At 45.6% G+C, this 139,840-nt stretch overlaps 5 protein-coding genes across 9 annotated transcripts in view; 3 read left to right on the top strand and 2 right to left on the bottom strand.

The window, feature by feature from the left end:
- The first annotated feature begins 1,224 nt into the window (after positions 1 to 1,224).
- ATP5F1A (ATP synthase F1 subunit alpha) lies at positions 1,225 to 8,840 on the top strand. Of its 2 annotated transcripts, none has more exons than XM_086629119.1 (12): positions 1,225 to 1,284; positions 2,334 to 2,412; positions 3,482 to 3,651; positions 4,460 to 4,633; positions 4,714 to 4,880; positions 5,023 to 5,171; positions 6,086 to 6,237; positions 6,368 to 6,592; positions 6,700 to 6,807; positions 7,370 to 7,514; positions 7,737 to 7,887; positions 8,629 to 8,840. In XM_086629119.1, the coding sequence occupies exons 1-12, from the start codon at positions 1,225 to 1,227 to the stop codon at positions 8,708 to 8,710; spliced, it is 1,662 nt and encodes a 553-aa protein (XP_086485245.1). In that variant the 3' UTR covers positions 8,711 to 8,840. The 2 variants fall into 2 exon arrangements, with proteins under 2 accessions (XP_086485245.1, XP_086485246.1); XM_086629120.1 differs by having other exon boundaries at positions 4,460 to 4,567.
- Positions 8,841 to 11,635: 2,795 nt separating this feature from the next.
- PSTPIP2 (proline-serine-threonine phosphatase interacting protein 2) lies at positions 11,636 to 35,591 on the top strand. Of its 2 annotated transcripts, XM_086629544.1 has the most exons (14): positions 11,636 to 11,668; positions 19,953 to 20,053; positions 21,866 to 21,943; positions 24,010 to 24,044; positions 26,464 to 26,570; positions 27,293 to 27,355; positions 27,819 to 27,917; positions 28,104 to 28,149; positions 28,545 to 28,624; positions 32,839 to 32,937; positions 33,457 to 33,553; positions 33,870 to 33,951; positions 34,989 to 35,023; positions 35,542 to 35,591. In XM_086629544.1, the coding sequence occupies exons 1-14, from the start codon at positions 11,636 to 11,638 to the stop codon at positions 35,589 to 35,591; spliced, it is 1,005 nt and encodes a 334-aa protein (XP_086485670.1). The 2 variants fall into 2 exon arrangements, with proteins under 2 accessions (XP_086485670.1, XP_086485669.1); XM_086629543.1 differs by lacking the exon at positions 35,542 to 35,591 and having other exon boundaries at positions 34,989 to 35,106.
- A 4,224-nt stretch (positions 35,592 to 39,815) lies between these two features.
- Positions 39,816 to 103,961, top strand: EPG5 (ectopic P-granules 5 autophagy tethering factor). 3 transcript variants are annotated; one of them, XM_086628763.1, is made up of 44 exons: positions 39,816 to 39,869; positions 43,598 to 44,536; positions 46,455 to 46,698; positions 47,573 to 47,709; positions 48,291 to 48,398; positions 49,417 to 49,490; positions 51,166 to 51,274; positions 51,787 to 51,901; positions 52,494 to 52,644; positions 53,583 to 53,738; positions 54,097 to 54,254; positions 61,422 to 61,576; positions 63,348 to 63,518; positions 63,708 to 63,872; positions 65,095 to 65,214; positions 66,513 to 66,772; positions 67,994 to 68,134; positions 68,931 to 69,075; positions 69,873 to 70,070; positions 70,605 to 70,715; positions 71,479 to 71,598; positions 73,291 to 73,457; positions 73,662 to 73,889; positions 75,218 to 75,341; positions 76,246 to 76,387; positions 78,092 to 78,263; positions 79,219 to 79,381; positions 79,965 to 80,107; positions 81,362 to 81,518; positions 82,493 to 82,687; positions 84,111 to 84,324; positions 85,113 to 85,273; positions 85,397 to 85,604; positions 86,272 to 86,347; positions 87,266 to 87,369; positions 88,271 to 88,446; positions 89,197 to 89,382; positions 90,788 to 90,997; positions 91,131 to 91,275; positions 96,062 to 96,304; positions 97,113 to 97,332; positions 98,782 to 98,997; positions 99,969 to 100,083; positions 102,035 to 103,961. In XM_086628763.1, the coding sequence occupies exons 1-44, from the start codon at positions 39,816 to 39,818 to the stop codon at positions 102,215 to 102,217; spliced, it is 7,779 nt and encodes a 2,592-aa protein (XP_086484889.1). In that variant the 3' UTR covers positions 102,218 to 103,961. The 3 variants fall into 3 exon arrangements, with proteins under 3 accessions (XP_086484889.1, XP_086484890.1, XP_086484891.1); XM_086628764.1 differs by having other exon boundaries at positions 63,348 to 63,488; XM_086628765.1 differs by having other exon boundaries at positions 63,348 to 63,488; positions 63,708 to 63,871; positions 65,091 to 65,214.
- Positions 103,962 to 109,648: 5,687 nt separating this feature from the next.
- SIGLEC15 (sialic acid binding Ig like lectin 15) lies at positions 109,649 to 119,157 on the bottom strand. Its single transcript, XM_086629926.1, has 5 exons — positions 119,106 to 119,157; positions 116,024 to 116,407; positions 112,149 to 112,508; positions 111,093 to 111,123; positions 109,649 to 109,745 (listed from the first exon to the last, which is right to left on the bottom strand). The coding sequence occupies exons 1-5, from the start codon at positions 119,155 to 119,157 to the stop codon at positions 109,649 to 109,651; spliced, it is 924 nt and encodes a 307-aa protein (XP_086486052.1).
- An 18,037-nt stretch (positions 119,158 to 137,194) lies between these two features.
- LOC104382442 (urea transporter 2) overlaps positions 137,195 to 139,840 on the bottom strand; it is a 6,912-nt gene continuing 4,266 nt past the window's right edge. Inside the window, exons 5-8 of the mRNA XM_009990394.2 lie at positions 139,796 to 139,840; positions 139,048 to 139,182; positions 138,052 to 138,101; positions 137,195 to 137,371 (exon numbers count right to left, since the gene is read on the bottom strand). The exon at positions 139,796 to 139,840 is cut by the window's right edge and continues 103 nt beyond it. Coding sequence (XP_009988696.1) covers positions 137,195 to 137,371; positions 138,052 to 138,101; positions 139,048 to 139,182; positions 139,796 to 139,840 — 407 coding nt within the window. The remainder of the gene's footprint in view (positions 137,372 to 138,051; positions 138,102 to 139,047; positions 139,183 to 139,795) is intronic.

Raw genomic sequence — 139,840 nt, forward strand, 5'->3', positions numbered from 1 at the left:
GGTTGCTCAGGGCCTCGTCCAACCTGGCCTTGAATGTCTCCAGGGATGGAGCATCCACCACCTCTCTGGGCAACCTGTTCCAGTGTTCTACAACTCTCATGGTAAAAATTTTTTCCTAATATCCAACCTGAATCTACCTCCCTCTATTTTAAAACCATTACCCCTTGTCCTATCACAACAGGCCCTCCTGAACAGCCTCTCCCCATCTTTCTTGGAGGCCCCCTTGAGGTACTGGAAGACCGCTATAAGGTCACCCCGGAGCCTCCTCTTCTCCAGGCTGAACAGCCCCAACTCTTTCAGCCTGTCCTCATAGGAAAGGTGCTCCAGCCCTCTTATCATCTTCGTGGCCCTCCTCTGGACCCTCTCCAACTGGTCCATGTCCTTCTTATGTTGGGGGCTCCAGAACTGGACGCAGTACTCCAGGTGAGGTCTCACGAGGGCAGAGTAGAGGGGGAGAATCACCTCCCTCGACCTGCTGGCCACACTCCTCTTGATGCAGCCCAGGACGCGGTTGGCCTTCTGGGCCGCAAGAGCACATTGCCGGCTCATATTGAGCTTCTTGTCCACCAGCACTCCCAAGTCCTTCTCCTCAGGGCTGCTCTCGATTCATTCACCACCCAGTCTGTATTTGTGCCTGGGATATGCCACCATATCATAAGGTGCGTTATAAATAAAGGCGTATAAAGCCTTTCATCGAAAAGGCCTAAATCACATTTTTAAGCCCAGCGGTAAAAGTTGGAATTTATACAGCTCGTGTATCACTGCTTACAGAAATCCATACAAAAGCGCTGCTCCTTTTGAGGAAACGCCAGAAAAACGCCTCTTCTGAGACAATCCCCTCAAACATCGAGGGAACAGCTGTCTCCAGCAGCGCAGACAGAGCGCCCGCCCCCTCAGCCCCCAGCCCCGCACCCGGCCCCCGCCCGCCTGTCCCTCCAAAAGCCCCAAAGTGGCGGGGTTTTGTAATTATTTTATATTTATTTTACATTTATTTACACAGGCCCTCCCCCCTGCTTCCCTCAGGGGCGCGGCAGGGAAATGGCGCCGCGACGCCTCAGGGGGCGGTGGCGGGGGAAGGACTTCCGGGTGGCCGCGCGCCGGGGGCGTGGCCCCGCCGCCCGAGGAGGCGGAGCGGCGCAGCTGCCATTTTGTGGAGAGAGCGCGGCGCCGGCGGCTGCCTCCCTTCTGCTTCGGTTGTCCGTGGAGGAGCTGCCGCCCGCCGCCATGCTCTCCGCCCGCCTGGCCGCCGCCCTCGCCCGCGCCCTGCCGCGGCAGGCCGGCCTGGTGAGCGAGCGCGCTCCGTCCTCCCCGAGGCGGGCGGAGGGAAGGGCTGCGCGGGGGAAGGGCGGGCGTCGCCGCCATCTTGGGGGCCGCGGTGACATTGAGAGTCCGCGGCGTGCCCCTCAGGCGGCGGGGGTGTGGGCCGGCATGTGTGGGAGGGGGTCGTCTCATGGCTGGGTGATGGCGGGGCCCGGCCCTGCGGGGGAGCGGCGGGGCCTTCGCGGGAGAGGGGGGTGGAGGCCGGGGGCGACCTGGAGGACGGTGTGTCCTTCCCCAGGGATGCGCGTTGGCGCTGTTGGAGTTCGGGTTCCTGTCTGAAAGCGGCCAGATCCCAGTCAGGGTGAGGGGTTTGAGGCTTTGCCAGGCGGCGTGTTTTCCTTCGTGTTTCTGGGGGAGGAAGCTTGCGGAGATCTGCTGGGAGTCGTCCCCGGCTGGTGTCCCTGGTGAAGGTGACATGTGTGGGCCAGGCCTGCCCGTGTTGTCGGAGAAATAGCGTTAACGCTGTACAGGACCGAACTGGGAGCTTTGCTTGGGATGTAGGATTATAACCTTTCAATAACTTAGTTTATTTTTTTTCTCGTGTCTGCTATCATTTGCGTTCCAGCCATACTGCAGAAATTCCGCAGTTAATTTTTTTTTCAGAAAGGCCAACCGTTAGAAGACAGGATTTTCTTGTGCAGAACCATGAGGGGTGCACCAATTTCTCTATGCATCAGGCTTTTGGTGTTCAGTGCAAACAAAGGTGGCACATCAGAGGAGGTGTTGCTTTGGGAGCTGCTGCATTGCTGTGATGGTGACATCAGTGCAATGCAGGAAAATGCAGCGAGTAATTTAGAGTGATCTCCGTTACCATCTGTTCTTGCTTAGTAGTACTGGGCTTGGTTGCATAACTGCAGCTTGTGAACGGAGTGCTGCGGAGCTCAGCTCAAAACTGGGGCACGTTAAATGTATAAGCTCGTCATAAGCATCACATAAATGAATAAGATCAAGAATTTTGGTGTGTTATCTCTTCACGTTTTTTTGAATGTTACTGAAACAAGTACTTATTTTAGATTTCCAGAAACACTCTGGGTGCGGCGTTTGTTGCTACAAGAAACCTCCATGCCTCCAAAACATGCTTTCAGAAAACTGGTGAGTCTGAAAAAGGTTTTCGTATCAGAGTGCTGTTTAATAACTGGCTCTATCAGACAAAAGGAATTTGGAGTGTGAGGTGGGGAGAGGTGTCAGCTGACAAAACACTTGAGGACATTTATATACTGACAGTATTTAACAATGAGCTATCTGTTACACGGTCACGTCCAGGAGGCCTTGCGTTAATGACTGTTCAAATTATTTCTAAATGTCTGTTGGCTTACACAGCTTCCCTGCTTCATGAGGATTTGATCCAGTCTTCAACTCCTGCAGAATTATTTGAAAAAAAAATTCCAGTTTCCTGTCTTGTGTGTAACAGCATGAAGGCATGGATGACCTTCACAGGCCTGCCTGGGTTTGACCTTGTGTCCTTGAGTATAACTGTTCTGCTGCCAGCATCTTGGTGTTTAGAGAAGGCAGCAGCACTGCATAGCTATATTTTTGGTAGTGGCTCCTGTACAAATTTTGAAGTGGTTTAGGGTGACTGACGGTATTTTTAGGAAATAACAGTTTCACAGTGTTATTTACGGGTTCCTAGCTGAGGAAGTGAAAAGTTGTGGGAGGTACACTGCTAAACAAATTCAAGGAAGATGGAGAATACATTTTTATAGCTTGTATCGAACGACTTGCTGCTTTAGACCTTGGATTACAAATAATTTTTTGATTTATACCTGATACAAATCAGGTATATTGATGCTTCCAGTCTGAGTAAATGCTCTGCAAGTGGAGGTAGCCTGTCTCTTCTTTCTGAGTAAAGCCGAATCTATTTAATCCAATTGCTTTCTAAAGGGAGAGATGGCTAATAGTGAGGACATACTGAAGAAAACTGGTTATTAAGCAGCCATCAATGTTTTGATTGATGCTGGCTCGTGATGAGTTGAAGCTTTTATGGGCTGAGAATACAGAAGCTGTTCTTTATCTTACACATCATATGTAAGGAAGAGTGTTGCTTACTGGATCTTGTGGCGTATCTGAGAACGGGTACCTTGGCTTGCAAATTCAAGACAAGCTTGCTGAAACCGTACTGTGCCTTAATGTGCTAAATCTGGTTTGAAACGTCTCTTTCCAGGCACTGCTGAGGTATCCTCTATTCTTGAGGAACGTATTTTGGGAGCTGACACCTCTGCTGAACTTGAGGAGACTGGCCGTGTGCTCTCGATTGGTGATGGTATTGCTCGTGTGTATGGCCTAAGAAATGTCCAAGCAGAAGAAATGGTTGAATTCTCTTCTGGACTGAAGGTAAGCTTTCACTGAAGGAGTTTGTTTAGCTTAAAAATGGAAGGAAGACTTTTTTAAGGAGAACATGAGACTGTGTGGAGTTACCTGCAAGGACCTTTTACAGGCTTTGTTGCAACTTTAATACATAACAACTAGTTGAAATATTAATACAAAAAGCAAATGTTCGAATTTGTAACACTTTGCTTTCAGTATCACTATGTGGTTCTTTGCCAATATTAATTAGAGCTTCGTTTGTATTTGTCTAGGAAGTAAAATAACTAATCTGGCACTGGATTTTGTTTTCTTTGGTTTCAGGGTAGCTTTTCTGTTTACTATTGAATAATAGCCTCTTTGTTCCAGTGTAGTGTGTGATTTCCTGACCTCTTAACAGTGCTAAGAGTAGGCTAGAGCTAAAAACCTATCTTACTGTTCTGAGCATGCTGCAGCAGCTCTTCCACTGTTTCTGGTGGCCTAACGCCTTAGGCAGACAAGAAGCCAATGCTTTTCCCATGCCCAATTCCTAGGCAGGAGAGACACGTCGTATTTGAACCCTGCTTACACTCTGTGTTCTTTTCATAGAGGTGAATGCTAGGCTGCTGCAAGTATAATTATGTAGTAAGCCGAAGGCTTAGGCGGGTTCTCTGACTGGTGCGGAAGAACGTACAGGCATTGTATGTAACGGCAGAACATTGACTGTTGTTACAAGTAAGGTCGAGGTAGATTATGTCGGATATTCTACAGTGTAGAATAATCACATCGGTGTTAAACTGTCAGAATTTTCATAAATGTCTGTATGAGTTTTTTCAGAATAGTCTGATCTTTGTCCTAGGGTATGTCCTTGAATTTGGAGCCCGACAACGTTGGTGTTGTCGTGTTTGGTAACGACAGACTGATCAAGGAAGGGGATGTTGTGAAGAGGACTGGTGCCATTGTGGATGTTCCAGTTGGAGAAGAGCTGCTGGGCCGCGTTGTAGATGCCCTGGGCAATCCAATTGATGGGAAGGTAAGTGTACATAGCTGTTTACTACCTCTGCTTGTACCTATGTGGTACAGACTGCGACAGGTCATTTCCTCTCTTTCAAGGGTCCTATTACGTCTAAGACACGTAGAAGAGTTGGGTTAAAGGCCCCTGGGATCATTCCCAGAATCTCCGTGCGGGAACCTATGCAGACTGGTATTAAGGCTGTGGACAGCTTGGTGCCGATCGGTCGTGGCCAGCGTGAGCTGATCATTGGTGACAGGCAGACTGGGTGAGTTAAATGCCAAAGCTAAAAATGTTTCCTCAAACGGAGACTCGAGTACAGTGTGCACCGATGTACAAAGCTGAACATGGAACCGCGTAGAGATTGGGAGAACTGTAGTCAGCTTAACTTACCCGTCTGTGTTACACAGGAAAACTTCAATTGCCATCGACACAATAATCAACCAGAAACGATTTAATGATGGAACAGACGAGAAGAAGAAGCTGTATTGTATCTATGTTGCAATTGGCCAGAAGAGATCTACTGTTGCTCAGCTGGTGAAGAGGCTCACTGATGCAGGTAAAATTTTTGAAGGTGGTTGAGCCTGGCAACTAGTGATATCCTGTTCTCATTACAATACTGAATTCTACTATTACCTGTCCCAGCTGGGAGTATGGACAGAATTTTAAACGAGTGAACTGCTTGCTTTTGTGGGCGAGCAATCTGTCTAGGTGTCTGGGGGGAAAAAAACTCCTTTTTGCTGCGTCATACTAGGAGACTAGTATGAGGCCCCAAAACTGCTGAATTGCTTCTGGAAGTCAGCCTAATTTTTTTTTTTTCCACAAAGTCGAGAGCTCCCTCTTGGCAGTCAGGCAGGCCTGATGATAAACTGTGGCCTGCAAGTATTTATAGACTCGGTGTTTGTTTCATATGTATGCAAGTCAGCGTGAGTGGCAGTTGCAAGTTTAGTGGAGAGACTTTACTGCCTGAATATAAGGAATTAAATGATAGCATCTTTTCAGGATCAGTGACCTTGTTGACCAAGTACATAACAGAGCTTGCAAGAGATCAGGCACTCTTGCGTCCTGGTTGAGCAAAGTCATACCTAGCAGGAAAAAGACACACCACATTTTAATGACAATAATTTGCTAGGGACTGTGAAACAAAGGGTAGTATTGCCTTGCAGTAGCTAGGAGACCATGGACTTTGAGGCTGAATTGCGTCTAGAACCAAAGTGTGTCTTAGTGAAAGTTCAGACTCATTTTACGTGGGAAAGAAATCTGTGAGTATTAGACATTAGCTGCCATGAAGTTGCTCTTGGATCTGGAGCTAACGGATGTGTTGATCTAGTACGTTGGTCTTTCCTGTTGACAATCTAGTGATGCTGCCTGGGCTTGCTCCAGCAACTCGTACTTCATGTGTGTATTGTATTTGCTGACTACGGGTATGATGAGGTAATATACTCAGTGGATTTTGTCTCCAATTCTTTCCAGATGCCATGAAGTACACTATTGTGGTGTCTGCCACAGCATCTGATGCAGCACCCCTTCAGTATCTGGCTCCCTATTCAGGCTGCTCCATGGGGGAATACTTCAGAGACAATGGCAAACACGCGTTAATCATCTATGATGATTTATCCAAACAGGTCAGGAAACATTGTTTATAGCTGTCAGAGTCTAGCGTTGGTGTTTGTAGCTGTAAGATCACCTCAGGCTGGGAAATGCAAAATTTCAAACGCGCTGCTGGAGTCTGAAAGCTTTCTTTATTCCATGCAGGCTGTTGCCTATCGTCAGATGTCTCTGCTGCTGCGTCGGCCACCCGGTCGCGAAGCCTACCCGGGTGATGTGTTCTACCTGCACTCTCGCCTGCTGGAGAGAGCAGCCAAAATGAATGATTCCTTTGGAGGTGGCTCTCTGACTGCTTTGCCTGTCATTGAAACTCAGGCTGGTGATGTGTCTGCTTACATTCCAACCAATGTCATCTCCATCACTGATGGACAGGTAGGACTTCTTCCTGATGTGTCAGTGCTTCTGTGTAACTTACTGGCAGGTCTCTGAGGAGGCTTCCAGGCTTCTGACCAAGATAATAAAACAATGTTCTTCTACAGATTTTCTTGGAAACTGAGTTGTTCTACAAAGGTATCCGTCCAGCCATCAACGTCGGTCTGTCTGTGTCCCGTGTAGGTTCTGCTGCTCAGACCAGGGCTATGAAGCAGGTAAGTGTGAAACTGGTGCTCCTTCTCTTCCTAGAGATCAGTAGTGTGTAGGCTTTCCAACCCATTTCACTCTGAAGAGCTGTGAATGGAGAGGGAATAAAGCTTTGGGTTCCTTAGTGTTATGAAACTATAAAAGAACAAACTTTGGGGACCTTTTCGGTGTTTCCATTGCCTGAGGAGGGGTGGGAGGAGAGAAAGTAAAATAGTGTCTGCGTAAAGGTGCAGGACTGTTAAGTTTCAGTAGCTGAACTGGGTGCTGATCTAACTAGAAATAGAGAATGCTTGCTTAATCCCATGCTTTTAGTCCAGATACAGAATTAGAGAGTATTAATACCAACTGCCACCGTTTTAAGGAGGAGTAGCATGCTTATGTTAAAAGGCCAAGCAGACAGTGGGATTTTTAGAAATGCAAATAATCATCTGTCAGAATCTTGTTATTCACTTCACCAGTATGCAAAGCAAAACTGTCTTGTAGCACCCATCACCTGAAGATAACCTACAAACTACTAGGCACGTTCAAAAGATGGGCAAACTCAGTCTGACCTGTGTTGTCTTGTTGTAGGTGGCAGGTACCATGAAGCTGGAATTGGCTCAGTATCGTGAAGTAGCTGCCTTTGCCCAGTTTGGATCTGACCTGGACGCTGCCACACAACAGCTGCTGAACCGTGGCGTACGTCTGACAGAGCTTCTCAAACAAGGACAGTATGGTGAGCATCTTGGGCGTAACAAGTCTGCATTTCCCATTAGTCTCTGGTGCTAATGAGCTCAGTCTTTGAGGCACCATATACTGTGAGCAGAACGGACATGTGAAACGCAGACTGACTTGAACCATGTTGTATGAGCGCAGTTGATCTTCAGAGGACTCCGCGTAGTCCTGGTGTGTCCTGATGCAGGAGTTACCAATGGCGTGAATGCTTTCTTTTCTGCAGTTCCCATGGCTATTGAGGAACAGGTGGCAGTCATCTATGCTGGTGTAAGAGGTCACTTGGACAAGCTGGAGCCCAGCAAAATCACCAAATTTGAGAGTGCTTTCCTAGCTCATGTGCTGAGCCAGCACCAGGCCCTCCTGTCCACCATCAGGTATGAGGATTTAGCTTGCTTCATCCAGGGCTATTGACTTGATGGCTGGAGCGCAGATAATGACCACTGAACTGCTAATTTAGTGTATCCTACGATGTCAGGCCTTAAGCTGCCTGTACCAGAACCAGAGGTTAAATCAGCCTTCTGGCTCTGCCTCCATTGCTGTCCAGAGCTCCACCTCATGTCTCCAGTTTTTACTTAGGAAATCAGACTGGTGCTTAAAATAGACGTACTTGTGTACCTCTCCTCTAATCTGATACTGAAATCACTTAATTAGTCAGTTCCCATATTTCTTGACAGTTTTAAGCTGTTACGGTGCTGTGGATTAAGTACTGCTCACTGCCTTCCCTAATGCTGAGTAGATGGTTGGGGATTGAGTGTTTCCATAGTCCTGTCCTGTAAACTGGTCCTAGCTTGTTCTGTCGTGAGTGGAATCGTGTGCCTTCCATCTCTGAGGCATAGCTCTATGGAAGACAGAGCCTTGGTGATGCACGTACAGCTGTTTTTAAAGCATTTGTCGACAAACCTTAGTTCTTGGACAGGACCGACCTTGTTAGGAGAAGGGATCTTCACGTTCATTTCAGTGGTATAGCTTTGTGCATCAAACAGAAATTCACCTGCTAATTTTGTTAGAAGTTGGAAGGTTGATTGTAAAGTTGTTAGGGTTTTTTTTTTTCCTTAGTCAGGGATTGACCATGTATCTATTCCTGTGTCAGAAGTTTAACTAAACTCTTTCCACAGGTCTGAAGGGAAGATCTCTGACCAGACAGAAGCTAAATTGAAGGAAATAGTCACAAGTTTCCTCTCTACTTTTGAGGCATAAACTCCTAAAACTGTTCAAACAGACCAGGCTGTTGTTGTGATCCTGTGCTCCAGCTCCATCAGAGACTTAAAAGTACGTATGACTTGAATGTACAGATCTCAATGAGAATAAAAGTTTCCATGTTAAAAGACTTCCATGCTCTGTTCCAAATCACTGTCTCTCAGGCTGGTTACTCGAGCAACACATGCCTTTAAAACGGTGGAGTTAAACTCTCCGGAATGCAGGCTTGCTAAAGGAGCCCCGAAAAAACAGGGGACATGGTGGCTGTTGGGTGGATCACACTCCCCTTCTGAGAAGAAGCAGGGGTAGCAGCTGGGTCCTGTGGCCAAGGCTGCAGCTCCCTGTCGTGTCTGTCATGACAGCTGAGGGTTGCTCCTGCGGTTGTCACCCTTTTGGCTAGACAGCAGGCGTACAACTAGGGAAGCAGCTTACGCTGTCTCGTAATTAGTAACTGGTGGGACCTCGCTGTGTTCTTCAACAGTCTGATGCTGTGACAGTGTTTCTTGGAATTGCTGTCTTGCCCGTGTGGCTTTCAGGAGACGAGTTCTTTCGGCACCCATCCGGTTTGTCTCCAGATGAGGGCACGTTTAGCTGGTACAGCAGTAAGTGCTAGAGGTTTAGGTGCCACCATCCTCTGTAGTTGACTGCAGTTCTGTCAGTAAGCTGTTGGCAGTTGTTCGTGGTTTGAGAGAGGTTGTATACCAGAGCTTCTGCTCCCTTTCCTGTGTTCTCCAGCGCGCTGACGTGAGGTACAAGATCTCAGTGTTGGAACTTTATCTGGGACGTGCGAAAGTTCAGTTTGGTGCCACTCTGATTGAGCTTTGCCTGGTACACTGGAACTCAGTCCCTAATCCTTGGTGACCCTCTGCACCACGGTTCCCTGTGAGCAGGACTTCTCTCAGGGCTACTCTCTTCCCCAGTTGACTTCCTCCACAGGAGGATCTTGCCTCCAGTTCAAACCTGCTGTGTTACAAGCAGCTGGAAACATTTCATCTACGCCTTTCACACAGCTCCAGGCTAACGAGCTTCCCTGTTAATGGCTTTAGTGTTCTGAGGGTGTGAGCTCTTGCTTCACCAGCAGGGGAAAGAAAACCACGCTTATTTTTTGTCCAGAAGGGTTGGAGATCTTTGAGGAAGAGTGGGCATGTTAGAACAGGGCTGTGCTCCTGAAGGAGGGCTTCCCTGGAGTTGCTCTTACCTTTTCACAGTCTTTGTTCTACACATAGCTCCAGCACCAGTGGTTGGAAGACGTCACTGGTGTGGGAATGCTGCGGGGAAGCCTTTAGGCTCTGGCTGCTGTAGGTCACCGCTCCAGGACAGCTTTTGCAGCTTGCTACTCTCTTCTTGCACGGTGACAAGACACTGGTGACTTGGTGTTGCTGTGCCGTGTTCTAATTATGGGCTGCTGTAGTTGGAAAGCACCAAGTTCAGGGGTGTCCTACTGGGAAATTGCGGAGATACACATTTGTTTCTGGTAAAAGAGAAGTATTCCAGAGTTCTGATTTCTCCTGTTGCTGCTGCGACTTAGGAAGGTGATCGTTTCCTCGTTAATGCTCTGTGTGGTAAACACGTCCCATCCAGGGGGACAGAAGGATGGTGGGTCTGCTTTGGAAGGATCAGTGGAAAGCACCAAGAGGGGCTGCCCAGGCTTTGGGGTGGTGCTGGAAAGCTGAGAACCAGTGAGTGGGTTGTGGCAGCATGGATGGGCACTGAGGGTTTGTGTCCTCTTCTGATGGAAGCATGTGGAGGGTCAGACCGGCTCAGCCAGCTGAAGGGCTGATCCGGAAACTGCAGAAAGATTCCAGAAACATGCAGTTTTGGCATGGTGTCCTGCGATGTGACCGTCAGCGCTGCGGTGACACCTGCTTTCGGTGCAGGTGGTGGTGAAGCTGATGCACAGCTGTCGCTGCAGATGGATGATGACTGTTCCACACGCTGCTCCGAGCTGCTGTGCCTTGATCCACGCTGCTCTGTCCTGCTGGCTTTGGGTCTCAATCCTGCCTGGGCTTACCTGCCTGTCCCAAAGCCATGTCCTTCCAGTGCAGCTGGATCAGATAGGGAAAACTTGGAAATTTATTCAGAAATTGACACTTTGGAGGGTTTTTTTTATGTGCTTGCAGCTGGGCAGATGGCTCAGAGGAGGTTGCTAAAACCTCTTTCAAAGCTCTGACTGAAACCTGTCGGATCTCAAATACAGATGTGACGCTGCCTCTGCAGCCACGGACACTGAAAGCAAAATCCACACAAACCCCTTTTCACCAACCAAACCTCAGAAATGTCTGCCAAGTGGCTATGGCCTCGGGTCACAACTGAGCAGATTTATTTCCGTAAGTGGAAAATGCCCTTTTTTTACATCACCAGACCGTTTCAGCTGTCCCTGTGTTGGGGCAGTGGGTGTACCCGAGGCTTTCTGGCACATGGTGTCCTGTCCCAAGTGCTTTTATCTTTTTTTAAGAACTGCACAGAGCTCTCATCTCGAGCAGCGTCTCCTCCTCGACTAAGGACAAGATGGTGACACCTCCCCAAAAGACTGCGGCAACCCCTGGCCGAGGAAGGTGCTGCAGACCCCAGGGCAGGGCTGTTCCTTTCGTGGAACCGCAGAGTCAGTCGGTTTTGGCCGTCACCAGTGGGTTTCTCCCCACGGCACAGGGATGCCGCCCCTCGCGTCCCCGCCGACCTCATCCCCCCGCCGCGGGAAGCGGTGCCCTCTGCCGCAGCGCGCCCCGTTCCGCCGACCCGCGGGCACCCGGGAGCGCGCAGCCGAGCTCCGCGCAGCGAGTGGGTTGGATGCGGCCGCTCTGTTTGCGCGGAAAGAGTCGGGGGGGCGGAACGGAGACTGGGAGGGGACACCGCGCCGCGGGGTGGGACCGGCGGGACGGGGCGGCGCCGGGAGCGGCGGCCGCGGTGGAGCGGGGCGGCGGCAGGATGCCCGAGGCGCGGTACAGGGACCACTTCTGGGTGAGCGGGGGTACGGCGGGAGCGGGGTCAGCGGGGCAGGACCCAGCCGGGGACTTGGGGGGACACAGTTGGGTCGGGGGGTGTCACCCCTCTGTGGTCGGAGTTGGCTTCAAAGCCACCTTCGTGGTCCTGGGGTGGCTTTGCGGAAGGCTCTGAGCATCCCCGGGCAGGCACTGCCCGTCCGCGCGTGTCCTGAGAGCCGTGGCTTTGCAACTTGGCCCCGGGCGGCCAAAACGTGAGGGAGTCGGTGCCGGGCTGAGGGTTTGCTCGTACCAATTTGTCACCGCGGAACTACTTGGAGGCACCGTGGCCAAAAAGGGTCCTGTGGTTTGAGCTAATCCCAGACTAGGAGCCAGCCCCTCGGTGCGCCGCTGTTGGCTGCCGAGCTGCGGAGGAAGAGGCAGGGTTCGGGGAAAACCACGATTTACTCTGTTGAGCCTGAACTGTGCCTTTGGGAATGGAGAAGTGCTGAGTGGCCACTTATCTGCTGCAGAGCATAGGTGCTGTGGCTGCTCAGTTCCCCTTGGTGAGTCAGCATTCGTTCCAGGTACTGGCAACCAGGAAAAAAATGACAAAATTTTGTCTCTTGCGACTGAAAATCCCCATTGGTGAATGGTGCTTAGGGTTTCCCAGGTGGTGCCTGGGAAGCAGCTGCTGTCTTGCAGGAAGGTGCCTGGGCACCGGGAGGAGCGGGTGCAGAGCACTGGGCTCACCCAGCATCATTAACATGTCATCGGGCATAGCGCCGTCATGTAAATCCCACATAGTTATTGAGCCGGGCTTGGAAAATAAGGCCGTGTTTGCATCTGGCAGCCGTTTCTCAGCTATTCGTTGCTGAGAAATTTCCACGTGCTCCCTTTGCTTTGCAACAAACTGTGCAGGAGGGGAGGGATGGAGGGGTACGGCGCAAGGTATGCGGGTGGCAGCATTCCCCAGCTGGGGGGAATAACAGTAACGCTGAATTATTAACAGAAGAGCTGAGTAGACATAAAATCATAGAATCACAGAATCACGGAAAAGTTTCAGTTGGAACGGACCTTAAAGATCATCTAGTTCCAATCCCCCTGCCATTGGCAGGGACACCCTCCATTACACCAGATTTCTCAAAGCCTCATCCAACCTGATCCCACTGCCAGGGATGGGGCAGCCACAACTTCTCTGGGCAATCTGGTCCAGTGCCTCACCACCCTCTGAGTGAATAAGTTCTTCCTTATCTCTGACCGAAATCTCCCCTCTTTCAGTCTCAAGTCATTGCCCCTTGTCCGATCACTACACGCCCTTGTAAAAAGCCCCTCTCCAGCTTTCTTGTAGCCCCTTTAGGTACTGGAAGGCTGCTAGAAGGTCTCCCTGGAGCCTTCTCTTCTCCAGGCTGAACAGCCCCAACTCTCTCAGCCTGTCTTCATAACATGGTTTGTTGTGCTTCAGTGACACACTGAATGGAAGAAGAGGTCCTTACTATGGGGCTGGCTTCAGCTAGCACTGCCCGGTTTGTTCCTCTCCCACTGTGATGTGGTGCTTTTTGAAGGAGGATCCTGGAAGAGGGGGCTTGGTGGGAGAAAATACTGGGGCGGGAGCAGCCCCAAACCCCCAAGGCGAGGAGGAGCTGGGGCATTGCTGACTCCTGCCTGACCCCCTGTATTGCAAATATGGCTATTTACTGAATAACTCCCAGTTCTTGCTGAGCCTAAACTATTGGTGCTGCCAAGGATTTAGCTTGGTTTTTTCCTTTCCGAAGCCTGTGTGCTTCCCCTCCTGACCAAGGAAATGTGCCTTTGGATGGAGGTTGGGTGGGAGCGTGACGGATGTGACTCAGTGGAGAAATCGAGGCCCTGTTGTGGTTGTTTGGCCCATGGAAAAGGCAGGTACCACCACCCCAAGCAGTCTCCACGCCACGTACCGATGACCGTGCATCAGCTGCAATGATGGGGGAGGGAGGAGTGGAACGAGAGACGGGCAGTAAAAAACAAATTTAGACAAGGTGCGGACGGCTGGCTGCTTGTCTGGCTTTGGTTTGCTGGTAAGAGCTGTGAGAGAGTGCAAACTTCCTCCTGCAAGTTTTCCTCTTAAATTACTTTGCTTAAGCCAAAGAAGAAAGGAGAACTCTTCTTTGCCAAAGCAAGTGATTGTGCGGCAGTCAGGACAACGCGATGGGAAAGGGGGGATTTTGGAAGGGCTCCAGGGGAGGGATGCTCTAACTGAGGGCACAAAGTCTAAAAAATAACCAAACCCCCCAAAAGCTGAGCCGTTTTAGATATTGCATCTTCCAGCTTTGAAACGTGGCGGGTCATGAATGGTGACCGCTGAATTTCCTTGTGGTGATAAGCTGCAGCCCCTGCTTGCTCTGCTGGGGCGTCGGGCCTGTGCCTCAAGCCTCATCTGGGGACTGATTTAGCTTTAAACCCCAGCAGTTATGGTTTCTTTGGTGGAGCACCATGTCTATTTTTTGCTGCACTGGAACCTGGTCCTTGCTGAAGTTCACGGCGCGATGCTCATGATGCGCTGTGTCAGGAAAGCACGGTGCGACTTGGCTTGCTGCGTTTGAGTTTGTTCACCCTGTTAGGTCTCAGTGCAAGAGGAGAAATTCCTTTCAATAGAGGGGTTTGCTCTTTTTGCATCCTATCGCAGCTCCTGCTCAACCAGGGGCTGCAGTCCGGAGATGCCCGAAGCTGCACGTGATGTCAAGGAGGACCTCAAACCAGGGCTGCCCCTGCTCCTGTGACGCTCCCTCCTGCAGCCTGTGCTGCCTGCAGGTGCCTGCAAAAGAGCTGTGCAAAAATAAAAATGTGCTGAAGATGATGTTCGTTTCCTCTTGCCCTGTCTGTAGCGATTGCTGCGAGTTGAGCAAGTGTGGGGTTTTGTTTTCATTTGTTTTTGCAACCTGCTGTTCTTCTTTCACTCTGCGAGGTCTCTTCTTTCACTTTAATAATTTTCTTGGTAGGTGCCTGGCTCTTCCCCAAGCCTGTTCTAGCAGAGTGTTTTGGGTAACCCAACAGCAAAGCTGTGCGTCTCATCAGAGCACTTTGGTCCTGTAAAACTGCGTGGGAGAAATAGAAATGGTGATAATGCAAAAAGACGATTTAAGTCTGATCTATTGACTAACAGCTTGCACTAAGGTTGCTCTGGTCAAAAAATCTTTGACAATAAGACTTAGGTGTCTAAATCTTTTAGGCACTCCCAAATACTTATTTTTCATGCCAAGAAAAAGTGGCGCTGCTAAAACAAGCCGTGGCTCAGGCAAGTCATCTGCAGCAAAAGCTGCACTGGCACATTTAATTTTCTAAGAAAGTATGTGGCAAAATCCCTGAAAACCCTTATTTACCCCCCCAATGCGTAGGAAAGAGCTGTTGTATCTCTTTTTGCCATGGCACCAAGTGTGGGGGGAAAGAAACGCTTTGCCCTCGTGACAGATCAAGGGAGCGCTGGTATCTGCAGAGGAGCCTGCTACCATGGGTGGTATTTTGTCAGGGCTGTGGCTGGCTGTATTTCTTCTTCGTTGCCACAATAGTTTTTCAGCCTCATGAGGCTGTCTGGGGATAAACTTTTTTTCTGCGTCCTCACTGTTGAGGGTCGGACGTGTCTGCCAGCCCCAGGTTCACTGGTTCTCAGCTCCTGGGTTCATTCCCAGTGACTCACAATGTGACGCTGGCTGGGCCGTTTCACTTCCCCTTACCCCTGCTCGCCCTTCTCCAAACGAGGACTGGCTTGGCGGAGTTTATCGGCAGCCTTATGAAATCCTCAGGTTGTTGTTTGAAAGGAACAAGGTGGGGCTTGTGGCTTGAAGTAACTGCGTCGAGGTGGCAAGGTCCATTGTTTTTTCTGCGTCCCTGGGATGAGCAGGGTAGGTATGTTGGTGTAGGGGAAGGAAACTTCAAATAGAAAATTATTAATCAAAAAGCTGCTTTTGCAGGATGCCGTTCTCAGGTGGGTGAATTTGCAGCAAGCTCTTTTCCTCCCTGCCATGAATTTTGTCCATCCTGTTGCACCCACCTGGTTAAGGGATGGGGAGGAACTGCAACGTCTTGCAGCATCTCCTGCTCTCCTCACCCTGCAGGCACCAGCACAAGCATTTTTCTTGGTCTCAGCAACCTCTGCAGGACCCTCAGTGATCTGAGGCTGTACTAACTGTTAGCAAGAATAGCACAGCCATTTATAGTTGCACGGTGTTTCCAACTACTAAAATAGTCATCCAGCTTCTGCTATGTTTCTCTAAGCAGGTAAGGCTGAGGAGAGATACTGAGAGTTCTGCATAAATAAAGATCCTTCAAGCAGTGGTCCATGAGCAGTGCAATGCCCCCAGTCTTTTGGTTTTGGGAAGGCTGGGAGAGACTGCTTGACAGCAGGAAGGCTCTGCAGAGGGATCTGGACGGGCTCGATTGATGGGCCAAGGCCAACTGTATGAGGTTCAACAAGGCCAAGTGCTGGGTCCTGCACTTGGGTCACCACAACTCCATGCAATGCTACAGGCTTGGGGAGGAGTGACTGGAAAGCCGCCTGGTGGAAAAGGACCTGCGGGTGTTGGTTGACAGCTGGCTGAGTATGAGCCAGCAGTGTGCCCAGGTGGCCAAGAAGGCCAACAGCATCCTGGCATGTATCAGAAACAGTATGGCCAGCAGGACTGGGGAAGGCATCGTGCCCCTGTACTCGGCACTGGTGAAGCTGCACCTTGAATAGTGTGTTTAGTTTTGGGCCTCTCACTACGAGAAGCACGTTGAGGTGCTGGAGCGTGTCCAGAGAAGGGCAACGAAGCTGGTGAAGGGTCTGGAGCACAAGTGTTATGAGGAGCAGCTGAGGGAACTGGTGTTGTTTAGCCTGGAGAAAAGGAGGCTGAGGGGAGACCTCATCACTCTCTACAACTACCTGAGAGGAGATTGTAGTGAGGTGGGGGTTGGTCTCTTCTCCCAAGTAACAAGCGATAGGACAAGAGGAAATGGCCTCAAGCTGTACCAGGGGAGGAAAAATTTCTTCACTGAACGGGTTGTCAAGCATTGGATCAGGCTGCCCAGGGCAGTGATTGAGTCACCATCCCTGGAGGTATTGTTTTCAATGTGTTGAAATGGCGCTCAGGGACATGGTTTAGTGGTGGACTTGGCAGTGATAGCTTAACGGCTGGACTTGATGATCTTAAGGATCTTTTCCAACTAAATGGTTCTGTGATTCTATGATTCTGCTGTGCCATTGGCTCCGTAGGGGCTGCGTGTGTGTGAGGTTTTCTGTGTGAAGTGGGGTAGAAAATGGAAGTGTCAAGCTCAGCAGCTTTCCTTTCAGCTCTGACTCATACGAGGTCATAAAGTGTTTTCAGATCCCGACTAAAGCATTTTAGCTCTTCTTTTGGCTAAAAGTGAAAACAAAGCCCAAAGCAGCACACCATGCACACCAATTCCTTCTCCTCAGTGAGTCGGTCAGGAGGATGGCGCAAACCCGGGCGGCATGTTGGGAAGCGGGGTCACGTCCTGCTGAGCCCCGCGGGCTCGAGAAACATCAGCTGCTGCTGTGTCACCTTGAAATCATCTGTTTGTAGTTTCCATGGGCTGTCCTCTAAATAGCTCATGGGCTCAGAGCTCTGCCCTGTGGGGAGGACCAGGACAGCCATGTGCTGCACGGTGGGAGGAGAAATGCTCATCCCCTCGCGCTTCTCTAGCTGATGAGGGCTTAGTGCGACTCCCCATCCTCCATACCTCCTTTGGCTTAGTTTATTATGTCTTTCTATCTTGTCCCCTGCATCCATGGCGCCCTGCTCGCCATGCTGCCCTTCCTCTTTCATCACTCCCTGCCAGCCCTGCCTTTGGGACGTCCCACGGGCAGTCACGCTGGTCCTTTTTATTCCTTCTGTGCCAACATTGCCCAGAAAGGTGCTGCGAAGGCTGATTTCATGAAACACAACCCTGCTCAGCTCCTTCTGGGCCAGGAGCTCCTCCTCTTGCCTGGGAGTAGCTCTTTTGGAAACCTCCACCATCTCTGTTAGCGCCCATGTTTCATATGGCACCTTGCACTGTGAGGTCTGATCCAGCCTTGGGTGCTTAGGAAATACATGTAATTAAATCCTTCTACTGGAGGAGGAAGAGGGACAAAATAAAGAGCTTAGTGTACATTTTTGATGGATGCTCCCAATTTTTCCCCTGGTGCTTCTGCTTGGCATAGCAAGCCCAAGCGTCCCAGGCAGCAGAGTGGGGTGCAGGAGCCTTCGGGTACCTCCGGATATGCAGCGATGCGGGTCTGGCTGTTCCATCCTGGAGGGCTTGCAGCGACCGACGGTTGCTCTCCACATCCATTTCATTTCCTTAGAAACTGGGGATAGGAAGTCAAGTTAGGATGTTCCTGTGTTTTGCAACTGTCATGAAGACTGGCTTCGGTGCAAGCGCGTTTCCTTTTTCACAGACCCGATGAGCAAAGACGCAATGCAAACGGAGAACGGGTTGTGGGTTTATCAATAATAGGCCTATTTTGGAGGGACGTTTGTGCTTTGTAAAGAAATAGAAACTCTTTTGGTTTCTGCTCAGGTCCTGCTCCACAGTCCTCTCTTCCCATGCACGCTACGGACGGAGCAAAGCTGATCAGAGATAGCCAGGGATATCCTGCAGGTTTCACTCCACCAGATCTCTGCTTCACTTCTTGCTTTCTGGCCACCGACATCCAAGTCCTTGACTCCTTAGGGAAGTCCATGTGATTAAAACCTTCTTTTATCACAAATACCAGCCCTGTTCCTCCTCATTTCTTGCACCAGCTACGAACTCCTGAGAAGTCCCCCCTTCTGCTGCCCACACTTTCACACCAGTTCTCTGCGCACTCTCATCCTAAACCATGTCCTGAATCTCTCCGTCCTGCTGTTATTCCTCTTCAGGCTTCTTAATAACTGTTTGTGGCTTTTGCTTTCTTTCCCTGAGCTTCAAATCTGCTGCTACCATTGCTTCTTTTCTGCAGCCTCTTTCCCTGTATTTTTTGCTCCCATATGTGCTGTTCTGTGCAACACCGACTGGTCCTCTTTGCAGAAGACAACAGGCAGCACCTTCTGCACAGCTCCCTGCATCTGCTTCAGGCTTCTTCCAGAGCAGGAGAGCTCATGGCCAGAGCATCTCTTTGTATTATCATAGCACTTAGGAGCTTTTCTCTTGGCCCAGGTCTCTAGAGTCCTGGCAAGACCCCATTTTCAAAGGAAATGAAACGGATGTGGAGAGCAGCCGCCGGTCACTGCAAGCCTGGGCAGGACGGAGCAGTCAGACCCACATTGCTGCGTAGTTAGGGCAAAAATCCATTTTTTGTCCTAAGGTGCTTCCAGGCATGGGTATGAGGAAAGAATGGGGCAGGTTTAGTCCACCTTTGACCTAGCCCACCTACATCATTGCTGCACGTATCTTTTTTTTTTAATTTTTTTTTTTTTTTTTTTTAATAAGCATCAGTACAATATATGTTTTTAACAAGTAATTCAAAGGAAAGCACTGATCCTTCAGAAGTCTATGGGAAGTGTGAGTGGCACTGCGGGGCTGAGAGCCCTGCGTTGGAAGATGGGACTTGGCCCCATGGGTGGTGGAGGCAGGACCGCTCCATGGCTGTGATGTTTTGTGGGAAGTGAAGAAGCGACCCCTGCGTGATGTGTTGGAGGCCCTACAGCAGTGGTGGGGGAGGACCTGGTACTTCGGGAAAGGATCTTTGCAGCGGTGTTTTGAATTGGTGCGTGGGACAGCGTTGCTTTATGCAAGGTCAAAGAGAAGGCTGTTGCAGCAGTGATCATTGGGTGAATCCATACGTTACTGTGAGGAGAGTGAGAGAAGCCCATAGCTCTGCAATCCTGCACAGAAAGGTCTGATAAATTCACTTCCAGCCCAGACGTAGGCTCCTACAGCCAGACGTGAGGGCGATGCCCAGAACACTGCAAGTCAATGCTAACCAAGATCCCTCTCCATGTCTGCAGAAAGTGGGAGGAGCAGTAAAGACAGGCTATATCTAGAAACTTGGAGAATTTTTAGTGCTTAATTTCGTTAAGTTAGAGCTGACAGCCAAGCTCCAAGGAGGAGATGCCATGTGCCTTGGGGCTGGCTGTGCTTAGGCTGGGGGGTGCAATAGAATGGTAGGACCAAGCTCTTCTGTTTTCTGAAATTCATGGAACTGCCTTGTCCCAAATTGCCACCATTGTTCTCATTCTGGAGCCTCTCCCACCCCTAAAAGACATTATTTCATAAAGAGGCACTTGCACGCTTGCTCCCAGCTGAGCCACTGCTTTTGCAAACGGAGGTGGCAATGGCCATGGACTGCACTGACAAGGATGTGACTCCCATTCTTGTGTTTTCAGAGCACAGATCTGACGAGCACAGTTGGTTACGACAGCATCATTCAACATCTGAATGACGGCAGGAAGAACTGCAAAGAGTTTGAAGACTTTTTGAAGGAAAGGTATGGAGCTGCCTCTCAAAAAAATGGGTTGAGCTGAGCCTGGGAAGTGAGGCGGTGGCACTACTTCTATTCATTGTATTCCCAGTTTGGTTTCTGTTGTGTTTAACTGTCCACTATGTTAAAACATTTAATTTTTGACTGATGAGGAGCTTGTTTTCTTACACTGTCTTTTCCTTGCATGGCTGGTGCTGTGGTATGAAGCCCTTGCCCAGGAATCCTCAGCTGTGAGGCAGCAATGGTGCCCAGGGCTTGATGCTCACGTTTTGAACTGTTGGTTAGAAAGAAAGAGGAATCAGGAGCAGTTGAATAATTCAGTCTTACGTGTTGCCAGACATCTCTACTGTTGTGTTGTTGGTGGCCTGCCCAGGCCACACGCTCTCCCAAGAGGTTCACCTTGCAGTTCCGCTTGCAGAAGATCAGGTGAAGACTTTGGCATAGGAGAGGCATGGAGCCATCTGCTGAACCCTTAGAACCGTGTCTTATGCATCCGTGACAATGGAGAGAGTGCAAAAAGCCTCCTCCACACTCTGTGCCCCATTCCTCTTTGCTGTTGAAGGAGGTGTAGGTTACCACCAGCATGTCTAGCTAGGAAGAGCTGAGAAGCTGGACCTGGACTTGCTACTGGCACCCCTATCTGAACATGGCCCAATTCTCCACGTACAGCACAGCTGTTACACGGTTCCAACCATGGACAATATGCCTGTTGGCTTTGATGCTTTGTCCCAAAAGGAAGTTAATGGGAATATTGTTAGATAGAGGAAAAAAAATCACTCTGTAATCTTTATTTTTTTAATTTCCCTACAAGCTTTTGGAGTTTTTAAACAGTTAAGTTAGGTGAGTCCCACTGACACACTCTAGAAATCAACAACATAGGCATCTGTACCTGCATGAGAGATACAGGCATTTTAGGAAGCTATTTAGTTTATCCAATAGACTTCCAATAGACCTGTAGCAGTACTTGTTTCTCTCCACTGACTGCAGACAGCTAGGGTGGCTTTCCCAGATGGAGACGTCTACATTTGACCAAGCAAGTCCAGCCCTGGTTGTCTATACAGATTTCAAAGCAACCACAGAAAGCTGGTTGTTCTTATACTGCAACACACAGGCTTTTTCCCTACCCCTGTCTTTCTTCCAAGAGGAGAGGACAATACCATCTCTCAAAGGTGTTATTTATGTTACCTCACAAGATGTGGCCTCTTCATCAGGTGTTCTCTCTAAGGACCAGAGGTGGACAGGAGAGAGAACCTATTGCCTCATTTTAAAGTCCTGAAGAGCTGAAACGGCCCATCTGAGCTTTGGGGTGCATTTATGGTGGCTGAGTGGTCTTTGAGGTGCCTACTTGCTCCTGTCACATTTGGTTTAAATCAGCCAAATCAGATTCGAAAGTACTTTGTGTGGAGGGACCGACAGACGCTGATGGCCAAGGTGCAGAACACTTGTGATTGTTCAAGTCTTGTTCCCACAGAAAATGAGCTAAAAGCTACTCAGGTGACTCACCTGGCTGCACCTAGCCACCAGCTGCACTGGCTGCTTAGTCCTCCATCTGCTGCAGAGGTGGTCTCTGCACCCATCAGCCATAGGGAGATAGGGAGAGCAATGCATCGGGACCACAGAGGCAGCAAAACAAAGTGTTTTCACTAAGAAGGCTGTTGAGTAACTGCAAACAAGTCTTCCTGCAGCTAACCGTACGCAGTTGGTGTGCAGCAGGTCAGAAGATAGGGAGGGTGTTAAGAGCGGGGCTTGGCCTCTGCTGCAAGGAAGTATCAATTTCTGAAGTGAGAACTTCCTCTCGTTTCTCTCTTTCCTCAACAGAGCAATTATAGAAGAAAAATATGGCAAAGAGCTCATTAACTTGTCGAAGAAGAAGCCCTGTGGGCAGACAGAGCTGAAGTAAGTTCACAGTCCTGTGTGTGTTTTGCTTTTATGGGTGTCCTTACTTGGAGCAGTGAAGAAGGAGGAGAAGGAGGGAGGATATGAGAGATAAAATAATGTTCAAAAGTGATTGGGACACTACCAGAACGTGATCTGAAGTTGGTCTGGTGAATGAACAGTGCACCGTTGGGTTGGCGTTTGTCAATAGATGAGTTGGACTTCACCAAGTTCCTACCAGCTGTAGAACAACCGAAGCATCGTAGATGGTCAGGCGAGATATGGGCTGGCTCTTCAGTAGAGGGCTGAGGACCGTGAGGCATTGGGTTTGCTCCTGACTTTTTGTGGCCAGAGGGAAGTACAGATACTTCCTTGACTCAAACCAAGCAAATCTTCAAAGCCCAGCATGTTACCACCCTGTAGGGGGGCTGTGGCCGCTGCAGTTGGCTCCACTGGTCTCCATTTCCGCAGACCCTTCTGCTTCCTGCTTTGTCTCTGTACTTTTTACATGCCCAGTCTGATATTTTTTGATAATTTATTTACAGTTTTATATTGAGGTGTCACATAAAATGATTCTGAAATCTTTACTGTGCAATATTAAGAGGGAGAAAAGTTCCCTGTGTTTCCAACCACTGGCCCATGCACAATGTAGAAGGTGTTTGTATGTCCCAAATGATACTTTTAGGAGGTTGCCTGAAGCATTTTGCATGGAAGTCAGGATTTTTATAGCATCCAATGTTCAGAAAGATGTCAAGAAGATCTCAAACCAAATGAGCTGAGAGGGAAAAAGCTGGAGGTGTAAAGAGGATAAATAAACCTGCTTGGAGCTGCCTTGGCCAGCGTCGAGTGCGGGATCTGGCAGGGATTGATACAGTTTCTCATAGTGTTCTGGTTGAGAAACTGATAACTGCTGGCCTGGATAGGTACACCCTCCTTTGGGTTAAAAACTGGCTGGACGGCCGGGCCCAAAGAGTGGTGGTAAATGGGGCTAAATCCGGCTGGAGGCCGGTCACCAGTGGGGTTCCCCAGGGCTCAGTGCTGGGTCCAGTTCTGTTTAACATCTTTATCAATGACCTGGATGAGGGGATTGAATGTACCCTCAGTAAATTTGCGGACGACACCAAGCTGGGAGGCTGTGTCGATCTGCTCGAGGGTAGGGAGGCCCTTCAGAGGGATTTGAACAGCCTGGATCGTTGGGCTGAGGCCAATGGCATGAGCTTTAATAAGGCCAAGTGCAGAGTCCTTCACTTGGGGTATAAAAACCCCAAGCATCGCTATAGGCTCGGGGAAGAGTGGCTGGAGAGCTGCCTGGCGGAGAAGGACCTGGGGGTCTTGGTTGACTACCGGCTTGATATGAGCCAGCAGTGTGCCCAGGTGGCCAAAAAGGCCAATGGGATACTGGCGTGTATCAAGAATAGTGTGACCAGCAGGAGCAGGGAAGTGATCCTGCCCCTGTACTCGGCACTGGTGAGGCCGCACCTGGAATATTGTGTCCAGTTTTGGGCCCCTCGCTTTAAGAGAGATATTGAGCTCCTGGAGCGGGTCCAGAGAAGGGCGACTAAACTGGTCAAGGGGCTGGAAAATAAAACTTATGGGGAGCGACTGAGGGAGTTGGGGCTGTTTAGCCTGGAGAAGAGGAGGCTGAGGGGAGACCTGATTACGGCCTATAAATACTTGAGAAAAGATGGTGGGGAGGTAGGGGAAGGGCTCTTTACATTAGTGATGGGTGATACTCTTGATGAACAAGAGGAAATGGGCATAAGCTTAGTCAGGGGAGATTCAGGTTGGATGTTAGGAAGCATTTCTTCTCTGAAGGGGTTGTCAGCCACTGGAATAGGCTGCCCAGGGAGGTGGTTGAGTCCCCATCCCTGGATGTGTTTAAGAATAGGGTGGATGATCTACTTGAGGATACGGTTTAATGGGGATTAGGGATGGTTGGACTTGATGATCTCTAAGGTCTTTTCCAACCTAGAAATCTATGAATCTATGAATCTATGAATCTGCTGTCTGGTTTGGAGAGGTGCTCTGCTGATGCCTGCACCTGGCCATGCTTTCCCACTCTTTTTAATGCTCTGCCTGTTTTTCAGCACGCTGAAGAGATCCTTGGATGTTTTCAAGCAACGTAAGTAATTCTTCCTGTTTGTCGGGACAAACCAAACCTGCCAGGCAGCTGCTTGGGAAGCAAATAGCAGAGAAACCTCTAAACCCGTGCGATACTGGGGTGAGGCATAGGCTGTCTGCCTGGCCCAGCTCATCCCAGCTGACGGGGTTTGGGACGGAGCGCTCCAGGGCACGCGTGGGAGAGTAGACCCACAGGACATCCCCTTGGAGATCTCTTGGGCTTTTGGGGCTGGCTGCCGCTCAGAAGTTCGTGCTTGTGTTGTATGTCAGAAGCTGTGTATGGGAAGCGCAGCTGGAGTTTGTTGGACTGGCTCGCCTTGCCTTCTTCACACACATATGCAGTAATTCACACCTCAAATAGTGTGTTCAGTTTTGGGCCCCTTACTACAAGAAGGACATTGAGGTGCTGGAGTGTGTCCAGAGAAGGGCAATGAAGCTGGTGAAGGGTCTGGAGCACAAGTCCTCTGAGGAGCAGCTGAGGGAACCAGTGTTGTTTAGCCTGGAGAGAAGGAGGCTCAGGAGACCTTAACACTCTCTACAACTACCTGAAAGGAGGTTGTAGTGAGGTGGGGGTTAGTCTCTTCTCCCAAGTACCAAGTGATAGGATGAGAGGAAATGGCCTCAAGTTGCACCAGGGGAGGTTTAGATGGGATATGAGGAAAAATATTTCACCGAAAGGGTTATCAAGCACTGGAACAGGCTGCCCAGGGCACTGGTAGGTATTGAAAAGAGGTGTTGACATGGCACTCAGGGACATGGTTTAGTGGTGGACTTGGCAGTGATAGCTTAACAGTGGGACTCGATGATCTTAAAGGTCTTTTCCAAACAAAATGATTCTTTAATTCTAATCAGAGTATCTAAAAGGTGATGCTTTGGCCACCTTACATTGTCCTTTCATTGACATGTGTCGCAGCCCGCCAAGGTACAAGCAGCCAGCATCCGTACCTTGAGGGCTAGCACTCTGCTATCCTGTGCTGAGTCCACCCTCTGCCCTAGCCAGGTTTGTCTGCTGCCCTGTCCCTTGGTGGACTTCCCTAACGAGGCTCAGCCCTCACAGCAGCTGACTATTAATAGCTGTAGGTTTGAAACAGCTCTGGGGGGTTGAATCACGAGATACAGTTAGGCTTAGCTCCCCTGATGAGCTTGCTGGTGTGGTGTTTTGCAGAATGGCTGCTCGTCTTCAGCAAGATAAATCATAGAATCACAGAACGGTTTGGGTTGGAAAGGACCTTAAAAATCATCTAGTTCCAACCCCCCTGCCATGGGCAGGGACACCCTCTACTACACCAGGTTGCCCAAAGACTCATCCAACCTGGCCTTGAACACTGCCAGGGATGGGGCAGCCACAGCTTCTCTGGGCAACCTGTTCCATTGCCTCACCACCCTCTGAGTGAAGAAGTTCTTCCTTATCTCTAATAGAAATCTCCCCTCTTTCAGTTTAAAGCCATTGCCCCTTGTCCTATCACTACATGGCCTTCTCAAAAGTGCCTCTCCAGCTTTCCTGTAGAACCTTTAGGTACTGGAAGGCTGCTAGAAGGTTTCCCCAAAGCCTTCTCTTCTTCAGGCTGAACAACCCCAACTCTCTCAGCCTGTCTTCACCTCATCTTCACGGCCCTCCTCTGGACCCGCTCCAGCAGCTCCATGACCTTCTTGTGTTGGGGACTCCAGAGCTGAACACAGTATTCCAGGTGGGGTCTCACAAGAGCAGAGCAGAGGGGCAGAATCCCCTCCCTCGACCTGCTGGTCACACTGCTTTGGATGCAGCCCAGGACACAGTTGGCTTTCTGGGCTGCCAGCGCACATTGCTGGCTCATGTTGAGATTCTCATCCACCAGCACTCCCAAGTCCTTTTCCTCAGGGCTGCTCTCAATCCATTCTCCGCCCAGCCTGGACTTGTGCTTGGGATTGCCCCGACCCACGTGCAGCACCTTGCGCTTGGCCTTGTTGAACTTCATGAGGTTCTCACAGGTCCACCTCTCCAGCCTGTCAAGGTCCCTCTGGATGGCATAAAGCCTGAGATTTTTTTAGCGTTAGTTTTTCTGTGCCCCAAGTTGGTTGCCTGCTAGGCTGGGGCAGCGCTTCCTTCAGATAGGTCTTTCAGGCTGCGATGTGTTGAAACATGCCTGAATTCATCTGGATGAGGAGGAGATGTGACTGTGCTTGTTTTAGTAACTTCTCTTGATAACGAGTTTTCTGACACTGAAGGGCCGGCCCCAGCAGGACTGATCCTGAATAGCTCTTTACATGGGCAAGCACTGCGTGGAGGCTACTTCAAAAGTGCTGCTGCTGCTTTTATGTGTTTCTGCAAAGGGGTGTGTGATGGGGGGTCAGTTTGATATCAGCTGCACCAGTTGACTTGAGCAACAGAGTCTTTTTAGGAGTGCATATATATATATGTATTTATAATTTTTTCTTTGCAGAGATAGACAATGTGGGACAAGGTCATATCCAGCTGGCGCAAACCCTTCGGGAAGAAGCAAAGAAAATGGAGGACTTCAGGGAAAAGCAAAAACTGCATCGGAAAAAGGTCAGGCGCCGCAGACGCACGTGCATTCGCCACAGAGTGATCGTTCCCTGGCGATGGGCTGCTCCCAGCCGGTGTCTCCTGCCATGCCCCAGCCCCCTCCGTGCCCCTGGTGACTGCTGCTGCCAGGAAGTCCTGAGCTCCTTCCTACGTGTTGCAACTGTGTTGGTGAACCATGTGTCAACCTCCGACTTCCCTCTTCTCGCTGCTGGCTACCTTTTCCTTTGGCCACCTATTGGGGCCAGCAATAGGAGGGGCTCGGCTCCAGGGAGGCCAGCCTCAACCAGGGATGTTTTTAAAGTGTACATATAATGCTGTATGATCTCCATAGGGTCTGCTAAAATCAGCAAGCTCTTTAACTTCTTCTGGCTTGAGAATCCTTTGTCTGGAAAATGAGGGAAAACTGCTCGAACAAGGGGCTGGTTTGGACTAGCGGAGAGGAACAGGCTTGTCAATTTTGCCAGACCCTATGGAGACGATGCAGTACTATGTGTTGCTAGGATTTAATTCGTAGACCTCCTTTGCATATACAGGTGGTGGAGGCTTAGATAGAAGCATAGAAAGATGAATGTCTCAGATGGGTTTTGTGAAGATGCTTTGAGTAGAGAAAGGTCCTTAAAGCCATCTTAATCTGGTCTGTGTCTCTTCCTTTTCTAAGCTACGTAGTATATCCTGGAGCTTTGATGGTCAGTGATGTACTGACTCCGGGTCTGTTGTCCTCACAGATAGAGCTCATCATGGAGGCAATACACAAAAACAGGAATTTGCAGTACAAGAAGACCATGGAGGTAAAGCAAACCTGCTGCTGTTTCTTGATGTATGGACTAGCTCTGCTAACATGCACACGCATGGTGCTGGGGTGGGCATAGACACGAGGGTCTTCGTCCTCTGCTGCAACGCCCTGCGTTGTGTCTGTATGAGTGGTGCGCAGGGTGTGCTCCGCAAAACTGAAGAGTATGCAAGGCATGAGGCTGATGTAGCCTTGCAGGGTTGGATATGAGTGATTTAGATGTCACGGCATCGATTGCCATGAGCTTTTCATCTTGAGCGAAGAGCAGCTTGTCTTGTGAGGTCAGTTTTGCCCGAGCAATAGGGCATCTGGGACCTTGCGTGCCATCCCCTGCTCTGCTGGCAGCCTGCGCCCACCTCTCCACTCGTAGGCTGTGCTTTCCTCCAAAGCCTCCCGCGTGAGCTGTATTTGCATCTCGTTGCTTGCTGACGTGCTCCTGCCCCGTTTGGTGGCTCTCCTAGGCCAAGCGTCTCTATGAGCAGCGCTGCAGGGATAAGGATGAGGCAGAACAGGCTGTGCACCGCAACGCAAACCAGGTGACGCAGAAGCAGCAGGAGAAGGTACGGAGAGGTGGGTGGCTGTGGGAGAAAGAAGTGTCTCTTCTTGCAGCTCTCCTGCCCCATGGCTCTTCTCCCAGCTCTGGGTTTTGGAGTGAGATGGGAGGGCTGGTGATGTTCCCCAGTTGGGCTGCATTGCCGTCGGTGATGCACCAGGGCTCTCTTTCTTCCCTCTCTCATTTTTGGCAGCTGTTCCTGAAGCTGGCTCAGACGAAATCAGCTCTGGAGGACTCTGGTGAGTGTGGAAATGGCAGCGTTTGGAGGGCGAGGGGAGTGTTTCCTGGGGCAGGGGTTTGTGAAGCTCTGGCATGGCTCTCTAGCAAGCTCCAGCTCTCAGGTCAGGCAGGGCTCCTCAGAAACACGTGCCCAAGATACCGGCGGTGGGCACCTGCCCTGGAGAAGCTTGCATGGCCCCACCGAGGCTGCTCTCACCATTTGCCCATGGCAGGACCCTCTGCCTTGCTGCACAGCTCTGCATCCCCTTGCAGTGCCCACCCACAGCCGAGCTCACGCATGACTGCTGCCTTCTCCCTGACATCCCAGCCGTTTCAGGCTTCGCATATTGCCTTCCAGCGAAAAAATGTTTTTTTAATTAATGTCAATCAGATGACAATGTGATTTGCCTTGCAGACAGGAGTTACCAGCAGAGCGTTACCACGCTGGAGAAGATCCGTGAAGAATGGCAGAAAGAGCACATCAAAGCTTGCGAGGTAAATGCTTCAAAACACCTTCATACGGCAACGCGATCCTCTGGATGTCCACCCCTCCCTGCAGGGGTCCTGGACAGTGCAGTTTTGCCTTCTCTGTGTTCCCCTGGCAGTGAAGCAGCAGGATATGTGTCGTGGTTTAGGCTGGTCTGGCAACTAAACTCCATACGACTGGTCTCTCACTCCTTCTCCAGTGAAATGGAGAGGAGAAATACATAATAAAAGGGCTGAGGGTTGAGACAAGAACAGAGGGAGCACCCACCAACCATGGTCCTGGGCAAAACAGACTCGGATTTCTTAAAGCAAAACAATTTATTAACGGTTACTTAAAAGGACAAAGGGAAACAAAATCGGTTACTTGAGAGGGTAAATAGAAAATAAGGCCAGATCTTAAAAAACAACACCTCCCCATCCCCCTTTCCTTTTCTTCCCGGCTCTACCTTCCCCCCAGCGGCACAGGGGGCAGGGAATGGGGGAGTGTAGGTCAGTTCATCCCATGTTGTTCCTGCCGCTGCTCTCTTAAAGGAAGAGGAGTCCTTACACCAATTTTTCCCTTGCTCCAGTGGATCCCCTACTCATGAGGAAAATCCACAAACTTCTCCAGCGTGAGTCCTACCCGCAGGACGCAATCCTTCCCCATCGGATTGCTCCGGTGCAGGCTTTACCACAGTCTTGGATTCTTGGGGAGTTGTGGCCACTCACTCCGGCGTGGGTCGTCCCACGGACTCTAGATGCCTCTCTACCTTTTTGTGCATCCCATGCTCCATTATTAACAGTTACTCGTCGTGCATCCCCTGCTCCACGACCTCTCTCAGGCTCAGGCATCTCTTCCCCGACGTGGGCTTCTCCACGGGCTGCGAGTGGGTCCCTGCTCCACCGAGTCCATCCCTGGCTGCAGGGGGGCCGCCTGCCGTCCAGCCACTGGCTGCAGGGGAAACTCAGCTCTGGGACACCTCGTCCTGCTCCATCTTCACTGACCTGGTGTCGATGCAGCCGTTTCTCTCAGATCTCAGTCCTCTCCGGGTGAACTCGGCCCAGCGGGCACCCCGGGAGCGGGGCTGTCCCCGAGTTCCCCCGGTGGCTCTGCTGCCAACATCCTCAGTGGGTGGCACCAGCCTGGCGCGGGCAGCTGCCCGGACAGGGGCCAGGGAGCGGGGGCAGCGCCCTCCTCCCTCTCCTCGCTCCTGGGCAAAGCACTTTTCCGGTTCCTTTGTCCCAACTTAAATAGGGCAATTCGCAGAGGCGTGGATTGGCTCAATCCCCCAGGGGGATGGGAGTCCGATCTAGTGGCCAGCTCGTGCCACCAGACGCCCCCCCGCCATCAAATCATCACAAGGTGTTGCAGCTAAATCTGTGTGTGCCTCACGCTTGGCTTCTGGATTCAAAGTCCCACTACTTCAAGGTTTCCACTATTTTTTTTTTCTTTTTTTCTTTTTTTTCAGCCACTGTTTAAAATTGACAGAGTCAAAGTAGTGGCATTTTTGCTCATTAACTGCTTTCATGTTTGGTGTGGCCGTTGCCTTGAACAGCTGGGGTCATCTCTGCATACTCAGCGACTCAAGGCCAATGTGTCCTACAGCCGCGACAACACCTAGCAGACCCTATCTGAAACTCTGACAGACTTTAAATGACTTTGCAGCAGAGGCTGGTGGCAGGCTGAGAATGCAGGCTGGGTGAAGCCATCTCCATGTGAAGGCTAAGTGCCAGGACACCTTCACCTTGTAGCTCACAGACCATGTGGTAGCATGGGAACCCCTCTGAGTGGTTTTATCAGCCCAAAGTGGAGTGTCTCATAGTGAAGTGGTCTAGCAAGGATTTCTAGCACGTGCTGGGGAAGTCTAGAGCTGATGGAGAGAGGACCATGCAGCTGCTCTGCTGCTGACCTGTGTCTTGCAGCTGCCTGTAGTCTGTGACCAAGGGATGGACAGGGACTGCAGAGATCCAGGTTTTATCCCAGGTCTGCTGCAAGCTTGCAAAAGGTCTTCTCATCCCTAGCCATGCCAATCCCTCCCCAAGCTGTTTCTCCTCAGGCCTCTGTTTTACTTTTACCTTTTGCAATGGAATTTGCTGTCCGTTTTGCATGGTGTGCGTCAGTGTCTCTTCTCCAAAAGCTTCTCTGATAGTGGGGCTTGGGAAGCAGTACTTCCAGTTCCGCAAATGGATCACATGGAGGTTTTCCCCTCAGTGTGTTGCAAAGGTCATAACTGATAGCAAGCATGTATGTACTTTTGGGATGAAAGGTTATCTGTCATGGAAATGTGCAAAGGCATGTGAAATTGAGGTATACCAGACAGCAGGTTTCAAAAGACTTGGGTTTAAACCTGCTTGGAAAAGGGCTGGGTAGGAAAGAGAAGACCACTGACTGGAAAAGAGGAAACATAGCCCCCATCTTTCAAAAGGGAAAAAAAAGGGAAAAAAAGAAGACCCAGGGAACCACAGGCCAGTCAGTCTCACCTCTGTCCCTGGCAAGATCATGGAGCAGATCCTCCTGGCGACTATGCTAAGGCACACAGAAAACAAGGTGATTGGTGACAGCCAACATGGCTTCACTAAGGGCAAATCCTGCCTGACTACTTTGGTGGCCTTCTATGATGCGGTTACAGCATTGACGGATAGGGGAAGAGCAACTGACATCATCTACCTGGACTTGTCCAAAGCATTTGATACTGTCCCACACGACATCCTTATCTCTAAACTGGAAAGACATGGTTTTGATGGATGGACCACTCGGTGGATAAGGAATTGGCTGGATGGTCGCACTCAAAGAGTTGTGGTCAACGGTTCAATGTCCAACTGGAGGCCTGTGACGAGCGGTGTTCCTCAGGGGTCAGTACTGTGGCCGGTGCTATTTAACATCTTTGTTGGCAACATGGACAGTGGGATCGAGTGCACCCTCAGCAAGTTTGCAGATGACACCAAGCTGTGTGGTGTTGTGGACACTCTGGAGGGAAGGGATGCCATCCAGAGGGACCTTGACAGGCTGGAGAGGTGGGCCTGTGAGAACCTCATGAAGTTCAACAAGGCCAAGTGCAAGGTCCTGCACGTGGGTCGGGGCAATCCCAAGCACAAAGACAGGCTGGGCGGAGAATGGATTGAAAGCAGCCCTGAGGAAAAGGACTTGGGAGTGCTGGTGGATGAGAAGCTCAGCATGAGCCGGCAATGTGCGCTGGCAGCCCAGAAAGCCAACTGTATCCTGGGCTGTATCAAAAGCAGCGTGGCCAGCAGGTCGAGGGAGGGGATTCTCCCCCTCTACTCTGCTCTTGTGAGACCCCACCTGGAATACTGCATTCAGTTCTGGAGTCCCCAACACAAGAAAGACATGGAGCTGCTGGAGCAGGTCCAGAAGAGGCAACGAAGATGATGTGAGGGCTGGAGCACCTCTGCTGTGGAGACAGGCTGAGAGAGTTGGGGCTGTTGAGCCTGGAGAAGAAAAGGCTCCGGGGTGATCTTATAGCAGCCTTCCAGTACCTAAAGGGGATACAGGAAAGCTGGCGAGGGACTTTTTACAAGGGCGTGTAGTGACAAGACAAGGGGCAATGGCTTTAAACTGAAAGAGGGGAGATTTAGATTGGATACAAGGAAGAAATTTTTCACTCAGAGGGTGATGAGGCACTGGACCAGGTTGCCCAGAGAAGCTGTGGCTGCCCCATCCCTGGAAGTGTTCAAGGCCAGGTTGGATGAGTCTTTGGGCAACCTGGTGTAGTGGAGGGTTTCTCTGCCCATGGCAGGGGGGTTGGAACTAGATGGTCTTTGAGGTCCCTTCCAACCCAAACCGTTCTATGATTCTATGACCAACTAGTCAATGCACCTGTGTTTTCATACATCCCCAGTGCTTATTAATTGCTCCATACTTGTGGAAGTGAGCTGGGACCGCAGGATGATGGGGTACCTAGGGAACGTGCACTGCCTTTAAGAAGCTGGCTTTGTCTCCCCAGAGGTAGCAGTGTGATGGGTGACCCCTTCCACATGATTCCTGCAGACCTTCCCCAGCTTAACACTCATCTTTGAAATACCTGGTTGCGTGGAGGGATGATTTCTCCTCTGGATGAGCTTTAGGACTTTTGGTTTCCACGTTTCCTGCAGGAGACCACCACCACCTACGCCTTGCTGAGGACAGTCATCTTCGTAATGGCACTTGAGGATGAGAAACATTCAGGATAAAAGAGATTTGCTCTCGTTTTAAAGATGTTAGGGCTGTTTTGTCTGTGTCGTTACAGTTCTTTGAGACTCAGGAGTGTGAGCGGATCAGCTACTTCCGCAGCGCCCTCTGGCTTCATGTCAATCAGCTCTCCCAGATCTGTGTCCAGAACGATGAGGTACGTCAAATGAAAATCTTCATTCTTCTGTTTGGAAAGCAAAGCCAAATTTGCTCTCCTGTGCACTGAGCTGTGTTATGTCTGTATTGGGCTGTGGCCTTTGATCAGCCTCCAGACACTAGCATGAGTGTGCAAGCAGAAGGTTTTGGCCAGAGCTCTTGCAGATGAGGCTGCCTCTGGGATTCTCACGTTTTTTGAAGGCGATGAAGCATTGGAACAGGTTCCCCAGAGAGATGGTAGATGCCTCATCCCCGGAAACATTCCGGGTCGGGTTGGATGGGGCTCTGGGCAGTCTGATCTAGTTGAAGATGTCCCTGCTCGCTGCAGGGGGTTGGACTAGATGGCCTTTAAATGTCCTTTCCAACCCAAACCATTCTGTGATTCTCTGATTCCCCTACCATTGAAGCTTGTGTCCTGGGTGAGCCCTGGGCTTTTACTCCATGTGCGATAAATGATTGGAAAAAACCCTCTTGTTTCTTGACCTGATACATAGAAATGCTTTTTATTTCCCTTTTGCAGAAGTATGAGGAAATCCGCAAGAGTTTAGAAATGTGCAGCATTGAGAAGGATATTGATTTTTTTGTAAATTTACGCAAAACTGGAAGTTTGGCCCCAGGTAAGAGCTCAGGACAATCTCACAAAGCAGTGCCGTCTTCCTTGTACTCCTCATGGAGCTGCTGCTCTGATCAGCACCAGTTTGGATGGAAAAAACACTGATGTTGCAACATCTCTCCTGTCATTAACTGGCATGCAGCACTTGTCTCTGCCACTTATCACCAGCCTCTGAATATAATCTCCCTTTTCTGTAACTTTTAATTTCCTGCTCAGGCATTTTCCCAGAGAGAGGAAAGACTTAGCAGCTAAATGTTGGTGTTGACAAGTAGCTTATGCTTATAAAAGCTCTGCACTTCACCAATGTTAACTTTTCCTAGCTCCTGTTGTTTACGAAAACTACTACAATACACAGAGAAATGCAACTCCTGTGAGAAGTCCGGTTCCTGTACCTATATCAAGGTAAGGAACATAACACGTACAATTGCAACTGTGATTGCAAATGATGCTCTCAAAAAAATAAAAAAAGCATATTTTGTTGCTTTCAGTCTGTTGAAGGCTTGACTTGGGAGTATTAGAGGAAAATATTTCCCATGCTATGTAGCCCATCACTCTCCACAGCAGGTGTTATGGCAATGTGCTGCCTATTATAAGGTCTTCAATGACCCCCTCAAACCCAGCCAGAGGTTTTTGCTCCTCCTTTTGGGGTCGTTTGTCCCTTTTCATTGTAGAGAATCTTATTCTGAAAGTGCTTGCAGTTAGGGTGTGCTCATATTTTCTTGTGCCAAGCCCCTTCTAGAAGTCCTTTGCATTGAGGTGGGTGGCTGTGGTACTCTGACAGCAGAAAAGCAAGGCAGTTGCATGTCTTGCTTTGTCTGGGAACAATCTGAACTCCCTTTTAGAGCAGCCTTTGATACCAAAATGAAACCTTCTGGGCTTCCCTGCGTGGTTCTCCATGTGGGCTGCCCATCTGAGGAGAGATGGATCAGTTAGAAGCGTGCATGGGTAGAGGGAAAAACAGCAGAGCCAAATTCACTCTCCTGAGACAGAAGCTGGGCAGGGAGGACAGGGCGAAGGATGCTTCTGCCAGGGGGATGATGAGGATTCAGGGCTAAAGACTGTTGCTAAAGATGAGTGTGCCACTTTGGCTGTCACAATGGGAGAGGAGTCATGTCCAATTATAGCTTCCTGGTGTCTCACTCTGGGCAGAGGCATGTAAAAAGGCATGCCCTGAGGCTCACTTGTGAATGTCTCCCCAACTTAGTGCTTTTTGGTTACCTTTTCCTCTTGCCCACTGTATCAGCTTCAATTCTCATGTTTGCCAAGCAGGTCGTCGGTGGTGAGCCCACCATGACATGCCTTGGTACCATGACTCCATAAAGCCCAGGCTCTTGCCATCCCATGAGCTCTGGGAGGGCAGTTGGGGAGCGCAGAGCCAGGGCAATGGGAGTCCTGTAACCATGCAGATCATCCTCAGCTCTGTGTTTCCTTCTGTGCAGGAGGGGACCTCTACCCACCCCGACCAGCGCTCCAGGTGAGTTACTTGCTGTATGGGGTTTCTGGCCCTACAGAGGAACTCTCTGCTTTTGCTCTTCCTCATCAGATCATGATCTTTAGCTCTCTAAAGGGCTTGCTTTAGGTGAAGCTCCCGCTCTAAGTCGGTCCCCACTGAAAGATGCTGGGAAGCTGGGCACCAACTTTAGAGGCAAGGTTTCATCCAGAAGAAGTTCTGATCAAAGCATTTCTGAAGCTTAAGGATGTCTAAGCTTGGGATTCCACCATCCTCTGCAGTTCGGGCATTTCTCTGCTTCAGCTGCACAAGCTTTAGCATTCCCAGTGCCACTTCAGTGACGGGATACTGTGGCAGAACTCGGCGAAATGAGGTCCTGCTTTGGCTCTTCGGCAAATCAAGTCATCTCTTTGAGCCTCATTTAACCTTGCCTCCCATCCCTTTAACACAAGCGGCCTGTGGTGGTGTTTCTGTCCTGTCTGAAGTCTCGTGATGAGCACTTCTCATGAGCAGGCCTAATTTTTTTGTGCTCTGTGTTTCAGGTGAGCCTGATTACGCCACAGTCGACGGCTACAGCTTGATACATCACTAATAGCCACAGTAAGTACTCACATTTGATGAAGAGAGGATTTAATACAAGATGCAGCTACACTGAGGAGGGACAATGGAGAAAGAAAGGCCACCAGTTAAGAGATGACATTTTGAGGGGACCAACTGGGAATAATGGTCATGTCGGCCCTCTCATCACTTGTCTCAGCTGGAGCTGTGGTTTAGACGCTGTTGATCCTGTTCACAGAATCACAGAATCACAGAATGTCAGGGATTGGAAGGGACCTCAAAGGATCATCTAGTCCAATCCCCCTGCCGGAGCAGGACCACCTAGATTAGATCACACAAGAACACATCCAGGCAGGTTTTGAATATCTCCAGAGGAGGAGACTCCACAACCTCTCTGGGCAGCCTGTTCCAGTGTTCTGTTACCCTTACTGGGAAGAAGTTCTTCCTCATGTTTAAGTGGAACCTCCTATGTTCCAGCTTATATCCATTTCCCCTTGTCCTATCATTGGATGCCAGTGAGAAGAGCCTGGCTCCATCCTCCATCCTGTTCTGTAGGTTCTCCAAGGAGAAGACATTGTCGGTCTGGCCAGCGCGGCAGAGGTGGCATTTCCAGTTATTCCCGATCACACAGAGCTGAAGTGCTTTGCCATTTTAAGAAAGTATTTCTTCTCTCATAATTATTTGCATATTCAGAAAGTGCCTACTAAAAATCTGTGCCTTTGATGAACAAACTCCTTGGTTGGATATCCCATCTTCACACTCAGGGGAAGAAAAGAAATATAAGCGATGGACCCGGACACAGGTGTGGTCTTCTGTGTCTGAAGAAGTTTTTGATTTGAGTTCTTCTAAAGTGCAGCCATCTGGCAGAGGCTGGAGCCTCCCACACTCCAGATAACTAAGAAGTCATATGTGCCGGGGGGGAGCACTGCGCAATGCTTTGGGCACGCTGGCTTATGTTCAGGGCGTGTGTGTCCCACTCAGATCTCAGATTATCCTTTTGCCTGTTCCTGAAGTCTTTCGTTAATGGTGATTGTAATTTAGGTTTAATTTCAGTCATGTTTCTCAGGCAGCTTACTTAGAGGAGCACCAACGGTTACACCATGTGTCTGGCTTAGCTGTAGATGTGCTCCAGGCTTACCTGCTGATACTGGAAGCTGCTTTGCATCTTGCCTGGTGTACCAGTCCACAGCAAGAGCCTGTGCTGCCATGAACCTGCTGGGAAGTCCCACACCCTACAGCTTCGCTGACGATCTGAAGGAAGTCGGTCGGCTCTTCCAACTGCCTCTCCAATGAAGGGCTTGCTGTTTTTTAGGTTCATGGTATAGCTTGTCCCTCGTACGCTCTGGACACCCTCATTTGATTAACTTCTGGGGATCTCTGAACTTTGGACTTGTTCTGACTGTGCACGACTGGAAACAAACATCTAAGGTTGGGCTGGGGCCATGAAACTTGTTTTCTGACCAGGTCTCTTCCAAGTTCGTGCCGTTTTTGTTACCGTATACATGATTATGGCTTTGATTCAGCTCACATACCTCAGGGCTGCTGAAGCTCCTGTGTGCAGTGTTGCTCAACAGCTCCTCAGTGCCTTACAACACTGGACACAGGGACATGGGACAGGGGGACCAGCACACAATTTAGTTGTCTAAACCTGGTGCCAGGTGTCTAACTTTGGAGCAACTGGAGTTGCTAGTTGTATGATGTTTTTCAATTTGAATCTGCATCACTTCAGTGTGTGCCTAAGTCCACCAGTTCCTGGGGCTTTTACTGTATTTCCTTGTGCAGAGAAGATCACAGTGAGCTTTAACATCTGTCCTGCTGCATTATTATGAACTGTGCAAAACGCACGTCAAAGAATTAGTTGTCCTATTTTATTTCTGAAAGACCAGGTGTACAAATATTCTTCTGAAGGAGCCTGCTGTAGTCTTAGTTCTTTAAATACATATTTTAAAATCAGTTTGAGACTCGTGTGCTGGATGTTTGGTTTTTTTTAAAGGTTCTCACGCTCGCTTTCTGTCAGGGCTGGGGCTGGTACACCTTCAAAGCACCCTAGGATGTTCGAGTGGTGTAAGTTGCCTCTCCTGGAAGGAAGCCCACAAGAGCATATTCTTGCTCAGCCTTTATTTCAGTACTTGCTCAGTACCAAGACAGCTGTAGGAGAGAACACACCAAGGAAGGCTGGCACGATGAGTGAACTGCAGGCCACATAGGGCTGTTTCCCCTGGAAGATTACCTACTCTACAATACATTGCCCGTTTTCTTTATCGGGATTTTTCAGGTGATTGAGCACGATAGATGGTGTTAGGCTTTTCTGGATGTGGAGGCCCCCAGCGAGGCTGAAACTTGGTTTGCACGTTCACTAAATGCACAGAAGTAATCCCAGAATAGGGGTGCTGGTTCTGAATACACCAATTGTTTCAATAGACCTAAAGCCCAGCAAACTCTGGCTTGGAAGAGGAGTGTCTAGACATGGAGCTCCTGGGAAGCATGTCTGGGTGCCCATGAGCACTGAAATGGCTTTTTATCTTCAGCATCTTCCCTTGCCTGATTGTCTTCCAAGTGGTGTGGAAGACTTTGCCTCCTTCCAGGCCCCTGTGGAGGAGCCCAACCTCCTCCTGGGCTCATATAGTGAGGCTGGGCTTCCTCACAGATGTCTATAGAGGGGTCTGGCCTCCTCTCAGACTCCTGCAGAAGTGCCTGACCTCACTACAGACCCTGATAACCAGATGCTCCAGCTTCTCAGAGCTGTGCTGGCCATGCAGCTCCTGCCTTCCTTCCCTGGGGTGCCCTCCAGGGCAAGAGAGACAATAAATGCCTTAATAAGACAACTGCTTTAGTAAGACAAAATAATAAGAGGAATACAGATAGTAAGTCTTACGTCCCTTCAGATGCTGGGCAACCCGCCTTCAGGCAGAGTCAGACGAAGCTCTTCCTTTTGATCTTGAGAGCTAATATATAAATTATCGCAAGAAAACAGCTCTATTCACAAAGGAAATTCACATGATAACTTCTTGCTGCACCTCCAGATACAGGCAGGGCCAGACAGGTGGTGTAAGGGCCGGTAGAGAACTTCTTGTTGCACCTCCAGATACAAGCAGGGCCAGGTAGGTGGTGTAAGGGCCGGTAGAGAACTTCTTGCTGCACCTCCAGATACAGGCAGGGCCAGGCAGGTGGTGTAAGGGCTGGTAGAGAACTTCTTGCTGCACCTCCAGATACAGGCAGGGCCAGGCAGGTGGTGTAAGGGCTGGCACCAGGCGGGAGCTGCCCACAGGGAGCCGGCTAAGCTCATCCTGCGGCCAAGGGGCTTACGCAGCACAGCACAGCCCTGCGCCTGCCTGCCGGGAGCACTGGCTCCTGAATGTGCAATGGACTCCCAGTGAGGATCAGTGCACCCCACCTTGACCCACATACAGTTTACCTTTCCCACAGATATTATAAATTACAGATTATGTTAATAACACAAGGGCTTCTCAAGCCTTAAATACAACGTCCAGTAGAGTTGTTCAAGATCATTAACTCCTCAACTATGATGTCTTCTGCAAGGTGGGCCTGACTTCTGTGGGGGTTCGTCCATCTGGAGACTTGGAGAAGTCAATTCTGCTCCCAGTGGGCCTTCGACTCCACTCCAGCAGTGGCTCCCTGAGGATGACTGGCTGGCAGGACTGAGATCAGAAAGGGCAGTGGTGCCTGACCCCACCGGGCTGAGCCAGCAGCCCCGCTGTGGATAGCAGACTGTCAGGCACTCCAGGACAGACTGCCCTGCTCCAACGGTCCTGCCAAAGTGCAGGCAGAAGAGACCTCACACTCTCCATCCTCAGTAGGAGGGCCTTGGCCTCCCAGCCCACATTCCCGCTAGCAGCAGCCTGGCTTCCCCACAGATCGTTAGAGGGCAGCTTGGCCTCCTCCCAGGCCCCTATGGAGGAGCCTGACCTCCCCATAGATCCTAACAGGGACTCTGGCTCCTCCCAGGCCCCTATGGAGGAGCCTGACCTCCCCACAGATCCTTACAGGGACTCTGGCTCCTCCCAGGCCCCTATGGAGGAGCCTGACGTCCCCACAGATCCTTACAGGGACTCTGGCTCCTGCCAGGCCCCTACTGACGCGAAGCCCCGCAACTCGGTGTGTCCCTCCGTCCTTCCCGTACCTGCCGCGCCGCTGATTGGACGAGAGCGCCGGAGGGGGCGGGGCATCGCCGTCTTTTCCGCCAGCGTCGGAGCGGCCGGGGCAGGGCCGCCGCGGCGGGAGCGGCAGCGCGGGGGCCATGGCCGAGGCGGTGAGGGCCCCGCGCAAGGCCCGCGCCAAGAGCAGACCGAAGGTAGGGGGGTACCGGCACGGGGGCGGGGGGTGTCGTTCCTCCGGGGCGGGCAGCGGGAAGAGTGGCCGCTCTGCGCCGTGTTTATGTCCGTGTTTGTCGGTTTTCTGCTGCAAAAAGTGAGCTCGGGGGTGTGTGTTTTTTCTAAAAAGGCTTCTGAGCGTCTGCGCTTTTCCGAGGGGCTGTGAGGTTTGGAGTTAACTGGCAGCCAGGTGGGAAGTGTGATGGTTTACGTGTGTGGACAGGAGAGCTGGGGAGGGGCTTTTGGCAAGAGCGTGTAGTGACAGGAGAAGGGGCAATGGCTTTAAACTGAAAGAGGGGAGATTTAGATTGGATTGAAGGAAGAAATTTTTCACTCAGAGGGTGGTGAGGCACTGGCACAGGTTGCCCAGAGAAGTTGTGGCTGCCCCATCCCTTGAAGTGTTCAAGGCCAGGTTGGATGGGGCTTTGGGCCACCCGGGGTGGTGGAGGGTTTCCCTGCCCATGGCAGAGGGGGTTGGAACTAGATGATCTTTGAGGTCCCTTCCAACCCAGTCTATGATTCTGTACTGTACAGGGGGGTAAACAAACAAGCTTTTTGTTCTTACAGTGTGTGGCCTTCACAGTGCGACAGCTGGAGTTGCATCTGCGGTGAAGCTTATTGGCTTTCAGTAGCGTTTTAATATAGTTGGGAGGACGATCTTACAACATCTTGCATGTATAGGTTTGGCTTTGAAATACTCTGAATAGGAGACCTCTAGGTTTGGCTTTGAAATGCTCAAAATACGAGGCCATGTACAGCAGTTAACAGTGTTTCTTCTTCATTAGTTGGTGCTACAGTTGTGAAGTATCACTCTTCCTACATTTTAATCCTGTTGTGTGTTCCTTGTTCATAACGTTAATACTGAGAGCTTTCTGAAGGCTTTGCTTTCCTTGCAGTGGTCCTGTGCAGAATTTCAGTAGTTTGTGGAAATGATCTGAACTGAAATGTCTTGCCTCTGAGTTGAGTCAAAATGGAAATGTTTCCTTTAATTGCTTAACCTCTTTCGTGTTGTAAACTGCACCACAGAGAGCAAAGGCATTGAAGCCGTGGCTGTCAAAGCCCTCTGAAAATAAATTGATGAATTAATTGGCTGTTGTTGTGTAAAACAAGGGTTAGATCGAAGTATTAGTTGTGGTTGTGATTCCTGAACTCAAGACAGGTAAAGACTGGAGGGAAAACCAATCCCAGAAGAGTGAGTGTGTCATAGTTTTTGTTTCGATTCAGCCCCATAGCATGTGCAAGGCAGTCAAATTGTTAGACTGCCACTTAAGAGAATCAGTTCCCTGCAGGAAGGCAGTGAGTCACAGATGACGCTGGTAGTTGTTAACAAGAAATGAGTTCGGTTATGGTGACTCCAGTGGCTTCTGTCTCTGGTCATCCCTTCCAGGTGTAATTCACCCTGAAACAATTCGCTGGCGATGTCACGTGGGAGAATCCAGAATTCTTCAGTGTTACACATGACCCGTTCCTGGTGGTTTTGTTGCTGTTACTGTGCTCATCTCTGTCATGCACAGGGCTGTTTGAGAATGCAGTTTGGGGCTCAGTCACATTAAGGATTCTGCCATTCCCATGTCTCAGGAAAAGCCATAATCCTTTGAAAAGCTGAAGCTCTTGTGAGCTGGGAGAAAGGCTGGCTCAGCTGCAGAGCTGCCAGGTAGTGGAATGGAGCCCAGGACTTTTTGAAAATAGTAACCCCAAGGTGAAGCTTGTCCAGCACCAGAAATTCTGATTCCAATGCAGTGGGGTGGCAAAACCAGTGAACCTGGAACTGGTGAAAATGAGTGTCTGTGTGCGTCTTGGTGAGTAGCACTCAGCTCCTCCAGAGGTGTTTCCTGAAAAACAACAGATGTCCTTACAGCTTGAGGTGTCGTTCACTGACATGCTAGAAGAGAAGAACAGGTAGGCATGGCACAAGGCTGATGAGTAGGTGTTGTCTTTGACTCCTCAGAGGAGAGAACAGTAGGTTTTGCTTTCGCATTAAATCAGAACATGTGCTTTCTCTTTTCCTTTCTCAGATGAAGTCCCCGTTAACAATTATGGCTTTTGTTTTTTGCCTTGGAATGTGAGAACCGAAAGGCACTTAGAAATTTTAAAAACAACCATTTTATCTAACAGTAGCGTTTGGGAGAAGCACAGGATGCTACCCAAAGATAAAAGGGAGTTTCTTCTGTATGTGGACTGTAAGAGGGAACTTTGAGATTGTAGAGGGGGAAGGACCATCATGCATTTGTGAAGTGCGTGGATCAGTACATTAGTGCTGGTGATCCTGTGGAAATTACTGACTTTGAGTTAGTTGTCAGGAGATGTTTGTAGTTGTCTAGTTTAAGGAATTGTGCTGATCTGTTTTTAACCTTTCACACTCCAAGGCTAGCTAAAGGTACAGGTATCAGAAGTGTTTTGCGATCGGAGTTGTTTCCAGGTTTTAATACACTGGAAAACACAGCCTGAACACAAAGTCAGTGTATTGCCATTTTATAGAGAAGCTGTGAGCATGTGTTTGAAGTAAATTAGGGTTGAGATTGAGGTTAGCTAGGGCCTTGATTTGAGCTGTTCTCCTGCATGCCCGCTCATAAGGGGTAGTTGTGTCAGGTGTTTAGTGAAAGTATACGTGTTACTGTCAGCAGCTTCCCAAAACTATCACCTTTTCTCCCATCATGGAGGAGTACTGAGAGCTTTTCCTGCTTTCAGCTGTGCTCTTTGTTATGTTATCTGGGTCATCCAAAACTGTGGCACTATAACCTGACACATCTCAGGCTTGCTCCTAATAAACAGGTAGGTATACACAAACAGTTTACAGTTTTTGTTTTATGAATTGGCAAAATCTTTGATTTCCTGTGCGACATTATTTCCCATGCTGTGCTTTGGGAATAAGGCTACAAGTCTGCACCTTAGACTAAGTTTAGGGGAACTGTTTACCTGCAGATTGATGTTAATTTAGAAAGGGATAATTGACTTAGAATTTTAAGGTCACTACTAAGTTTTTCTATATCTCTAGTGTGTAATACCTATTGAAAATAGATATTTCTGTATTTGTACAGAACATATGGTTGTTTCAGAATACAATTAAGGGATGCATTCCAGACTTTCTTTGTTCTAAAAGTACTTTTTTGCGAACAAGATTGAACAGGTTGCCCAGAGAAGCTGTGGCTGCCCCATCCCTGGAAGTGTTCAAGGCCAGGTTGGATGAGGCTTTGGGCAACCTGGTGTAGTGGAGGGTGTCCCTGCCCATGGCAGGGGGGTTTGGAACTGGATGATCTTTGAGGTCCCTTCCAACCCAAACCCTTCTGTGATTCTATAAGATTCTGTTTATTAAAATATTTCTGTAAAACTTAAGGTGAATCTCAACATAACTTTTTGTAATTTGGTAAAATCTAGTGACTCTTTAGAGTTCAAGGTCTTGTTATTCTCCTTGTTTTATAAGTTAATGAAACCCTCTGTCCTGGGACATTTGTAGCTTTTTATGTAGAAATGTTCAAGAAGTGGCCAAGAAAACAGATGCTGATAGATAGTCTTCAAAGGGCAACTAAGGAACAAGGATCTATTTGGCGCAGTTGTTTTTACCTTTAATATTATGAAAATTAATATGTTAAGGGAAACTTTTGGAGTTCTGATGCTGAGAAACACTGGTTTTGATGATCATGGGTTTTGGGATGCAAAGAGGAGAGATTCACTTGGTAGTGACACTTGATTTTTTTTTTGTTTTCCCTAGGAAAAAAATAAAAAAAGTAATGAGAAGCCCCAGGTACAAGAGTCTGATGATGTCTTCCTCCCTTCCGTCGCAGAAGTATCTTCTCAAGCCACTAGAGTGGAAGTGGAACATCCTGGAGAATTTACAGAAATTCAGCTCAGTGATGAAGTAGAGGATGTGAAAGCTGTAAATGATGTGTGCGACATCCCCCAGAGTAATTTACCTTCAGCAAACAGAGGGTCTTCCATAGTAGCCTTAGAGCCTCCCACAGGTGCAGAAGAGTTCAAAGCTGATCCTTCCCATGAGGAACGTGGCGGAGATGTTGAGAAGAGTGGAGAAAACAAGTTGGACAAACGTGACAGCCCTGTGGAGGCAGTTGCTAGTGAGTCAGGGAACCCTGATTTATCGAGTAGTACCTTTCATTCCAGTGCTACTGTCTCTCAGACAGTAGTGGGCTTTGTGCGGGACAAAGGAACTGAAAATGTACAAGATGTTAAAAATCCTCTTATCCATTCCTCAGAGAAGCTTCCTCTTAGGGTCTCGCAGCTCACTGAGAAATCCAAAACATGCATTCAGCGACCGGGATTGAAACCAGTTTATCCAGACTTATCGACTGAGCTGTCCTATGAGAGACCAACCATAATGGCAGTTAAGCCACTGTTGCACAGTGAAAGGCTGTATCCAGAGCTCCCAGCTGAACCAGAACTGGTGCCGTTTACCAGAGAACAGCTGAAAATCTTTGAGCCGTGCTCGTGGTTGGAGAATGTCGAGTCCTATGTGGAGGAATTCGAAACTGTGGCTCATCAGGACAGGCATGAATTTTACGAACTGCTCCTGAACTATATGCGCTGCAGGAAGCAGCTGTTGCTGGCTGAGACGGAGCTGCAGGCCATGACGACAGACTGCCAAAATGTTAAGGGGAGATTATGGACTTTTAAAGAAGAACAGAAAACTGTGCAGGTGCTGTTGCTGGAGCTGCTTTTGAATCCAAAGTGTTCGGATGTGATTCCAGACATTAATTTTACTTTCTGTCAAATTTATCATATTTAAGCTGTTTTATTTTAAGAGATGGTTGCTTTTGCTTTCTGCCTCTCCACTGACTCACGGTACTTCAGAGCATCATCCTGTTGAGATTTAAGACAGCTCGTTGCTTGACTTTTAAACTCTGATGAGTGTAGGGTAGTGGGATCTCTGTTAGTGATCTCTTTTGGAGTCAGACTCATGCCTGTAGTCAGTCAGAGTGAGCCTGTGTACACCCAGTTCTGCCCGTAGTCTTGGGAGGGGTTAGTATTGCAGTCCTTCAGGTTGGTGCAGGGGATATCTGGTGTAGTAGGACTCCAGAGTGACTGTAGCAGTGATGTCCCATCTGGCCTGCTGCCTGTAGTGACACTTTTCATTGCTGTCATTCCTGACTGTCCTGCTGTCAGAGATGCCAGCTGCAGAGGAGCTTGACTCTTCAGTGGAACAGGTTGCCCAGAGAAGCTGTGGCTGCCCCATCCCTGGAAGTGTTCAAGGCCAATGTGCATGAGGCTTTGGGCAACCTGGTGTGGTGGAGGGTGTCCCTGCCCATGGCAGGGGGTTGGAACTAGATGATCTTTGAGGTCCCTTCCAACTCAAACCATTCTATGATTCTATGGCTCGTGCTCGTGGGCGACTACGTTGGTCAAAGCATAGGGAATGCAAGGTCCATCCAGCTTCAGCAACTGTTGCTCTCTGAGTGGTCCCCTGGTTTTAGCTATTCCAGGGTGCTCATGGTACTCGGCAGCGTTCCTGCCTGAAAACCAGAGGGGTCTGGGAAGCTCTTTGGTGCATGCATCAGAAAAATTTTCCCCCAGACTCATTCTGTGTAACTTGTTTTTGGAGCTGGACGTTACAGTGGGAGTGAATGGAATTCTGGTGCTCTGTTGCTGTTTATAGCCAACACATCATCAGCAATGTCCAAGGGTGCTGAGTACCTTTGTGTGTGGTGGCTTGTACTGTCGTTTCTGTGAGTGTAGTGCCTCTCCTGTGCAACTGAGAAACAGATTTGGATCTGTCCCTTTTTCCTAGGGAGTAAGACTGAACCTCACTGGATTCTCAGTTGATTGCTTTCTTCACTGAAAGCGATTTTGGCTTCACTTTTACATCCCCACTGGGCATCGTACAGTTGGCTAAGCTTGCTGCTTGCTTTATTCCATCCTGATTCACTAGGTATTTATTGTGTATCCAGAATAATTGTTATCTTTATACCAGTTTAAAATTCTTATTCTTCTCGCTTAGGAAACACAGGGATACTTTCAAGCTAAGCTTTCAAAGTGCTGGCTCTGAAGCGTGTTTCCTGGTTGCATAAAAGAATAACAGGAATGTTACGCATTGTGATTTTTCTTGTTCTGAAGAAATAGGGATAGGACAGAGGAAGACTGGCTGCAGCTTTTAATTCCAGTTTGGGAAAGAGAGTACAGTTAGTTTCTGAAAGTTTTAAATGTATGATGGGGAGTTGCTGTGAATATTCAGTTCTGGGAGCTTAGAAAAACATTTGTCTTTTTTCAGTACATGTTGTAGCTTTAAAATAGCAGATCCAATATTTGTGTAAACCTATGATCTGAGAAGCAGTTGTGCTTCCTGGAAGTAGAGATACCTGGTTTTTGTTCACATCTGTCAGTGGTACAAGCAAGTCACTTCATGTCTGTTTCTAAATCTGAGTTATTCAGTGTTTATAGAGTAATTTTTTCAGATGTCAGAGATACTTTTTAGAGCTGCCGATTACTGAAGATTTGTCTGTAGGACATTCTGACATGTTTGTCTTTTCCACCTGTGAAGTGGCCCCTTTATGAAAGCTTTGAAGTCTGTTGAGGAGAGGGACAAAGCCGCTTAAATAAAATAACCGCTCTCTTTTCAGGGTGTCTGTGCAGACCTGTGCAAAGTGATAGGTCACCATCGCTACCAGACTGTGGAGCTGAATGAGGGCGTGCTGGGGGAACTGAAAAAGCTGTTTGAAGCCAAAGCAGAGCATGTGCACCAGACACTGGCGCTGCACTCGTACACCTCGGTGTTGTCCCGGTTGCAAGTGGAGTCCTATGTCTACAGATTGCTCAGCAGCTCGTCCCTGCTGAGATCAGTGGCTCTTCAGCAGCAAGAACAAGGTGAGTTGCTGGTCTGGACTGCTGTCCATGCTGTTCAGGGTGCCAAGTGCCTTGTTCTCCTGCAGTTTTGGAGTCTCCTGGTGAGATTTGTAGACGGGAGTGTTTCTCCTCTGATGCTAAAACCTGCTGATCTTATGTAGGGATCAGTGAAACTCTTCTCTCAAGAAAAACTCCAGTTCTCTTGCCTTATTCACCTGGAAAGTGGAAGCTGAATGCAGGAGTGCCTTTTTCTGTCTAGGCTGTATAATACCACTGGTTACTGTAGAGAGACTCTGAGTAGGATGGGGCACCTGATCTCCAATCCCTAGTCAAAGGAAGTGAAGAGTACAGTCCATTTTCTGAGTTGATTATGCACAATTCTGAAACTAGCTGGATGTTTTTCCTGCTTTACTTCCTCTTGGAAGGCCATTTGAAATCTCATAGCTCTAATACTTATACATCTAGGACGAAAGCAAAAAAGATTTCTTACTTATTTGGGTTTGTGCCAATGTAATCTTTTAGCTGAAGTATTCTTCCCCCTCCCACCCTGGATATTTATCCTTTCTGGTCCTCCTCCCTTTGCTCCTTCCACCTCCTGGATAGTTTATATGTATATGAAATTGTGGTTCTTACAAAGTTTATGTTGAGGGAAGGCCTTTTATGAGAACAACCATAGTATGTTCTTGTAATTAACATCCAGTGCTTAATGATAAGATTAAATAAAGTACTTTTAAGCAAGTGTTCTTCTCTGTCAGATGTAGCAAGCAGCTGTATTGAAATGTCTTGGTATCTATAGATACAGAGAGCAAGTTTTCTGTGTAGCCCCAAAACCACTACTTATGCTGCTGCCGAGAGCTGCTTGTTGAAGCTTCTTAATTCTGTTTTTAATTTACAGTTTCGAAGCAGTCAGAAAGTCTTTCTTCAGACTTGAGCCACTTGAAGGAGTGTATCAGCGTCCTTTTCAGTTTCACTCGCAGAGTTATCGAAGATCCTCAGTTTCAGAGCGACCTTCTCATGTGGCTGCAGAGATTGGTGAGGGAGTAAGCGTGGATATAGCTGTTCTATCCAACACATGGGATGAAATCAGGAGTAATTTCTGAACGTGTTTCTCTCACCATCCCACTCTCAGTGATTTTTTTTTTTGGGGGGAAGGGACGGGGTTTGTTCTACTTGAGGAACAGAATCTGTTAGTGAATCTTTAGAATGAATTCCCTTGTCTAATGAAGTCAATAGAGGTCAGCAGCATTAATGAGCACTGGCACCTCAGCAGCCAACAGCGGCTCAAAGTGGACTTAATATTCATGATGCTTTTACTTATTTTCAGAGTGAAACTATTCAGACTTGTAATTTTTGAAACTTCTATTCTTGCTGACTTCCAAATAAATTAGTTTTTAATGCAATTGTGAAGTAATTTTTCTACACCAAAAAAACCCAATTTGTGGCTTATAAGCCAAGCAAGCAGACTTTTAAACATTGTTCTCCTGTAACTAGCTCTGAAAATTAAAGTTTGTTAGAAAGCATGGGAAGAGAAGTGAAAAAAAGGCATACTGTAGTTAGCAAGACTGAAGTAATGAACCTTGAGATTGTTTACAAGATTTGATACTTCCCTTTAGGTGTCAGTGTTGCAAAGAATTGGCTGTCCAGGTGACCATTTCTTCCTCTTCAACCACATCCTTCGGTGTCCCGCTGGGATCAGCGAATGGGCTGTTCCGTTCATTCAGGTGTGAATGTTTAATTCTTTATTGTCAGAGGGTTGGAGTTGGAATGCAGTGGGTAGGAGAGGAGGATGCTTTATGCCTTGTCAGTCTCTTATGACTGCTGTGTGTTTCCAGGTATGTGGAATCATGGTAACAGTGAGGGGTTTGTGGGATGTTTTCACATCTGTTAGTCCAGCCATGAGCAAATTAACAGGGAAACACACTCCTTGTTTCTAGCTGGAGAAACTTTGTGAAAGGGAGTCAAGGACTTGGGCGTGCCTCAGGAGGCCTCATGCAGCAGCAGGTTTTAGGAGTGTTCTCCAAGAAAATGTTATTTAGACTTGAAGCAGCAGCTGTATATGAGATGAGTGAGATTGGAGACAGCTCTGTGATAGGATGAGGAACAGGTTTTTATATCCTGCACACTGAAATGGGACTAGCTTCCCTGGAAGGTTTATTAGTTAGGTAATTTAAAGGGCAAGGGAAAGGGTTCACTTTGTACAGATCACAAGAAATGCAGATATCCAAAGGCACCAGGATGTTCTTGCGAAAAACATCTTTTTTTTCTCCTTTAAGAGGGGAAGATGTCAGAAATCTAGCTGTAGGAAAAGGACTGCAATTACACTAACAAGGGGAAGGCAAGCAATGAAATAAAAGGATAGACTACAATCGTAGAATCATTTAGGTTGGAAAAGACCCTTAAAATTGAGTCCAACTGTTAGTCTAACATGGAAAGTTCCTTACTTCCCCTGCACTCAACATCCCAATTCCCCCCAGTGCCCAGAAGTACACTTGAAACCAAGAGAGAAGTCTTTCTGTGGAGCTTTTGATGTTAGTTTTTTTCCTTCTTTAATTTCTTTTGGACATCTCCCAATATTTTGCCATAGTAATGCTTTCTCCAAAGTCTTTTATGGATACTTTTTAGTTTGAACGAAAAGCTAGTAAAAGATGTGAAACTCAGAATTTTAATTTTTCTGATAAAACTAATTTGCCCTTTGTTTTACTTATCTAGATTTACTTAGATTTTTGCATTTAATTTCAGATCAAAGTCTTGGATAACCCATCAGGTGTCTTTCATTTCATGCAATCTCTTGCCTTGCTTATGTCTCCTGTCAAGTAAGTATGAATATGATTTTTTTAAAAATATGTTCTGAATATTTAAGAGTTTAAAACATGACACAGGATCTACTTGTAAAACTCTGAAAGTTCTTTGGAGGGAAAGTCATAAAAGCAGGCACAAATAAGAGATTCACAGTTTAATTCAAACTCTTTTTACTCATTCATCTTCAAAATACAGCCTTGGCAGTACATTCTTGGCTGTGCATGGTGTGATGCAGCTTGCTTTCAGCTGTCAGATAGCTTGTGAAGACTGACATACCTGTGTGGTTTGTTACTGTGACTTCTGAAACAAAGCTTTTGCCTGCATGATGACCTGTCTCTGCAACAGAAATCCTCGAGTAAAGGATTTGTTAAGTTGCTGTATGTGCTGGTTGTACTCCTTTATTTTTTTAATCCTTTCTTTGTCTAGAAGGAATACATGGTGCTTGGAGAAGCTAGTTAATGAAATCAGTCATTAATGAAAATTGTTGTATGCTTCCCTTAAAATACATAACTTACCTCCCCTGCTGCACGAACTTTAAAGTGAAAGAATCAAACTGCTAATATTTAGGGTTGTCGTTGTGATCTTGATAGTCTGAGCCCGAGTTAAGTGGGAGTCCTGCTTATTTGAGGCTATTACTTTTACAGTGTTTGGTTTTTACATTTCCTATTTAGAACTGCCTGGGGAAACAAGTGTGTCCTGAGGGCATGTGTATTGCCAGTGGGTTTTGATGTTTGTGTTTTGAACAAGGACTAATTCAATGTGTCTGGAGTGGCACTCACAACTCTTGGTAGGAGAAGGCAGAGCCTCCATAATGGCTGTGTTTTCTGTTAAAAGAGCTGACACTTGTCTGTTGCAGCTGCTGCATGTCAGGAACGAGTTTGAATTCTGAGTTTTGGTGTGTGAAATCAGAGTCTTAAAACTTGTATTTAATTTGTAGTATGTTCATGTTATCAGAGCGTACATTCAAGGAGATCAGGAGGGTGATACTATGCTGGACTTCCATGGCACTGTGTAGAGTTCTTTCTAGTTAGAAGGAAGTTGGATGTTACGATTTCAACTTTTTATACAACTTTTCTGCACCTTTGTTGAACTTGCTGGTATATGCCTGAACGGCAAAGGGTTTATACAGTACAGAAACTGAAAACTGGTATCCCAAACCTAAGGTGGTCTAATATATGGAATTGGAGCTGGCCCGTTTTGAGGCAACTCTTTCCTGGGAGGTCCTTAGTTCTGGTAGCTCAGTGTACCTAAGACATTGATGTGGTGTCCAGCTCATGCATCTATGAAAGTTGTATTGTGGAACTGGCCTGCACTCATATTGGTCATTGACTCACCAGGTGGTAGCCTTAAATCCTTGTCGTAGAGTATTTCTGAAATACAACTCTTCTATTTTTTTAAAGAACTTTTCTTACTCATGGAAAAAGAATTGTTGTTTCTTGCATATTTAAATGTGCTTGCTCTACAGGGCTGACAGCTGTTTATGTTGTTCAGAATATTTCTTGGAAGGTCACTTACTGAATACAACAGATTGGTGCAAGTCTTGTAGGGCATCAGGTTATGTGAAGTACTTGTTAATTTCTTGTTCTTGCATATGCTTTTGAACATTATCTTGTAACTCAGAGATGACTTGAATTCAGAATTACTAGTTTTCCAATTTTTGTAAACTTGATTTTTTTCACTTTAAATCAGAAATCGGGTGGACTTCATGTGCCATATGAAACCAAGTGAAAGGAAAAGTTCCTCTTCATCTGGAAAGGAATCTGGAAACTGGACCTTGGTAGATGAGGGAGGAGAAGAGGTAGAGCAAGTTACTTTTTTCTTTTTTCCACTTTGTGCTTTTGCTCAAGACTGTTGTATTGATTTTGTGAAATGGAGAAAGAAAAACTTACTGTTGCTCACTTAAAAAGCATCTTTTTCTGTTTAGATCTATTTTACTCTCCTTATTGCTGTGATGTAACTGTAGACAGTGGAGCTTTCAGGAATGAGTGTTAACAGATAGAAATTAAACTTTTTGGAGCTATTGCCTGCGAACCGAGCGTGGAAATAGACATATTTCTGAATAGGGGTTTCTCTTCAGAAGCTGTGTTTGACTAGCATAGCATTGCCTCTCATTCTGTTTCTTATCTAATAATGGCTTTTATGTAGAAACACACAGAAGAGGAATTTAGGAGGTTGTGTGTGAGAGAAAGAGTTTGTTTGTACTCACTTTGTTTTCCTCTTACAAGCAAACTAATTGGTACAATAGTAAAGCCCTTCTACCAAGTGTTTAATGGAAAGCTACTAAAAGGGACTGTTTGAATTTGTCTACAGGATGAGGATCCTGAAACAAGCTGGATTCTGCTTTTGGAAGATGACTTGATTTCCCTGTTGTCACAGTTTCCATTTCATGAACTCTTTCAGCAGTTCCTTGGGTTTAAGTCTGGAGGTAAATCAACTGCTAAAGAGTTACTCTTCATTTTGCTTATGCTAATTGTGCTATTAACTGAAACTGTCAAGAATGATACTGCGTTATGAGAGTCTCTGAGTGAAGTATAACCTGTGCAACAGCTTACAGACTAAATAGATAAGATGGAAGGGTGTGCTATGTGTATGGGATAACTTAAAAACTTAATACTAGCATGCAAAACACTAGTCCTTTCCCTTAGTTTTGATCTACTTGGTGTTTATACTCACAGGTGTGCTTTCAGAACTAATTTTCCCTCTTTCCCTCTTAGCTGTAATGCTACTGTGATTTTTTTTCTCCAATTATTTGATCAGTCATTCTTTATATCATTAAATTTCTGAACAAGTATGTGAAGATAACTGCTTGCTAGATGTCCTATAACCTGCATATATTATTTGTACTTAACAGGTATGTTATTTTTAATTTTGGAAACAAAACATGAATTTCAGTTCACTATAGCTAACAATGAACTGTTTGCCAGCTGGTGAACTGTTGCTTCCAGTGCTTGTTAAGTTGCTTAGAAAACTCAGAATTCACTCACTTTAAGACCTGCTTTTTTCTGTCTTGGTCTTAGGTGCTTATTTTCCTGAAAAAACAACTCCCCAGGAGATGATGAAGATTTTTGCTTTTGCAAACTCTTTAGTGGAACTTCTGTCTGCAGGGTTAGAAACGTTTAACAGAGCACGGTACCGACAGTTTGTGAAGCGAATTGGTCAGCTGATCAAGTAAGAAAATATATCCTATGAGATATGATTAAATCTTTTTCATACAGTTTGGTTTAAAGTTCTGAGCTGCCAAAAAAAAAACGTAAACAACCCTTCACAAAAAAGCTAAAATATGACAACACCACCCCCCCTGTCCACCCTGTCCCCTGAGTTCTTGGGTAGCTTTTGCTCTGAGAGTTGGTGAGTTTAGGGTTATCTGATCCGGGAATCTGAAATCCCAGGGTGCTTGACTCTAAAGCTGCCTGCGAAGTGGAGAATCGCAGAGTCTAAATGCTGTGGCTACAAAGGAGCCAGGTGAGCTGTGGAACACCAGGCTTGCTTCCATTAGGGATGTGCTTAGGCTTGTCTTGGAAAGTCAGTGATCTCCAACAGTTTCTTGAACCATCCCTATTTATAATCAGTGTTATTGCTTTCTTTCCCTGGTTATCCAGAACTGCATTAAGGTTTTGAATTTGCACCTTGAAAATCATCATATTGTTGCAATAAGCAAACTGAAACCTAAAGGTTGCTCTTCATTTTTAAATCTCTAGCAGTCACTTCATATGGCTTCTATGAGTGTTTTCAAGGGGGAATACAGTTAAATCGGAAACAAAATCCATGTTTTCCTTTGTGTTATTAGAGCAGTAACTTTCTCAGTGTAATTATTGCTGTATGAGCTTTTAGCATGTACTGCTGTTTCATGTGGGATTACCTTAAGGCTCCAAAGTTCACACACAAAGGTCAAACATTATGCATTGTTTGCTTACAAAACCAAGGAAGGATAACACAGGAATTTTAGACTAACTCTGTCTGAAGAAGGGAGGGGAATGCTATTTATGTGGAAATCTCTGGATACCAGAGGACAAGGAGTTGAACGTGTCTCTTGTGACTGTGTTTTTATATGGTGATGACATACTTAACAATCCCTCTTCCTTCGACTTGTTTGTTGTGCTGTACAGGATGACACTTTGTCATGTGAGTGACCACTGGGCCCAATACGTTAGCAGCAATAAGCAGTACGGATCAGTGTCGCATCCCTACTCTGTGGAAAAATTGCAACTGGAGTTTGATGAGCTGTTTTTTAGAGCCGTTCTACATGTTCTGAAGGCAAAAAGGTAGGCTGTCCAATGTGGTTGGTACTGGCTTCATCTTGGAGGAATTAGATGTTTGAACTGGGAATTGCGGTGGCTTTAAACACTTAATGGTTTAAACGAGGCTGCAATATGCAGGATTTTTCAGCATATTGGTGGTATTAAGACAGGGAGGAATTACCCCTTGAATTCTAGCGTCTGGCAGAAGCTCTGGGAACTTGCTTAGTTCAGAATGAGGTTAACTTCAGAACTTGAGATGCTAAGACACATCCTTGCATTCGTAATTCTGTTATGTGGCAGAGACGTGGGCATATGTCTCCTTTTCAAATGTCGGTATTTATCAGAGTGAAATTGTTTCTTTCTGCCTTTTCACATCCAACAGGTTGGGAGTCTGGTTGTTCATGTCTGAGATGCCTTATGGAACATTATCCAGCAGCATGCTTTGGAGGCTCTTCTTTGTCATGCACTGTGCGGAGAGCGAGCACCTTGAAAAGCTCTGCTCTACTCTGCAGCCTGCTGACTACAAACAAAGACTCAAAGGTAGAGTTCCTTCACTCCAAACCAATTCTCATGAACTCAGCTACCACTGCATCAGCTACAGGTTTAATTATTTGCAGGTTTTGTCGTTATATGCACCCTCAGCAGCACGACTGGTCCAGAGGCCTCAGAAGTGTCTTGGGCAGTTTGTGGACTTCCAGCACTTGTTTGCCCAAACCCTTACCCCCAGAGAATGGGGAAGAGAATTAAAAGGGAAAAGGGAAGGAGACTCGTGGGTTGAGCAATTTAATTGAACAATTTAATAGTAATAACTATAAAATTAAAAAGTAATAATGATGATAACATAAATATACATACATGTAAAACAACAATAGTTTATACAAACAAGTGATGCACAATGTGGTTGTACACCACCTGGTGACCAACGCCTGTCCCGTCCTGCTAAACAATTCAGAAACAGATAAATCTCTACACTGCAATCCTGATGAGCGAGAGGCCCAAAAAGAGACTGAGACAGAGATAATGCTCCAAGTACGAGAGAGCCCTCGGAACAGAGCTCCTGGAAGAGCAAAAAACACTTCTTCCTAGTCAACCCTTATCTGAATACTGTGCATGCTGTTGTGTGATGTGGAGTACTTTATTGGCCAATTTAGCCCTCAGTCCTAAGTCTAAGGTCAAATCATAAAAGAAGTTGTGGACCCCTTGTCCTGGCTTTACTGCCCCTGCAGCCTGTTGTGCTCCTGCGCGCTGGCAAAACATGGGAAGCTGAAAAGTCCCTGATGTCTCAACTATAAACATCAATGTGCTACCAACATTCTTCTCCTAAGGAATCTCAGACTAAAACCAAACCACAGCTCTTCTAGTTGCTAAAAAGAAAAACTAATTCTGTCCCAGTCAAAACCAGGACAAACTCTTGTTTTAGCAGGAGTTGTTGTATCTACTGTCCTTTTAGTTTTCTCTGACATGTCTGCAAGTGGCTGCTTCAGAGAGCTGCAAAAGTGCTGTGCAGAAGGTACATGTTGTGTGTTCTTTATTGTGTCCCTTCTTGACCTGTGATAGTTTTTGGAGAGTGAGACTTAAATTGTAAATGACAGAATTTTGTATCACTTAGGATTGTGGTTTTTTGTGGGTTTTTTTGTTTGTGAGCTTTTGACTGTTCAGCTGTTGATGGTTCTATAAATACCAGTCTTCTTTTTGTTGCCCCCCTGAAACTTTCTAGTTTTGGCTTCAGTAACTTATGTTGTGGAAGATCATAGAATCTTAGAGTGGTTTCGATTGGGAGGGACCTTAGAAATCATCCAGTTCCAACCCCCCTGTCTTGGGCAGGGACGCCCTCCACTACACCAGGTTGCCCAAAGCCTTGTCCAACCTGGCCTTGAACACTTCCAGGGATGGGGCAGCCACAGCTTCTCTGGGCAACCAGTTCCAGTGCCTCACCACCCTCAATGTAAAGAATTTCTTCCTTATATCTAACCTAAATGTCCCCTCTTTCAGTTTAAATCCATTGCCCCTTGTCCTATCACTACATGCCCTTGTAAAAAGTCCCTCTCCAGCTTTCCTGTAGGCCTCCTTTAAGTACTGGAAAGCTGCTGTAAGATCACCCAGGAGCCTTCTCTTCTCCAGGCTGAACAGCCCCAGCTCTCTCAGCCTGTATTCATAGGAGAGGTGCTCCAGCCCTCAGATCATCTTCGTGGCCCTCCTCTGGACTCGTTCCAGTAGCTCCATGTCCTTCTTGTGTTGGGGACTCCAGAGCTGAACACAGTATGCCAGGTGCGGTCTCACGAGAGCTGAGTAGAGGAGCAGAATCACTTCCCTCAACCTGCTGGCCACACTCCTTTTGATACACCCCAGGACACGGTTGGCTTTCTGGGCTGCCAGTGCACATTGCTGGCTCATGTTGAGCTTCTCATCCACCAGCACTCCCAAGTCCTTTTCCTCAGGGCTGCTCTCAATCCATTCTGTGCCCAGCCTGGACTTGTGCATGGGATTGCCCCGACCCACATGTAGGACCTTGCACTTGGCCTGGTTAAACTTCATGAGGTTCTCACAGGCCCATCTCTCCAGCCTGTCAAGGTCCCTCTGGATGGCATCCCTTCCCTCCAGTGTGTCCACAACACCACACAGCTTGGTGTCATCTGCAGACTTGCTGAGGGTGCACTCAATCCCACTGTCCATGTCACCAACAAAGATGTTAAATAGCACTGGTCCCAGTACCGACCCCTGAGGAACACCACTCGTCACTGGCCTCCCATTGGACACTGAACCGTTGACCACAACTCTTGTAGTGTGACCATCCAGTCAATTCCTTATCCACCGAGTGGTCCATCCATCAAAACCATGTCTTTCCAGTTTAGAGATAAGGATATCGTGTGGGACAGTATCAAATGCTTTGGATAAGTCCAGGTAGACGATGTCAGTTGCTCTTCCCCTATCCATCAAGGCTGTAACCTCATCATAGAAGGCCACCAAATTAGTCAGGCAGGATTTGCCCTTAGTGAAGCCATGTTGGCTGTCACCAATCACCTCCTTGTTTTCTGTGTGCCTTAGCATAGTTGCCAGATGGATCTGCTCCATGATCTTGCGAGGCACAGAGGTGACTGGCCTGTGGTTCCCTGGGTCTTCTTTTTTCCCCTTTTTAAAGATGGGGGCTGTGTTTCCCCTTTTCCTGTCAGTGGGAACTTCACCAGACTGCCACGACTTCTGAAATATGATGGATAGTGGCTTAGCAACTTCATCTGCCATTTCCTTCAGGACCCGCGGATGCACCTCATCGGGTCCCGTGGACTTGTCCACCTTCAGGTTCTTAAGATGGTCTTGAACCTGATCTTCTCCTACAGTGGGCGTTTCTTCATTCTCCCAGTCCCTGCCTTTGCCTTCTGTGACTTGGGCCATGCCGCTAGAGCTCTTGCCAGTGAAGACTGAGGCAAAGAAGTCATTGAGAACCTCAGCCTTCTCCATATCTTGTGTAGCCAGGTCCCCCGTTTCCTTCCGGAGAGGGCCTACATTTTCCCTAGATCTCTTTTTGTCACTGACATGTCTATAGAAGCCTTTCTTGTTGTCCTTGATGTCCCTGGCCAGATTTAACTCTATCAGGGCTTTGTCTTTCCTTACCTGATCTCTGGTTACTCAGACAATTTCTCTGTATTCTTCCTGGGCTACCTGTCCTTGCTTCCACCCCCTATAGGCCTTCTTTTTGTGCCCGAGTTGGTCCAGGAGCTCCTTGTTCATCCATGCAGGCCTCCTGGTGTTCCTACCTGACTTTCTCTTTGTTGGGATGCACCGCTCCTGAGCTTGGAGGAGGTGATCCTTGAATATTAAGCAGCTTTCTTGTGCCTCTCTTTCCTCCAGGGCTTCATCCCATTGTACTCTAGCGAGGAGATCCTTGAAGAGGCCAAAGTCTGCTTTCCTGAAATCCAGGGTAGTGAGCCTGCTATGCACCCTCCTTACTTCTCTAAGTATCTTTAATTCTACCATTTCATGATCACTGCAGCCAAGGCTGTCCTTGAGTGTCACGTTCCCCACCAGCCCTTCATTGTTAGTGAGAACAAGGTCCAGCGTAGCACCTCTCCTTGTTGGTTCCTATCCTCAGAGTGAAGAGGTTCTTCCTTAGATCTAATCTAAATCTGCCCTCTTTCAGTTTAAATCCATTTCCTCTTGTCCTATCACTCCATGCCCTTGCAAAAAGTCCGTCTCCAGATCTGCCTATCTTCCACAACTACAATTGTTTCCCTTATCTTAAACCTTGTTTTGATGCTTTTCTTATCCTCTATGCCACCTCTTCTTTCCGTTTCCCCTTGACTTCTGTACTGTGTCGATCTCCACAGTGATCGTGGTGGCTTCAGCTATAGCAAAGTTATTTAGAAGCCAGTTGGAACGCTACTTGCCCTTTGCTGCCTTCTTCATGGAAAATATTTCAAGACTTGATTGACAGGGAGACAGGTAAACAAAGCAGTAACTCCCTGCTTCACAGCCTCTGGTGTTTTCAGGGAGATCACATCTCACTCAGTCAGTTTGACTTTTCAGCTAGCTGGCAGCCCAGATAGCTGTTACCACATCAAACAAGTCTCTTGATGGAGAAGCAGAAGAAAGTGGTCACCTTGAGAGGTTACTGAGTGTTGTGTCTCTGTGCAAGCTTAGCTAACATTTAAGACAACTTACGCAGAGTGGGAGAGGGATGTCAAGACCGTAGCTGTGTATGCTTCTATGAAGTGCTGATCTGATTAGCACTTGCCAGCCAAAACAGTAACGTTCACACTGTTTCAGTAAGACTTTTTTATTTTTGTCTTTGCAAGAAATTTTGACTGCATCTCAAACAAAGAGATTGTTATATGATGTGGTGGGTTGCAGCTCTGACAGTAACAAACACTGGTTTTAATTTCTTTGTTTTGTTCAGGCTTTGTTTTTCTTCTAGATAACTTTTATGTTTTAAAGTCCTTGGAGTGCTGATGCAGAATATTTTTATCCTTTTCATTCTTAATGGGTTATGCCAGCACAATAGTCTTTTTTCACAAATGTCTAGACAAGCCGTATCAACAATTCTTTCCGTGAAATCCATCTAATCTTCTGAAATAGCTTATTCTGCCTGACAATTGCCAATATGATGCTGACTTAATTTCCTGTAATTCAAACCCTAGAAGACCATGGCATTAACATTCTGTTGGCAGAGAACCTTTTTTATTGATTTCCCTTCCCAATATGGGTTTGAGATATGTTTAAAAGAGGTAAATCTACGTGTGGTAGCAAGCCTTGGTAATTGATGGAAGCTTTAGGCTTGCATGTGTAAGTAGGAGGATAGTCATCTTTAAGGGATAGGTAGAAATAGTATGATAAAACAGAGTGCAATGATGGAGTTGCACTTACAAGGAAGACCTCTGGACTATGAGAGATACCAGATATAAAATGGCCCTCTGGAGAAATACAGGAAGTCTGCTTATTTGAGGTATTCTTAGGTGGACCAAATGTTAATAAACTTACTGTGGAACACACATTTTCTCTGACAAGTGATGACCTAATAGTTTCTTCTTGATTTTTGATACCTGTGCAAGTACAAGCATGTGTTCTCTGTAAGTTTAATAATGTGAGTTTTATAATACAGCATTGTCTTTTCTTCCATTGCAATTGGCAATGAAAACTTGCTGAACAACACTTCTGGTTACAGTGTCTTCACTGCCATTACTAGGACTTGAGGAGCCACTGATTTTTAGGATCTCTCTGAACTTGAATTGTAGTGTGATTGAATGTGCAGAGGAGGAAGGGTATTGGCTCGAGTAGCAACTGTGTGGTGAAGGTGTCATTGCTCCACTGTGAGATGATAGGATTTAGGTGGAGCCTCTCTTCTTCCCTTTTTCCTTGTCCCCATCCTCCAGTCCCTAGCTATGACTTGGTGTGGGTTTGAGGTTGGTGTGGGGACTGCAGCATGTGGAGACCCCACCACAAGTGACCCCAGGTACAGTGAAGAGGAAGGTGCAGCTGAAGGACAAAGCAGGGAAGCTGCAGAGCTGTGACTTGCAGCAGAGCAGGTCTGGTGCACATCTGCTCAGCAGTTGGCACCAGCTTTTCTGCTTCCATTTGTCTTTTATCCTTAGCTTTACCAGGTCCCTTTTTGCTCTCTGCCTCTCTCCAAACCTCTTCTCTGTTGCTTAGCTGGTCTATGGCTAATGAAACACAGGTGCACATATTGTGGTGCTAATAAGACAATTTCTGTCGAAGAGTCATTTGTTATTTGTGTGTCCTACCCCTTCCCCATGCTGTGGGTCATTCTGCTATGCCCTTATATATAGTAATGACAGTCTTTTTTTTCTGTGTCCTGCATTACCTTAAAAACTCTAAACTACAACAAAAACTGTGTGCTGTAGCTTCTCATGTAAGGATGAAAGGTAGCTTTAGGAAGGGAAATGAATGGATGGGACAGTCTCTGTATGTCTGTTGTATTTGTCCAGAGCGTAGTTTATCTTGTAATATGGAAAACCTCTTGACTTCATTTGCACAATCCTCTAGCACACTGTTCATGAGATGTTTTGGCTGTACAAGTGTGACCTTCTCAGGTTGAAGTGCAGTTGCAAAATTCTCAAAAGCCCTTAAAATAGAATGTAACCTAAGTGGAAGTGTTTAATAGCAAGCAAGCTGAGCACATGCCTGTGCAGATTAGGTCATTGAGTACCACAATGAGTGCTTTTTCAGTATATTAAACTGCTGTAAGACCATTGTGAACAGTGTTCACCAGCATGCTATGCTTCAGAGGAAGCAGACCGATCTCCAAACCGTTTTGCAGCTCTAATGTAGCTTTCGGTGCTTGTTTTGCTTAACAGTCATTGTTCAAAGTTATTTGGAAGAAATAAAAATGATTTCAAAGTCCTGTTCAGGTTTCTTTGTACCCTTCCCTTCCTGTTGTCCCCCACCTTGAGGAATGAGGTGTTTATTTGCATTTGGCAACATGTCACTCCTGGGTTTAAAGAGGAAACTTGTCTTGAAGTAAAAGCATCTCAGCTTTCCTGTTTTCAGAGATGTTTTCCAAATAAGTGTGTTCAGTAATTTTCTTGTACTGAGTTAGAGAAACTGAAACTGACCTTTCCATGTAACTCTTGGACATAATCTGGGTCAGGGCTAGATGCCTGAGGTATTCTTATTTGTAATCAGCATAGAATGATCATCTCAGTTCAATTGCTGCTCAAGATCATGGTATGTGGAATGAGCAGAGTCTATCAACTTCATCAAAACCTCTCTGCTGTACTTGGATGGGCTTAGTTTTGATCTTGACCATGTACTCACTAAAACGAGAATGTTTTGACATAATTGGACTTAATCCTTGGAGTTAATTGCTTTGGTATGGGATGGAAGACAAAACCATGATAACATTTTTAAAAAGCAAAAAGATTCAAGGAATTCTTCTGTGTATGATGGACATTGCATAGTTAAAATAATATTAAAAATTGAATTCCAGCTGTTCTTGAAACAGTTTTAGCTTTCATTATGGATTACTAGTTTTATTTACTGAATTGTGTGGACTCACTGCATATTGTGGCGTTTTGTGCACCTTATTTTAAGGCAGCTGATACCAGCTACTTCTGAAGAGAGGATACTAACCCAGTGATAATTCCTTTGTCACTGATTCCTTCTTTGGGATCGGACTGTCAATAAACTCATGAATATTGATGATGTATATCCTATAACACTACTTTTGTCATGTTTCTTTCATATGACTTTTTCCAGACCCAGAGCACCTTGAAAATTTTGAAAAGTATCTCAAATCAATGAACTGCTCTGAAGAAATCTGTCTACTTACGACATTTGCACAGATGGCACAAACCAAGCGGGCTGATGTTGATGAGGATTTTATCAAAATCATTGTTCTGGAGATATATGAGGTGAGTAATATCACTAGTTTATTCAGGAGAAGGATGAATGTGCTCTTGTGATTTCTAACAGTGGAAGGTGAAACATTCATGGCTTCTATAGTCTGTTCTGCCAAGGAATTAGGAAAGTGCTTCTTCTGAGGTTTATAATCTGGCTGAATTAGAGTATCCTGAAGTACGTGGTTTTTCTGGGAGAAAGATCAGCTTTTCTGTAGGTCAAGTCACAATGAAACAAATGAACAAAAATATATTTTTGCGTGACAGTGACACGCAAATGTATTTTTGCGTGACATATATTTTTGCATGACACTGTCCCACACGACATTCTTCTCTCTAAACTAGAGAGGCATGGGTTTGATGGATGGACCACTCAGTGGATAAGGAATTGGCTCGATGGCCGCACTCAGAGAGTAGTGGTCAACGGCTCGATGTCCAAGTGGAGACCAGTCACGAGTGGCGTCCCTCAGGGGTCCGTGTTGGGCCCGGCCCTCTTCAATATCTTTGTCGGTGACGTGGACAGTGGCATGGAGTGCACCCTCAGCAAGTTCGCCGATGACACCAAGCTGTGTGGTGCCGTCGACACGCTGGAAGGGAGGGATGCCATCCAGAGGGACCTCGACAGGCTGGAGAGGTGGGCCCGTGCCAACCTCATGAAGTTTAACCAGGTCAAGTGCAAGGTCCTACATCTGGGTCATGGCAGTCCCAGGCACAAATACAGACTGGGCGGAGAATGGATCGAGAGGAGCCCTGAGGAGAAGGACTTGAGAGTGCTGGTGGACGAGAAGCTCAATATGAGCCGGCAATGTGCTCTTGCGGCCCAGAAGGCCAACCGTGTCCTGGGCTGCATCAAGAGGAGCGTGGCCAGCCGGTCGAGAGAGGTGATTCTTGCCCTCTACTCTGCCCTCATGAGACCTCACTTGGAGTATTGCGTCCAGTTCTGGAGTCCCCAACACAAGAAGGACATGGACCAGTTGGAGAGGGTCCAGAGGAGGGCCACGAAGATAAGAGGGCTGGAGCACCTTTCCTATGAGGACAGGCTGAAAGAGTTGGGGCTGTTCAGCCTGGAGAAGAGGAGGCTCCGGGGTGACCTTATAGCGGTCTTCCAGTACCTCAAGGGGGCCTACAGGAAAGATGGGGAGAGGCTGTTCAGGAGGGCCTGTTGTGATAGGACAAGGGGTAATGGTTTTAAAATAGAGGGAGGTAGGTTCAGGTTGGATATTAGGAAAAAATTTTTTACCATGAGAGTTGTAGAACACTGGAACAGGTTGCCCAGAGAGGTGGTGGATGCTCCATCCCTGGAGACGTTCAAGGCGAGGTTGGACGAGGCCCTGAGCAACCTGATCTAGTTGGAGATATCCCTGTTCCTTGCAGAGGGGTTGGACTAGATGACCTTTGAAGGTCCCTTCCAGCCCTAATCTTTCTATGATTCTATGATTTCTTTTGCTTTATTTTTCTTATGCAGATTTAGCTTGTAGCTCTGAAATTCCTTGTGTGGTGGTGTTTTGTTGTGGTGTGTATGTTGGTTTTGTGTTTTGTTTTGTTTTTTTCTCGATGTGTGTGGTGCTGTAGTTCTGATCTTTAGTCTTGGACTTCGCTTTTATCACTGTGACATAATAACATCCTTATCTTCTAGGGCAATCAGTTTCAGTTTTAATATTGACATTTATCAACTTTGTCCAGCTCACCAAGAGCAATTTGGTTCTGTATTTTCCAAAAGATGTTTTATTGCGGTGTCAGTGAAGATCAGCCATGACCCGTAACTTCTCTCTGCTCGTCTTCTCAGGTCTCTTATGTCAGTCTTTCCACAAGAGAGACATTTTCAAAAGTTGGTCGAGAACTCTTGAGAGCAATTGCCAACATCCATACACAGATTATTTCTGTACTGCTGGATCGAGTTAGAGACACCATCGAGAAAGTTGGGATGGTAAGTTCTAACATCCATTGCTTAAAGCTGGCAACCAGTTAAAAATAGAGGATGTACCAGACTCTGTTCTAAGATACATCTTGGTATGAATGGACTATGTTGAAGACCTATCTGTGGGGTTTTTTTGATCGTATCACTGTTTAAGACAGAAGGGCATAATGCTGATTACTGTTCCGTACCTAGTAGTGATTAGCCTTTATTTTTTTTCTGTCCTCAAAGGTTTCTTTATATCTGTTTAAAGAACTGCCGTTGCACCTGTGGAAGCCTTCTTCGTCTGAGATCGCGCTGATTCGTGACTGGTTGTTAAATTACACTCTAACAACAGTGGAGAATAAACTAGCCTGCATTATCTTGGAAGGGCTGAACTGGGGATTTGGTGACCATGTACGTATTAAAATCAGGAGGCCTGAACCTGATCAGTTTTTCAGAGCAAAAGTTTTACTCAACCTAGGAATATAGCTGAGTTTTAAAACAGCTGATTACATGCTTTTATATGATGGCTGTACACTTGATGGCATAGGGTAGGAACTTCACAATAATTTTGCAGCGTTCTGCCTGAGGATTTGCTTGTGTTGCTTTCTTGTAGTGCTGCAGCTGAGATTAAAAGAGATATTTAAGCAGGAGTTTCCTCTCTAAACAAGAGGAAACAGCTGACAGGACAGTTTTTGAGTCACTTGATTAAGATCTCTGTGGCTACAGAAATAGAGGAATCCTTCAAGAAGTGTATGAGACTGGTGTGGCTGTAGTTTGCAGGCTGGTATCCAGGTATGTTTTTCACAATGCAAGAAAACTAATGGTTGAGATTAGATTTCAAAGCCCTGAGCATAATTTAAATGATTGGAAAATATTCCATAGGATGGATTGCTCCAGGACCTCCATCAGTTCAGGATCCAATCAAAGGTAAATGCTTTTACAGAGAGAAAGAGGAGTAGATTGGGGGAAAAAATCCTGTTGCCTGCACTCAGTGATCCATTTTATCATTGTAATCTGTGCATTTGGTAAAACTGAGCTCTTCTCTTTGATGCTTGTACATGAAGATTACCTTACTTTTTCATCCCTGTTTCTTGATGACACATGAAAACAAAGGAATGGTAGGGAGAATTAACCGTGAGGTCTTTGCTGTGCAATAACAGTGTCGTGTCTGTGCCCTTTGATATGGGGAAAGGTAGTTCTTTAATGTGGCAATTGATGAGAGGAATTACTAGGTTTTGATACAAAAAAACATGGTATGTTTTTTGGTTTGGTTTTGTTTTTAAAGGCAAGATTTCCAGTGTCTGTACTGTGTAATTTAAAGTGCCATCCATGGATCTTTGGATTAGTTGCTGTAAATTGACAAAATGCCCATGGGAAATGATTATGGTCACTTTTTTCTGGAAACTTTTTTCTGGCTGTTGAGCTTCACATTGCCCAGTGTGAGCTCATTATTCTTCAATGTTAGGCTGAAGTTTTTCTTACTGGCCAAGATTTTGCCTAGGTATTAAAATACTTAATGTTTTTCTGGCTGTTCAAATTAAGATTTATTTCTCTGTAATGCATCTGAATGATACAGTTGTACAGACCTTTCAAATGAGACAAAGTTTTGTGATGTGGTTTCTGTTTCTGGCAGGGTGCACTTCATCTGGATCCAGCTGTCCATTCTGAGGTTGCATTGATGGTTCTGGAAGCATATCAGAAATATCTTTCCCAGAAACCATATGCTGGGCTGCTTTCTGAAAGCATAAAACAGGTATGCCTTCTTCAGAATTACAGAGAATAACTTACTGAGAGTGATAGGCAGGAAAAACTGCAGGCCAAGACCTTGTTTTCTTTAAAAGCTATGCTATCTTAATACTGCCACAATGCTGTAATGTACTCTTAGGGTTTTTTGCACCCCTGGAGATATTTGGAAATACTGTTAGACTTACATTGAACATCTATATGAGAAATAGACACTTATTACATTGAGTTTTACAGCACACAAGTGACTGAGGAAGGTAGGGCTCCAAGTTACAGAAGGGGAATGGAAGGATAGAAAGATCAAGGTTAAAAATCCCTTTTTTGGATATTCGATGCAAGATTCTTCTATTTATTTACTCAAAGCTTTTAGCATTGTGTTGTGCTTTGTCTTCTCAGTATTTCTTGTACAGTGCTTTCTCCTCGTCTCCTCCCCTGTGCTTTTTTCTACAGTGTTTTCTTCACTTGGTTTGAATGTTCCTTATTGTCTCAGCTCTTTTCTGACTTGCATCTCTGCACTATTTAATCATAGTTTGTTGTCTTGTGCCAGCTAGATAAGTTCTCTTTTTAAGCCTGTTTCAGCCTTGGTTGACACTTTGTATTGGTGAATCTGTCCTGACTTGCATGAGCTTGTAATTGGAACTTGAGAGAAAATAATGCTTAGGTTCTTGTACCCCCACTCAGAGAGGATGAAATATCTGCATTGACTTCCAGCTCTGCAATTTACGCTGATCTGTTGGAGCACCTACAAAATTTTTCCCAAGGATTTATAATTCCCTCCAATCTAGACAGACTCTTCATGATAATGAACACACTTACGTGGCGCAGAGACTCTGCTTGTCCACATTAGCCTTCTTTCCAAGGAGAGGCTGCCAGGTTCTAGGCGTTTTTGTTGACCAATGTTATTTTTTTACAGATGTATTTTTAGTTTTCCTTTCACTAGCAGTCTTAAACGTTATTGAAGGTTGTGTGTGGTTGCTTGGCTTTTGTTTTTAATAGTAAAATCAAAATCGAATCTAAGACCAATAGCTAATTTAGAAAACTTTAGCCAAATGGTGTAGGTTGATAGCCTTTAATAAAAGGGATGGGCAGGGGAGATGTGGAAATCAAGACTATAGAAACAGATATTGGATAAATTTAATTGGTGGCACTACATGGTGTGTCTGAAAAATAACTACTGTTGCTCTGTGTCACAGTTTTGTGGTAGAAGAAGAAATTCATCCAAGCTGACCCAAGTCCTGGACTAGTGCTGTTCATGCTGTAGAATTGGCTGTGCTTCCCCTCATTCCTGTTCCTGCTGCTTTGTTCCAGGTCTCCTACTTAGCCAGCATTGTTCGTTACGGAGAAACGCCAGAGACTTCCTTTAACCAGTGGGCGTGGGGTTTGATTTTGAGGTTAAAGCTCCACAGAAACGACCGTGGCATGCAGCATGGCTGGCCTGCAGTCCCCGTGTCTGACAGCGTGCTCGACATGACCGAGTCGGTCACGCTTCACCCCCTGCTGAAGGCTGTGAAGGCCAACGTCCCCATCGGCTGCTACTTGGCACTGGCGATGACCACGCTAGGTCACAGGTAAGCCTGCTTTCTTGTGTTTGCCTTGGATGGATGGCCCCAGTGACTGAGCAGCCAACCTAACGATGAACTGAGGGCTGTTAACATCTTTATGCATGTTTAAAGAATAAAGGGCTTCTGATGCAAGGGATTGAGCAGCCTTTCAGGGACTGGAGTTTCAAACAATGTGTTGTTTCCTTTATTGTGCTAGCGACTATTTTTTTTGCCTTCTGCATGTTAGGGTCAAAATAATCATGAGAAATAGTCATGCTAACCCCTCAGTTTCAATACTGCTGTGGACAGGAGTAACTTTTAAGCACATTTACTGAAAGGGTTGTTCTACAGGTAACTTTTTTAGCAGGGCTGTGCAGCAGAGTATTCCAAAAATAGTGAGGAGAAAAAAACACCTTTGTTGGTAATAATAGGGAGTTTTACAACCTTGATGCTGCACCTCCTAGTCCTGACTGTGTTCCAAACACTGTTAGACCTTTTGAGTAACCATTTGACTTCCTTTTGCTGTCTAAACAATAATGGTAATAATGCTGATATTTATCACATGGAAAGTTCAAGGCCAGTTGTGGTAATAAGCAGAAGAAACAAAGTGCTGTACTGTATGCTGGTGACTTAATACAGCATTTCATTTTCATTACCTCAGATAAGACATAAGATTAATGTTTTACATCTTTTTCCTAATGTGCAACACTTCTCAGTTAGCAAAACTTGATGCAGATTGATGTATCAAATAAGTTGGCACTAGTGAGTTTTCTGGATAGTAAGAGTAGAATTTCTCCTCTGACTGCAGCTGTCTAAGTACCTACTGTTAGGAAACCCTGCAAACTCCATCAATAGGTAGTAAAGATGTCCAGAGCATCATCCATCCTGAGGAGATGTCAAAGGTGGAGAATATGAAGTTTCCTCTGTAGATTCTCCCTTTGCCTGGAGAGGAAGGCTGGTTGCCTAGGTTAGGTAAGAACCTTGAGCTTTTAGATTGATTGAAACTTGATGGGTAAGACCCATATCTCCAGTGACTTTTGGAAGACAGGAAAAACTTATCAAATCTGTCAGCAATCAAATGACTCCTACAGCTGAAGAAAAAAATGTGGATTTAGCTGTTTAGGATTTCAAAGATTAAGTGTAAAGATATGGATATCTTTGTCTTAGTTAACAAAAAAAAAATCAACACCCTATCTCTTTCTACTGATGGTCAATGTGTTTTTCCTTATTTTGTTTTTGTTTTGACAGCATTGAGAAGTTCTGTGCTGAAGGGATCCCTCTTCTGGGTGTGCTTGTCCAGTCTAGGTATCTGAGAACAGTAGCCCATGTGCTGGATAAAATTTTACCCTTATTTTACTCTTGCCAGTATTATCTCCTGAAGAATGAACAGTAAGCATTATATGTTCTTAATATGTTTATTGATCAAGAACAACGAAAGTTAATCTTAGCTATTAAATTTATCAGACTTCATTCTGGGTTTTGCATCCAGTGAGAACGTGATGCAGGTGATGGGGAAGTACATCGGGTTTATTTGATGATGAACTTTTTTGACTCTGACTGTGGTTGAGGAAGTAGTTGTGGAAGTGTCTCCTACTGACCTCACATGTACAATTGTCACTGATGCTGCTGCTGTGCTACGGAAGTGGTCTCCAACCAGCAGTATTGACAAGTAGATGTTGTGTTTAGACAAATGAGACAAATAAGCAGGCAATACTGTCTCTTACTAGTAAGTTGAGCAGCTGGTAGTGTACTTGAGTGCTGAACCTCAGCTGTATGTCCTGGTAAATTAGACTGTGGTCCCTGGGGTGCTTTTGTCTTGGACCTCCTGGCAGTCTCCCAGACAATTCCTGGACTAGGGTCCTGGGTGGGATCAACCCCACCATGGCAGGGGGGTTGGAACTAGATGATCTTTGAGGTCCCTTCCAACCCAAACTGTTCTGTGATTCTAAGTGTTTAGTCCTGGTCAGCTGCCTGGAATTACAGTCTGCCATGAACTGCTCTTACTGTACCTATGATATGGTAAAAATGGAACAATTAACCCTGCAGCATGGTTGTGAATCAAAATCCTTCTTTATGGGTGTCACCGGTACTGTTGAGCTGGTTTTAAATTTTCTAGAAGTAGCTTTTCTGTATATTACACTTAAGGAGAAATTTTGGAACTAATTTAATTTGTTGACATTACTAGGTTTTTATCGTATGTCCAACTGTTCCTTCACCTGGATAGTGGAGTCCCTCAAGGTGTGACCCAGCAGGTTACCCATAAAGTAACACAGCACTTGACAGGAGTCAGCTATGGAGAAAATGTGAAGCTGCTCAGTAGTATGATCCAGGTAAGACTTTTTTTTTAATAAAGAGTGAGGGGAAGTTTTTTAAAAACAGGTAGGCTTTTTTGACTGAGTTAGTGCTTAAGGTTAGAAATAATACTGAATCTAGGAGTTCTGCAGCCACGGAGTACCCTGCATCAAGCATGAATAGTTGGGTTTGGTTTCCTGAAATACTTCTGCTTAAACTTGCCTAAATCTGTCGGTACATGTGACCCTGGCCATGACAACAATATGTGCCTTCCAGACTTCTTAGAAAATGCATTTTGTAATACCAAGTCAAGACTGCCTAAAAAGGGAATGTAATATGCAGCGCTACTTTCTTGCTTGTGTTAGTTCAGGAATGCAGTTTGGAAGCTTTGCTTTTGACCATTAGTTTATGGCTGTGGTATGAAAACATTCCTCTGTTAGGGAACTGTGGTATTTTTTCTAAGTGCAGAGAGGTCGAGATCCAGGGTCTGCTAATGTTAGAGAGGGGTAAGGACTGGAGTCCTTTTGCAGGAACAGCAGGCTACACTTCAGAAACAGGTGCCATTTATGCCTGCGGGTCACAGGAGTCCTGCTCATGGCTTTTCCATCTGTTTTTGCTGATTGCACAAGGTGCTCAGCTGTCCAGGCTGCAGAATCTCTTTTGGAGGTTGGAGATGACAAAGCTGTTTTTACATAGGTGTAGAGAGCTGCATCATAAATTATTTACTTTAAAGATAGGCCCACAGCCTTATGCAAGTTAAACAGTTCTTCTGTAATTTCTTATCCTTTAATTGAAGCTTCAATCTGTTGAATAATTATGCCCTTTAATGTGGCAGACTCACATATTTCTAAGTGACCAGCCAAATGGAGTGGGGCCGGCTGCAGTACTGGAGTTTTGGGTTCAGGTCCTCACCAGCCAGCAGCTGTGGCACAGGGACCGGGCAACACTCTTCTTGCTGGATGATTTATGTAAAGCTGCTTTTCAGTACAGTCAAGAAGACTGTGTGCAAAAGCTGCTTTACCAACAACACAAGGTAAATGGATGTGTGGTGTATTGGGGTAGCTATGGAATAAATGGTTGGTTTGTGTGTTGCTCATTCTGATTCTGATGCAATTGTATCTTCCTGAGATGCAACAAGAACAGTTATGATGGTGAATGATAATCGGGTTATCCGATTTGTTTCTGAATAGTTCAAGATTAGTGAAATGTCTGATATTTTAATAACAATAAAAACCTATTTGGAACACAGGTTTCATTCATTTGAATTTTATCATAGTATTTTAGTTTGTAGTCTTTGCATTTCATATGTTGAAATAGTGTATTAAGAACAAAAATAGAGCGTCTTCTCCTGAGAAAATGGAGATGGTTGTTATAGACCAGAATCTTTTAATCAAAGAAGACAAAGTGCAAGCAGGCGTTTCAGTGGTGGCTGGCTGAGCTAAGATTGGGAAGTAGCAACATGAGGCAGAAAGGAGCCTGGGTGAAGGTAGAGTGATGTACCTGTAGTTTGTAAATCATCTGTTAGACTGCTTACGAAAAAACCCAAATGTTTTCTGTTTCTGTGTAGAATGCTTTGGGCTATCATTGTGACAAAGGTCTGCTGTCTTCGCTTGTCAGCTGGATTGTGGCAGGCAATGTGACACCTTCCTTTGTTGAGGGCAATGCCAATTCTTCTCAGGTAAGTGGTATGGTAGTGTTGTATGAACAACCCTGGGATAAGCAATGTGCAGGTGTTTAGTTTCTGGTGGTGTTTTTACAGATTTGTTTGCATGTTTTTCTCTTGTTTTCTCTTTCTTCTTATCCCTATATCTATGGGTTTTCTTGTGCTAAAATCCTAATTTAGCCTAAGAGAATGTTGTGGGTTTATTATACTAAAGGGAACATGGATTTTCTTTGCGCAGAGAAAATTTATCTGATCTGTGACCAAGAATTCCTCTAATAGGATTTATTAGTTAAGATTTCTTTTAATCTTCAATTGTTCTTGATATATTTAATGAGAGAAAATACATAAAGCCTGACTCTTCTGTTAGATCAGTCGTCTTCTGATAAGTATTTTGAATACTAGTTGCTTTCTCTCTGCTTAAGCAAGTTCCTCATTGGAGTAAAAAGAAAGAAAACCTGCAGTACCCCAACCGGAGATGAGTAGTGCAAGTGTCAGAGAGAAGATCTTACTTTACAGGGTTTGAGTTCTTCTAGAACTCTCTGGATAACTCTGTCAGTAGTCCCTAGTTTCCCCTTCTTTGCCAAGGTTGTACAGAATACAAAGGGGAGGCTTGAATGTAGATGGAGGAAGCTGGTTTTCAGTTTTCTTGTTGAGATATTGCTTTTGCAACTTTGTAATGGGAATCTGGCAAAGACATATTCCTCTTCCAGAAAACAGCAAGCTTCCTGATCCTACCCCTGCCATTTTGTTATCAATGTTTCTGTTATTACTCTTACAGGTATGGTTTTCATGGATGGTGTTAAATATGGAGTCAATATTTGAAGAAGACTCACAGCTTCGCAGACTTGTGGAAGGGGAGTTGGTTATTAATGCCTTAACTCCTGATCAAGCTTTGAAGGTGAGAGAACTGTTCATCCACGTTTATTAGAGAGAACTCCTGGAGAAAACGTGGTCTCTTGCATTGTTTAGTTTTTATTTTATGTGTTTTTTCTTACCAGGACAAAAGCATAGCTAATGCTTTGTCTGGCTTTCCAGGAGAACGTATACCTCAGGGAAATTTTTCTTTACGTTTCGAGTTTATCACTTAAAAACTACCATGCAAATATCTGATTTTATTTAAAGATACCATTGTTTACAGAAAACTTCTTTCAGTAATTAGTGCTCTTACCTGATTTTCTGGGTCATCTGAATGCCTTACAATCTTCAGTGGATTTTTTTCTGTGCCACTGAGAATGGGGAGTGCAGATGCTCTTATTTTACAGGTGGGAAAATGTTTCTTTGTATTTCAAAGAGCATTTCTCAGATGATCTGAATTTTCAGAAGTCTGGACTTTACTATTTTCTCTGTATTTGCTTCTCCATTTGATGAATTATTTTCCAGCCCTTTAAGAACTCTTTAGGTATTTCCCTTAAGAAAACACTTAGTCAGGTGTACTTTAAGACATGTTGCAGCATTTTCCAGGTTCTTTGCCTAAATTCAGTTAGGAATTCTGAAATGAAGTAAGTGGAAACCAAAGCTGTCCAAAGTGTAGCCATTGGCACATGCTTCATCTCAACTGTTTCAGTGTGTTTTAATGAGCAGCATAGTCTAGAGCCCTATGAAAACAGGTTATTTTCTCTATGTTCTATGAAGCATAGGTGTGACTGTCTCCAGACTGGACCATGTCTTGCATCCTCGGAGACTAGACCGGAGAGCGTTTGTCCATTGGCTTGCATGTCTCTATTTACCTGGAAAACAGTGAGATAGAACGTGGGAAATGTATGGAAAAGGGTGCTGACGGTTCCTAAGGTCTAGTGTGGGGGATGAGGTAGTGCCAGGGTCTGTGCTGAAGCTTGGGACCTTGGAAGAGCCTCCTGTTCCCATGCCTCAGGCACGGTCTGTGAGAGCTTGGTGTGTGACTTCTTGATGATCTAGTGGGTCTGTGAAGCAGTGTTCTGTGTTGCTAACAAGGAGTGCTGCTGCTTATATGTTGCATTGCCTTTGTTTAGCTTTTAGAAAAAGAAAAAAAAATATTTCCTTCTGTATTCTTTCTTCACATTAGTTTTACTTAACATAGAATCATAGAATGGTTAATGGAACATGTTAGATTTCCAGTAGGGCTGTATGGAATGTAGTCTGGAAAAAGCTAAAAGTGGTAGCGTGCTCTAGGATTCTGCATCCTCATGTGGCTTAAGTCTTATTTTTACTGATTGGAACATGCTGCACCCTTCACTGCTGCTGCTTTGTTCTCTAACACCACTGGTTGTGTGGAAGCCTAAACCAGCAGCATCTACCTCTGATGAAAAACAGTAATTCATTGTAATTAACACCAGCGGCCCATCGGTTGGCCTTGCATCACAGTAGCCCATCTGTCCATGCTACCTTTTTTTAAGCATCAGAGATGTAGCAGTGCTTTTTAACAGCTGTCCAGCACAACTGTGAGCTGGGCAGTTTTTCCGCTAAGACCTGTAACGGATGTGCGAATGTTTCCAAAGTTCTCTCCTCCATCATTATTGAGTTTTCAGGCTGTGTTAATCTGTTGGCTTAAGCTGTGACAGCCTGATACAGGGAACCACAGCAGAACACTTGAATGAAAACGTTCCTTTTGCAGAAAGCACAGACTCAGCTGAAGCTGCCCATCGTACCTTCCCTTCAGAGGCTCATGATTTACCGCTGGGCTCACCAGGCCCTTGCTACCCCTGCTGATCACCCTCTCATGCCACTAATCTGGCAGAAATTCTTCCTCCTTTACCTTCACCGACCAGGACCACAATATGGGTGAGTCTGGTGGTAAGAGCTCTAGCAGAACAGCAAACACTGTATACTTTGCACTGCAAGTGGGGCTAATAAGTGCCTCACACTAAGGCTGCATCCAAAAGCAGTGGGTGCTGGCATCTTTTCTGAAAAGTCAGTTTATTTGCAGAGATGGTGATTTGACACTTGCAACAAGACTTTGTTGTGCTTTTTCTTGTTCATTTTTAGGTTACCTGTAGATGGCTGTATTGGAAGGCGTTTTTTCCAGAGTGCAGCTCATATTAACTTACTGAATGAAATGAAGCAGCGCTTAGTGGAGGTAGCAGATTTCCACCACGCTGCCAGCAAAGCCCTAAGAGTGGAGAGTCCTGCAGAGGGCAGTGACAGATCACCAGAGAAGGCGAGCTGCTCACCAGATTACCTGACTTCACCAGAACTGCATAAGGAGCTTGTCAGGTGAAAAAAAAAAAACCAAAACCTGCCCAGTTCAGTCTTATTCGATGGAACTACTAGAGCATGGTCTTAGCGGTGGGAGACACGGGTGGTGAATGCTCACTTTTGTAAGGGGTAGTATCTTCCAAGAGCTACATATCTCATGTGCATGGAAATTGTAGCTGTGCTGTTTAGAAGTCTATGGTTCTGTTAAACAGACTTGTTCTGAAAAGTATACCTTAAAAAATATTTGCAGAATTACAATATCTGAATATCCTCAGAAACTAGTTGAAAGGATTATTTGGAAAGAGTCCCTTGTTCAGGGGGTTTTTTTTTGGGCATACAGTATCTGAGCTTATTTTAAGTGCTTCCCCCTCAGCAATCAGTAGCTGCTGCATGAGCGAACAAGGGAGATCATAAATCCTCCTTGGTCGTTTGTGAAAAACAATCCGGAGATGCTCACTGTGTGTCGCTTGATTCATATTTTGTCTTTCATTTCAGAGGAGTTCCCTACTTCAACTGTTCTGTAAAGCCAGACTGTTCTGCAGCCAAATAAATCTTACACCTGGGAAGTTTAATGGCCACTTAGATAGGAGGGAAAATATTGGTAGAGTGCATAAGGGCTGACTCTTGGAACTAGACTGCTTCCGTTTTTTTCACCAGTGACACTGATACAGAAAAGAGGGGTTTCCTACTGCTATTTAATTCCACAGTGCAAAGACTTAATGGTATGCTAGTTCTCCCTTGTATTTAATCAGGAAAGCTTGGATAGTATGAGTATAAAATGGGTACCTACCCCTCGGGGGAGCGATGTCAGTTGAAGAAGGAAGTATGTTTAAGTACAACACTAGCGGAGGAGGAAACGGGAATAAACTAGCCATGTATTTGAGTCTGACAAGGAATTAGGAGATGTAGCTGAGGTGTGAACTTTTAGAGCAGGTGCTCTAGAGGAGTTATGGGGTGAGAAGTCAGACTTGCTCAGACATACTCTTTTTTTCTTCATTGGTCTTTTGAATGGAGTTGTGAATGTGGTTCCCTGATGTAGGAGACACAGTCCTGGGTCGTGTTTGCTAATTCATGTAACTGTTTTCCTTTTCAAAATTTGTCCTGTTACTCTTGGTTATTGCCCTTCATGCTTTTCTAAATAGCTTCCTTCTACTGCTGTTCTTTGAACTGACACTTAGTGAGTCACAAACCATCCGAAACGTCTACGTTTTGAGACATGTCACCTTGTAGCATGTTTTATTGTCTTAACTTCGAACTTCAGAATGAGACTGCTGTGGAATACATGCCATGCATGCAGTTAAAATTCACATTGATTTATTTTTTCCTTTTTCTGTTTTTCTTCTCAGGCTTTGTAATGTTTTCATTTTGTGGTTGGAAGAAGAGAGTTTCCAGAAAGGAGACACATATGTTCCTTCTTTACCGAAGCAATATGATGCACATAGGCTTGCTAAAGTCATGCAGAATCAACAGGTAAAGTGCTAATGACATTGGCAACCTGGGATCCAAAATTCACTCACTTATTGAAGTGGGTCCTCCAGACTAGTGAGAGACTTGGTGTCACTGATCTTTGTGTAACGCATGTGTGATACTTTACAGCTCTTATTTTTTTTCCCCTAAAAATCATGTGCTGTCCCAGTCTTCCTTTATATTCGGGCAAGGATTCATGAGTAGATTTCTTGCATCTCTTAATGAAAACACAGTCCTTATTCTATACTGTTCTGTAATTCTTTTTATGTTCTAAGGTAATTCTAGAGAGTTTATCTAAGTTGGATCTTTAAATGACAGAAGACTGAGAGCCCAAGTCTGCTCGTGTTGATACTGTCTGTAATATCTTGGGTTCAAATATGAGTCAGTTAGTGGGAATTGTGTTATTCTGTCCAGGAAGCCTAACGAGTTGTTATAGTTAGAGGCCTGCGAGAGTGAGATTTTGAAAGGGCGTTTCATCCTACCTGCTTTGTTTCTATTCTTCCAGGATATGGGACTCCTAGAAGTGCAGCCTACTTTAGTCTGGTTACAGTTAATTATGCCATGATGTTTTAGACTATTTTGGTTTACTGTGTTCTCTTTTTTTAGGAACTTAGAGAGAAATGGTACAGATTATTAAAACTAAGTTATTAGAAGTTATACCATGTGTGTTTTGTCAGATTTCTTCTCTAACTGTCACAAACGCTTTTCAGTGGCTTATTTGTTTGCGATAAAAATTCTGCAGCTTTTTTCTTCAGTTTAGATTTTTTTCCTGGTAACATTTTCCTATGACTTAAAAACTGCAAGGTCTGGTTTTGCATACTTATTTTAGTTCTCTAGCTACTGGGATGGATGCAGCATATGGTGCTGTCTAAAACGGGAATGATAATTCAATTCTTTTGTGCTTTAGGATTTGTGGATGGAGTATGTCAACGTTGAGCTCATACACCATGAGTTTCAGGAAGCTCTAAACCTTTGGCTACAGGTTCAGCTTGAATCACCTACAACTGGTATTTCTGCAGGGCACACAGATTTCACTAACCCTTTATCAGGTGAGAGATAAGAATATTGTTAATATTCCTGGCCAGAAAGAATTATTGGCATGTTGAAGCTCTGGTTTCTTTAGGAACATATGGATGTCTATGAATAAAGGTGTTAATACAGTTTGGTTTTTATGGGTACAGTGTCTTTCATGAAGTTTTCAGGCTGTTCTCACTAAGATTAAGATGCCCATGTGAGAGGCTAACATCGACGTTTTGGGTTTAAAGTTTGCTACATCACAGAACAGCAGGTGATGTTGTGCCTGGAGCTTCATGGGTGAACTACCCAAAGATTCTTCCACACAGAGCATACTCTAGACAGGCTGAGTTTTCCCCAAGTTTAGTTAGAGACAGCTGCAAGCAAAACCAGAAACCACTGTTTTTGAAACCAGAAACCACCAGAAAACAGAAAGATTGTCTCTGGTGTGTGATGTGGGTTTTCGTGTTGGTGAGTTTTTTGTTTATTTGTCATTGTTGTTCCCAATGCCTTACCTTGCAGTTTCCCTGGAATTTTGGCATGGTGAAAGGGTTGTTCTAGCACAGAAGGGGATAATAGTTGTGGTAGATATATTAAGGATATGATAAGACTGAATTTTTTTGGTGCTTATTAAAAAAGGGGAGAGAGGGAAACTGGAATAGTTTGGAATAGGTGAATTGGCACTGTTTGGGAAAAGGAACTGAATGGCAATCAGTAGGAGGAGAGAACTCACCTGGAGAGAGGTTGTGCTTTGGGGAGAAATTGGAGCTGACAGGACTAGAGATGAGGATGAATTGCAGGGAAAGGAAGATGAATTTGGCTTAGCAGTCTGGATCTGGGAGCCTCTGTCAGATGAGGAGAATAAATGAGGTGATAAGAGTAAAATTGGAAGGACAGAAGGTAGGATTGGCTGGAAGAAACAATGGGCACTTGGATCTTAATCTTGTGTGGTGGAGCTGGCCATGAAAATTAGCTGTGAGAAATAAAGTTCGTCAACAAAAATAAGACTAGTTAAGTGACTTTTTTAAAAATGGAGGAATCCTGAGGAATATGTCTGCTGCTAAAAATGTTTCAGGCAAAAAAAAATTTATAGAATGTTTTGGGTTGAAAGGGACCTCAAAGATCATCTAGTTCCAACCCCCCTGCTGTGGGTGGCGACACCCTCCACTACACCAGGTTGCTCAAAGCCTCATCCAACCTGGCCTTGAACACTTCCAGGGATGGGGCATCCACAACTTCTCTGGGAAACCTGTTCCAGTGCCTCTTCACTCTCCCAGTGAAGAATTTCTTCCTTATCTCTAATGGAAATCTCCCCTCTTTCAGTTTAAATCCATTGCCCCTTGTCCTATCACTACATGCCCTTGTCAAAAGTCCCTCTCCAGCTTTCCTGTAGGCCCCCCTTAAGTACTGGAAAGCTGCTATAAGATCACCCCGGAGCCTTCTCTTCTCCAGGCTGAACAGCCCCAACTCTCTCAGCCTGTCTTTGTAGCAGAGGTGCTCCAGCAGGTCCATGTCCTCTTTATGTTTGAGGCCCCAGAACTGAATGTAGTACTGCTGGTGGGGTCTCATGAGAGCAGAGTAGAGGGGCAGAATCCCTCACTCTGCACTTCTTTGGACGCAGCCCAGGATGCGGTTTGCTTTCTGGGCTGCAAGCGCGCATTGCCAGGTCGAGTGAGTTTTTGTTCAGTTTCTTCTAAACTTTTTGTATTGACAAAACTTGCTTCTCCTTTCTTGTCCAGCCAAAGAGAGAATAATGAATAATTTGAAGAAGTTTGATGTTCCCAAGCCCCTTCTTCCGCTCCAGATGATGAAAGCTCCTGTGCCAGTTATTTCCTCTGCCAGTCTAGTAAGTGAGAAAGAAGCAATTCAGCTCATGTGCATGGACCTTAACATCTTGCAGCGACATGCCAAGTAAGACATAGCTATTTTCCTTCTGCCTCGCTAGCATGTCTAGCATTGTCTTCAGGTGCCAGCCTCATTTGTGGTGTTGTCAGAAGACTGTCAGTACTTGACTCTTTTACTTCTTGTAAAAGTTTGTTTGGTGGTTGTGGGGTTTTTTTTCCTTGGCTATCATGTTGTTATTCCACTCCTTTAACTGAGGTAAGACTACCCAAGTCTTATCTAATGACTGAGATTACATCACCTGACATCGAACTTCTACAGTTTCTTCTCTCATTTGGCATACTTCTTAAAGTAAAGCCTCCCTTTAGGCTGGATTTGTTGACAGTAAGTTAGCTTTGCACTAATGTAGTAAGTAGCTATAGCGTGAAGCACTGTATCCCCCAAGAGAAAAATCTGGTTTCTGGGGCTATTGGCCTTGTGATTGAAAGACTTTCTGTTTTTAATATTCCTACTTAGAGAATCCAGCTGAATTATTTTCAAACACATCTGATGAATCTATAGCTGTTCTCACACAATGTAGTCATATAATAACAGTATTATAAACCAAAACAAAACTTGCTAAGCCCAAGAGAGAATATGCCTAAACAATTAGAGCAGCAATTTTAGGTGAGCTTTTTTTTGTTGATTGAATAATCCCACAGTCCAGCTTTTTTTATCTGGTGGAAAATTGCATTTCCTACAGAAAGTGATCTATTTAATTTCCTTCCAGGTTGTCATGTGGAATAACTGAAAAACTTATGCAGACTTGAGTAGTTTTGTTCCTAAGAACCTATTTCTTTATTACTTTGAAGTGCTGTTACTTTGAAGTTTTAATTCAATTTCGTTTAATAACCTTTTATGTTTTCTAGGAAAGTATCATGAGTCTTTGTACAGCACGTTAAATTGAAGTCTCATCTCTTGCTTAGAAATTCTTAACATTACCGTTTTCAGTAAAGATTTTGGTAACTTTATTAATGCTTTTCAGAACTGCAGCTCTCTGGGAATCTCAGCATGTTGCTCTTAATAGTGAAATATTGGACACAGTACCGAAGCTGTACGTCAATCGGGAAGAGCAGATCACCCTCCATTTGGAGTGCCGGGGAACCTCAAATAAAGGCTGTCAGGGAGCAGCTCTTCTAACCATCCAGGTTAGATAATGTGGCATCACTTGTGGTTTGGGGTTGTTGGATAATGAAAGTGGAATGACTGAATGGTTACGAGAGTGATGGCAGTTGACCAAATAAATCCATCCATCCGTAAGTTACCTGAAGTACCTGACAGTGTAATGCTTAAGATGAGATGCAGATCAACAGCTGAAGAATAAGTCGTTGCATAAAATTTGCTTTGCTCATAGTGTCCCTTCTAAACTGCTTCCCAGTGTGGGAATGTGGTCACTGATAGGAATAGAAGCATGAAAATGTTTGAAGAAATATTCTCACGTTGCTTGGTACATGAATTTCTTGATCTCCTCTAAGTTTCAATCCCTGTGGATTACAAGTCTTACATAAATGACATGAATTATATTAGTGTGTGATAATTAAATAGGAACGTGATGAAGGACGTGTGCTTGGGCATGGTGTATTAAATCTGATCAAAACTCTCAGGGGAGACCCATCTATATACAGAGTTCTGTTACTGGGTTCTGCTTCATTTTTACAAATATGTGCAACGTTGAAGAATTTTAGCGAAAGATATTATTCTGAAATGAGTATGTGTCTTTTTGTTGTTTAGTTTGAAGGGAAACATAAAAATGAAGCAGTGAGCCAGCAGCTTCATGCTTTGCGTAAAGAAGTGAGACAACTGCAGGCAGAAGCTACGAAGCCACCTTCTCTGGGTGTTGTGGAAGCAGCAGTACATGTGGAAAATTTTATAACGTAGGTTGTTCAGACGTTGCTTTAGGTAGTGATGTTTTATATTTCTTTTTCTGTATATTGGAGTTAAAATGTGGGATCTCTCTGTGTGGTCTTTGTAATGCTGATCAGCAAAGGAGCTGGACGACAGAGCTGGAATCCTGGGCGCTGTATGTTTGTGACACCGACCTCTAAAGGAAGAACTCTGTTAATCAGAAGAGCTAACTGCTGGTCATTCAGCCTCCACAGGGCACACAGTATTGTTTTCTACTTCAATTTACTGTACTGTGTATCAGAATAGCCCTACTAATCCTGCAGAAGCATGCTGAGTGATGACAGGGGTGCTATGTTAAACTTTAGAAAATGGCAAACTTGTACCACAGCTATTTCAGCTGTAGGCTAAACTATGTATTTTAATTTCTCCCTAGGTTTTTCCCCTCTAATAGTGCAGGACATAATACTTTAATTGAGAATTGTGAGTTGAAGTAACTTTTCACTAAGTGAAACAAAATCATGAATGGAACAGGACTATAACAGGACTTATATAATACCACTTTTTTGGGGGGCAGTGAATAAATGGATTAGTACAAGGCCCTCTTCCTTTTTTAAAGGCCTTTTAGAGCTCATCCCAGAGGTCCAGCTTTGCAACACCATTCCTCTCAATCTTCTAGACTTCTGCTGGGATTTCTTTAGTGTAGTTGGTTTCCTACACAATGTGCTCACATTATGGAGACTTTCTAAGGTTTGGAGGTACCCATTTCAGGCAGCAAAATTACTTGAGGTAAACTTGGGACTGTTCAGCCTGGATATGAGAAGGCTTAGGAGTTTCTCAACAATATGGAGAAATACATGAAAGGAGGGTGCAAAGAAGATGGGGCTCTTTTCAGAGATGCCCAGTGACAGGACATGGCAGTGGGCACAAACTGAGATACAGGAGGGTTGCCTCTGAACATCAGGAAACACTTTTTTACTGTGAGGGGGACACAGGCTGTCCAGAGAGTTTTTGGAGTCTCCATCCTTGGACCTACTCAGAAGCTGTCTGGACACCATCCTGGGCAACTAGCTGTAGGTGGCCCTGCTTGAGTAGTGGGGTTGGTCCACATGTCCTCCAGCAGTCCCTCCTGACCTCAACTGTGCTGTGACTCTGTGAAACCATGCTTGATTATTGTGTAAGCCAGAAATACCCATCTCGGGTTTCTTGCAAAATATATAGCCTTTTTCTCCTTTGTCACAGATTATTTTCCATACGTAAACTTAATCTGTCCTTTTTTTTTTCAGAGCCTTAATAAATATCTACAAGGTGCAGCCTATGCCTGCGATTAAGAAAGTTGGAATTAGTTTGTTTTTTACGTTAGTGGACTACGTGTGTGATGAAACTCAACGCAATCCTCCCACACGGCAGTTCTTCACATCCTGCATCGAGATCCTAGGCCAGGTGAGTTTTTTCTCTTGATTTTTTGAGTACCTGACACTTACTCCAATTACCTCCTGGTGTTGGGGATCTAAAACTTTCAGAAGTGAACTTCTGAGCCTCTATCCCATTTTCCTTTCAACTAATTGTGTGATATACACAGTCTTTAGGAGAGTTTAAGCTTGCATGTAAGCAGAATAAAAACTGTTGCTCTGAGATGCCTACTTAGTGCTAATAAATAAATGCTCATTGTCTTAGTTAAATGAGGCTGGATTTTTGGGCAGGTGACTAAAGTTTGGGTACTTCCAGTGCATGAAAGTGTTTTGGCATATATTTCGCTGTTACTGATCATTTTCTAGCTGATGTACATCTTGTCAACCTCTGTTTAAACACCTCTCTTCTACAGCCTTGCAAGAAATATTCTTTGTGTACAGAGCTAGCCATAAGTTTGCTGGTAGAGCACATAAGTGCTTGTTGTTTTTGGTAATATTTCCCATGGGGAGCACGTTACGTGGATGTTCTAAGAAAATGCATTAGCCTCTGCTTTGGACCCAGGCATTTATCTTCTCTTAAATGCAGTTTGTTCCCATGTGTGGCTGTCCTTAAGCACCTCTAACAGCTGAGGTGCCCAAGAGCTCTCCATGGCCACAGATCTGTTTTAAACCTTTCCTAATGTCAAGCAGAGCTGCTGAAATCTGGATTCTTTTTCTTCTCTTAAACCACCTGAAGAATTGGACTTCTAGGTATTTTTATACAGCGTGTGTGGTCACGAGTGCTGTTAAGTGTGCTAGGGAAACATTTATTTTACATTGTATTTAGTGGAACAGCAGTATTTATTTGAAGTCGATCTCATACAGTCTGTCATTTTTGAGAAAATTTTTTTAAAAAGAACAAAAATTGTGCTTGTCTTGACAAAAAGCTCTAATAGTTTTTTAATGGCCTGTGCCATTCTATGATTCATACTAGGCCTTTTCTCTCTCCATTCCTGATTTCCTCAGGTGTTCATCAGTGGGACCAAGTCAGAGTGCAAACGTCTCCTCCAGACAATCCTGCAGAATCGAAGGCTCTGTACTCTACTTTCTCCTTACTTCACTCCTGTTGCCTCTCCCAATGAGTTTGTGACTTTATATAAAGAAGTCGTGGCCTTTCTGAGTGAGGATAACAGTGATGTTGTCTTCATGTTGCTGACAAAGGTAAAGCACTTGAGAATATTGTATCTGCTTTGTGGATTGCTTGTATGGGTGTTCTTTTATTAAAGACTCTGACTTTAGGCTAAAGAAGAAAAAGATGGAAATTTCATACTTTGAAATAGCATTGACAGGTTCTGTAGATCTATGTTGCTCATCCTGAATGGTGTTTGTTGTATTTAAGCTCAAGAGGGTCTGGAGGCAAAAGCAACTAGTCAGCTTAAACTACCCTTTCCTAGACCAGACAGTATCAGTATGTGCTTCCTAGAGCTTACTCTTCAGTGCACTCTTACTCTTGAAATGAAAGTAGGCTCTCGATGTCTTCTTCTGCCTGATACCTCTGCAGAGACATTCACCAAAACAGCCAGTGAATCTCAGGTATCTTAAAAAATAAAAACAAATAAAAATTTGGAACAGGGTCTGGATCTTCCGTCTCTGTTTGGCACCTATGTCCTTCCTGTCTCTTAAAACCTACAGAGTTAGGGATGAGCAAGTGACTGGCACATCTGTTTTTTCGGGGCTGCGTGATACTACCTACCTGTATTGTCAGTGGAGAAATTAGGCTTTGACATCACTTTTATTCTCTTAATTAGTTACACAGAGACAGGGTTCAACAGAGGAACAGGCAGTGAATAACAGGCAGTCTGTTTTGGGCATGACACTGATCTGTGCTTAGTGGCAGTGGTCAGCATTGTCCTTGCTGACCGAGGTCTGAACAGATGGCCTAGATGCTACAGAAGCTTTGCTTCTCCACTTGAAAATTTATGGGCTACAGAGATTAGCCCGTCTAGTGCTTGCAAGTGTGTGTTTGGCAGCGGTGGGAAAGCGTGGAAGTTCATACACATTCTTATGAATCTGAGAACCCCTGGTAAAGGCTGCTTCATAAATTCAGAGACTTCTGCAATATGCTGGATCATTAATGTTCATAAATATGTAAAGGGTGACTGTCATGAGGATGGAGCCAGGCTCTTCTCAGTGGCATCCAATGACAGTACATGGAGAAATAGATATAAGCTGGAACATAGGAGGTTCCACTTAAACATGAGGAAGAACTTCTTCCCAGTAAGGGAAACAGAACACTGGAACAGGCTGCCCAGAGAGGTTGTGGAGTCTTCTCTGGAGATATTCAAAACCTGCCTGGATGTGTTCTTGTGTGATCTGATCTAGGTGGTCCTGCTCTGGCAGGGGGACTGGACTAGATGGTCCTTTGAGGTCCCTTCCAATCCCTGACATTCTGAGATTCTGTGTAACCTTCAGAGAGAGTTACCTTGGTTTGAGCTGGGGCTAATGAAGTGCAAATTATTTTTTTTTCTTTTTATACATATAAAAACTTCTGGATTCCTTTTCCCCTGACAATTTCTCCCTTCTCCTAAAGGTGTTGTGGCTGTTAAAGCTTCTACTTACAAATGCTTCCTGTCCTCTGTTCTAGTTTGACCTTGTACAATGGCTAAATGTTGCTAAGCCACCTCTATCTGAACGTACCAAGCTTCTGGAGTCTATTCACTTGGCTCTCAATGCATGTGGCCTTGAACCTGAAGAAGATATTTTGATGCCATTTAATATCTTCTGTAAGCACTGGACTAACCTTCTGCAGTATCAGTTCCCTGATCACTATAGTGATTTCCTAAGACTGTTCGTGCAAAGTGAGTATCTGAATCGATGCGTACGTAAGCCTTTCCTATAGAACTCTTCTGACTTAAAGATATGAATGGCGTGCAGTAGAGCTACATAGCAACACATACAGAATGATTTAAAACTTAAAAAAAAGTTTCTATACGCACGTTCACGTGCGTGTTATGTGATACGTTTTTATTAGACGTATTTGAGCTCTACTAGAAAAAGTCTTCTGTAGATCAAAGCACACACATCAGTGACAACAGATTTTCAACCCGTCTCGTAGATCAGGATGGAGGAGAGGTTTCTATTAATGGAAGCACTTCTTAAATGATAATTATGCCACTATCTGTAGTGCAGCATCCTTGTTCTTGAGCACCACTCAATGTCAAACTGAGAACTGGAGTTCTGGGGACCTGGGACTGATTCTGAAATCTGCTGAAAATGTCCTCATTGACATTAGATGCTACCTGTGCCTCCAAAATGAAGAAAAAAAGTACTTAATTTCTGTTAAGTTACATGTGCTGAGGCAACAACTGTCTCTTAATACGCATATTTATCCAGGGGTGTACTGAGTGCCTGGGAAACTTTTCAAGATGAGAGTGTGTAGATGCCAAAAGGGAATATTAAATTACTTGCGTTTGAGAATTAGGGATATCTCTCACCTTTAAACTTTGGGCTTTCAAACTCCAGCCTTGTCTAATTTTTTTTTATGTAGTAGAGAGGTCTAATATTAACCTTTTCTGACTCTTACTGAGAAGAGCTTAATATCCTTCTCCTGATTTTCACAAATCCATTTCCTTCTCTTTCACCTAAGGCTCTTCAGAGCAGCTTTTAAGCCCCGACTGTTGGAAGGCATCACTTAAAGCTTTGGGATGTGGATCATCAGTGACTGAACAGGGAAGCTTCAAGAAAAGCAGCTCTACCGAAAGCCCTGTATTGCGGGATGCTGCAAAAATTCTCCTCTCTGCAGAACAGGTGGGTGCCTTTCTGGTTGATTTATTATGTTTTGCAGCTGAAACAGATGCCCACCAGTGACATTTAAATAACACTGCTGTGCAGTCTTTCTGTAGCTGATTAATAGTTTCCTTCTTTTTACAGGTTAGAGAGACAATAGAATGGCTTTCCACATCTTTCTGCAAACTTCGTCTGGCTTCAGTGGACTTCAGGACTTTTGGCCTGTTCTCAAAATGGAGTCCTTATGCAGCCGAAGTGAATAAATTTTTAAAGTATCTTACTGAACAACTCATTGACACAGCAGTTGCCAATTTAGCCCAAGAGCCTGTTGGCAGTAACAGAATTTTAGCAGGTAATGTGTCTTGAAAGCAGATTACTTAAGACGAGGCGCCCAGTTTGTCTAATTTCCTCTGTTAAAGACCATTTACATATGCAGTAAAAGCCTCTTGCTCTGTATTTGTGTGGTGATGAGAATATTAAAATACAGACAGGATATGTTGATTCTACTTAATGGCCATGTGGAACTTTATGCTTTATCTTTGCGCATGTTGGAGGAACCTTGTTTACATTTGGTCTTGCTTTAAAATTACTTTGAGATCGTACTTTCTTCAAAGAAAAATACAGTCTTTGGCACTGAGCAGTGGTTTGGAAATGAGTGACTACTGAATTTCATCATGATGTGATTTTCATTTAGAGAAAGTCACCAAAACACTTTTTATTTTAGTATATGCAGCTTTAAAGTATGAATCATCATTACCTCCACAGCCTGAGATGTGTGAAAGTGATATTAATCGGACATCTAAGCAATGCAAAATGCTTGTGATTGTTGATAAAATAGCCATATTGTTAACCAGTTACTAATAAGCATATTGTATTTTAAAATTTTGTTTGACCAGGAAGAACTAATTTAGTGCTGGAATAAGCAAGGACATTTTATTCAAGTTTGGAAAACTGTAATATGTTTATTGTTGCTGATTTGAGGGGGGGGAAAGCAACTTCTATGTTTCATTTTCTTTTAGCATTACAGTCCTTGTATTCAATCATTGCTGGACTCTTTAAACCATGGATACTGGTCTTGGATAAGGAAGATGCAAGGTATATTTTGCATTTCAAAATTAAATTAATTTTTGCTAAAGTAAGAACTTTAACCCTGTAAGAATGGATTTCATTGTTATCTGATTTATTTTTTTTCTAATTTGTGAGTGTATTGTGACCTTCTATTAAATAGCTGTGACTTCTGTCATATCCTTAACAATTATGGTCTAATTAATGAGTTCCTTAAGTCAAATTTTCCAAGACTTAGATTGAGTTATTGTTTTAAGTACAAGAAATACAGCCAAGCTCTGATCAAGAAGCAAAGAGGAAAAAAAAATAGATTGCACTTAGTTCTGGAAACACTTAAATTTAAATTTTAGATTCCTTTTTTTAGCCTCTGTAATACTGATAACTCCTTAGTTTAAAACAAAATGGAAAAAAAAACGAACAGATAAAACCCAAATGCCAGTGGTATGTAAAGAAACCTTGGATCAAATCAGTCCTATGATGATCTGTCTTGTGTATCTCTGTGTTCACTTGGAGAGTTTTTTGTATTGTTGCACACTTGAATTTTCCTTTCTTCCAAGGCCAACAGCTTTCTGAGCTGTGAGCGCATCTCCAACATTTAATTAGAAGTCTGACTGCAGATATTATGTGCGGTCATTTGGAAATTCCTGTGTTTTGGTGTTTTAATTCAGTTATGAAATATCAAACAAGCAATCTCTGCTTACCCAATGGTATTGTGTATCTTTAGTGTGATCTTAAATATTTACCTTTTCTAAGGAAGAAACAGGTAGTCCTAAAGAGTTGCCTTCGAATGAAAGGACTGCTGATACCTTCTGTATTGATTTCCTGTGTAGTACCTACTATATTGATTTACTACGCTTTAGAATATTAAAATTGTTTAAATGTTTGTGATCTGTTTACGCTCTGGTAGCTCAGCACTGAAATTTATGTTGCTTCACTTCTCCTTTTAAGTAACCAGCCCTGCTACCCTTGGCTAGAGAGTGACACTCCGGTGGCGTCCACCGTGGTTTGTTCGTTTACAGACTGCATCAAGCTTTTGCACGAGAGCTTTAAAGGTGAGTGAAGACCATTCTGTTTGAATGTAGTGGCACTTGCTGTTCTACCAGACCAGTAATGACTTTTTAGTTGAATGTGGGACATGAGGGGATTTTGTTTGTTACATGCTTTTGGCCAAGGTGATCACTGCATGGTACCAGGAGCATGTCTTCATTTCGTCCTGAAAAGGCAGCTTTTTTCCTTGGCGAGGGTAGATAATGTGATTGATAAACGCCTGTCTGTCAGACAACAAAGTTAAGGTGAAGGAAAGCAAACCAAAGTGAACTGTCATGAGAAGTGCATGACTTCATTCCAGGCCTGTACGTCGTTCCCATACAACATACGCAGTAGCGTGTCGCAGTGACCAATGCACGTGTCTCATCAGCTGGTCTTGGGTGTAGTTTAGTCTCCAGGAGTTATCATTTTGAGCTCCTATTTAACATTGCTTATTGTGCCTAATGCATAGTTAGACATAGGAATGAAAAAAATTAGTTTCACAATACCTTTTACCAACTTTTAGGTATTAACTAGATTCAAACTTATCTTGTAAAAATAAGTAATTAAAAATATCATTGTTGTGTGTCTTATAAAATCCGAGATACATAAGATCTTTTTTAAAATAACAAAACAACCCGACATAAAAGCAATGAAGTTCTATATGGAAAGATTATTTTATAACTTCAGAGTATTGTCCAGCAACTCTCAAAAGGTTGAGGAAGGGCATGAAATAATAAGCTTCCCCACTTGTTGATTTCGAGGGGAGAAAAAAAAATCTAAAAACTTAATGTGCCTTTTTTCTTTGAATGTCTTTTAGTGTAACTTTCTCATACTTTTTTCATTTTCAAAATTGGACTTCCTTCTGTAATCAAGATTTCTATTAATTTTTTCTGTTATTAATTCAGCTATTTTCTTTGAATCTAGACAAGCTGTTGCCAAGCCACCATGGGGCTCTGTGGTTACATCTGATGCATTACTGCGAATGTTGCACAGCCCCAAAAATGCCAGAGTTTATTCTCTATACTTTCCATACTGAGTTCAGAAGGCTTCCATGGAAGGAAATGCATCCAGACCAGATGCTTATGGAAGAGTTCTTTAAAGTGAGTACTTGGCATTTGTTGAACTAAATTCATCATCGATGTTGCCCTTGAAAAGAACTGGAGAGCTGTGCATAGTTCTTCGAGCAAGTAAACTTTTAAAGATTATTGTACCATTCACAGCTGTTCATTTTGTGATTGATTTTTGAAAAGAAGTGCTGTTGAGCCTTAGACAACGTTGTGGGAAGCTGTAAAGCTGGCAGTCCTTGTAATCTGTCATTGCTGTATCTGAATGTCTCATTTATTACATATTTAATTAATATATAATATAATATATAAGTATGTATTTAGAGTTAATATATTTTCCTATTGCTATGTTGTTCTCACTTCCAAGTTGTCTGAGACAATGTAAACTTGCAGATAGGTGTGAAAGTGCTCCAGGATTTACTGCTTATCTGTTTGGGGTGAGTTCTTCATGCAGTTCTAAACAGGCTCAGTTTCTTAGTTTATCTTATAGTGAAGAGAAAGGGATGCAATCATGCAGCTAACAGTTTATAATAGATTTTTTTTCTCATTTGCAGTAGCCTGGTGTTCTGTGCTGGTTGGTTGACAGACTTAAAAAGTTATATGTGGAACTCTTCTGGTGGGGAGCGGGGAGGGGGGCAAAATGATGGAGAAGTGGCATCTGTCTGCTCCTGTACTGACCCAAAATGCTGCTGTGGATTTATAATTGGCTAAGGAACTGAAAAGTATGAAAGTATTTGTATCTTACACTGTTTTATGTGCCTGTCTTTTTTCCCTTCTCCTTCCTAGATTGAAAGAGGGAGCCCTAAGAGTTGTTTCTTATTCTTGGGTTATGTTCTATGTGAAATAAACTGGGTCAGTGTCCTCTCTGATGCCTGGAATCCCAACCCTCATCCTCAGACTCACAACATGATTGTCTGTTTGCTGTACATGATGGTCCTGTTGGCAAAGGAGGAACAACTTATAGGTGAAGAGGTAATTTTTGGAAAAGTTCATACCTGACTGTCTTAGAAGAATAATGGTTTGCCAGCAAGGACACAGAGTGTGACTTCTTTCTTGCTTGCAGAATGATTAACTCAAAAGTGGTTTTTGCACAGGTGAAATACCCCAAATAGTGTTGCTAAGAGCTCTGTGTGGGTAGATCTAGCACATGCTGATTCAGTCCATTACTTCTGGAGGACTCTTCCAGAGGGGCTGGGTTATCTTTAAGAATTCCCATTTCCCATCTGCCAGCTTTCTCCCACTTGCAGCATCTTCAGTTCTCCATTTCCTCTAAGGCATTAACAGATGCTGTGTCAAGCTGTCACCAGCAGCTTTTGATCAACTCTGTATTCCGATTTAGGAAAATTACTGGAGTTCACGTGCTTTGACCTGAATGTTATTTCCTTATCAGAAGCTTCTCAAGCTTGAAAAGATACCTGTTTATACCTTGTATGAGTCAGCCTCAGGAATTCCCTCCTAGCCTCCAGCAATGTGTTTAAACTGACACGCCTTCACTTGTGTTTTTTTGTTGTGTGTGGTTTTTTCACTTCTCAGGACACTCCTGTGACACCTTGACCTAAATCTCAAACTTCCTCAACCCTATGTTCCAGTGCATGGACAGCTTGAGACATACTTGATGTACCAGTGTGGCATTCTTGTTGATGTAGTCTAATGTGGGTTAGTTCTGGATCTTTATAGTCTTTAGGTTGTGTTGACCATCAGCACAATCCCAGTATTTGTTCATTCTGTAACATGTAGAAATTTTGTATTGCAGATGTATATGAACCCGTGAGAGGTAGATGATGGTAGCTGAAGTGAGACTCTTCTGCTTGTAGACAGGGAGACTTTTCCAGCTGCCTACTTGCACTGCCTGTGTGGGTTGTGAACACCTTAGTACTGTTCAGGATGGTATTTATGAGAATAGGCACTTGAGGAGTCTCCCAGGTTGGAGATAATTCACTGAATGGAAAATTGAGGTGCTCAGCTTCTGTGCCTGGTTCTACTGTGAACCTAGATTTTATTTTTTTAATAGTTTTTAATTCCTTTTTAAGCATATACTGAAGTGACTTTACCTTGGAGGGTCTCCGTTTCTTTCTAGCTGCCTTTACATGTTTACATGTCAAATTTTACTGACTTTTGTGCCTTGTTGGAGCTGGTGCAGCAGTCTGAGTGAATAAGTCTTATGTGAATGCTAGAGATGACATACATGTGTTGGTTTCCTGCTTGAATGAGGAGTTGCTTTTCAGCCAGACTTCCAGTAGTCATCTATTTCTTGGGGTTTCTGCTTCATCTCCTTCCAATTTTGGAGTCTGGGCTTTCTTCCAGTATTGAGTACTGAGAACATTAATTTAGAACAGCAAAGAAGATGAAGCTTAAACCGATGTCTTTAAATCTTCAGGAATCACCACTCATAAATCTTCTTGGACAGACCAGCTCCCTTCCTTGGCAGCTTGTGAGCATTTCGTCTTACCAAAGCATCATCAACTACTGCAACAGTCACTACCCTCCCTCTGTTATCCTTGCTAAGGATGCTGCAGCTGAACTGATAGTGAAGCTCCTGAAAATCTCAGCAGGCTTCGGTGCATCTTCGGATAGTCATGTCCACCTTGTAAGTTTAACTAGTTTTGCAGTGTCTTTTGAGTTGTTCTTGTCATTTGCAGTGTTCTGCTTTTATGTTTTATGGAGTGGGGAAAGAGTTCTAGACATGACTTTTTCTAATTGATTATAATTTTCGTGAACAGGATGCAACACTGAAGTGCCGAGCATACATTCACCAGGTGGTTCAGTTTCTCAGCACCTTAGAACAAAGCGGAAAGATTACTCTTGCAGTTTTGGAACAAGAAATGTCCAAGTTGCTAGATGATGTAGTCATCTTTAATCCTCCAGGTTTGTATTAAAGAAGTGGCAAATTACTTCAAAGCTGTCAAGATCGGTTATTCTACTGCATGGATCGTTGAACATCTGTGGCTATGTAATTACTTGCATTACTACACCTCTTATGGGCAGCTGGGCATGTTGCTTTGGTAATGTGTGTATATATAGGTGGTATATTAGCACAAAACAAAAATATGGATGTTACTCTGTAGAGCTGTTGAGTGACAGAACCAACAGGAAAGACAGAGGTTATGTTGGGAGTAAAACTGATGGATATGCAGGAGCTTGAGGTATTCTTTTCTTCGTTGTCTAGTTTTTTTTAATCTTTTCTTTTATTTGGCGTTTCAAGAAGGATGACACAAACAGAATCATAGAATCATAGAATCATAGAATCATAGAATCATAGAATCATAGAATCATAGAATCATAGAATCATAGAATCATAGAATCATAGAATCATAGAATCATAGAATCATAGAATCATAGAATCATAGAATCATAGAATCATAGAATCATAGAATCATAGAATCATAGAATCATAGAATCATAGAATCATAGAATCATAGAATCATAGAATCATAGAATCATAGAATCATAGAATCATAGAATCATAGGGTTGGAAGGGACCTTAAAGATCACTTAGTTCCAGCCTTCCTGCCATGGGCAGGGACACCTTCCACTACACCAGGTTGCCCAAAGCTTCATCCAACCTGGCCTTGAACACTTCCAGGGATGGGGCAGCCACAGCTTCTCTGGGCAACCTGTGCCAGTGCCTCACCACCCTCAATGTAAAAAATTTCTTCCTTCTATCTAATCTAAATCTGCCCTCTTTCAGGTTAAATCCATTGACCCTTGTCCTATCACTCCGCACCCTTGTAAAAAGTCCCTCTCCAGCTTTCCTGTAGGCCCCCTTTAGGTACTGGAAGGCTACAATAAGATCACCCTGGATCCTTCTCTTCTCCAGGCTGAGCAGCCCCAACTCTCTCAGCCTGTCTTCATAGCAGAGGTGCTCCAGCCCTCAGATCATCTTCGTGGCCCTCCTCTGGACTCGCTCCAGCAGCTCCATGTCCTTCTTGTGTTGAGGACTCCAGAGCTGAACGCAGTATTCCAGGTGGGGTCTCACAAGAGCAGAGTAGAGGGGTAGAATCCCCTCCCTTGACCTGCTGGCCGCACTTCTTCTGATACAGCCCAGGATGCGATTTGCTTTCCAGGCTGCCAGCGCACATTGCTGGCTCATGTTGAGCTTCTCACCCACCAGCACTCCCAAGTCCTTTTCCTCAGGGCTGCTCTCAATCCATTCTCTGCTCAGTCTGGACTTGTGCTTGGGATTGCCTCGACCCACGTGCAGGACCTTGCACTTGGCCTTGTTAAACTTCACGAGGTTCTCACAGGCCCACCTCTCCAGCCTGTCAATGTCCCTCTGGATGGCATCCCTTCCCTCCAGTGTGTCCACAACACCACACAACTTGGTGTCATCTGCAAACTTGCTGAGGGTGCACTCAATGCCACTGTCCATGTCACCAACAAAGATGTTAAATAGCACTGGTCCCAGTACCGACCCCTGAGGAACACCACTTGTCACAGGCCTCCACCTGGACATTGAACCATTGACCACAACTCTTTGAGTGCGACCATCCAGCCAATTCCTTATCCACTGAGTGGTCCATCCATCAAAACCATGTCGTTCCAGTTTAGAGACAAGGATGTCATGTGGGACAGTGTCAAATGCTTTGGATAAGTCCAGGTGGATGATGTCAGTTGCTCTTCCTCTATCCATCAATGCTGCAACCTCATCATAGAAGGCCACCAAATTAGTCAGGCAGGATTTACCCTTATGGAAGCCATGTCGACTGTCACCAATCACCTCCTTATTTTCCATGTGCCTTAGCATAGTCGCCAGGAGGATCTACTCCATGATCTTGCTGGGTACAGAGGTGAGACTGACTGGCCTGTAGTTCCCTGGGTCTTCTTTTTTCCCTTTTTAAAGATGGGGGCTGTGTTTCCCCTTTTCCAGTCAGTGGGAACTTCACTCTCTTGGTCCTGAGGGATCGGGTTCTGAGAAAGGGTTCTAGACTGTTGTGCAATTGGGAAGACAGGCTATATTGAAGTAGGGGAATTATATTGATGTATTTATGCCTGGGATTTCCTACATCTGGGTCGTGGCAATCCCAGGCATAAATACAGACTGGGTGGTGATTGGATCGAGAGCAGCCCTGAGGAGAAGGACTTGGGAGTACTGGTGGACGAGAAGCTCAATATGAGCCGGCAATGTGCTCTTGCGGCCCAGAAGGCCAACCGCGTCCTGGGCTGCATCAAGAGGAGTGTGGCCAGCAGGTCGAGGGAGGTGATTCTCCCCCTCTACTCTGCCCTTGTGAGACCTCACTTGGAGTACTGCGTCCAGTTCTGGAGCCCCCAACATAAGAAGGACATGGACCAGTTGGAGAGGGTCCAGAGGAGGGCCACGAAGATGATAAGAGGGCTGGAGCACCTTTCCTATGAGGACAGGCTGAAAGAGTTGGGGCTGTTCAGCCTGGAGAAGAGGAGGCTCCGGGGTGACCTTATAGCGGTCTTCCAGTACCTCAAGGGGGCCTACAGGAAAGATGGGGAGAGGCTGTTCAGGAGGGCCAGTTATGATAGGACAAGGGGTAATGGTTTTAAAATAGAGGGAGGTAGGTTCAGGTTGGATATTAGGAAAAAATTTTTTACTATGAGAGTGGTAGAACACTGGAACAGGTTGCCCAGAGAGGTGGTGGATGCTCCATCCCTGGAGACGTTCAAGGCCAGGTTGGACAAGGCCCTGAGCAACCTGATCTAGTTGGAGATATCCCTGTTCCTTGCAGGGGGGTTGGACTAGATGACCTTCGAAGGTCCCTTCCAGCCCTAACCATTCTATGATTCTATGATTCTACACTAGCAGTATGGTGTGTCCACACTCACAGCATTTATATGGATCTCAGTTTTAGTATTAGTACTGTCCAGAGCTTCCTCTAAACTAAAACTTCAGGTGAAATCAGTCATCTTGCTGCACTACACAGAAATACTTGTCCAGAGTCGTGTCTCTTCCTGTCTGTGACCCACATAGATGTGCCAGCAGGAGTGAACAGAAAGCATCTGAATATCTGTGAGAGTGATAACTGTCTCTTAGTACTTGTTTTGCCGCTTGGGGAAGCTCTGTAGGACAGCCCCGTAGTCAGCAAAACTCTTTGTGACTTGAAGAGAAGTGAGGGTTTGCCTGTTGCTGCTGACACTCCTTGTAGCTGAGAAATTTTGAAGGAACAGGAGCAGTATAAAACAGTGTAAGAGGAGCTGCTGTGATTCATGACCCCTGTGCACGCTTGTATGCATTAAAGGGCTGAAAGAGAGAATGCTCCGTGTTGCTCAACGAGGCTGTAGAGTGCAGGAGGATCACTGATGCAGAAGGACAGGAAAAGAGTGGTGTGTATCAGATTTAGCTTCCCTGTGAGGTTCGGAGGGGGCTGGTGGTGGTTTTTGGAAGAGCTTCTGGGTCCACACCCTTCTGTTGACAACAGTTGGAGAGGAGAACGCTGGACTTCTCGCATGGGCACTGTGCCAGGGGCTTGTCCCAGAGGATATGGTGGGCCCTGGTGTCGTGTGTCTGGTTGTGGTCCAGCTCAGTGATCTGCAACCTGTTAAGGGCTAGCTTTAAAGTTAAATTAGGTTGTTCAGGGCCTTGTGTGGTGAACTTCCAAATATCTCCAAGTGTGGAGGTCTCAACCTCTTTGGGTGATATTTTTCCAGTGATTAATCCCTCTTTGTGCACAGCTTTTCATCACAACCAGTTGAAATTCTACTTCTACAATGTTTGATGTTGCTTGAAAACTTTCTTTTATAGCAAGAGTGGCGTTTTTTCATCAATATGTGCAAAGATCTGCTCTGTATTTAGACTTCTAAGAGTCAAGTGCAGGAAACGTTTGTTATTTGAGGGTACTGTTACAGGTGGCCCATGATAACATGTTCAGGCAATGCCAAGAGATGGTCCCAAAAAAATATTCTGGGGCTGAACACTGAGATTAGCAGGAAATCTAGAATCCAGGAAACACGAGGGGAATGCAACACTTCAATACTCATCTCCATCGTATTGCAAATTGAATCAACTGAAATCTTGGTTGCTTCACTCTAAGCTGTGCTTTAAACTGTGTGTTAATACCCAAGTTTCTTGGAGACCATAAATGTGCTTTATCATTCAGCTGGGGAGAGGCTGTTCAGGAGGGCCTGTTGTGATAGGACAAGGGGTAATGGTTTTAAAATAGAGGGAGGTAGGTTCAGGTTGGATATTAGGAAAAAATTTTTTACCGTGAGAGTTGTAGAACACTGGAACAGGTTGCCCAGGGAGGTGGTGGATGCTCCATCCCTGGAGACGTTCAAGGCCAGGTTGGACGAGGCCCTGAGCAACCTGATCTAGTTGGAGATATCCCTGTTCCTTGCAGGGGGGTTGGACTAGATGGCCTTTGAAGGTCCCTTCCAGCCCTAACCATTCTATGATTCAATTTATTTGCACTGTAGTCGTGGTAAAAGGCCCCAGATGAAAGATGGGCCAATGTACAATGCTATACAGTCTTATCTGCTGTCTGTTTAATGGATGATGACCTATCTCATCAAGGGAAGCGACTGCAGGGAATGGGTGTCTTATTGCAGTTTCATAAGTACAGACAAGGAATTGAGTTGTGTTATGAGCAAGAGGCTTCTCCCAGTATCTGCAGAAAGGGTTCAGTGGTGAAGTTGAGTTTGGATTGTAGTGTCTGTTGACTGAAATGTTTCCCTTGTTTCTGACTCGCAGATATGGATCTGCACACACGTCATATGGCCCTCAGCAGTCTCTTTACCGAAACGCTGATGATGATGAACAATTCTAGCGTTGCAACAGCTGAGTCTCTCCGGGGGAGCCTGCGGAAGTGGATCGACAGCAGAGTGCACGGGTTGCTGGCCATGCCCCTCCTCACAGCAGCGTGTCAGAGCCTGGCCTCTGTGCGACACATGGCGGAGACGACAGAAGCCTGTATCACTGCTTACTTCAACGAAGGTAGGAGCCTGCCATCTGCTGCTGCTTGTCTCGAAAACTGTCATCCATCTTGGATGCCCATCGAATATGAGGTGTCTGGAGTCCTTGTAGCTTTGTGCTGCCCAGTTCTGGAAGTGGGTTTTAATCTGGTTTCGTAGTCAGAGCTCCTGATGTCTCCCAGTTGCCATATGCATATGTGCTTTAGTAACTAGATGTAGAAAAGTTAGACGATCGTGGTTTGGGGTTTTAAACTGTTCTAATTGTGTATTTTCTTATGAACTCTCTGTCTCTGCAAAGACTGATCTGCTCCGTGCAGTGGTTGCTATTTTTCCCACTAAAGGGGAGAACTTCTTTAAATCTTTGTTTTGCTCTCTTGGAATGATTCTTTTTTAATGCCCCTCCTGTAATGAACTGTAAGCTAATTTAAAAAACCCCAAACTATTAATTGGTAAAACTCTGACATTCCATGGTGTAGTAGGATATTTTTTACATAATCCTGGTGGAACTATGTATTGATTTCTTCCATGTTCCATGTGATCAGATTTCGGTACACTGAAGGAAATACTTAAAATACCATTGCCAGAATTTTCAAATTTAATCCTGACCAAACACTGGAAAAACATCTCGCTTTGACCTCAAGGAGATGCCCTATGACAGCGGAGTTTTTCTTTTCTCTCCATCAGAATTGCATGACAAAATGATCACCTGGAAAACAGCTAAACCAGCCTGAATTCTGTAACTTAAAGGAACACAGTGAAGTAGCTCTTAGATTTTACTAGGTGCTGCTTTCTCAAATGTTCTTTGTTCTGTCCTTTTGTTTTCCTTATAGATGGTCCTCACCACCAGGATTTAGGCTGGGGCCCTATACTTGCCTCGCTCCAAGTTCCTGAGCTAACCATGGAAGAATTCCTGCAGGAGTGTCTGTCTTTGGGAAGCTACTTGACCCTGTATGTCTACCTGCTGCAATGCCTAAACACTGACCAGACTTTTACCAATGAAATGAAAATCCTGCTTACCATCAGCAAATGGCTGGAGCAAGTGTACCCAAGGTAAAAAACTCAAGGCTTCTGAATCTGCCTTGACTTTTAAATAAGGTTATAGTTGCATAGCTGTTATAACTAGATGGCCAGGTTAACTAGGTTAATTTTGCCAGACTGCTGGTTGACATGGCCAATCCTTCTATATCCACTATTACGGAGTCTGCCCAACCCCAGTGCCAGCACTAATATTTGTGATTAAACAGAAGAGGCAATTGTATTTACTCGAAGACTTCTGGTGCAGTTCTGGTCCCTTCTCAGTCAGAGAAGCTTGGTTTCAGTGGCAGCCTGGATTTGTGCTCAGTTAAAATTAATTTAAGCAAATCCTGAATCACTCTGGGTTCTGCTTTCCAGAATGTCCACTAGGTGGGATGAGTTGTGTGCTAAATATTGCTTGACACTGAGACATCCTCAGTGGGGCCTGTCAGCAGCTCTGAACCAAATCTGAACTCAGTAGATCTGGTGGGGTGCCCAGAGTTAGGAGCCTGTACTGCTGAAAAACAGCTTACTAAATAACAGGGTTCTAGGGGGGAAAAGGATGGATAGTGTTGGGGTTAAAATGATACATACTTTAAGTGCAAAGTATTAACAACTGGATTTACAGTTGCTGCTGAAATTGCCAGAATTTAGCAAATGTGGTGAATATTTTTCCATATTCATGTTGTTAATGTTCATGCTTGCTATGAAAGAAGACTTTTGAGAAAACGCACTCTGTTTCTTGAAATTCAAAGAATTCTTTCACTTTTGTAGATACCATAGTAATTTGGTTGCCAAAGTGTGAAGGAGACAGCAAAGGTACCATACACAGCAAATTAAACTTTGCTCTAAACAGCAAAGCTGAGGGTGCCTGGAATGGGATATGACTGGACAGAGTAATGTGAGGATAGTATCATGCAGGAAACTCGTGCTAATGCTTCATGTGGAAAATCCGCTCGTGTTATCTTAAACTGCAAAGTGTTTGGGGAAAGATTAAAAATATCATAGGGGGAGCTTTGCTTTGTGCTTTGCTCAACAAAAAACTGCAGTGTTTCCTTTTCTAGAAGATGATATTAGAGGTCTAAATTGTTATGGAAACAACAGCTAGTGCTTCCTAAAGTGTTTTATTGGTAAGTAAAGAGGAAAAAAAAAGAGAGTAGAGATACAGCTTCATTCCTTTTATACCAAGTCACTTATTCTCAGTTATAAAGCTTAAAAGGAAGCATTGTTCTTTGTCCTCTTTACAGGCCCTTGAAACCTACTAGCTGATGTCTGCATCAAATCCATAACAATAGCAGCTACAGAAGTGTAACTACTGGTGGGGTAGTATAGTTATGCTAGCCTCATCTAGTCAGATTACCTGTCATTAATTAACCATCTGAATTCTTCATGGGCCTAATGGGGAGAGATACAAACTTCTTAACCTATGCACCTGATTCTTTCTTTAATTTAAGTTTTGTTTTATTCTTTAAATCTTACCTAAAGCTCTGCAAAGGAAGAGGCAAAGCTGTTTCTTTGGTGGCATAAAGCTATGCAGTTATCCTTGATTCAGATGGAGCAAGATGACACCATTCTGATCGAATCTGTTGTTCGGACACTGCTATCAATCCAGGGCAGGCAGAGTCAGCTGGCTGAGGAGAGACTGACTTCTGGAATACTGGGTGCTATTGGGCTAGGCAGGAGGTCTCCTTTGTCACCCAGGTAAGGGTTGAAGGTACAGTGAATTAGTTGATTTAATGAGTCGTCATGTTAAAAGCAGCCTGGATCCAGGCTGCACAGGGCAGTATCAAAAGATGTTCTGAATCCAGGCTGTCTCCAAATCTATAAGGTTGTTTGGACTCATCACAGAAGAAATGTAGTGAGTGTTTAAATCTGGTCAAGAAGTGAATATAAACTTCTGTAAAGTTCATGGTGGAAAAGAAAAGAAAATGCAGTTGTGATTCTGGCTTAATGTCCATCTCCAGCGAAGTTTGTAGGGACACTATTTGTTACAGGAAAATACTTTCACTTGCTCTACAGAAGGCTCTTCTAGTTGACCTCAAGAATTTTTTTGTGATCATGTGCGTGTTGCCTTTTCCATCTTGACCTTGAGGTGCTGGAAATGTTAAGAGAAACTCAAAGCAACATGTGCTTGCTTGTTACTCACTTTACCTTCTAAAAAGAGACACCAGGTTTGGTTGTTGGGTATTAAAATCATGTTCACTATTGAAAGAATGCCAAGAAAAAACACGTAAATGTTTGTAGAACACCAGTTCAGCACAGTGGCTAAACATAACTGTGTGTTTATAAAGACCACTTGGGATGCAGCCTTGTTAAAATTGTTCTGAAATCTTAGTCTTGTTCAACTCATCCCTCGATTTGACTGATGTGGATGTTTCAAAGGCTGTGAAGTGGAGGGGTATTTCATATGTGGCCTCAAGGCTGCAGCTAAGCTTAGAACAGATGTAACATTTCATATGTATGATATTATATTATTCTCTAGTATGTATGATATACTATAAGGTATATATTAAAGTGTTTTTTTTCTAATGCATTGGAAAACGTCCTCTAAAGTCTTTACTGTGTTCCTCATGCAAGAGATCTCACGGGTTAGAACTTCTCCAGTGTTATCTGCTGTTGAGGACTTGCAAATTTGATGCCACCTTCTCTCTCTGTCCTTTTCCCTATGCAAGGTTCCGGGTGGTTGCCCGTAGCTTGTCTGCCTTCCTCTTGGTGCAGATTCCTGCAGAAAGTCAAGTCCGCCTGAAAGCAGGGTCAGAGCCAAAGCTGTCGCAGAAGGCCCAGCAGGTAACGTGTGCCAGTTGCAGTCTTCTTGACATGCCCTCTTTACGTGCTTGGTCAGTTTCATAGAATCATAGAATGGTTTGGGTTGGAAGGGACCTCAAAGATCATCTAGTTCCAACCCCCCTGCCATGGGCAGGGAAACCCTCCACTACACCAGGTTGCAAAAGCCTCATCCAACCTGGTCTTGAACACCTCCAGGGATGGGGCAGTCACAACTTCTCTGGGCAACCTGTTCCAGTACCTCACCACCCTCAATATAAAGAATTTCTTCCTTATATCTATCCTAAATGTCCCCTCTTTCAGTTTAAATCCATTGCCCCTTGTCCTATCACTACACGCCCTTGTAAAAAGTCCCTCTCCAGCTTTCCTGTAGGCCTCCTTTAAGTACTGGAAAGCTGCTATAAGATCACCCCGGAGCCTTCTCTTCTCCAGGCTGAACAGCCCCAACTCTCTCAGCCTGTCTTCATAGCAGAGGTGCTCCAGCCCTCTGATCATCTTCGTGGCCTCCTCTGGACTCGCTCCAGCAGCTCCGTGTCCTTCTTGTGTTGGGGACTCCAGAGCTGAACACAGTTTGTGGGCTGAGGCTTGCTAGAGTCACTGCAAGCACTACTTCAAGCTAAATCTTGCTCTTAACTTGCTGATTTTTATTCAGTGCTGAATGCCCTCAGTCTTTTTTTTGCTACTACTGTACACCTGGCTCTAAATTCCAAACTTCGGAAATAGCTTTTTGCTGTCATTTGTCTTCTCAGGGAAGGAGGTGTATCACAAACTTGTGTACTATTTTGCTATACATCAAAATACCATCTTGGAATTTGCCAGAGACAAGGCCAGCTGCAGTATAGGCCTGGTGATGATGCAAGCTTGCTGAGCTCTGGTAACAGGAATGTGTGTCTGAGCCTTAACCTAAAATGATCCTAGGTTGAATGCAAGTAAAACTGTATCAGTATGAAGGCATCAGTTTCTAATCTTATATGCGAAAAAGGTGTACATGAACTTGTGTCTGCAAGCCCTGAATTAAAAAACTTTGAAACCTAATTGGTAGAAGGAGTTTAAAACTAACAGGAAAAAACAATGCTTCTGCAATGGCCTTGCTTTTCCATGATAAAACACGACTAGGCTCACACTGATGTTTATGTGAATTCAGGGCTTAAAAGCCTTATGACAAGTAAGTGTTCCTTCTTTAGCGTGTGCACTGATCACATTATTGTTTCAGTAAGGGCATGAGAAGAGAAAGGAGGAATTGATTAGAATCAGAGCAGAGAAACGTAGTACAGCTTGTTTCTCTTTGAAAAATGAATTCATAGAATCACGGAATGGTTTGGGTTGGAAGAGACCTCAGAGATCATCTAGTTCCAACCCCCTGCCATGGGCAGGGACCCCCTCCACTACACCAGGTTGCTCAAAGCCTCATCCAACCTGGCCTTGAACACTTCCAGGGATGGGGCAGCCATTTAAACTTGTTCAGACTACTTCCAACATTTGTCTGGCTGATACTGCCAGCGTAAGCTCTGCATAGGCTCTTTTACGTGTAATTTCTAACTTGACATCGTGTTTACAGTGGGAGCAAAATATTACTTTCATGAAGGTCAAAAATGTCTGTAAGAACAACCTGAAAAGAATGCTTAAGTTTGTTGCAGTTTGTATTTTGATCTTGTTTCCCTGAAACCATGTCTTGAGTTTGTGAAGTACATATTTGACAGTACTTGGGTCACAGAGTCCTAGCAAGCCTTGATAGAACAGTTGTGTTGATTTCAGGAAAGGAACATCTTGAAAAATGAGAGATGACTTGAAACATTATTGAGTGGTTGTGTTTTACGAAGGTCTTGTTCCAATTACTCCAGGATCTCTAGTAAATAAGGATCTTCTAGTGGAAGTGTGAATATGGTGGCTCATGAACTGGTTCATTACACACCGAAATACACATAACTAACAGAATTTTCCCTTGTTTCTGTAGGCACTGAGTGCTCTTGAGTCTATGGCATCAAACAAACAGTATATGGATTATCAAGAACAGCTCTCCCAGGCGTCTCAGTTCATCAAGCATCCGGAACATTGTCTTCGAGATGGCAATAATCTCTTGGCTCTCCTTGTTAACACTCTGTACCCAGAAGTGCATTATTTGGACAGCATACGATAGCCACTCTGGGCTTGCAGAATCATCATGCAATGATGACTCTGGTTTACACGTGATGTTATTGCACAAGTAATTTTTACCTTCAGAGTTCCACGTTAATTAAGTCAGAAGCAAGAATGGGAACTGCGCACTGGCAAGTTTTCTCCTATTCAAGGTTTTCTCTCTTTTCTTTTGATTTGTAGGCCTGTGGAATTGCTTAGCTTTTGTTGACTGAAAACACTTGAGTCATCTTCCTGTGTATGGTGCCCATCTGAGAAGGAGGATGCTTGAGGATAGGTGTACAAATCATCGGACAGTAAAGCTCTTCCTGTGGCATCTTAGGTTTTTGCTTTGTGCCTCTTTTATTTTACCAGGTCTCATCACTAAGGCCAGTTCAAAGTGAGTGGAGAATTGTGTATAAAAGAGATTCTGACTTTCTTAACCATGATACCTCTAAATCTTAAGTGAGTGTGTGTTGGGATAATTACGAAGTCACTGTATTTGGAAAGATAGCCTTTTAAATTTTGACTTTTTTTTGCTGTCCCACAGAAGTCTGTAGTTGAAAGGCATGCCTACAATCTTCTCCCACTTCTGTAAATACAAACTAAAAAACTTTGTTTTTTCCTGTTTTCTAAACATTATTGAGTTTTCATCTGCATTGCTTGCTTAGATGCAAGTAACTTCTAGCAAAGTTCTTTTTGAGTCAGGTGATTTAAATCAAGGTGGATTTTCTAGATCCCTAGAGCCTAGGAGGGAGCAAGTCAGTTACGCTCATGTTAGATGGTGTTCCTTCGTTCTGAATGTCGAATTGTTTAGGAATTACTGGTTTGACAAGTAGACACCCACCACTTAAGTTTATTCCTTTCTTCCTAGCTGGGCATGACGTGACAGGATTTTAGATGACACTGTGAAAAAGTACTTACCTTGTATTAAATTTGGGGATCATTTGTTAAAATTCTGTTGCCAAAGCATGAACCATGAGCCTGTAAATCTGTTGTTTTTGCTGAATGATCGCTGATTTTGTCGCCTTGTCTGATCATTAGATGCACCTTTGTTCAGGGAAAGCAGAAGGTGGGTTTCCCCAGTTGCTTGTCTCATGTCCCTTTTATCACTGATCGATTTGAGGTGGCCTGGGGTCCTGCAGTCCTGATCTGTATGCCTCTATGAAGGAACAATGATCATTTCTTCTCTTCCCACATTAATTGTGCCTTTTATGTTTAGAACATGGTTACATGTTACAACGTTAGTTCTGGTCACTGGGGGGAAGGAAATGTGCTGCCTGCTGTCTGGTCAATAATACCTTGAACTCTTGCTCTTAATGGTGGTTCTGGTGCTGGAGAAAAAATCACCTTTTTCTTTTTGACAGATTCTGCTAACTATTCCAGCTGGGTCATTAGATCACCTTCATCTTAATGTGGTCTTAGAGTTCTTTGCTCTATCTGCGAGCCTATAAATATATATACATATGTACATCCCTCTGTATATTAACCAGATATTGATGCAGCATGTTTTTTTAGCAGACTCTTTTGGAAAATTCAAGTCTGGAAGAATGCATTCTGCTGCTTTTTTTCCCCCAAAGACTTAAAAGCACTGGTTTTGTTAGATTCAGTGTTGTTGATCAGTTACATAAAAATGTGAAAACGTCAGAAATGTATTTGACATGCACTTTTGCAATGAGATATTGTTTCAGTTGTTGAGTTTTTACAGATGTTGTATTTATAACATGCTTTGTCTGCAAACACCATGCAAAATAAAAATGAAAAATCAATTTGTGACAAACGCCATGATATTTTCAACTTACTGGAAGAATCCCCATCAGATTATACATGACTGTTCTTGGAGAGGAACATATGATGGGGGAATGTCATGCAGTTGCTCAGTTGGTGGAGGTTTGGAGGCTCTTTTTGACATCCTGGATTTAACATGTATGGAATACAACACCTGGTTTTATGCCCAGAACCCAGGAGAAAGCTCATTCTATGTGATGGCAGAAATAGCATTTCTCTGTCCTTGCAAAATTCCCCAAAGCTCTGTGTAACGTGACGGTGGAATGATGTACTGGTTCAGTTCTTTCGGCACTCACTGCTGACCCAGACTGTGGAATTTGGTGTTTATCCCAAATGAGGGGAGAGCTGGTGGTGTGGAGGGAAGTAGGGGAAAACTATGCCTCCAGTGCTGGTGGTAGAATATTCCTGCTGAGGGCTTTGCTGGTAGGCAGGGCCGGACCAGGTTGTTTGGGATCACTGTTGTCAGCAAACACCATTGACACCATCATCATCATGTCTGTTTGTCTTGATGAGTCAGCTTCTTTAATAACTTACTGCTTAAAATGTAGTAGAAATGATGATGTTGGCTTTTTTGGCCTTTCTTCATCTAATAATTGTGATGAAAATTATTTGGTTTATCATGGTTAATGTAGTCTCTGGATAATACTATGGTAGGCCTTAAGAAATGGGAGAATTTAGAGTGACCTGCTATTTTTGGTGTACATATTACCCATAAACCAATCTGCTGGCTTCTTGCAGAGTGGTAGAAGTCTGAACCTACGCTTTCCTCAAATACAGAGGAGCAGTTTTATGAAATAACAGATGCACTAGCAGTTTTCTGTCACAAATGTGAATGCCAGGGCTTGGGGTCTTGTTCTCCACATGGTGCCCAACAGATTGACTTTTTGTTTCTTCTAGTTTTACTGAAAAGACTCTCGTAGAATCACAGAATGGTTAGAGTTGGTAGGGACCTTAAATGTCATCTAGTTCCAACCGCCCTGCCATGGCCAGGGACACCCTCCGCTACACCAGGTTGCTCAAAGCCTCATCCAACCTGGCCTTGAACACTTCCAGGGATGAGGCAGCCACAACTGCTCTGGGCAACCTGTTCCAGTGCCTCACCACCCTCAATGTAAAGAATTTCTTTCTTCTATCTAACCTAAATCTCCCCTCTTTCAGTTTAAATCCATTGCCCCTTGTCCTATCACTACATGCCCTTGTAAAAAGTCCCTCTCCAGCTTTCCTGTAGCCCCTTTAGATACTGGAAGGCTGCAGTTGGAACTTCCACGTTCCCAGCATGTCCCTCCTACCCTAAACTGCATTGTTCTTGTTCACATCATAAATGCAATCAGGTGATCTCGGAAGAAAAACTGAGTTTTGCGGGTTTTTTAGCGTTGTAGATCACAGTGGAAAGAGATTAAATTGGAACGTCAGCTACTTAATAACAAATGTGCCTTTTGAATAATTTGTGCAGGTTAGTCGGAGAATGAGCATCTGTGGCTTTTTTGAGTGCTTGACTCCCACAGCATTTGTTGCATTGGTATGAATTGTTGCTGGTGGATTGCAGCTTAAATATTTATTAAGAAAATAAAGCCAAGTAGGGAAATGGACATAACAGCTGATTGTGGCATCAACTTCAGTCTGAGGAGTGGAAAACCAGGAGTCTGCGCAGCAAGATGCATGAAATTTGCAGATAGTGCTTCCTGTGCAGGCTGACTCTGCAGCATCCCACGGGGGCCAAGGTGTTGTGGTGATGGGAGTTGGCATCGTTTACTCTGGAAGCTGAAGTGCTCAAGAGCAATGGCCAACTCCTCCCAAACCCTGATGATGCATGAACTGTGGGGAAAAGGGGAGGAACTAGAACACACTTCATAGGCCAGATGAGGTCAGCACTAGAGACCTCCTGGTGAGTGCCCAGTATGACCTGGTTTGAGTGGGTCGTTTGAGATCCAGGGCCTGCCCACATGGGGCTTCTTCCTTAAGTGCTTCCTGGGCAGGTGGTTTGCAGCGGACACCCACCACTTGGTCACCTCTCTGTGTTGTTCTGCCAACCCTGAGCCTTCATCCACCCCTGATGAGCACCTGGTGCATTCCTGCTGTGTTCCGACATAAAGGACAACTCCTTGGCCTTGGGTGTCCTGTCTTCTTCCTCCCAAAGAGACCGTGTCCATCTGTGGCAGCACTCCGGGGTTGTGAGCTATCCTGCAGCATCTCCATCATGCCGGTGAGATTGTAGCCCTTTGACTACCCGTGGATGTTGTGATTCCTCCTGCTCGTTCTTCTGTCTGCGTGCATGAGTGTGCAGGTGCTTGAGAGGCATCTGGTTATGCTGATTTCTCTGAAAAGGTGAGAGCTGTCCCTGCTGTGCTGTCCTGTAGGCACTTCGTTGTGCAAGGGTGCAGAAGAGGGCTCCTTCCAGCCTGTTCTGTTGACTACAGGATCTGTCCTCTGGACATCACCCAGCCTTTTGATCTCCAAAGGACAAAACGGTGAGTGGCGAGAGGGAAATGTTGAGAGCAGACTCTTCCCGTTGAGGAGGAATCTCGCAGGGGTTTGGATGGGTTAAAGAGGGGAGAGGGGCAGGATTCAGTCAAACTCATTTCTGTGCCTTTCCTAGTGTCCAGGGGTGTGGTGGGTTCCTGTACCCTGGCGTCCTTGATCCCCTGTTTGTTGCACTAACACAGGCTGCGCTCTGGAAGCCAAGTAAGCAAAAGTTGGACAGTGCTCATCCATGAGTTTCCTCACATGGAAGTTGCTGCAGCTGTTCTGAGACGTGGATTTGCTGGCTGCGCGTAGGGTGCTGATGGCATGCAACAGGGCACTCGGTGGTTTTGGGGCACGAGGTCTGATGCTTCTGTTTAGATTCAAACCACTTGAGTTAAAGAAGTAGTTTTCAAGAGAAAAATCGTGTAAGACAAGTTTTGATCCCGTATATGGGTAGGGGTAGAAGTGGGTTCTCATTACTCTAATGCATGTTTATAAATCATAAGGGCTCAGGAATTCAATTCAGTTTGTCCAATTAGTACCTCTGAGGTCCCTGTCTTCCTGTGAAACTGAGCCTATGGTCCATGACTACGCTGTCTGCTAAAACTTCCTTTTCCTCTTTGCATCTTTTCCTATTTTCATTAAACCTGGCTTTGTCACTGTTGGAGTTTTAAACTGGAATTTAAAATGTCACGTTCAAATAGTTCCTTGCATTTATTTTTTTCTTTTTTTTTTTCTTGTTATCCCACTCAGGTCGGTTAAAGTTGAACTTTGCTTTCCCAGTGCAGATATTATGAAGACGTAAACTTTGAAATAGTAACTCCCAGGATGAGGGTGAGCTTGCAAGCAGGACCACAGGCTTGATGGTAATTCAGTAGCAGTTTGGGCTTCCTGACCAGCAGTGGTCGCTACCAGAAGTGGAATCATTAGGAGAAGAGTTTTGGAGCTGCTGCACCGGAGTGATTGCACAGAGCATCTGGTTCAGGGATATATATATATATGTAGTTTTCCTAGACCTCAGTAAAGCCTTCGATAGTTTCTCATAGTGTTCTGGTTGAGAAACTGGTAACTGCTGGCCTGGATAGGCACATCCTCCTTTGGGTTAAAAACTGGCTGGACGCCCGGGCCCAAAGAGTGGTGGTAAATGGGGCTAAATCCGGCTGGAGGCCGGTCACCAGTGGGGTTCCCCAGGGCTCAGTGCTGGGTCCAGTTCTGTTTAACATCTTTATCAATGACCTGGATGAGGGGATTGAATGTACCCTCAGTAAGTTTGCGGACGACACCAAGCTGGGAGGCTGTGTCGATCTGCTCGAGGGTAGGGAGGCCCTTCAGAGGGATTTGAACAGACTGGATCGTTGGGCTGAGGCCAATGGCATGAGCTTTAATAAGGCCAAGTGCAGAGTCCTTCACTTGGGGTATAAAAACCCCAAGCATCACTATAGGCTCGGGGAGGAGTGGCTGGAGAGCTGCCTGGCGGAGAAGGACCTGGGGGTCTTGGTTGACTACCAGCTTGATATGAGCCAGCAGTGTGCCCAGGTGGCCAAAAGGCCAATGGGATACTGGCGTGTATCAAGAATAGTGTGACCAGCAGGAGCAGGGAAGTGATCCTGCCCCTGTACTCGGCACTGGTGAGGCCGCACCTGGAATATTGTGTCCAGTTTTGGGCCCCTCGCTTTAAGAGAGATATTGAGCTCCTGGAGCGGGTCCAGAGAAGGGCGACTAAACTGGTCAAGGGGCTGGAAAATAAAACTTATGAGGAGCGGCTGAGGGAGTTGGGGCTGTTTAGCCTGGAGAAGAGGAGGCTGAGGGGAGACCTGATTACGGCCTATAAATACTTGAGAAAAGATGGTGGGGAGGTAGGGGAAGGACTCTTTACATTAGTGATGGGTGATAGAACAAGAGGAAACAGGCATAAGCTTAGTCAGGGGAGATTCAGGTTGGATGTTAGGAAGTATTTCTTCTCTGAAAGGGTTGTCAGCCACTGGAATAGGCTGCCCAGGGAGGTGGTTCAGTCCCCATCCCTGGATGTGTTTAAGAATAGGGTGGATGATCTACTTGAGGTTATGGTTTAATGGGGATTAGGGATGGTTGGACTCGATGATCTCTAAGGTCTTTTCCAACCTAGAAATCTATGAAAATCTATGAATCTATAAACCTGAAAGTAGGTTCTTGTCAGTCCTTTATTCGTTCTTTCTCCTTCTCTGTGCCCACTGACTGCTCTTCACAGCCCTCACCTGGACCTCTGTCTGCCTGACCAAGACTCCAGGTTGACTTGTGTCAGGCTGTACCAGAAGCTGTGTCTTTTCACCTGGTTCACAGGTGAACATGTTCACAGTTGGGTTAGAGACTTGCCAGTGGCTTTGTAGTAGTGGCTTAATCTCAGAAGAGTTTAAGAGATGAGTAGTCAGGTCTTAAAGGAACTTTTTCATGTAACAGAGATGGAAACTGTTTAGAAATTATTTTCTTTGGCTTAAAAAAAAGCTGTTTTGGTTTATTGGAATATTTTCACAGTGTATTTGTCACAGAGCTCTGAGATGCTGCTTATGTGTGCAGGTGGGCACAAGGAGCTGCAGTAGAGTTATACAGTACAGACTACCCTTTGCATGTCTTGCTTTCAGCTCTATCAGGTTTTGGAAAATTTCTTTTTTGCTTAGACTTCTTGAAAGTTAAGGTTTTCTTTAAACTCTTAAATAAACTCTTCTGGAAGTTAAGGAATAGTAATAATGAAAAAAACCCAGCAGAAATTCCGGTAATGTTTTTTTCACAGGTGGTATTTGAAAGACGAAAAGAGTTCACTTGCTGGCTCTAGGAAGCTGCATGTTGTCTGATGAGTGGTGAAAACTTTTTGAACTGGTATTTGAAAAATGCCGAAGCAAAAAGACGTGAGAAAATAGTAGACTTGTCTGCTTTCTAAACACTATTTGATATAGGCTGAAAACACACAGGTTGGTTAGAACTGATGTCCTACATAGATCTTCTGCTCTTCCAGCTCTGTCCCTCTGGGGTTTTTTTTGTCTTCCCTTTTAAAGGCTTCTCTTGCTTATAAGCATCCATCAGACATGGAAAACATGCACCTGCAAGGCCTATTTGACCTTCTGTGCATCAGTCAACAGCAGTGTCACGTTCCCTGGGAAAAGGCATCCTCGTACAGAGCAGGCAGGAATTCGAACCGTGCAAGCGGGTGCGGATGAGACTGCCCAGGTCCTCAGCTGCGTCTCGGTGCTGTTCTTTCTGTTGGCAGAGTCTGGCCACCGCCGTGTCTGCGGTCAAAGTTCTCGTAGGTGGAGTCTTGCTGCTGTGGCCTGGAAGTAGAAGGAATAAATGAGGTGAAGACATGTTTCTGGCTGCTCTAGACCTCACAAGTGGCTTTGACTGGTAGTTAAGGAGCATCAGAGTGCCTGCAGTGCTGTCTGATATGGATCCTCCCTTGCAGCAGATAGTTTTTAAGTGTCTGAGTGGCGTCTGGTGGTTTATATGTTAAAGCATCCAGACTGGTCTCCTGCAGTGTTAGCATTAACTGCTACTGCTGTCCTGCTGGTCAGAGCCTCAGGAGGTTGTGACAAACCTTTCCTGAGAAGGATCTTCTAATGTAGAGCGTGGAGGATCTTGGGTTTTAAGCTTTCATCTATGTATACATCTATACAAATACAATCAAGGATGCAATATGGTTTGGACACTTAAGTCACCACAGCTGTGATTTTGCAGATAATTATTACAAATTTAGCTGTAGGATTAAATTCTCTGTTGCCTCTTTGGCTGTGAACTGCTGCTGTACACTTGACTGTCCTGCTGAGGTGGCCATCATCCTTGGGTAAAGTGAGGGAAGGAGACATCGCATAGGGATAACTCAGGTTGGAAGGGAGCAGCCCAAGACAGGTGTAATTACACTGACCTCAGGTACAGCTGCTTTAGGTTTAGCCTAAGGGTTGTTTTGGTTTTTAGTTGGTTGGTGGTGGTTGTTTTTTCTCCCTGCCTCATCCCTTTCTAGCTTGGCTGCCACAGCTGTCAGGGGTGTCCAAGGATGGTGTTGTGCTGGATACCGGGAAATGCCAAGGGTACTGTGGGAGCACTGTATGGATACCAGTGGAAGAATTGGGCCTTGCCACACCTGAGCTGGCCCTGAGGTGGGCTGTTTGGCATCTCTGTACCTTCTTCCCCACTTGGCAGAGCTCATCAGCTTTGGCCTGGGCCCTTTTTGTGCCTCATTGGAGAAGGGTGCAGAGGTGGGGGAAGGTTTCTCTTGTTCATCATTCATCAGCCTGCCACAGATGTCATCCCTGCCTGTTCCCCTCGCCTGTTCCTGGGGTGGGTGGTTCTTTTGCTAGTTTAATGTGGCTTCCTGTGGCCCACTAAGCTTCTGCTAGCCCCTTGCTGCAGCAGCACCCATGTGCTGTGGTCTCTCCGAGCAGCCACCCCAGTCCCCTGTCCTCACATCAGTCATACCCAAGGCAGAGCTTTCTCCCAACAGTGCCCCAAGTTTTGTCCCTCACACTGACTCGCCTGGCCATCAGCCCAACCCTGTCTGTGTCCCAGAAGCCTGCTCTCAGGCCAGGAGGTTGTTGATAAGACCAAGGACACGATGCTTGTCTCTCCTTAGCCATCTCCACCCTCCTGTTGGATAACATCAGCAGAAGGCAGGATGTCCTTACCGGGCCTGGCTGGATGGAGCAGAGGAGGAACCTGTGAAGTGGGAAGGAAGACATGGGTTAGCAATGTGGCTGGAGTGAGCTGGGGAGCCAGGACTGACCCAGAGCTGTTGGGAAGCAGCACCGAAGGGTGGCTGTGACACCCCAGTGAATGGAGAGAAGACCTTTTGTCAGGTGTGTCATCCCCTTCATGGGGGTGGGAATTTGGCACTGGAATATAAGGAGCAAAGCATGTCTGATTTGTCTTACAGCTTCTACAGTTTGAGGCAAGTGGTGGCTTTCGCAAGGTGTTGACATCAGGCTGTTTCTGCACATGGCTCAGGGTAATGTGACTTCTCATCCAGCCTAAGAGGCAGAGCCTGGAGTCCTTCCTGGTTGCCTCCTCCCTGTGCCATCGCATAGCAGGGATGGTAGGGTGGGGGCCAGTGGCCTCCGGGCTTCCTGGGAGGTCTCATCCCTTGGTCCATGAGCTGATGCTAATCTCCTACGAGCCAGGGTTTCCCTGCTCTCATGGCCTTGGTGTGGCTGGAAGATGGGATTTCACTAATGATGGGCAAGCACCTGGGTAGCAAGGCCTGGGGGACTGAGAAGAGTGGTCTGTCAAACGAGGAGATTAAACTGTTGTGTGGGATGCAGCGGAGGTAAATCCTGCCCGGGGGCTACAGCGGAAGAGGTAGTAGTTAGTCTGCTTCAAGGAAAAAATAATTTAAAAATCTAGTTGTGTAGGCAGCGGGCTCTCCATCTTTAGGTTGTGCATCTGTTAGTTTATTAACCTTTTGCCTCGGGTGCAGGGAAGCTTCTGCTCCCTCTGCCTTTTCAAAGGTCCCTTCTCGAAGGAGACCTGTCTGCAGGCTGCGACCAGCCAGCCAGGAGGTCCCTCTGACTTGTTCTTAGATTTCCCTCTAGAAACATCTTTCTGCTAGGGTGGAAGATCGTAAAGTCTTTTAAAGAAAAACCCCGAACAAACCGAACCCCTTCTGCTTGACTTTACCTGCAGCATCCCCTTGCTGGTTACCAGTCTGATGGAGGAAGACTACCGAGGGAAGATGCAATACGTACCTCCTCTGGAGAAGACAGTAAGGCCCAGTATCACCAGCAAAATGAGCGCTTTGATTCCCAGCGGCACAAAGATCAGGATCAGGAAGAAGGAGCTGTTGGATGCTTTGAATTTATAGAAGTACACGGCCCCCTCTGCTCTCCCGTGGCTGTTGACAGCGGTACAGGTGTACTTCCCGTCGTGGGTCAGGTACCGGAGCTCCTTGGTGACGCGGTGGTTCGTGCTGGTGATGGAGGTGAGGTTGCCATGGGGTGGTCCGGTCCAGGTCAGAGCGGGCGCTGGCTCCCCTTCGGCAGTGCAGCGTGCCTGGAAGGTGTGGTCCCCGTTGGAGCTGACGGTGATGTTGATGATCCTGGGGGCAGCTGCAGAAACCACAACGGGTCGCGGGGGAAATGCATCAGGATTCAAAGGCAAGTCTAGCACAACAGGCCTGGAACGAGCGCTTGGTCGCGGTGGACCCTTAGTGCGTTGTATCAGTGTAACGTTGGGATCAAACCTCCCCTTCCTTGTTTTTCCCAGCACTTTCCCTAGATTTCCCCACCCTGCCTGTGTTGGATAGAGGAGCAAAGGGATTCACCCAGCAAAGCCTGGGTGCAAGGTTGTGTACTCTGTGTTTTATCTCTGTAATGCCTTAGCAATTTTCTGAACTTAGGTCAACTTCAGTTGCTGCGACCTTCCGTGGTGGCGGAAGGCAGAGGCACTGTGCTGCAGCAGGGCAATCATAGAATCATAGAATGGTTAGGGCTGGAAGGGACCTTCAAAGGTCATCTAGTCCAACCCCCCCGCAAGGAACAGGGATATCTCCAACTAGATCAGGTTGCTCAGGGCCTTGTCCAACCTGGCCTTGAACGTCTCCAGGGATGGAGCATCCACCAACCTCTCTGGGCAACCTGTTCCAGTGTTCTACAACTCTCATGGTAAAAAATTTTTTCCTAATATCCAACCTGAATCTACCTCCCTCTATTTTAAAACCATTACCCCTTGTCCTATCGAATTACCATTCAACCTACCATTACCCCTATCCTATCATACGTGGAGATGGCTTACTTTCTGCAGTTGCACTATGAATTGCAGCCCAGTGCTGTGCACGACGTAGCATGGGTGCAGCTGGTGACCTTTTCGGACTGGCTGCATCTCCACATGGTCCAGGACGAGGCAACCACGGAGCTGTCCTGCAAACCTCTCGTGTCTGTTCCCACGGCTCTGAGATCAGGAGAGATCCGTTTGCTCAGTGCCCGAGGCTTGCCAGGTGGGGCAAATCATTGTCAGGGAATGTTTCCACTCTGCTACAACCTATTTTTGATGTTTTCCTCCAAACCTGTAGTGACCACTCAACAGCTGGTGTAGGTTCCTGATTGATCTGTGGTAGCACACCAATACCAAGACAGGGCCACTAATTTTATATCCTGTTTTTGTAGCGTGTGGGATTGTGTAACTGAACAAACAGTTGTAAAGATCATTTGGGGGATGAAAAATATTGAGAGCCACTGTTGAACATGTTGTCCTTGGGCTAGTCTGTTAAGGAAGTGTAGCTGGTATGGCCAAGTTTGTCTTTCCCCTTGGTCTTCTCCTCTTGGAACTGTTGACCGATGTCATGCGTTGGGTTGCTGAAGGTGTTGTGAAAACTGAAGGGAACTGAATGAGTGCTGGAGTTCAGTGTTGATGTTATTTTTTGTCAGACTGGGCAGCAAACACGTAGCTTGCAGCCACCGACAGCACGTTTTGCTGCTTGTCTGTGTAATGCAGGAGGGGTGAGAGGCTGGGGGGGCTGATCTGCAAGAAAGCTGGCTGTGTTAGCTGTTGTGTGTCTGTGTGTTTTGGTGCTTGAATTAACCCTTTGAGTGTTGTTTAGCTCCTCCTTTTCACACGGAAGGAGCCCACTCCCAAAGCTGGGTGCAGCCTGGGTACTGTATGCGCTTACATTATCATTTGTTTGGTGTAAACAAATCCAGGCAGCTCCTGAGAGACAGATTTTGCTGCCGTACTGCTCCGGGGTCATGCTGTGTGTGTGTGTGTGCTTAGGAGCTGCTCCAAGTGCAGGAGGCCCGTGGTCATGCTGTGTGTCTGGGTGCTTAGGAGCTGCTCCGAGTGAGTCGGCTATGCAGAAGTTCCCCAGGAGTAACCAAGCTCATCCTCGGGTCCCATCTGGACACTGGCACTGCACGGCAAGCGTAAGGCAGTTTCATTTCACAAGCAAAATCAACATGTGGCACCTCTGCACTCATGGATAAGGTCTGAGTCTATTCCCGAGGCCACCTGGGACTCCTTGCGCTCCCTTGATCTGCGAAGGCACCCGGGGAGGTGGGATTAGTGCTTTCCTGAACTGGGTCTCCTTATAACTGAGCGCTGCGTCTGGAAAAAGCTCATGGCAGCCCAGGGGGGTACGTCCAGCACAGGCACTGGGGGGGGCCCGGGCATGGAGGGTCATGGTGGGGCTGTGATCTGTGCTGGAGACTCACCCCTGCTTGCTCTGCCATGTCTCTGCTGTGCTGCACAGCTCTAAAAGATGGTGTTCTTTCAGCCGTGTTACTCAGCTGATGAAGCAAATGAGCCCTGCTGCAGTGGTGGGCTCTTGCGTTGGGTTTCTGTACTGTGAGCAGCACGTGGGCTTCAGTGCTGATGGGCAGTGCATGACTTTGAGACTCGGATTTCTGGCTGCCATGTGGTTCATTTTTTCTCCTTGCCTGTGTCTAAATGGACTACAGACTCTACAGGGAGGAGAAACACCCTGAGAACATCCATCCAACAGCTATGACAATGGGTCCCAAGCTTATTTGGGGATCCAGATGTCACTTCCATGCAGACATCCACCACATGGATGGACTTCTCACTTTGGATTGCTGTTGTCTAGACTTGCCTCAAAGATGCTTTGCCCTGTGGCTTTTGCCTCTGTTTTCTAAGCAATCCCTTGGCAAACACTGGAGGAGCCTGGGACCATGTGCTCTCTGGAGGGACAGGATCAGTGTGCTCATCTAAGTGTGACCACAGCAAGTGGAGATGCTGCCTTCAGCCAGATGTGGGTAGAAGCTCAGGGTTGGTGTTTGGTTTTGTTTTTGTTTGGGATTCAAAACGGTGTTTTAGCCTAAGCTGGAGTCAGTAAGAACCTTCAAGAGGAGGTGAAGCTGCTCCTTATGTCCTCTAATCTGGGTGTAGCTCAAACAGTCAGGTGAGCCCAAGGAGCTGTAGGTGTCAATAGAGACTGCCAGCTCCCCAGGTTGGACATTTGTTGACCAGAGCTGGTTTTCAGGCTGCCTGTACTTAACCTTTCCTGCTCCAGAGGAGTTTGGACCTATGGCACATGGCTGCTGGGTATCTTGTCTTCCCAGACCCCAGTTACCATCCAGGCCTGCTTGTGCTCACATTTGCTAACACATGCTCCGCAGCCAGATTCTCCAGTTTAAATCCTGATAACAAGGACATCTGTTATCCCACCCCATGGGCTGCTGGCCCCGGCTTGCTTCTCTGCTGCCTGCACAGATCCTGTGCTGCAAGGACAAAGTAGGATCATAGAATCGCAGTATGGCTTGGGTTGGAGGAGACCTTTAGAGGTCATCCAGTCCAACCACCCTGCAATGAGCATGGATGCCTAGGACTTGGCTTATTCTTATCCCATCAGCCAGAGCCTGGCTATTTCCTTTCCAGTTTTGTTCCTATTCCCTTCCTGGTGTTGTGCACATCACCTCGTACCAGAAGACTGCAGAAGGCAATGAGTGTTCCCTGCCCAAATGTTAAAAATTACCCCCAGAGGTGGAAAAGCCAACCCTTTGGAAGACCATCTAAGGTCAACTTCTGTGGCCATGTCATCAGTTTCCATGTCTTGTGTCTCTCACTTCCCTACGGGGTGGCTTTGCCTCCTGTGGCTCTCCTGCCCTCTTACCAATCAAATGCAGCTTTATCCCATTCCTGCTTTCATACTTGTCATGGATATCTCCGGACAGCTCCACCCGGCAGAAGTATCTCTCGCTGTCGCTCCAGGTCAGATTGTCAATCCTGATGGAAAGGTCCTTGTGCCGAGGGTTGCCAAGCAGTTTGTACTTGTTTTTGTAGCTGATGGCAGTCTTGCAGAGCTCGCTGGCGCTCTGACTAACGCACTTGAAAACTATCGTGCCGTTGTAAGGTTCCTTGATCCTCCAAATGGCAGTGAGGGTCCGGTCAAACGTTTTGTAGGGGTGTGTGAAAGTACAGGGCAGGATAACCATTTTCCCTAGTTCACCAGTAACGTCAGATGGGACATGAACGGACCAGCCATTGGACTGCACACCTAGAAGCAAAGAGAGGTGATCGTCAAGACGGATTTATCTGGAGTGTTTAAGAGGGAAATTGGGCATCCTTCCTGCACCTGCTGTGCTGTTGCTCAGAAAATGGGTGCTGTCTTCCCTTGGGTGGGCCCTGTGCTGTCCTTCTTGTTGAGGGCTTGCAGATGATTACACAGCCCAAGTGTAGTGGCTAGATATGGTACCAGACTGCAGCAGAGCTCAGGGAACTGGCTGGCTCGTGTTGAAAGTGATTTAATTCCTAAGCCGGCCACTTGCTTGTGAAGTATACAATGGCATCTTAAGTTGTTTAACACGCTCTTTTGCAGTTAACAGAAATTCATGTGCTCAGAGGAGCAGACTTTTTTCTTATTAAAAAAAAAAAGAAAAAAGCTAAAAATAAGGTTTTTGCATGTGTTCAGAAATCTGTTGTCTTTCAGCACTGAAATGCAGTAAGTGTAGCCGCCCTCAATTTGAGTGCATGCACATGCACCTCTTACGTTGCAGTGTTTGTTACGCTCATCTGCTGGTGGCTGCATTACCCCGGGGAAGGCTGTAACAGCTGATGCTTCTAAGCATCAATGCTGCTATCATTGCAAAGTAGCATCTTGTTTGTGAGATGCGACAGGATCCGAATAAAGACTTGGAGATACTCAGCATACAACAGCAGGCAAGTTCCATGTGTCAGCTCCTGTCGTAGGAAGGAGGATGCTCTTGACAGCGAGGAAAGCGTCTGACTGTTAGCAGAGCAGGTTGTCACTACGTGGACTCTAGCTGCCAGTATCTTCCCAGACAGGCGTTGTCCTGGTGTCACATCAGGGGAAAGCCTGAGTTTTCCAGCTGAGATGTCACAAACGGTTGGGATTTTTCTCTCTTGGCCAAATTTACTCACGGTAAATCCTAGTGAGCACAGCCTGGGGAGCTGAGCCTTGTTGCCACCAGACCTCATCTGATTGTTTCTATCCAGTGATGAAAACAGCCTTCACCAGTATGGACACTTTGGAGGTATATAGAGATAACTCCATGTCTGATCTGTTTCCCTTCCCTGGCATCACCAAACAGCACCTGTAGGCAGTGCTTTCCATATACAGAAAGTGTTTACGTGTACCTGTCCACCAGGTTGGTAACTGCAACAGCTGTAGCAGCAGACTGTGGCTTCAGGAATGTCTATGGCTGTGTTCCTGTCTTCTGAAACTCACTTGATGGTTTCATTAAATCAGGAATTTTCCCTCACTGGCTTAGAATAACTGCGAAAAGTGTAAGGGCATCCTGTAAACAATTACCACCAGTCCCTGGTGTAGCTGACTTTGCTGTGGTCTGTGGGCAGTCAGCTGGCAGGTTAATCATGTCGACTCCAAAACAAGGCTCGTTGCTTGCTGGTGAGTCTATTCTCCATAATATTTGACAAATGCCTCTTGTTAATCTATTGTGTGCTGCACAATGTACAAAGGCCAACGTAGGACCGGTTCTCTGCCATTCAGTTATTTACTGGGAATCAGCACCAAGCCAGTATTTTGATTACAAAGATCTGGAGTCGGGCTGCTTTGTGATTCATTATTACTATGAAAGTACCTTTTGCAGCTTAGGTAATTTAATATACAAGCTTACATGGCCACAGGAGCTGCAGGAAGCCCATGGACTTTGACCACAAAGACATGGCAGAGAAAACAGAAAATGCTATTGCTTTCTAGTTTATTTCATGCTGTTTTGTTGATTTTACAGCCTGTCACTGTAAACCCTTACGTTTGGGGAACTGCAGATCATGTGCTTTTGAGTACATGATTTGCTTTGCTCTGCCACCTTTTTGGTTTGCATTTTTTTTTAAATCTTCAGCAAAGAACATTATTTTTAGCACATAAACCTCCCCTTGCCTTCCACATGAGAAGTATGTTAAAATTAAGTGCTTCTAATGTCGCCAACTCCACCCATTTCTATGGAAACACAGTTTGCCTAGGCTGTGAGTGGAGAGAGTTGTCAGCATCTTGTGTATCATTTAACCTTAATAGTGCTTCAGCATGGTAGGTCTTCCATGGCCTCCTCTTCCTGATATCCAGCCTCCATTTGTTCCTGGGATAGAAGCTCTCAGAAGAAACAGAACATCGTAGGCAAATAGCCTACACACCTTACACAAGGGAACTCCTGAAAGGAGTCGTAAGGTCAGTGTATCTGCACGTCCTCAGTGGAAAGGTCATGAAGACAGTAAGAAGATCAAGAGCTGGAGACCACCACAGACACTAACCTTGGTCTAGCGAACGCTGTTTGATGGTATATCTAAGCGAATCCCTTTGAGTTTAACTTAAGCACATACTTGAAGCTAAACATGAGCTTAAGTGCTAAGTGGAACTAGAGCAAGCATTGTGTCTGTTGCATAATAACTCCTAAGAATGTGAAACAGCACTTCTGGGTGGTGATGGAAATGCTGCATCCAACTGACTATGCAGGGGGAAAGTTAAATGAAGATGCACAAGTTAAAAGGCAAAAAATGCAAAAAAAAAAAAAAAAAGCCCAAACCAAAGCCCTCCCTGACAATTGCAGTGTCAAGCCTTTGAGTTTTTCCAGTGTTCTCACATGCACCTGGAACTCCAGGATCCTTTTAAGCAACGTGATGGATGGTGCAATTCTCAGAGTTTATTGTACCAGGCAATTCCCCTGGCACTTTGACTAGAGTGAGAAGAAAAGCCCTGGTCAGGCAGGCTTGGAACTCACCCTTCCTGGAGATGTGAAGGAGGCACAGAAGCAGCAGAACGAGCTCTCTCATGCTGAGTTGATGTTCTCTGCTGAGGTGTATTAGCGAACCAGAACTATCTCTGCTACGTCTGAGCTGCTGGTCTTGCAATCAGAAAAGATTTTTCCAGGGATGGAAGAAGTTGTGGTTTTCCTCTCCTTGGAGGCAATGAGTTGTCTAGCTGAACCAACTCTGGCTTCAGATATTAATAGTTTTGTGGTCAGTCATGTGAAAAATACACCAGAGGGAATCAGAGTATTACTGTTTTCCAGCTGAAGGAAGGGGACTGCAGGTTGGGGCTGCAAACACCCACTCTGTGTGTGTGATGGTGCAAGAGGGATGGCTTTCAAGGGCTACCAACTCACAGATCTGGAGGAAGTTCTTGCAGTCTGCCTAAGGAGGTGGTGAGGGAGACCCTTGCTCTCCTGTCTCCGTGTAGTGCCTCCTCCTGAACCTGGAGCTTGCAAGCCAACTGAATTTTTTTACAATGAGGGTGGTGAGGCACTGGAACAGGTTGCCCAGAGAAGTTGTGGATGCCCCATCCCTGGAAGTGTTCAAGGCCAGGTCAGATGAGGCTCTGAGCAGCCTGGTATAGTGTAAGGTGTCCCAGTTGAAACTAGATGATTTTGAAGGTCCCTTCCAACCCAAACCATTCTAACTGGGCTTTACCCCTTGTGCTTGCTGGTTGTTGTCATCCCTAGGTGTAAAAAAACCCCACCCTTTTCTTTCAAAACCATCAGAGCACTTGTACCAAGGTTCAGCAGTGGAAGAGCGCTCTGGAGTCCCCTAGTACCCTGGTTGCTCTGGACTCCTTTGGCCTTGACCTTGTTCTCCTTGTTCTTAACCTGCGTTTGAAACCAGCTGAGATCCAGCTTTTGCCCGGAATCCTTGTGAAAATGCTCGTTCCTTCCTCCCACATTTGCCTTTAGCAAACTTGCTGTGCAGTTTGCTGACCTGCAGAGCTCCAGCCCTGGGGCGTGCTGACCATGCAGCCCTCCCTGTCCTCTCCCACCCAGTGATCCCATGATGTAAGTTCAGCCACGGAGCATGTATTTGCCATCAGGGCTCAGCTTCAGGTTTGCTGCTTTTTGCCTCAGACCCAGGGAGCGCTGATGGGCTGATGCCTGGCTCCCTCCTCCCATCTCTGCAGCTGGAGGGTCCCGCTGCCTCTCTCCTCTTTGGGGACGGGGACAGTGGGACCCACGTGGTCCCCACTGGAGCCAAGGCATAACGCTGCCATGGAGCAGCTGCTGCCACTTTGGCTGTCCCAGCGCCTTCCCCAGCGGGGTGCCGGGGCTCGCCCATGCTCCCCACTGCTTCTCCCCGAACTCTCCCCGTATGTTTCCTTCTTAATTTTCTGGGAGAGGACTTGGACGCTCTTTCTGAACTCCTCCTTTATTCTGGTCACGGTTAGAGTTGCTCTCTGTGTGCCTGTGAAGGAAGGGGCTTCTGTTCTCCCAGACTTTTTGGAGGAAGCCCTGAGGGTACCTAGCTGTTATTTACGGTGGCTCGGACCTCAGCAGAGGACGGTACATTTCAACTCGTGACTTAGAGCCCTGCTCAGTCCCTAGACATGTCCTCCTGGAGCAGAAGGACGAGGACACGGTGCTCTATGTACTTTGCAAACATAAAGCTGTCCTTGATAGCTGTAAAAATTCATACATGCTGCTGTCAGCAGAGAAACCTGAATATGTGAGTGGTGGAAACAGTGGATGAGACCTGGACCCTTATCCCACCTGTGTTGTGTGGCTTTTCTGTGTACCTTCCCCGTTACTTATCTGTTTGTGATGTAAACTTTTCGGTGTTGTGACTGTCTCTCAGCATTTCACCCTTCTTGGGCCGATGGGTCTCAGTGAGTTGAAGTAAAAGATTGAAGTGAAATCCATGTTTAAAGCATGTTGTTACAGCAAAGCATAAACAATCAATATAAAGAATACACGTGGTTAACACTCGGTACGAATCTCTCCCCCTCTAATGTTTTACTCCAGCATCTCCTAGACAAATACCTGGTAAATCAGTGCAGAAGTATGAATCCTTTGAGTTTTATCTCTAGACTGATTTTCTTTTCGGGCCATGAGAAAGCTATTTGCAATGAAGCATTTCAATTTTTGAGTCAGAGTTGAAAACGTACAGCTCAGAATGCTTGCAAACTATTTGAATCAGGCAAAAAATCTTATGAACAAACCCATCCATGGCTATATGATCCACACACTCTCTTATCTGTGATCTTTTCTCTCAGTTCCGTACTTAAATAGTGTCTAAGATTTCTGTAAGGAAGGCTGCTTCTGGTCCAGCACAAAACCCAGGATACTTTCTCTAGTCATCAAATACGGGTTTTCTTCCTGGTAAATCTTTTTTTAAGGGCTGTAGATAATGACAGCAGTTGTTTTGCTACTTTACCAGTATCTTCCCCCGGTGGTTGTACAGAAGCAACAATCACAGATCTGGTCCTGGAAACACCCCAGTTCCTGGTGCTTTCTTGTGCTGTGAAAATACTTGGAATCTGAAGAAGCAGAGGGGAATGGAAACTTGTGGGTTTTCCCGCTCAGAAAATGGATGATTCCATTTAAATAAAAAGAACCTGTAGATAAAACTAGAGGAACCTGTAAATATAAGTAAGCAGCAGTCGAATATAGGCCAGTGGCAAGTTTTCAGCCAAGGGTAGGGAGACATCTGCCACGCTGCCAATGGTATGGCCAGTTCATGCTGTGCTCTTTGGCGGCTGAAGAGGAGTGTCTCATGTCCCCATCACCTTCACAGCTGTGCCTGGTCCTGTGAGTAAGGGGTCCTGGTCCTGCGGTTTTGAAGGTTGCCTTTGGAAGATGGTACTGACTAAATCAAACTGCCTTCAGTGAGAGCCAACATCTGCCTTTCCTCCCTGGACTTTGCCTGCTCTGTCTGCCCAATCCAGGTGATGGCCTCATGAGGCACTGAGGAAGGTGAGAGATGTATGGGGTCTGGGTGTTGCTTTGACTGCACTAACTGTCTGCTACTCGCACTGTAAGAAGTTACATACCATATAGGTTGCAATTTAAAGGTGCAATCTGATGGAGAAAACACAGAAGAAAGGGAGAATGACATTGAAATAAACTGGTTGAGATGGTCAGTGGCTGTATCTTGCTGATGTGAATGTTTTACAGGGCCAGCAGCCTTCCCGAGCTGCTTTTTAACCTTTCCTAGTTGGCTGACCTCTTGTAGAGGTTAGCCTCTTGTACAGTGTTCACCTCTCCTAACTCCGTGAGAAATTTCTGCAGCGTTTTGTGATGGATGGTCAACGAAACTTGCAGGGAGACCTAGAAACATACCAGGATGATTTCTTAGCAGATATGCCCTCCTTTCAGCAATAGCCCTTGCACCACGTGCTTTGGCAGACAGCAGCTTGTTAGCTGAGCCCTTTGGAGTTGTCAGAAGATGCTCCGTGTGACCTTGCACACTTCTCCACTGACCATCATGTTAAACTGCTTCAATCTGAGCATCTGTCTGGTTCTAGGGGCTGGTGATGTGCAACCAGGTTGCAACACATAGCTTGAGGTGGACGCAGCGGAGCTCGTGCCTCCTGATGCCACATTTGTCACAGAGGACCTCCACAACGAGCTGTTCTGTGTGGCTGTACCTGTGCTGATAGTGCACCTGCTTATTCAAGGACTCGAGTGGAGCCAGTTGGTCCCCCTCCCTCCCTCTGGGTCTTAACTCTGGCTCCAGGGTTTTTCTACTTTAATTACTTCAGCAGCATGTGTAAGTCCTGCCCCTAGTCCTGTGAGCGTGCCAGTCTGCACACGTTCAACGCAAAAGCCTTGTCTTTTTGTCAAATCTGGCACTCTTCCCTGAAGGAATTGGGTCTGAAGTAGCTGCGATGTGGAGCCAGGAGGCTGGAGGAATTTTCTCTCTGCCTGGTCTCTGCTGCCTGAGCAGGAGAAAGCTGAGCCTTGCTCAGCTTCTTGGGGAGCCACTGTGGGCTGCAATCTCCCCTGCACGACCACTTCATCCCCGCCAAGCTGGAGGAGGGGAAAAAAATAAAGAGGTTGATCTACAATACAAGGAAAATAGAAGGGGTGGGAGGGATGGAGGTTGTCAAAGCTGGACACAGTTCCTGTAGGTGACACTGATCCTGCTTCTTGGCAGCAAGTGCTGCTGCAGAGCATGGTCACCACTGCGTCAAGCTCCTGCTGATCCGATTTGAATGTCTACAGGCCGGGATTTTCCACCTCTGATGTTTGTTTAGCCCCTTACAAATGCTCCTGACCTGGGAAACTCTCCTGCCTGCTCTGTTGTCACTGCAAAGTCTCGGGCTGTTCCACCAATAAAGCTGCAGCAGCAAATGGATGGAGCAGCAACAGGGGAGCTGGTGAGCCCTTGTTGCCCCTGGTGAATGTCAGCTAAAGAAAGTTAGATGGATATTGGGATACGTTTCACCTAGTGGGAAATCACCATGTGAAAAATGTAGCTCTCATCTTATTATGGGCAGAGCATCATGGGTGCAGCAATAAATAGGAAGCATCTCTCTAGTAACTTGCTGTCTGTTGACTTCTGCAGGCACATCTGTGTATCGAGATGAAGAAGAGGTCTGATCTCCCAGGCCTACACGTTCCTGTCCCCACTGCTGCCTGTACAAAGCCTGTTATGACCAGGAAGAGCTAGGTTTGGGACACCTGTGGACAGGCAGGGACGTGGTATGCTCAACTTTGCCCATACCAAGGTAGGTCAAAACCATTGAAAGAAGGAGCCTGGGGCCACAATAATGCTGGTGCTCACTTCTCCAGGCAGCACTAGAACGACCTTTTATTACAGGCTTGTGGAGTTTACAGTAGGGTTGTCTCATCTCAGCATTGGGCTTGGTCCCAAGCTTAACCAACAGTGTTACGCACACCTGATTTCATGGCTGCTTTGCCCTGAAGTGCCTGATGTGCCCGCTCAGCATGGCAACCCTAAGAGACCTTTGGCCCGCAAGGGATGTGTGTGCACTTGCTTCATGACAGCAACGGAACGCTTTAGGACTCAACTCAACACTCCTTGGATCAAAGCAAGCGTCCCAACCACTGACTGTCCTCCTCTTCCCTGGTCATCCTGTTGTCCAAATAAGCAGTGAAGGCCTGGTCTCTCAGGGATGCTGGGATTAGCCTGCGCAAAGGAGCGAGCCAGCTGGCAAAACAGAGGCACCGAACCTGTCCTTTAGCCTAATCCGAATGACGGGCCTGATTAAAGGCGCTTGAAATGCCACCAGAAAAGAAGTCCCTGCCCACCCTCCATACTGGAAGTGAGCCTGTGAAGATTTGTGGGTTCTGCCTTTCCCTGCTGAACAAGCCCAGCTGGTGATTTAAGAGATTTGTGCTCCTTCAGCTGTGGATTTCGTAGCCCTCCTCTGGGATGAGAGATGCACTCCCTTACGCTGCAGCTGGGGGAGGCGCCTGGGCTGGTTATATCCATCAGTCCACACGACACCTGAAGCAGGTCCTGAACTTTCCCTTGTCGCAGAGCTCTTGGCCAGTGAAGCCATGGGGCTGATGCAGGGTCTGAGCTCTGGCCACCACCACCTCTCTGCTGTCTCACTTCGCAGGCTCCAAGCAGATTCAAAAGCACTTGGAGTTGGGTCTGGGACAATGAATACAAACACACCTCACTAGGATGGGCCTCTGGAGAACACCTCTGTAACTCTTGGTTTTGCTCACATGCTGCCTGTACCCAGCCCTTCCAGACTGAAGTTTAGTGTGATGACATCTCTGAGAAATGTACCATTCTGTTGACCTTAGTCCTTCCTAATGTCTGATAGTCCATAGCATTTCATTGATCCAAGTGCAAAATATAACTGTGATGTCATTGGTGTTTTGTGGGTTTTTAGTTGGTTTGGGTTTTATTTTTTTTTAGTCATTGTAGTTTTTGGTTGGGTTTTTTGTTTGTTTGTTTTTTTTAAATTTAGTACCTCAAGCTGTCAGGTATCTGAAATGTGATTAAGGCCTGGATTATTCAGCCATTTCCCCTTGCTCATTGGCAAACTTCAGCTGAATTTCTCCTGTACAGCTCCAGAAGTGCCTTGACTGCTCCTCAGCTCACTCGCCTGTATGTGTCAACCACAGGTTTTCCATCCTGCATGAGTATCTTGCCATCATGCTTCCTTTTAAATACAGTCCAACGCGTGTTTGGAAGTGATGGCTTTCAAGGGTGGGTTGAACGGCCAGAGGAGACCACTGCACCGTCTAACCTGACCTGGTACATAACTTCTAGTATAACATGGACTGTTTTCATCCATTTGCTTCTGAATTGAATTCTGAAACTTGGATTTGACCGAGGTACTGAAATGCCGTATGTGTGAGGAAGGAGCAAGGGAAGGCACAGCGCCCATGGACCCTGCCCAGCCACGCTGGGCAAGCGTGGGAGGAAAGGCGAGTTGCAGACATGAAGCCAAGCGATTGGAGTTATGAATGAGGCAAGGCTGAGCGATCACTCTTTCCAATGAACTCTGTCTGGAGGTAATATTCTTTGACAGCCTTGACCTGATTGTCCCAGGGTTGCCTAAATTGCAGTTAAATCTACAGCTGAGTCATAGGCAGAAGCAAGTGTGTTTTAAGGGCATCGTAGACACTTTTGCCTTTAAGGGGACTGTAATTTTTCTAAGCAGCTCATGAGCTGTACGAAGGGTAGGCAGCGTAGGTAGGAAAGAGTTTTACTCTTTACTTGAATTCTTGTCAGAGCCTGTCAGTGCAAGATCAGCTCCTTTCTAGCTGGGATGGGAATTAGGTGAGATGAAGACAGCAACTTTCCTTGCCTTGGTGGAGTGACCGGCCCCTGGAAGAGCCAGGAGAAAGAATAGTTTTTGCTCTCTATAACAGGAGTTGCCCAGAAGACAGGTTGAAGATGGGGTTGTGGTGGTGTTTTATATTATCTGGGGTATTTCTAGAGTTTAGTTTGCTCAATGGGTGTAATGTTTTGATCAATGCAGGCGACAGAGCTAAATAGGACATACTGATAAGGTATTACTGCCTGTGTGTTTATTCTTTGCCTTCACCTCGGGAAGCGTTTCTGGTAGTAAATGGAGCATTTAGTGGCAATAAATGGCAGACTATTTTGAGCACCTCTCCAGCATGCTTAATCCTGTCTCCAAACCTCTACACTCGCGTGTATCTGTGTCGGTAGGTGCCCGAAGCTGGCAGTTTCTCTCCCTGCGTTGTTGGTACTGGGATCTGCTGGGTCAGAAGGTCCCAGTGACGGGAGTGCCAGGAAGAAGCATGTGAGTTGTAGCATATAAAGGTATTTACTTTTTCTTCCTCTGATCTCTGATAACGCAGAAGTGTTCCCAAAGAGCCAGTGCTAACACTTTCAGGCTAATGTAACCTTTACATAATTGCACTATTGCCACAACCTCGTATGGCCCTTTAGATACCAAGTGAGATAAGGCCTCTGCCTAGGGGAGCTCACGCTCATTAATGGTGATGGATTATTACGTTGACTCCTGGGATTAAAATCAGAGGCTGATAACGTGGAGGAGAAGTGTCATGGGGAGTGCATTGTTCTTATCAGTTCTCACCACACGCGGGGGTTGAAGCAAAGAATAGATCAATTTACATCACTTAGTACACCCTGCTCACAACCATGTGTGCAAGTGGCTGTTGACTCACTGGAAGGACCTTGTTGAAAGCTCAGTATTCCTGTCCAGGCAAGATTAGAGAATGAAGTTGCACCAGAGGTGGGAAGCTGCTTGACACACAGGTGGGAAAGTGAAGGAAGCTGAGGAAGCATGGTGGGAAAGTGAGGTGAAGAAGATGCAACTTGGCATTGGACAAAGACAATGCTACAGTGCTGGAGAACAGCAGAGCATGGGGGACGAGAGGAGGATGGTCCTTCCATGAGGTGGACATTTTCATACAGTCATTTCTCTCCTTTCCTGTTTCGAACCCCTTTATGGGTTGTGATGGTTATGGTCCCTTTTGCAAAGAGATTGCCTTCAGGCCCAGAAGGATGGAGCTGGGGCATTGACAAGATGAAATTTGGTCATGCTGCAGGGTAACTAAAATACTGGTAGTCTAAGTCTGGGAATCCAGTAAAGCAGGGGAGAGGAACATGTTGGTTAGGGGTGGACATGATGAATGGAACAAGCAGTTACGGCACCTGTTGGCAGGAGCGACAGCCGCATTTCTCACAAATACCTGCTTCTCACGTGGTGTCTTCAGAGAAGTTAGCAAAGGGAACCAGAGAGGTTCTGCAGTCCCTGAAGGCAAACTCTTCCTGGAGTTTCCACAATCCATTGGGTTGTGTGTGAACTTAACTTGGTGTGTTTGAAAATCATTATGCCTTGTTGCAGGATGTCCTTAAGTACCTAGAGTTAAAAATATGTGATCCTAGATTGCCCATGTTGTAGTTTCCAGCAGTAGGAGGGGAAGGCAGGTTTCTCTTTCTGTTAGTGAGCTGGGTGACTGAGGCCATCCATAGATAGGCTTTCAAGGAGTAAACTGCAGGTGACTGCATCATACAGAGGGGTTTCGATCTAGCTCATGTTGGTGAAATAGAGCCAAGTCCTTCTAGGCAAAAGTCATGACTTTGTTACAGATGATCATGTTGTAGAAAGATAGTAGTGTAGTGACAGGACAAGGGGCAATGGCTTTAAACTGAAAGAGGGGAGATTTTGATAACACATAAGGAACAAATTTTTTACGTTGAGGGTGGTGACGCACCGGAAGAAGTTGCCCAGAGAAGTTGTGGATGCCCCATCCCTGGAGGTGTTCAAGGCCAGGTTGGATGAGGCTTTGGGCAACCTGGTGTAGTAGAGGGTGTCCCTGCCTATGGCAGGAAGGTTGGAACTAGATGATCTTTAAGGTCCCTTTCAGCCCAAGCTGTTCTGTGATTCTATGATTGGTCCATGGTTTAGTAAGGGAAAGAAGAACAGACATGTGTGTCCTCTGAGGTGCGATCACTCAGATGCCAGTCAGGCTTGATAATTTTGAATAATCAAACCTTTGGCCTTTTTTCTCTGAATGTGTAAACGACTCTCAGTTATCTTTTGAATGTTTTTGGATGGGTTCCCAGAAGAACTTAAATCCTGAATGGCTTTGTGACATGTCTGAAAGCTGCTGTCTTCTCCAGCACTGCTGGAAGAAGACAGAGAGACTGGTCACACCTCTCCATCACCGGGAGAAACCTGGCTGTGTGTATTTGAAGAGCCTGTTACCAACCCCAGGCACGTGAAGTCAGAGCTGTTTGGATGCATTTCTTTTGTTGCTTTCTCACAGCTTCATCTAAAAGCACAGGTTTCTGCAAGTCTTACAAATAGCCATCATTCTTTGAAAGGACAATGGAACAAACAAACGTGCAAACCTGGGTGTTTATCGGTCACATGGCAAATGGGGCCTCTGTTACCTCCTTAGCCTTATTATTACGTAAATCCACAACATACAGGTTAGTGGCTGCCTCTGGGAGAAGGATTGGCGTAAGGACAATGTGCCTTTCCTGCACGACATTCTTGCTGACATTCCTCCCCTGTTATTATAGGCTTCGAAAGCCCTCCACCTGCCATGTGCTCTGACTGGAAGGGTGGCACTGGTTTGTCCTGGCTGGTCTATGTGAGTCTTGTGAACTCCTGCTCGTTTGCAGAATTGCCACCCTGGGAGGTGGCGAAATGCTAATCGCTCTGGTTTTCAGCTGTACCAGCAAGAAGCTGACGGGTGGTATGACTAGCTGCTGAGCAGGACCATTGCACAAGGTCCCAGCAGGGTTTAGGATGGAGCTGTGGGTACTGAATCCCTCTTGTGTAATTCCTTCTTTGGCACCTGCTGCTCCTGAGCGTTGCTTGTGCTGAAGATGAGAGGCAACATCAGCTTCCAGGAGGAAGGTTTCAGGTTCCATCAGTCAGGGGAAAGGTTTTCTTCTGGAATTTTCATTGCAGGCAAAATATTAAACAATAAATGTTTTTGTACTAAAAAAAAGAAAAAGGTTTTGTTATTTACTGGAGAAAGCCTGGATGTCTCAATCCAACTAAGCCCATTTCTCAAGCACATTTGGTGTAACTTAATTCTGTGACACACCTCTGCTTCTTTTCAGCATGTCTGCAAACATCTCAGGAATAAGGTTAGATGTCCTTTCTGCTCTGTTCCTGCTACTCTGCTCTTAATCCCCAGCACAACTCTCAGTTCACAACATCTATCATTCGGTGTGTTAGTGGGCAGTTGCTCTTTCAAACCCAGTCTGGCTCACCTCTCTGCTTTGTATCAGCTTTGGCTTAGTAAAATAAAAAATTATAACGTGGCAAATTCATCCCAAAGCTGCATCACTCGTGTTTTGGCCGTGTGTAATCTTGTGCTCCCTTATGTAAAATCCCTGCTACGTTTTCGTTTTGGATGGGCTGGTCTGTCTGCTGTGCTGCTGCGTGGATCCTCTCTTTCTTGAATCCATTCTTTTGTCTTTTCCAGTTAAAGTAGTGTGATCAAACAGTGTTTTCTCTATCGTGTGGATGAAGAGTGATCAAATAGTATTTAATCAGTGGGCATGAAATCTTAACTGAATGCCTCTGTAATAGTTTTGTTGCTGTCCTGGCCCTCTGGGAGCACTGCTCTTGTACCTGGATGGAGCAAGTCTCTTGTGCTGTGGACTCTCTTGCCAGGTCACACATCTTTCATCATTCTCCACCCCACAGAGATGTAATCCTGTGCCTTGAGGTGTTTCAGGAGAGAATGAATGGTATGTACTTTCCAACGAGCTGCAGAGGGCAGCAAGAGTTGAGTGAACTCCGGTGGGGGAAGGGGGGAGAGGGAGGGGGGGTGTGTGTCCTGCTTGTGGACGCCTATGGATGGACACTGATATGGCAGGAATGTGGGTGTGGAGAGAGCCCCAGAGCAAGCTCTGGTAGCAACTGGAGGGGCTTGTGGCTGAAACTATTCAAGTGTTAGTGAAGTCAAAGTGGTTGATGGTGCTGGAGAAGCTAGAATGCTTCCCTAGAGGGATTGGTGATGATGTTCACCACCACCAAAACACTGCAAGCAAACCAGGAACGGAGAAACGGAAAAGAGTGCGAGGGCTCAAAGAGCCATTCATGGTGGGACGGACAAAATAGGAAGCGGTTTCTTGGGGTGAAGGACAGACGTTCAATATCTTCTTGGGGGAATTCTTTTGAACTTGCAGTTGTCCCAAACTGTAGCTGAGTTCCTTGTCTCTTGGTTAAAACGTGGGTTTATTACACCTAGCAGGCTTGCTAGCTGCTTGCAGTGTCTAGCAGAGAAGTTACTATCACAGAGAACAGAGCAGGACACAAGTGTTGCCTGGCCACAGAGAAATCTAAAGGGTAAAGGCGATTGGAAAAAGGGTTTGATATATCTTTGTTTTAGAGAGGAGAAAAACGCAGAGAGTTTGCCCAGTATGTGTGTAGTCAGAGGAACATATGTTGGATTCTTATGCTGGATGTTCAGTACAAAGTCACGTTCTCATCCTGACTCTTTTTTTTTTGTTGTTGTTATAAATCCTAGAGCTTTATGCACAGATTCTTAATGACATCCAGGATGTTAAATTTGTAGCTCATGGGTTTTCTGAACCATTTCTCGTGAAATCTAGGGATGCTTCTACTCTTCCCTGTTTTCTTTTCTAGACATGTGTAATTGCCTTGCCCTGCACGTTTGATTGGCATGTGCAAGGCCGTTCATAGACATTGCAACCTCTGCAATACACATGCAGAACATAACCTACCAGCAAGGCAGAACATCCCACCCCGTGCATGAGAGCGAATTCCTGCACAGCTTGCGATGACAGTGCAGGAAGGGACCAGCAAGGTTACTTCTACTCACATCAGTTTGTCACTTCTCTTGATTCTTAAAAGCTGTAGTCAAGTTTTGTAATCTCTTCTAAGTGCCTACTGTTTTTGTGGCTCATAAACAGAGAATATGGAAAGGGAAGGTGGCATGAGATTATTAGAATGGCCTCTTTAATAGAAAAGAAAGTTCAAAGATAGAGGTGCGACCCTTATTTCCCTTTAACTTGTTTTAAAATAAAACCAAAAATCTATCCTTAGGAGACCATCCAAAGATTTTTCTGTAAAACTGAAAACTGCACTGCTGGGTTGTCCTACTCTTTGGTGTGTCTCTGTGGTACGAGAGCACGTCAGTGCAGGACAGTGCTGTGAGTAGTGCCATCGCGGGCAGCAAATCCTCTGTGCAGCAAGGTGGCCCAGAGTGCCTGTTTATTTCTTATAGAGCATCACATCCTCCTCACCAAAACTGTGTACTGCTATATGTTTTATAGCTGCTTTATGGCTGAGGTACCAGGACTGCTTGCTGGAAAATTCCGCTTGAAAAAGTTCCTTCTTTTCCTTCCCAGTGCCCCATGCCAGGTGCACGCTTTTCCTAGTATTATTTCTTTAATTATACAAATTAGCGAACCTGATCATTAACCTGCCACTGATCTCAGCCTTATCCGATTAAACTGATGATCGATCCAAGAATGTTTAATCTAAAGTGAGGGGATTTGCAGGTTGTCAGCTTTCCAAGCCTGTGGTTCCCATCCATTTTCTAATATATATGTTTTCATGGGAGGTAAAAGAAAGGAAAACACAGTTTTCCTTAGAAAGTGCTTGCATCTGAACTCCCAATTTTGTAATCATGTGCACAGGAGGAGACTATTTTTGTGGATAAAATAAAACATTGACCTCAGTGGGCTTAGAAGTTGCTCTGATGTTGCAAGTGCAGCTGAGCCGTGTTTTCCCACGTAGTTGCTTCTGTTGGATCAGAGGGTTGATTTAGTTTCTCGCTTCCAAGTGTTTGAATTTGTTGTGAGAAACCCTTCCCGTGGCAGCTGAGCACGCTCCGCGTTTGGGGCCAGCTTTCCATCTGCATCGCTCCCTAGAGCAGGTTCAAGTCCTGGCGCTGCGGGCAGGATTTCACCCGGTCTCAGACCGGATCTCGTTGCCCCAGACTCTGAGGCTCTTGCCACAGCACGTGAAGCAGCATGAGCACCTCTGTCACGTGTTTGCCCTTTCAGCCTCCCTTTTGCTGGTTCTCGCTGGCGCCCTTCTGCAGCGGTACCCTTGGGTGATGCCCAGAACCACCAGCTCGCAGAGTTATTTGTGTTCCCTCTCCCTCTTTGTTTCTGTTCCTCTTTCTATCCCAGGTGAGCACTTCTGTGTCAGGCAAAGGGCAGGGCTTCAATGCCACTGTCTCCTTTGGTCTCCCCTTCGTCTGTGCCATGGACATCTCTGGCCCGATGATGGAGGCAGGGTGGGCAGCAGGAGCTGAACCCCAGCCTGTGCAGGATCGGGGGGCTGCACTTGCAAAGAGCTAGACATGAAAGGGCTATTGCTGATGGAAACAACAGGCATGCTACAAAGAAAAGTGGATTTACTTTCCATTGAAATGTGGTAACAAGTCAGGAGGGCTCCATCTCAAGGTAGGTGATTTAACCTTCAGAGCCCCTGTGCAAGTGAAACATCTTTAAATAGTGGCTGGTGTAGGAAGCAGTGAGGAGCCCAGAGAGGCCCACGCCGCCTGCTGAGCTGTGTCCGGGCGCTGTCTGGGGGATGCTGGTTGACAAAGGCTGGGACCCTGCCAGGACATTTATGCTCAGTGGGCGTCTGTGCGCCAGCACCTGATCCTTCTAGTTTACCAGTATGGACGCAGCCTGTGGCGACCTAAGCCCAAATCTTCTGGCCCAGTTCTACGAAACATTAAGGCTTACAACTCCTGCTTAAACACTTTCAGTTTGTATGTTTGGGAAACTAATTGCCAATTATCTTGGTCTATCTGTGCCTTTGAGAATAAGCAGAGTGAGAGGCAGAAGTTGTTGGGTTGTTTTTGCTTTGAAAGTTATACTGTTTCATAGAATCATAGACTGGTTTGGGTTGGAAGGGACTTCAAAGATCATGTAGTTCCAACCCCCCTTCCATGGGCAGGGACACCCTCCACTACACCAGGTTGCTCAAAGCCTCATCCAACCTGGCCTTGAACACTTCCAGGGATGGGGCAGCTCCTCTGGACAACCTGTTCCAGTGCCTCACCACCCTCACAGCGAAGAATTTCTTCCTTATATCTAGTCGAAATCTCCCCTCTTTCAGTTTAAAGCCACTACTCATGGTCCTATTACTACATGCCCTGGTCAAAAGTCCCTCTCCAAGTCTCTTCCCTATCTTATTCAACATCTCAACTAAACTGAACTCCTGGTAACAGAAAAGGCTTTACCACCTTAAGGCATATTTTCGTGGCAAGGCAAAGAGAAAACATCAGAAAGATGTTCATTTGTGTCTAACAATTCACTTGCTGTAGTTGCCTTTGCGTGTTTATACTCTGAGGGAGGGGGAAATAATCAAATATTTCTTTTGAATGCACAGCGCTGCTTCCTCCTGGCCAGTTCTTTCTTAGCAGGTGAATTATTCCTAGCTATGGCCAAATTCTGTATCAATTCTACCTTTTATTGCTAATTGTCAAGATTCACAAGATTAGATAATTACCAGCATGAGCATTTTTTATACTGTTCATATTTCATGTACAACGTGGTAAAACCAAACAAAACTTGCAACATTCCTGGAGGAACAGATAAAGGAGAAGATTGTATTGTTGCACGTCCCAGATCTGAGCACCTAGCCTGCTGCCTCCTGCTTTTGGTCCTGCTTGTACAGCCAACTCTTGGGTCTGGTCTTCAGGTAACTGAGGCTGGATGTTTCCTCATCCCAGTTCAACATCACTAAGGGCGTAGTGTCTTTGCTGCATGGCTAAATATTGGCCTCTTTTGCACTTGCCCAGATACTGGTTTGCTGGGGAAAGGGGACATGTGAGTTGTAGCCCGCGTCTTGGTACCGCTGCTGGTGTTGCAGCACGTCTTGGGCTCTGTGAAGAAGCAGCTCTGCTTTGGGAAAGAAGACGACCAAGCTCTGCTGGCAAAAATCTGCCGGTCCTTGCTCAGCATGTCACAATTTCTTGTCCTAAATTGTTGCTCATGCTTTCCCTCCCTTTACCTTGAATAGAAAACCCCATGCAGGACCGCGAGGTGCATGGCTGCGGCCAGGGCTGCTGGGCAGCTCAGCCACAGCAGAAGATACTGGGGGGCCAGAGACACGCCAGTGTGAAATGGTGGAGACTGGGGCAACTGCTTGATGTGGAACTGGGAGTTTTGGAGAGAATCATGCACATCAGACAGAAGCAATGAGAGTGGCTTAGGAAACAGCAGTGAGGCAGTTGAGTTAGACTTTTAGATAAAATCTGCTTCCAAGCAGATGTTCTCAAGTGGTTTGGTCTTGAAGGGTTTTTCAATTATCATTTATTTATTTATTTTTAGAAATGTTAAATGCAGTGACATCTTTTTTTGCTATGTTATTCTGGCACTGGGAGGGAATTTAGTCCAGGAGAGCCCCAAAACTCCTGCTCAGCATGAATGTTTCTTATGAGTCCGATGTCATCTGTGTGTTGGAAACAAGAATGCAAGAAGATTGCTGGAACACAAATTGTGACTAGAATAGTATTTATTTGATGTACAGGAACAAAAAAGAACAGTTTTAATAATAAGATAAATTAGTTCTGTTAGCAAAGACTGTCATGAACAATAATGGGAAAAAGCATGATATGCATATTCTGACTGATATATATGTCAAATTACCAAATAAATGTTATTTTGCATGGGATGATGGGAAGAATGAACTCTCTGGATAGCATAAAATGAAGAATTAATTCTGAATGATGTGCAAAATCTTTCTAATGGCTGAGACGTAGCCTTCATGTTTGTTGTTTTTCTCTTCTGTGCATATGGTTTCTTTATGGTACTGCCAAAATGTCCCTGTTGCTCAGCAACAGCAAGCTGAAATAGCACCAGTCAGAGGAAATCTGCTGATTTACACTGGTCATAAAGTGTGTACTCTTACCCGAGTGCAGATTTTGACAGAAGAGTGAAAGCTGGCCTTTGTTTGTCAGTTCAGACACCAAAAATGTTCACTTTTCCATCACAGTTTGACAAATGGAGAGGTGCATCCTCTGGACAGAACGTGACCTTGTCTACGCCCAGTATGGGGGTCCAACCAGCATCTCCTCTAGGAACGAGTCCTCATCTGGTCTCAAGGAGGTTTCCAGCCCTGACTGTGGCTCTGCAGTCACAACACTGTGCTGTCAGAGACAGACTTTGCATTGTATGTTTAAAAAGTTATTGATGCAGCAAAATTATGAAAGTACAAAGAGCAGAAATCAGAAGTTTCCTAAATATCCCCCATACACTGATTTCATAATTTTATTTTCCAGCATCTTCTAGACTACTTATTTAAGAGATAACCTATTTTTGGAAGAACTTAGTGATGATAAATAGAAGAAAACTTATACCTCTTTGAGTTTGTCATTTGTTTTAAAAATCAAATCCACACAGTATTATGCAGGTATTTATCAAGTAAAACACAGCAAATGATACGTTTTTACAAGTGATCTCTGGAGTATCAGTCATATGGAAATACTGTCAGACATCTGAAAACCTAACACTTCACCAGAAAATACTGCTAGCAGTTCATCCCAAATATTTTTCACTCAGATCTTTTTGGTTTTGGTGAAAAGACATGTTGGTTTGTTGTTTTATTTTTTTTTTCCCAGCATAAAAAATCAGCAGTAGCACTGTTCACGGGCTACTTTTTATTTTCTCTGCCACGAGAGAAACAGGTTTTGATCTACTTTCCCAGGAGCAACAACCTGATCTAATTGAAGTTGTCCTTGCTCATGGCAGGAGAGTTAGACCTAATGACATTTAAAGGTCCCTTCCAACCCAAACCGTTCTATGACTTTACTGTGCCAACTGAAGGACCTGAGTACATGGAGTATTTGTGGTGAAGAAGTCAGCTTTGTCATGAGATGAAGTATCTCGATGAACCAGGCAGAAAGGTGGCTGAGTTAGCACCCCTTGAGGTGGCCAGCCTGTTGGGTGCAAGGTCAGCTTCCTCCTTCCCCACCTGCAGACCCCCAGGAGCCTGGTCAGAGGTGGTACAAGGCTGGTCTGCTGCAGAGCTCTGCTATGTCCCTCAGTCCCCCAGCCATCCCCTTCCCATCATGGGGTGGAGGGAAATGGCAGAGCAGCAACGCCAGCAGCAGACTGGGACAGTGCAGTGTTTTGCTGCTTGATGTTTGTGGGCTGAGGGGGACGGTGCGGGGAGAGAGGTCAAGAAGATCAGGTCAAATTAGTTCTGCTTGTGTAAAGACTGAACAGAGCTGTTCTATTGCGTAGGAAAGGGACAGCAGTTGCTTTGCTGCTATCCTCTCCTTCGCTAACCCATGACCAAGTTTGAGTATTAGAGAAAAATAATGAGATTAGCATAAAATCATGAAACTTCTGACTTTTTTTTTTTTTTTTAGGATAATATTATTTTCACTGGCATTTGCTTTCTTGGTGTTGGGTTTACAGACTTTTCTCTGCAACTGGGTAGGTCTGAAACATATTTTTCATGAGATTTTAGAGCCTAGTACAAACTAAAGCCTGAGTTTTTGGATGTTCATAGGCACCTCTCCCTGCCATTATTCTGATTTTTACCACAAGTCTTGCAAGTTTTAGCCATGTTGCCTGCAATTCATCTGTGTCCATCTCAGGTGTGATGATTGCTAGGGCACATCTCTCTCCACTGGGCTTGAGAGATCCTCCAGGCAGAATTCTTCACCACCTGTTTTCTACTTAGCAAGGGGTACTCTTTATTCCATTTCCCTGCTACTATGAAGCTCGCTAAGACATATCCTATTGCTGTTGTAAGCCAGTTTTAGCCATTAATTTGGAGTTCCATCAGATGCTGAGAGATGCTCCTTTCTTTATTGCTTTACATCCGATTGCTGTGATTTGAATTTCACAACCGGATTTTTTTTCCCCCCCCCCCTATTTCTAAGTGATTTCCCCACTGCTTAAAATACAAGTGTCTTTTCAGGCATGTGTGCTTCTAAATCATTACAGCTTGGTCTTGGGAAAGGTCCTTCCAGCACAGCACAGTCGTATCTAATTAGTATAGAACAAACAATCATGGTGGAAAAAGTCTCTCCACTCAGAAGGTGGAGATTTTGCTTTGGTCTTTTGACGTTGTAGCACACAAATCAAGCTTTTTTTTTTTTTGAAAAACCTTGCACTCCTGCCTTAAAACCTGCAAAGTATCTCTCTTCTTGGGTCTTTATACTTCACAGCAAGACCTCTGATGTCTCTTCATCTTCAGATAATAAGCTCGGTTGGCTTCTGGATAGGTGACTTTGGAGAGCGGTAGCTTGTAGATGGCAGAGTTGTTTGTGGTCATCAACAGGAAGGTCAGTGCAGATAAGCAAAAAGACCAGGTTCCTGATGGTAGCCCAAACTGCAAAGAAAAATACAAACCACCTATTTACTATGTGTCTGTCTTTTATTTGATCCTCCCAGCCCTTGAACAAAACCTGGACCCAGGCAACTCGGAACAAGCTTTCTCAAGGAAGTCTTGACTTGGTTTTGCATGGAGCCTCTCCTTGGGGAGGCAGGATTTCTTTAGAAGATCTTGACATTGTGCATTAACTGGCAACATCTACCAGCTCTGGTGAGAAGGCTGCCTTATCTTTGTGCATCTGCAGTGGTCTTGGATGGAGATGAGACAGGAGTGGATACCAGAAGCATTCTGCTTTTCCCTGGGCTGTTGTACTAACTGCTTTTTGGCACTTGGGCAAAGTAGTTAAACCAAATTTGAGATTTCTGTACATGTGTGGAGGACCCTTTTTTGAAGCACTTCAGGCATAAAGTATAGACATATATTTGTCTCAGAGGTGTTGAGGGCTGAGCTTTGGAAACACTTGCAAGCTCTGAAAAGTGGTAAGTGATGATTTTAAGTGTCCTGTTTCAGTGGGAACCACACCAAACCCTTGGGCAGGTAGCGTCCCCCCTCCTGGATCAGCCCTACCTTTGGCTGAATTGTTCTCTGAGTGTTGGTGTATTGCCAGACAAGTCAGCAAAATATACAGCTTTCAAATCTGCTGCTGGAAACAAGACCTTAGCTGATATGCTACTTACCACAGACAACATGTTAGTCAGTGTTGCCCCCAGGTAGGCACTGAAGAGCGCTGTGAACAAGAAAGGTAGTTGCTGGTGAGTTCATGGAGGAAACCAGCAAGGACAAATGTCTCTCACATTGCCTTGGGTAGCTCAACCAGTGTTTATGACCATGCCTGGACAGCCCCCTCTTAAAGCTTTTTGCACTGTGTCACCTCCAACCTGGAGCTCATGGAAAGGGCAAAACAAAGAAAAAAGAAGTGGAGTGATGATAAGTGTGACTCTAGAAACAGAGGCTTTTGAAAAATGCAGTGACATGGAAAGCATGTATTTTGATGGATGAGATTAAATAGGATAATAACCCTTCCATCCCCATCTCTCCTGCCTCTAGGCCAGAAGGTGGGTCAATGAGATACAAAGCTAAATCGTTTTTATATGAGCACTGAATGAGCAATAGTTTCACTCCCGGCTCACTGTGATATTGAAATTGCATGTGGAATTGCCTTATAAATAATTCTTCAATCATTCTGGGTTGCCTAGCTCATACCTTTGGTGTCCATTTCAATAGACTGGGGAAACTCTACTGTCTAACTCCAGGTGTGGACTAATCTTGAGCTCCAGTTTTCTTAAAGTTTAGACATGTCCTTCTCCAAAGAAGGAATTCGAGCTTGTATCTATGGTTGGAAAATCCAACGTGATGCATCCAGCAACGTTGAATAAACACAATGTCTCAAAACTAAGCGTCTAATTTGAAAGACCTCAGTTAATCAGCATCCCCCGATCCCATCTCTTATTTGGAGCACAACTCTTGGCTGAAAATGAAAGCACTGCTTTTATTTTGTCAGGGTACGTTAGAGCAACGGCTCCAACATCTGGCTCCATCATTTGTCGGTCTCACCTAAGTCCATCTGCCTCCGTAGAGGTGGCCATCTGGCTTCAGCCCACCTCCAGTATAAACACATCTTGTCTCACTTCAGAAAGAAACGCGGCGGTAGTGAAAATCCATAGGGCACGTACCACAGGCGATTGCCAGCAAATGTGTCTGCCAGGTGAAAGCACAGAACATGCCTCCAATCGCCACGCACGAGAGGGAGCTGTTGTAGCCCCACAAGCCGGAGTAGATCTTGCTAAAAGGTGTGGCTAAGCTCAGTGCTGCAAAATAAGTCAAAGATGTGTCATCCCTTGGCCAAAGAGATAAAAGCAGCTAGAAATGGCATGAATTCAACTTTTTAGGGCTCGAGCCTGCACGTGTACACCGAGTTCCTGTTTGTGGTTGTGTTGCTACTGTCTGAAGACTAAAGCCACTTTAATCTAATGCGATCACGGCACGATTTTCCTTGTGCTGCTGAGCTAAACTTGGCCATATGATTTCGGCAGAAGATGTGTGAGTGAATGAGTGTACATGTGAACTCCAAATGCATCCCTGAGGCCTGCACATTCAGACTGATGGCTATGGCTTTTATTAAGCTGCTCCTAAAACCATCACGATATATTCAGAAACGAAGTATTTAATGATAAAAATTCATTTCAGCCAAAAATACTCTTCTTTCTTCTGGAGATTTCCACCATCATAAAGTAGGTAAGAGAATAGGGAAGTTAATCAAAAGAATTCTTAAAACAGAAGTGTGTATATATATATATATTTTAAAGCAGTCATTCTCCAGTGGAAGAAGCATTTATGACTATAAATGCTCCACTCATTGCAGTTCCTCTTTTATTTTTTTCCATGCTTTTATATAAATCTGTGACACAGTCAAATCCTTACCTGCCAGCATCCCCACTGCTGATCCAATTGCCGCATGCAGACAAA

This window comes from Tauraco erythrolophus, chromosome Z, assembly GCF_009769465.1.
Source record: "Tauraco erythrolophus isolate bTauEry1 chromosome Z, bTauEry1.pri, whole genome shotgun sequence".
In the NCBI taxonomy this organism is placed as follows: domain Eukaryota; kingdom Metazoa; phylum Chordata; class Aves; order Musophagiformes; family Musophagidae; genus Tauraco; species Tauraco erythrolophus.

Bases quoted from the DNA above. Each gene is read 5' to 3' on its own strand.
- ATP5F1A (XM_086629119.1), top strand. From the start codon at position 1,225: ATGCTCTCCGCCCGCCTGGCCGCCGCCCTCGCCCGCGCCCTGCCGCGG. The intron at 1,285-2,333 runs GTGAGCGAGCGC...TACTTATTTTAG, and splicing joins TGCCGCGGCAGGCCGGCCTG to ATTTCCAGAAACACTCTGGG. The intron at 7,515-7,736 runs GTGAGCATCTTG...TCTTTTCTGCAG, and splicing joins TCTCAAACAAGGACAGTATG to TTCCCATGGCTATTGAGGAA.
- PSTPIP2 (XM_086629543.1), top strand. From the start codon at position 11,636: ATGCCCGAGGCGCGGTACAGGGACCACTTCTGG. The intron at 28,150-28,544 runs GTGAGTGTGGAA...TTTGCCTTGCAG, and splicing joins ATCAGCTCTGGAGGACTCTG to ACAGGAGTTACCAGCAGAGC. The intron at 28,625-32,838 runs GTAAATGCTTCA...GTGTCGTTACAG, and splicing joins AGCACATCAAAGCTTGCGAG to TTCTTTGAGACTCAGGAGTG.
- EPG5 (XM_086628763.1), top strand. From the start codon at position 39,816: ATGGCCGAGGCGGTGAGGGCCCCGCGCAAGGCCCGCGCCAAGAGCAGA. The intron at 52,645-53,582 runs GTAAGAAAATAT...TGTGCTGTACAG, and splicing joins CGAATTGGTCAGCTGATCAA to GATGACACTTTGTCATGTGA. The intron at 98,998-99,968 runs GTAAGGGTTGAA...TCCCTATGCAAG, and splicing joins AGGTCTCCTTTGTCACCCAG to GTTCCGGGTGGTTGCCCGTA.
- SIGLEC15 (XM_086629926.1), bottom strand. From the start codon at position 119,157: ATGAGAGAGCTCGTTCTGCTGCTTCTGTGCCTCCTTCACATCTCCAGG. The intron at 116,408-119,105 runs GTGAGTTCCAAG...CTTTGCTTCTAG, and splicing joins CCTTCACATCTCCAGGAAGG to GTGTGCAGTCCAATGGCTGG. The intron at 111,124-112,148 runs GTACGTATTGCA...CCCACTTCACAG, and splicing joins TACTGTCTTCTCCAGAGGAG to GTTCCTCCTCTGCTCCATCC.